Source organism: Beta vulgaris, chromosome 1, assembly GCF_026745355.1.
Source record: "Beta vulgaris subsp. vulgaris cultivar EL10 chromosome 1, EL10.2, whole genome shotgun sequence".
NCBI lineage: Eukaryota > Viridiplantae > Streptophyta > Magnoliopsida > Caryophyllales > Amaranthaceae > Beta > Beta vulgaris.
In genome coordinates, this window is record NC_079202.1 from 17,042,565 (window position 1) to 17,186,743 (window position 144,179).

The 144,179-nt window shown below is 37.0% G+C and overlaps 6 protein-coding genes, 1 long non-coding RNA gene and 3 other non-coding genes across 12 annotated transcripts; 5 read left to right on the forward strand and 5 right to left on the reverse strand.

Annotated features, from left to right (window-relative positions):
* Window positions 1-801: 801 nt before the first annotated feature.
* LOC104905660 (butanoate--CoA ligase AAE1) lies at window positions 802-6,981 on the reverse strand. Its single transcript, XM_010694260.4, has 3 exons — window positions 6,715-6,981; window positions 1,940-2,744; window positions 802-1,645 (listed from the first exon to the last, which is right to left on the reverse strand). The coding sequence occupies exons 1-3, from the start codon at window positions 6,910-6,912 to the stop codon at window positions 993-995; spliced, it is 1,656 nt and encodes a 551-aa protein (XP_010692562.1). The 5' UTR covers window positions 6,913-6,981; the 3' UTR covers window positions 802-992.
* Window positions 6,982-14,759: 7,778 nt separating this feature from the next.
* LOC130589726 (uncharacterized) lies at window positions 14,760-15,807 on the reverse strand. Its single transcript, XM_057391245.1, has 2 exons — window positions 15,775-15,807; window positions 14,760-15,671 (listed from the first exon to the last, which is right to left on the reverse strand). The coding sequence occupies exons 1-2, from the start codon at window positions 15,805-15,807 to the stop codon at window positions 14,760-14,762; spliced, it is 945 nt and encodes a 314-aa protein (XP_057247228.1).
* Window positions 15,808-20,476: 4,669 nt separating this feature from the next.
* On the forward strand, window positions 20,477-29,015 carry LOC130592101 (uncharacterized). Its single transcript, XR_008970271.1, has 2 exons — window positions 20,477-20,636; window positions 28,877-29,015. It is a non-coding gene; the product is annotated as an uncharacterized LOC130592101 (long non-coding RNA).
* A 4,969-nt stretch (window positions 29,016-33,984) lies between these two features.
* On the reverse strand, window positions 33,985-34,770 carry LOC104905678 (uncharacterized). Its single transcript, XM_010694279.1, has one exon. It carries the CDS (start codon window positions 34,768-34,770, stop codon window positions 33,985-33,987), a length of 786 nt encoding a protein of 261 aa, XP_010692581.1.
* A 1,729-nt stretch (window positions 34,771-36,499) lies between these two features.
* LOC130589728 (uncharacterized) lies at window positions 36,500-41,560 on the reverse strand. Its single transcript, XM_057391246.1, has 3 exons — window positions 41,491-41,560; window positions 39,247-39,260; window positions 36,500-37,783 (listed from the first exon to the last, which is right to left on the reverse strand). The coding sequence occupies exons 1-3, from the start codon at window positions 41,558-41,560 to the stop codon at window positions 36,500-36,502; spliced, it is 1,368 nt and encodes a 455-aa protein (XP_057247229.1).
* On the forward strand, window positions 38,972-39,078 carry LOC125494520 (small nucleolar RNA R71). Its single transcript, XR_007270767.1, has one exon. It is a non-coding gene; the product is annotated as a small nucleolar RNA R71 (small nucleolar RNA).
* Window positions 41,561-55,421: 13,861 nt separating the features above from the next.
* Window positions 55,422-55,527, forward strand: LOC125494512 (small nucleolar RNA R71). Its single transcript, XR_007270759.1, has one exon. It is a non-coding gene; the product is annotated as a small nucleolar RNA R71 (small nucleolar RNA).
* A 4,483-nt stretch (window positions 55,528-60,010) lies between these two features.
* LOC104905658 (metal tolerance protein 10) lies at window positions 60,011-71,508 on the forward strand. 3 transcript variants are annotated; one of them, XM_010694257.4, is made up of 6 exons: window positions 60,013-60,215; window positions 68,542-68,654; window positions 69,309-69,554; window positions 69,717-69,797; window positions 70,285-70,515; window positions 71,007-71,508. In XM_010694257.4, the coding sequence occupies exons 1-6, from the start codon at window positions 60,026-60,028 to the stop codon at window positions 71,349-71,351; spliced, it is 1,206 nt and encodes a 401-aa protein (XP_010692559.1). In that variant the 5' UTR covers window positions 60,013-60,025; the 3' UTR covers window positions 71,352-71,508. The 3 variants fall into 3 exon arrangements, with proteins under 3 accessions (XP_048501826.1, XP_010692559.1, XP_010692560.1); XM_010694258.4 differs by lacking the exon at window positions 60,013-60,215 and adding an exon at window positions 65,807-66,019; XM_048645869.2 differs by lacking the exon at window positions 69,717-69,797 and having other exon boundaries at window positions 60,011-60,215.
* Window positions 71,509-100,335: 28,827 nt separating this feature from the next.
* LOC125494595 (small nucleolar RNA R71) lies at window positions 100,336-100,439 on the reverse strand. Its single transcript, XR_007270834.2, has one exon. It is a non-coding gene; the product is annotated as a small nucleolar RNA R71 (small nucleolar RNA).
* A 671-nt stretch (window positions 100,440-101,110) lies between these two features.
* On the forward strand, window positions 101,111-101,991 carry LOC130589730 (uncharacterized). Its single transcript, XM_057391247.1, has 3 exons — window positions 101,111-101,431; window positions 101,618-101,701; window positions 101,749-101,991. Exons 1-3 carry the CDS (start codon window positions 101,111-101,113, stop codon window positions 101,989-101,991), a joined length of 648 nt encoding a protein of 215 aa, XP_057247230.1.
* Window positions 101,992-144,179: the final 42,188 nt, after the last annotated feature.

Here is a 144,179-nt window from a genome sequence, read left to right on the forward strand (position 1 = left end):
TCTCTCCTCCACTCCTGACGTCTCTTTCAACATATCACCGCCAAATTTGCAGATCAAATCATCAATCATTGATCAAAATCAACTCAACACTCTAAATTTGCAATTCACATCTAAAATTGACAAATTCTCAATGTCCAAACAATATTTGTTCGATTTACATAGAAAAAAAAGTGATAAGAAACATTGTATATTCTTCATACGATTTACTAGTAATTCACATTGAACATCGAAAATTAAAAGACAAAGAAAATTTATGCGGATTGAAGTTAAAGATCCATAAACTCACCGCGTCGATGATGCGATTATCCTTGACAATAAGTGCAATTTTCGGTGTGTCAAGGGAGGGTTTTTGAGTGGCAGTGGAAGGGTGGTCAAGTGGTAAGGGACGAGTAGGGGAAGGGGTTGTTTCGGGGTGGCAGGGGAGGGGGGAAGGTTTTGGGGGGTGGTAAAGGAGCGCGCAAGGAAGAAGGAAAGAGTAGAGAAGAAGAGAAGGAACTTGGTGAATGTTGTGATGCCATGGGAGGATCGCATATGGTAGGTAGGTACTAGGTAGAACTGTAGTTTAATTGTAAAAAAAAAAAAGGTAGAACTGTAGAAGGAGAATGTGCTGCCATGGGAGAATTGTAAATTCTAAGTTTTGTCAACTTAAAAAGTCACGTGGAGGCACGTGACTAGTGTTTACCTACATTAGCAGGTTCGTAACCAGTTAGGTACACGCGTGTAAAGTATCCCTAAAAATTGGGACTGAACAATAAAAACAAAAGTTGGGGCTGTTTTTGTCAGGACGCCCAAAGTTGGGACTGATTAAATCAATTTTTCCTTCTAAATAAAATAGTGTACATGACTATGAATGTGATTCTGATGCTGGGCTAAATGACAATGGCTTTCAAGAGACATGAAACTAACATATGGGAAATACATGTAACACAAAATAAAACTTGCATAAGCAGCTAGCTACAAACTCACAAGATAACACCACACCATTACCTTCCTCAAAGTTTGCTGATTTTCTTACGAGAAAGGCTCCCCATTGCCTTAGCTTTCTCTCTAAGAACAAATTTTTGTGTCTTTCCTGTAGAAGTCTTAGGCAAATCCTCAAAAACGACTGTTCGAGGAGCCATGTAGTGAGGCAGACGATCTCTACAAAACCCAATTATTTCCTCAGCAGTAACTTCATCATGCTCATATTTCAGTTTCACAAATGCACAGGGTGTTTCACCCCAATGATCATCTGGGCGTCCAACAACAGCTGCGTCTTCAACAGCCGGGTGACTAAATATAACAGATTCTACTTCAATTGTGCTAATATTTTCTCCTCCAGAAATTATAATATCTTTGGAACGATCTTTAAGTTGAATATAACCATCAGAATGTATCACTCCTAAGTCTCCAGTATGAAACCATCCACCCTTAAAAGACTCCTGAGTTGCCTGTAAATCGTTCAAGTATCCGCTCATGACAGTGTTTCCTCTTAGCATAACCTCGCCTATTGTCTTTCCATCCCAAGGCACACTTTTCATTGAGACTGGGTCTTTCACATCAACTTCCTCTAGGCCAATGTGATTCACTCCTTGTCGGGACTTGATTTTCGCTCTCTCGTTTGGAGGTAAAGCATCCCACTCTGGCTTCCACACACAGACTGTAGCTGCAGTTGCAAGTTCACAAAGTTTTATATATGACTTACTCGTATCTTATAAGATCCTGTTAATTTCATCTTATTTTTTACTAAATTCAAGTGATTTTTGATACTAAAAGTGTATGCTTTTTATTCAGAATGAGATTTAACTGATCAAAACTGATTTTTTATTTAGTGATTTTAACTGATTTTTCAAATCTGAACTAATTCTTCTAATACACTCGCCAGTGCAAAAGTTACTAGGAAATCGTTGTCCTAATTAAGATGCCCTTAAATTAACAATGTGCATCAGCCACTGTGTACCTGGACCATAGGTTTCTGTCAACCCATAAGAATGTGTCACAAAGAACCCGAGATCTTCCATTTTGAAGAGAACCTCCGGAGGTGGTGGAGCGGCGCCTGTCATCACCGCCACTTTTCCAGGAAGAGGCTTCTTATCACCAACTGGAGCATTTATGATCATGGTAAGAACTGTAGGTGCACCCCCCATATGAGTTACCTTATGCTGCACAATATTACTGAATATTCCCTTTGCAGTCACATTCCTTAGGCATATGTTGGTACCACCTTGAGCTGCCACAGCCCAGGTAAGGCACCACCCGTTACAATGAAACATAGGGACGGTCCATAAATAAACCGGCATTGAGCCCATCTCATTCAACAGGGCTGCAGCTAGAGAGTTTAAGTATGCACCTCGATGGCTATATACCACACCTTTAGGCCTCGAGGTTGTGCCTGATGTGTAATTCAATGAAATCGGTTCCATTTCATCTTTTGGCCTATAAACTTCAAAGTCGAGTTTTCCTGTACTAAGAAAACTCTCATACTCCAAATGATTTGCACTTGTGATTGATTGATTGTCGAGAACTAAAACTATTCGGGGAAGGTTTTTAACAATTGTATTCTTGGATAGTATGTCAATGGCATTGCAGGCTGTTTCGAAGAATTGTTGATCTACAAAAATGAGTTTGGCTCCTGAATGTTTTAGCAATACTGACACCATTGCAGAGTCATGACGTATGTTAAGGGTACATAAAATTCCACCCCCCATCGGAACTCCAAAGTGTAACTCATACATAGCGGGAATGTTAAGAAGTAATGCTGCAACCTGTAGTTTGCAAAAAGGTATACAATAAGAAAGAACAATTAGACATTTGATATCCCTCGTATGCGTCTGTCTCAAAATACATTACTTATTTTGCATAGAGTTGTCTAATGGAGTTATCACTATTTTTTTAGAGTTTGGAAAAAGTAAATGAGCAATCATTTGAAGGACGAAAAGAGTAACATATAGGGCCTCAAAATGTAGATGGACATTGTTTTTCATTTCTATTTCGACAAGATTATCTTTATTTAATTTAGTATTTGGTGCAAAAGAATTATTTCAAAAATAACTGTAGTACAAGGAAAGTGTCGTCTCTTTATTTTTTACAAGATAATGAGATATGAAACTAATCATTTTGATGATGACACGTATAAGTGAGGGAGCAGGACAACCGTAGAGCTTCACCAAGACACAAACAAAAAAAGGATGGATGTAAATGGAAAGTTACCGAGAAATACAATGCTGGGACCATCAAAGTGGAGTGATGATAAACATGAGGTAGACTTAGCTTAGCTTATTATATATAAGTTTTCGTATAATAAATATTATTTTTTATATATAAAAAATATTATTTGTGTATGTAAATATGTTGTTGAGAAAAAAGTGGTAGTTCAATGGAAGACCATCTCGAATTTTAGGGTATTGTCGAGGATTTGAATACTCATCCTAATAATATGTTGGGGCATTTACTTCTAGACTGTTTAGCCTTGTATCGAATTTATGAGCTAGTGTGTCCTGCACGCTAGTAGCCTAACATGGTTTGGTTTTCAAACTAATTATCTTTCCTAAAATAAATGTAAATAAATTATTTGTGTTGTTTTCCTCTTATTTATTATATGAAACACAAACAATACCTTTACATTCACAAACAACATTGTTACCCCAAAACTTGTGTTAGATATGTAAGGGTTAAATATTTATCAAACCTTATTAAAGTGCAAATTAAGTAAATAAAGATACTACATACTCCAGATTGTGGGCTCTTAAACAATTTTTACTCTCGGAATTGTCCTAAAGATCTCTGAAAATCCAATCTTAAAGATATAATCTAGAGTTAGTATTGTGTCGGACTCGTCCGACCATAATGTTTGGTCGGACGACTTTCAGGTGGTTTCAATTTTTTTTCAGTTAGTCTTAATTTTTTTTCAGTTAGTCTTAATTTTTTTTCAGTTAGTCTTCATTTTTTTTTTCAGTTAGTCTTCATTTTTTTTCAGTTAGTCTTAATTTGTTTTCAGTTAGTCTTCATTTTTTTCAGTTAGTGTAAATGAAAGTAAGTTACCTCTAAATGAAAGTAACATAGGTCTAACTGAAAGTAACTTAGGTCTAACTGAAAGTAACTTAGGTCATTTTTCTTCAGGTAGTCTTCATTTTTTTCAGGTAGTCTTTATTTTTTTTTCAGTTAGTCTTCATTTTTTTTTTCAGTTGGTTTCAAATTTTTTTAAACACCAACTGAAACATATAAAACACCAACTAAAAGAAATAAAAAACTAACTGAAAGAAATAAAGAACTAACTGAAAAAAATAAAGAACTAACTGAAAGAATAAAAAGACCAACTGAAAGAAATAAAAAACGAACTGAAAGAATACAAAAACTAACTGAAACAATACAAAAACCAACTGAAAGAAAAAAAGAACTAACTGAAAGATTATAAGCATTAACTGAAAAAATGTCAAAAAAGCATAATACCTTTCTTAAACCACCGGAATCCCTAACTCTACATATACTTCATAGTAGTAGTACAAAATGAATGATTTCAAGCAACAGAAAGTAAAATCTAAGTTAAGTTCAAGCAACTCTTGGGTTGAACCAAGCCAGATATCTCCCCTGCATTATTGCAATATGATTGAGCTTTTTGAAACTCCGGCAAACGACGACTTCGTCGGAGTTCGAGGTTCATCGCCGGAGATTCCGTCAGAAAAATGAGAGAACTTCACGTGCGAAATCGAGAGGGGAAATTGGTGATATTGAGGTGGTCAGAGGAGAGAGAAAGGAGGTGTGCTAGTTTTAAGAAGCAATTTATGGGGCCCTGTAGTGGTAATAGCAACAATAGTACAGAGTGGGGAGAAGAAGCGAAAAGAGAAAGTGGTGCGTACAGAGTTTGAGTTTTGGGCTCAACCCGTCTGATAGTAAGTATTGGTCAGACGGTCTGACCCAATACTTTCACTATAGTCTAATAGTCCTGCCATACCAGTTTAAATTTTAAAATTTAATGATAAGAATTGAATTGTCTTATTGTAATGCAAATTCTACGTTTTGGGTAATCAAGAAAATACTAGTTAATATCAGTTTCAGATTCCGTTCAAGTATGGGATCCAAATCCAATTAAATTTTAGTTCTGCTTTAAACACTTCTAACAAATTCTAATTTAATTTCTAACAAAAAATTAAAAATTTTAGATATGGTTTGGTTTTTACTTTTTTAATGTGCTGAGTCCAAAATTGTTTGGATTTAAATTCATGTTCTCAAGATTAGGAGGGGGGCAACCATGGCTCAAACGGCAAACTATTATCTGTTGACTGTTGCCTTTCCTTTAAAAAACTTTCCCCATTTTTTAAGATCCAACATTTGATATTTTTAATCTACTTACTAAAAATAAAAATGTAAATGTTGCATTTAAAATTTAAAAAAGGAAGTAATTAATAAGAGACCAAAACATAGCCAATAACATATGTAATAATATAATTCACACGCAAAAACCTTATATTAATAGAATATGTAAGATAATCAATATATATATATAAAAGAGGAACTTTTCGAGAACATAGAGCGCGCCACCTAGGATTGCTACGTCATCTTATTAATTTAGAGATAATAAAATTTAGAGTTTGAGAGATAATACAATTTTAGAGTTTGAGAGATAAGAGTTTATTCACTCTAATGCTATGACAAAAACCAAAAAAATTTATCTTTTAGGGATCTATTATAACTAGGAATCTATTATACGTAATACTATATTGTATATTCACTCTACGGCTATGATTCACATATAAAATCACAAAATAAAAAAAAAACTTGATTCTTGAGATTTGCCTAAACCATACGATAACATCTAATGAACTGCTGCAAATCTACTAAAGTAGCCAACATTTTCAATGACAGCTTCTATGCATTTAATTTGTGGCCACTCAATATCTACTTTATTTTATTTTTAAACTTTTATTATTGTGATATACTGATATGTTAGTTGACAATACCGGTCAACATGCCTTCACTTATTAGAGATGGAAACAACCATTGCAATACTAACTTTATATCAACTTTTTATAAACTTTATTAATATATAATTAAAGATATTAAAGATAATCTAAAAATAAGGGTATAATGACAAATATTTTATCAATTTTTTTCTACTACAATAATGGGTTTGGACATGATTTTTAAAAAAATGAAAAAAAATGTGTAGTTTATCATAGAGATACTCCTTTAATTAACAAGTGTAGGGGATAAGTAAATCCTTAATAAAATAAGCGCAACTGTATGAGGCAATTTGATGAATAATTAATGATGATTTTATTAACATAAAGTAAAGGTAATATTGACAATTATAGTTGTTTTTTTTTACTAAAAGTTGATTGGTCCAAATAAATAATTAACAGATGAAGTATGTAAATAAAATCGTGTTGAAAAATATCATTTTACAGTAACACAAAATCAATAATGTTAACAAAAAATTACAAAAAAAACATATAAAAAACAACCCATGCAATGCACGGGCATCAAAACTAGTTTTTATTATTTTGAAATTAATTAGCCGAACTCTATTTAGTAGCTGTTTAGACACCAAACAACCTTCATCCCTTGCCTCAAGTACCGCAGTTAAGAGGATTCAACTTTATGACCTTAAAGTTAAGGTGAATTTTCAACAACTACACCAAACAAGCTTAGTAAACTATGTAGAATAAATGCGATATACTCCTATATGAGAGACTTATATAGAGTATAAGAGTACCAAAAGGAAAAAAGAGAACTCACAACATCTCCACGAGAGATGCCTAGTTGAGAGAGAGCTGAAGCAAGCTTGGTGCACCTTTCTAGAGTCTCTCTCCAAGTATACCGGACATCTCCATAGATAATCGAGGGACGATCTCTGTAAACATTTGCCGATCGCTCGAGGAAGCTGATAGGAGAGAGAGGCACGTAGTTGGCTGAGCAACGCACCAACCCCTCCATGATCAAATAACGTGTTTGTGAAATGTGGGGAAGATCAGATATGATATATGCTCCTATAAACAAATGATTATAATTATTACTCATGTGTGGTCGTGCGGATAAAACTAGGGGAAAAATCAGAATGTGGGGTCGGCCAATTCGATCATATGGTAAGCGTTAGTTGGATCACCAGCGATCAATGGTTAAAGCATCCAACTCAAACGATAATGATATATCCATTGTTGTCAATTCGAACATGACCCAGCCGCTTCTCGGTCGATACTTATTAGACTTGGTTGAAATGTGTCAATATGGCCTGTAAACAAATCAGGTCGAATTAGGTTACTATTAGCTCAAGGTGAAAGAAGTTAATTTTTCCTACCGACTTGGGTTAGGTTGGGTTAGATCTTAATCAGCGGGGTCCTATCATGTTTGATTCAGGTCAATCCTATTCTAGTCAATCCGATTCAAGTTGCGAAATGGGTTAGAGCCTGCAAGTTCGGGTTTCGATTGACTTCAAGTTAAGTCATATTTGTTATTAGGTTATCGTGGGACGAGTGATATTCGGTTTCAGTTAAATTTCAGTTCTGACTCTATCGGGTTGGGTTATGTCCAGATTATTGTCAGTCTCTTAACCGGGTTAGTATCAGAGATTTAGGGTGATTTTGAGAGTCAGATCATATTTGTTGTAGTATTATCTTGGGTCAGGTCAATGTCAAGTTCAGTTGAATTTTAGGTTGAGCCTATAAGATTGGTTTATATTCCGATAATATTATTGTTTAGAAACGGGTCATTATCGAATTTGAGTTAATTTTGTCTCTCGATAATATTATTGGTTTATATATATTGTAGACACATAAATTTGTCTCTCGATTTTTACATACTACTTAATAGTTTTTAGTTAATTTTGTAGTAGCTTTTAAGTTTAGGCTAATTTGCTTCTATTCCTTTAAGTTGTGCAACATGTTATTTCACTAGCAACACCACAATAGGAGGGTGGATTTTATGTGTAGAAATAAACGTACTTTTTGCGAAATTATAAAACTAAAACGATAAAACAAGCTAAGGGACCACAATAGATTTTTATGAGGAAAAACTTATTGGATTCGACAAGAATAAACAACCTCGACCACTAGGGATTTTAAACTCAACACTTTCACTAATTAGGCCAAACAATCTGTTACAACCTGATTCTACTCATAGGTCACAACTTGAGTTTCTAAACTCAAGATCATATGGTAAGCGTTAGTTGGATCACCATCGGTCAATGGTTAAAGCATCCCACTCAAACGATAATGATATATCCATTGTTGTCAATTGGAACATGACCCGAGCCGCTTCTCGATCGATACTTATTAGACTTGGTTGAAATGTGTCAATGTGGCCTGTTAACATGTCAGATCGAATTGGATTACTATTAGTTCAAGTTGAAAGAAGTTAATTTTTCCTACCGACTTGGGTTAAGTTGGGTTGGATCTTAATCAGCCGAGTCATATCATGTTTGATTCAGGTCAATCTTATGATAGTCAATCCGATTCAAGTTACAAATGGGTCAGAGCCTGCTAGTTCGGGTCAGATTGACTTCGAGTTGAGTCATATTTGTTATTAGGTTATCGTGGGACGAATCATAGTCGGTTTCAGTTGAATTTCATTTCTGACTCTATCAGGTTGGGTTATGTTCAGGTTATTTATATATATTGTAGACACATAAATTTGTCTCTTGATTTTTACAGGTAATTTTATAGTTTTTTGTTGATTTTTTTAGTAGTTTTTAAGTTAGTTTACCCTAATTTGCTTCTATTCCTTTAAGTTATGCAACATTGTTATTTCACTAGCAACACTATAATAGGAGGGTGAATTGTATGTGTAGAAAGAAACGTATTTTTGACGAAATTATAAAAGTAAAACAATAACACAAACTAAAGGAACACAAGAGACTTTTACGAGGAAAAACTTATTCGGCCCAACAAGAATAACAACCTCGAGCATTAGGGATTTAAAACTCAACACTTTCACTAATTAGGCCAAACAATCTGTAACAACCTAATTCTACTTACAGGTCACAACTTCAGTTCTTAAACTCAAGATCCTAAATAATTGTTCTCTTAATAGTTGTTCTTCTCAACTTCACTTGAAATTTTCTCACTTTAATTTGCTTCACTCAAAGCTTCTCTCTTACAAGACTTCACTCAAAATCCTCTTATCCCAGAATCGAAATTACGATGTTCAATATACTTAGTAGAATAGAGTAAGAAGACAAAGAACAAATAGATTATGAGAGAATAAAGACACAGGCACTTTAATTAGTTAAAATCACTAAATTGCTTAGTCAAACACAAATTGAAACTTAATTAGACATATGTTTTTATACCAATCATTAGATAAAACATGGGATTAAAACATGTGATAGTGAATTACCATTATCCCATGGTGTTTCTCAACTAGAGAAACATGTTTCGTTTTCCACCCATGAACCCCACATTCTCTTTAAATGTGTGAAAAAGATTAATACTGCTTCCTAAATTTTAGCATTTACTTGTGCAACCATCTAAAATCTGATTTTTAATTAAAAAGTATTTTAATTATTAAAACCAAAATTAAATCCTTTTGTCAATTACTCCCTCCATTTTCTTTTGTTGTTCCTATTTGGAATCAGGGAAGACACCAATCCAACCTAAAAAATGGGCAAGATTCCACTTTTTGAATTAAATTAATTTGATTAAAAATAAAAATTCTAGTCCTTTGAGTCTATCTATTTCAGGTAACCAATGGGAATTAACCTCATCAAATTGTAGTATATTAATGGGAAGATTTAAAATAAGAACAACAGTACAGATTGAAATTTCCCAATGGAGAATACAAGAACAATAAAAAAAATGAAGGGAGTAAGATCTTTAAAAGATTTTCTTTTGAAAACCGAAAAGGATTTTTATTTTTCAACATCGATAAATTTTTTTCAATAAAAACATTTTCTTTAAAACAAGATCTTAACCAAATAAAAACCAGGTTCCTAAAATTAATAACTCAACCGACACAAAGTAACCGATGCACCATATAATACATGTCTAGTTCCTTTAGTTTCTTTAGTTCCTTTAACTTAACTTGACAGTACCAGTACATTTGTTCTTTTCAAAAGAACATACATACATTCTCTTTTTAAATTGCCATTATTCCTTACCATAAATTACTCTTTTCTTACATAGAAAATAAAAATAAAAGCCTCACTTTGATTCTTTTGCTCCGATTAAAGCATCTCGAGTATCACTTACTTGAGCATCTTCACTTAGTCTGCAAAATGAAAACTTGATTTTTCCTTAGACCTAATATTCTTTTTGCTTAATGCAATGTTACCTTGCAAATTCCATTCACTTAACAACTTGTTAATTTACAACTTAGTTTGTATCTTTGTTCCTTTCTCAACATCAAAACCAGGGTCAACAATTTCCTCCTTTATGATGATGACCAAAGTCACAAACTAAAGACAGAAAATCAATACAAATAAGAGAATGAAAGATAGTAATAATAATTTATATTTTTAATTAAGGTTAGATTAAGAATTTTTAGTTTTTTCAAATTTTTTTCAATTTTCAACTTAGTTTGTTCCTAGAATCTTTCCTCTTTTGTCATCCTCAAAAAGATCAAACTCTTGGTGATTAAGACTATTTTTTGCAAGATCTTTAGACCATTACAAGCACATAAAATAGTTAAGCTAATAATTCAAAGATTAGACTTGCTCAAACATTAATCACATAATACTAGTCATTTCAAGTAATGATTATGCAATTATATCAAAACGAAGACAAATAGAAAAGTTATATTTTTATAGCACTTATTGTAACAACCTAAGATTTTAAGCAGCTTTCTTAATTGGTAATTATGAGCATTAGTTTAACTAATGTTTAAAAATCTGCTTTACTATGATTGGGTTTATTGAACTCTTGAAATTTTGATTGAAATCAAAGTTGGATTTTTAGCTTAATAATAAAATTGCAAAAATACCCTTTTAAAATTGATAAAGAAAGAGAAAGAAATAAGAAAAAAAGTTAGAAGAACTTTCTATATTTAAGAAGAAACAAACTATAAGCTATTTAAATCATCCTCATTGATCTAAAATCCCAAATTTTCCTCCCTCCTCTCTCTCGTGGCAAACCCTATCCTTCCTCGTCTGAATTTCTTGGCTACTGTTTGGCCCACTATTGTTGAAGAATATTAGAATTATATTCCTTGCCTAATGCATATTACAAACTAACGTTATATACACTAGCATACAAAAGGAAACCCATGATCCTCTCCTAATAATCAGCACCTAATTATGTGCATTTGCCTAATCAGTTATCAATTAGAATATTAACATATTACAATATCTATTACACCCCCGCAGTCGAAACGGGAGGAGGACGAACGCTGAGACTTTCTCGAAAGTCTTCAAATAAAATTAGGGGAAGACCCTTCGTAAAGATGTCGGCAATCTGATAGCGAGAGGGAACATGTAAGACACGAACTTCACCCCGTGCGACTTTCTCTCGAACAAAATGAATGTCCATCTCGATGTGTTTAGTGCGTTGATGTTGAACCGGATTGCCAGATAAGTAAATCGCACTCACATTATCACAATAAACCAATGTGGCTTTGGTAATTGGGCAATGTAGTTCCAGTAGAAGATTTCGAAGAAAACATGACTCAGAAACCACGTTTGCAACCCCACGATACTCAGATTCGGCACTGGAACGAGACAATGTAGCCTGTCGTTTAGACGACCAGGAGAGAAGATTATCACCCAGAAAGACGCAATAGCCCGACGTGGACCGTCGAGTGTCAGGACAGCCACCCCAATCAGCATCAGTGTAAGAAGTAAGGGTAGAAACTGAAGAGGGATAGAGGTGCAGACCAAGATGAAGAGTCCCCTTCACATAGCGAATGATGCGCTTCAAAGCTGTCATATGTGCCTCCATAGGCTGATGCATAAATAAACAAATCTGCTGCACAGCATAAGATATATCAGGTCGAGTGAATGTCAAGTACTGCAGAGCCCCTGCAAGACTCCGATAGAGAGATGAATCAGAACACGGCAACTCAGACTGAGCACTAAGTTTCGGTTTGGTATCAACAGGAGTAGGTGAAGATTTGCAGGAGGTCATCCCGGCACGCTCAATAATTTCCTCAGCATACTTACGCTGAGATAAGAATAGACCACCAGCATGGCGGGACACAGCAATCCCAAGAAAATAACTCAGAGGACCAAGATCCTTCATAGCAAATTCGGAGCCTAGAAGTGAAATAATGGACTGACGGAGCTCAAGAGAAGAAGCAGTCAAGATAATGTCATCAACATAAAGAAGAAGATAAGCAGTGTCGGTACCTTTTCGATAAATAAATAAGGAGTTATCTGACTTGCTATTCTGGAACCCAATAAGAGAAACAAAATCAGCGAACCGACGATACCAGGCCCGAGGGGCTTGCTTAAGCCCATAGAGAGACTTTTTGAGAAGACACACATGATTCGGAAAAGTCGGATCTTTGTAACCCATGGGCTGATGCATATAAACTGTTTCGTTCAACTCACCATGCAAGAAAGCATTCTTGACATCCAGTTGATGAAGGTCCCACCCCTTAGAAAGAGCCAAACTGAGCACAGTACGAATAGTAGCAGGTTTAACCACAGGACTAAAAGTCTCCCCACAATCAATGCCAACCTGCTGAGTTTTTCCATCACCTACAAGACGAGCTTTATACCTCGCAAAAGAACCGTCAGAATTCTCTTTATGAGCAAAAATCCACATAGAACGAATAATATTAGCATCAGGAGGACGGGGGACTAACTCCCACGTCTTATTTTTAATTAGAGCATCAAATTCGTCATCCATGGCCAGTTTCCAATTTGGGTCACGAAGAGCAGACACTGGGTTACGGGGTATTGGTGATCGGGGCATAGTGGTGTGGAGATTGAGAATTTGTTTGGGGCAAAAAACTCCATTTTGGCTACGGGTAGTGGGCCTGCGGGCTGGAGCAGGAGATGGCTCATTAGGGAGATGAGGGGAAGGGAGTGAGCTGGGTAGAGGGATGGATGGCCCAGGAGAGGGGAGTGGGCCAGATTTGGAAGAGGAAGGCCCAGGCTGGGGGACGCGGGTAGGCGTGGACACAGGGGAGTGAGGTGGGCCAGTAGTGCTGCTTGGGCCAGCAGAACTGATGACACGCGTGGCTTGAGAGGGAGACACGGGCGTGGGAATTGGGCCAGATAGAGTGGGCTGAGTGCGTGTAGAAGAAGAGGGCAGGGACGGAAGATCCACAGGGCCAAGAGGATTTAGGAAATCATATGAGAAAGGAGTGGGGGTGTGAATTTCAGAAAATGGGAATTTTTGTTCATCAAAAATAACATGACGACAAATGATGATTTTTCGGGAAGAAATATCATAACATTTGTACCCCCGATGATTGGCCGGATACCCCAAAAACACACAAGGAGTGGATCGAGGTTGCAATTTATGAATAGTAGTAGAGGGATGAAGTGGAAAACACAAGCACCCAAACACCCGTAAATGAGCAAAGGAAGGCTCTTTGTGGAAAAGAATGTGAAGAGGGGAGTTGTAAGCGAGTTTCTTGTTGGGAATGATGTTAAGAAGATAGGTGGCCATTTGTAAAGCATGATGCCAAAATGTGGGGGGAATAGATGCATGAGCAAGAAGAGTGCGAACCATATTATTTATTGTGCGGAGTTTGCGTTCAGCTTTACCATTTTGAGAGGAAGTATAAGGACAAGAGAAACGAAAAGAAAGCCCATTGGCCTTACAAAAGTCCCAAAAAGGTTGATTATCAAATTCCCTCCCATTGTCACATTGGATATTTTTTATTTCTCGTTCAAATTGTGTGTTGATATAAGCACGAAAATTTAAGAACATGGAGTATACTTGTGATTTCTTAGACATAGGAAAAGTCCAAACAAAATCAGAAAAATCATCAACCACAACAAGATAATAATGATGGCCCATAGAGCTTAAAACAGGAGAAGTCCAAACATCACAATGAACAATGTCAAAAGGCATCATAGTACTAATAGGAGAAGCAACAAATGGCATCTTAACATGTTTCCCAAGAGGACAAGAGTAACAAACAGTATGACTACTAAGTTTATTACATTCAATATTTTTATTTCGCTTAAGAACATCTAAAATAGAAGCACCCGGATGACCCAGACGATCATGCCACAAAGAAGGTGCAAGAGCAGCAAAGGTAGATGCAGTGTAATCTGGAGAAATGAGGGATGTGACTGGATATAAGGCCCCCTGACTCTCACATCTCATGATTTGGCTCCCCGTCTGTAAATCCTTCACAGAAAACCCAAACAGATCAAATTCCACAGACACAGAATTATCAGAAGTAAACTTACGAACTGAGACTAGGTTTTTAATAAGTTTAGGAGCATGAAGGACCTTCTTGAGCGATAAAGGAGGGTGAGGGTGGGGTAAGTGTGTGTCACCGTAACCACAAATAGGAATACTATGGCCATTTCCAACAATTATACCATTATTTTTGCTCAAATTAAAATAAGACGAGAAGTTACCTGGGGACGCCGTCATGTGGGAGGTAGCACCCGTATCCATATACCAATTTGGATCCGGGGGGGTGAGACCCAAAGTATGCATAGCAGCCACGATATCCGTGGGTTGCTGGAGCTCCACATTATAAGCTTGAGGACGGGGTCCTAGAACACTGCTACTGCCAGGCTGCTGTCTAACTGGTCCAGTGGGCCTGGCCCACGCTGCTGCTGGGTAAGGAGAAGGGGGGACAGCCCACCCATAGGGCCACTGAGGCCAGGGAGAAAAGGTGGGTCGAGCAGCCCACTGCCCCCCTTGCGGGTAATAGGCAGCATGCTACTGCTGTTGCTGTGAGGGAGGACGGCCTCCACCACCCCCGTGCTGCCGACCACCCCGACCACCGCCACTGCCACCCTTACCACCACCGCCGGAATTTCGGCCTTTGTGAGAAGAGCGTTTTTGACCCGTTTTTCCACTGGGTGTGCCGTGAGCCTTAGGTGGCGAGTCGGAACCACGATTTGTGTCGGCCAAAAGTGCCGAGGAAGAAGAGCCAATTGTCGCCTTTTTAGCTAACCCCGCCTCCTCAAGAACCAACATGGATCTTGCTTGATAAAATGGAGGAAGGGGATCACTTTGACGGAGGAGAGTGCCAACACCATTATAGGCCTCCGTAAGACCCGCTACAAGCTGTAAAACAAGACGATTATTTGATACCGGAGCACCCACATTTTTCAGTTGGTCAGCCAACATTTTCAAACGTTGGCAATACGAGGAAGCCGTCGGGAAATCTTCCATGACAGTGTTAGAAAATTCCTGTTCAAGAGTAACGGCACGGGAAGATTTATTATCCAGAAAAATATCCCGGAGACGTTCCCACGCTTGTAATGCCGTGGAATCGGGCTCGAGGATAGTGTTGAGGAGGTCCGCAGAAATGGTCCCGTAAATCCATTTCAAAACTGTTGCATCAATGGTGGACCACTCCTCCTGTTCAGCATCCGTAGATGGTCCGGGAACCGTGGTTGACGGAATAATGTGATGAATCACACGATTAGAACGAGCATGAATTTTGAATAACTCCGCCCACGTGGAGTATTGCACATTCTCAATGTCAAGGGTAATAGGGATGCTTTTGTTTGATATTAGAATTTGCAAGAGAGGGAGAAAAGGGAGAAGGATAGGTAGAAGAAGAAGAAGATTCAGCAGCCATGGTGGCGCGTGGGCAGAAGGCGTCGAAGACGTTGGTGGTTGCTATGGCACAGCGGAAGAGTAGGAACGTTAAACCCTAAGCAAAACTGATACCATGAAGAATATTAGAATTATATTCCTTGCCTAATGCATATTACAAACTAACGTTATATACACTAGCATACAAAAGGAAACCCATGATCCTCTCCTAATAATCAGCACCTAATTATGTGCATTTGCCTAATCAGTTATCAATTAGAATATTAACATATTACAATATCTATTAATTGTGAATGTAGTTGATGGGAAGGAGATTAAAAAAGGGACATGAGAAGGCAGTTATCTGGAGGAGATAAATGGGAGAGTATTTGAGCCCCCATGCAAATCAGTTGAGCAAAAAGGGGGACGTAGTTGGGGATTAGGCAGATCAACGACGGGTAGGAGGAATATTCTTTGGCCCATATATATTCAAGTGTTGTAAACTAATTTATTATGTTAGCTACTACTGATCACTAGCCTACAGTTAGCTCTCTCGCTCATATTTTTCCTTTAAACTTCCATTAATGCTCTTGTATTGATAACAGAACTCTCATATCCGTAGTGACAGCGACGTCACAATAGTGGATTTGTGATCAAGAGTGTAATACCCCATATTTTTTTTTAGTGAATGTCTAAATACTTAAATATTTATTTTCTAAAATAGATATTTTAAGAAAAGGGTATTTTAGTATTTTCACTAGTTTTCAATTATTTTGGAGGGAATATGGCGCAAAAATTACATCTTTTAAGCTTTTGGTATTAAATCGTAGTCAAAAAATTTCTGAAAACCAAAATAATTTTTTTTTTTTGGGGCCATATATTCCTACGGGATTCTATATTGATTGGAAGAAGTTTTTTTTTCCTACAACTTCCAAATTTATGATGGAGATTACAAATCTTGGTTTGATCTTCTAATTTATGGTGAAGGTTACAAACTATTTAATTTTGGAAGTTAAGTACCACCTATTCTACTCCTATAAGTACCCTATACCTTAAGCCATCTTTTCCACACAAAAACTCTGGAAAATCCATATCTCTTACTTCAAGGTCCTTTGTCTTCTTATCTATTCTAGTTTTATATTTCTTATTCAAGTTCCAATTTTCTTTGGGTTAGAAAAAAAAAGATTTTTCATGTTTCTTACTCAAAAATGTTATGCTCATAATAGGTTATTCATGTTTAAATTCATGATTAAGTTTATGTGATAAGTTACTTATTAGATTTTTATATTATTGGTTTGTTAGGAGATCGTTCAAGATTAAGACTAAGTGAAGGTATTGGTATTCTCTTTGTGCAAGACCAAGGTACTTTATGTGGCTAGATCTTTTGAAATGTGGTTTTATGTGTTAAAGTTATTTATTGATTTAATGGTTGAATTTGTATAGAAAGTTGGTTTTAAATGGTTATAATATTTTATTATTCACTCTTGGAAGTGACAAGAAAGAATGATTTTATAATGGTTACAATATTTTATTATTCACTCTTGGAAGTGAAAAGAAGGAATGATTTATTAATCATTTTTAGAAAATTTTTGTTATCCTTTTTGGAAAATTAAATTATTTTTACATGGAAAGGTTGATTGATTTTTATGAACTTGAATGTTCAAAAAGTTGTTTATGAGGAAATGAGGTTTGTTCATGACTTACAAGTCATATTGTTAATTCCGCTTGATTACCTCAAGAGCTTCAAAGTCCACTTGTTGGTAATTATAGTTACCCCTTGATATAGCTCCGTGATGGGGTGACTAGCTTGAGGGGTGTGTACACTTTGCACAATAGAAGGGGAGAATAAGAAGAGAAATTGTTTTCAATATATTTGTAATGCAAGTTGTTTGGAAAGAGTTTGTTCTTAAAAGGTTATTCTTGAATTATTATTCAAGTGTTTGGAACGAGTTTACTCTTGAAAAGTTATTCTTGTATTATTATTCAAGTGTTTGGAAAGAGTTTGTTCTTAAAACGTTATTCTTGAATTATATTAAAGATTTATTCTTGAATTATTAGTGATGGAGTTTTCGAAATGAAAAAAATGTTGTGAACTAACAAATGTGTTACTTATCTAGTACATTTCGTATTAATTTTATACTGACGCGTACTTCCTTTTTCCTATTTGACTTTACCATGTTTACCTTTTTGGTAAGCAGTTTTGCAGGTGAATTTTGGATGTGCATGAGAGGATACTAAGAAGGGAATCTTCACCTAGATTAGGGTGTTTTATTTATATCGAGTATTGAGGTAATATTTACTTTTATTAATATTTTTGGTTAAAGTCTGCCGCTGCAAGTTATTTTGTTAGTTAGTAGTTGGTTACCGAAAGCATGTTAGTCACATGGCGGTAATACTCCTAAATTACTCAAATATTATTTACTAAATTACTTATTTAAAAGCAAGTAATTTGAGGGTGTTACAAAGTGATATCAGCTTTACAGGTCTTAAAAAGATCAAAGTTGAACATTAAAATTGATGGGTTGACATAAGATGGGCATATAGAGTTTCACATTTGCATTCTAAATTATTTTTGTTAAGTTTAATTGTTTTCTTTTACAAAAGGTATATATTTATATATTTTTTTTATTTAAAAAGATAAGGGGTATAGATATGTTAGGGTAATAAGCTTTGTCTAGGATTAGGAAGGCTCTGCCTGACGCTGTGGGTGACTTTCTTATCTGGAAGCTATAATTACCTTGTCTATTCTATATCTTGAAATCAAGTATAGTTTAAAATTTTTGAAATAAATATCTTAAGCCATAGTGGTGCATCCAGTACAAATCTTGACCTATATTTAGTTATCATATATTAGTATTACTCTTATGATGTTCTTGTAATTTTTCAATTCTTCTTACTTTTATATGATTGTTGTTACAAGTAAAGGAAAAAGTTTATGTTATTCCCCATATATGGGATAAGTAAGGAGGTCTGCTTTAGTGGCTAGACAGTAATAATATGATGTGTATAATTTTTTTTACTTCTCGAGAATACCCAGGCCAAAATGATTACATGACCATTCGAGTTGGAGAATATTATTGAGGCAGACTACTAAGAGTTTGAAAGTCTCCATAATCATAGACATATATAGTTGTATTAAGAATATTTTGATACACTATAATGTTATAGTAATTGTTATGCTAAGGACTAATATTTGGCCATAATATATGAAGTATGTGACTGCTATGTTTTGAACTCTCTAGGGGAAAGAAAAGGAAGGGATGCGCTGGAAAGGCTGCGTTTTCTTCAAAACGCAGCCCTTCTTTATTGTAGGGCTGCGGTTTTAAATAAAGCGCAACCCTTCTTACATGTAGGGCTGCGTTTTTGAAGAAAATCGCAGCCCTTTTAAGAAAGGGTTGCGCTTGTAAAAAAAATCACAGCCCTTCTTACAGTTAGAAGGGCTGCATTTTTTTGACAAGCGCAACCCTTCGTGAAAAAGGGTTGCGCTTGTAAAAAAAACGTAGCCCTTCTTGCAGTTAGAAGGGCAGCGTTTTTTTGCAAGAACATCCATTTTTCACGAAGGGCTGCGCTTGTCAAAAAAACGCATCCCTTCTGTTATGAAGGGTTGCGCTTCTTTTGGCAAGCGCAACCCTTCGTTATCTTTTTTATTTGACTGAATAATGCGCGCATGACCAGTATCCCAAGCTAGCAATTCTATTTCCCTCCCTTAAAGAAATTTCACGAGCGAAAAACCACCACATTGCTCCTCCACCACCACAGTGCGTGAACCCTAATTCGAGTGCACCACCACCACCACCACCACTGCTGCCCACCACATTGCTCCACCACCGACCACACACCACATTGCTCCACCACCACTACTGCTCACCACTGCTGCCCACTGATGTGTTTTAAAATATACCGCAAGTGCACGTTGTCTGGTTAGCAGAAACTGGCAAATACGGGTCGATCCACAGAGAGAGGAGTTCTATAGATTTATGCTCAATTATCTAACTACTTCTAGAGAGAAAATCGATTGAAAGATTAATTTCTAAACTAAAATAAACTAGAACACAAAATGATGTAAGTTTATCAAATAATTAAAAACCTAGGGCAAGTGATCGGTCCACCATGCTTATACCAATCTAATCACTACAATATAGTTCAACAATACTTCGATTGAGGTTCGAATAACTAGTGTATTTCGCTAATCCTTGCTCAGGCATTAACAACTCTTAAATTAACATATGTCAGTACGGTCGCTCAACATAATCAAATCTACCTATTGTAACAAGCCTCTAATGAATGCGATCTTTCGATTCTAATTCCTATTAGCTAAATATAACTCATGATATTGCACAATTACACGAATTAAACAAACATAAGAAATGTAATACCCCGTATTTTTAGTATTTATTTAAATAAATAAATACGTATTTTATATTTATTTTCTAAAATAAATATTTTAAGCAAAGGTATTTAGTATATTTATTGGTTTTAAATTATTTTGGCGGGAATATGGCGCCAAAATTGGATTGGTTAAACTTTTGGTTTATAATCCTAGTCAAAATTATTCAAAAAACACAAAAAAAAAAAAAAAATAAATTTTGTTTTTAGGCCATTATTTTGACGGGATTGTAGTAAATGGAGGAGTTTTGTTTTTCCAAATTTATGATGAAGGTTACAAATCTTGGTTTAATCTCCTAATTTATGGTGAAGGTTACAAACTCTAATTTTGAAAATTAAGTACATCTATTCTACTCCATAAATACCCACACCTTTAGCCATCTTTTCCACACAAAAACTTTGAAGAATCTATAATTTCTTACTTCAAAGTTCTTCTTTCTCTTCCTATGTATTCTAGTTTTATATTTCTTATTCAAGTTTCAATTTTTTTTGTTTAAGAAAAATATTTTCATATTTCTTACTCAAAAATATTATGCTCATGATAGATCATTCATGTTTAAATTCATGATTAAGTTCATGTGGTAGATTGCTTGTTGGTTGGCTATGAGAAAGCTAAGTATAAGAATAAGTGAAGATACTAGTATTAGTTTGTGCAAGATCAAGGTACGTTATGTAGCTAGATCTTTTAAAATGTGGTTTATATGATAAAGTTGTTTATTGATTTTATTGGTTGGATTGGTTTAGAAATTTATTTAAAATGGTTACAATGTTTATTATTCACTCTTGAAAGTGAAAAGAATGAATGATTTTATCAATCATTTTTATATAGAAGTTTTGTTATCCTTTTTGGAAAATTAAATTATTTTACAAGGAAAGGTTGATTGGTTTTTATGAACTTTGAATGTTCAAAAAGTTGTTTATGAGGAAGGAGGTTTATCATGACTTACAAGTCATATTATTATTATTTCCGCTTGATTAATATCAAGAGATTCAAAGTCCACTTGTTGGCAATTATAGTTACCCCTTGATATAGCTCCGTGATGGGATGACTAGCTTGGGGTGTGCACACTTAGCAAAATAGAAGGGGAGATAAGAAGAGGAATTGTTTTCAGGATTATTTTTAATCCAAGTTGTTTGGAAAGAGTTTATTTCTTAAAAGGTTATTCTTGAATTACTATTCAAGTGTTTGGAAAGAGTTTGTTCTTAAAAGGTTGTTCTTGAATTATTATTCAAGTGTTTGGAAAGAGTTTGTTCTTAAAATGTTATTCTTGAATTATTATTAAGTTTTGAAAATAGTTTATTCTTAAAGAGTTATTCTTGAATTATTGGTGATGGAGTTTTCGAAATGAAAAATTGTTACGAACTAACAAATGTGTTACTTATCTAGTACATTTCGTACTCAGTTTTATACTGACGCGTATTTCTTTTTACCTATTTGGCTTTGCCCTGTTGATCTTTTTGGTAAGTAGATTTGTAGGTGAATTTTGGATGTGCATGGAAGCATAATAGGAAGGGATCTTCACCTAGATTAGAGTGTTTCATTTATTTTGAGTATTGAGACAATATTTACTTTTATTAATAAAGAAGTATTATTATTTTTGGTTAAAGTCTTCCGCTGCAAGTTATTTTGGTTAGTTAGTAGTTGGTTGCCGAAAGCGTGTTAGTCACGTGGCGGTAATACTCCTAAATTACTCAAATATTATTTATTAAATTATTTATTTAAAAGTGAGTAATTTGGGGGTGTTACAAAGTGGTATCAGTTTTTCAGGTTTGAAAAGATAAAAGTTGAATATTAAAATTGATGGGTAGACATAGATGGGCAGATAAGAGTTTCGCATTTGCATTCTAAATTGTTTTTGTTAATCTTAATTGTTTTCTTTTTGACGATTTGCATAGATGCATCTTGCTAGTACGACAAAAAGATATATATATATATATATATATATATTATATTTATTTTTATTTGAAAGATGAAGGGTGTAGATATGTTGGGGTGACAAGCTCTGTCTAGGATTAGGAAGGCTCTCCCGACGCTGTGGGTAACTTCCTTACCTGGGAGCTATAATCACCTTGGCTATTCTATATCTTGAAATCAAGTACACTTTAAAATTTTTGAAATAAATATTTTAAGCCATAGTGGTGCATCTAGTACAAATCTTAAACTATATATATTTGTTATCATATATTAGTATTACTTTTATGATGATGTACTTGTAATATTTCAATTCTTTTTGCTTTTATATGATCGTTGTTGGAAGTTAAGGAAAAAGTTTATGTTATTCCCTATGTATGGGATAAGCAAGAAGTCATGCTGCATTGGCGAGCAAATAGTAGTACTATGTGTATTTTTTTTACCTTTCGAAAATACTCAGGCCAGTCTGATTATATGGCCATTTATGAGTTGGAGAATGTTATTTAGACATTTTACATACCAGAGTTTAAAGTTTTCAAATCGTAGACATATATAGTTTTGTTTTGGTCATGAAACGTTCTAGTTGTCTTAAGAATATTTTGATATGCTCAAATATTCTAGTAGTTGTTATAAATAAGGCTTCATATTTGGCCGTGATATATGAAATATGTGATTGCTATGTTTTGAACTAGTTATACCGCATGGTTATTTATTAATTTTTTTGGTAGTTACACAACTATTCTATGAATGTTAGTTGAGATTTATCCTCAAACACCCTTATATCTAGTAGAATGGCAGAAAGAAGGAGAAGAAGTATAAGTTCTATGGTTAGTAAGCTAGCAAAGTACTGAAAATCATTCAGTGATAGATAATCAAGAAACAAGTAGAGTGAAAAGTTTTGTGAGGTCTTTAAGAGGGTACACTGTCAAACCTCGACTTACCATGGGAAAGAGGACCCACTAGCTTAGAAAACTAGATCAGAATTTGATAAGCTTTTTGATGCATAGTGTGCCCTGAAAACCTTAGAGTTAATAATGTTGTTTATTATTTGAGAGATGAGGCAGACCTATGTGGAAACAAAGGAAAGATGATCTTTTAGAGGATCCGACTTTAGGTGGAACGAGTTTAAAGAGCCTTGAGGACTAATTTTATCCTCGTACTTAAGGAAGCAAAAGGCTATGGAGTTCACCAATTGAGGATGGGACTATGTCTGATTATAGCAAATTTTTGGAGTTAATGAGGTTGCACCTGAGATAGTACCATCTGAGACTTTGAAGGCCCAAAGGTTTGAGCAAGGGCTAACCTTAAGTGTGGAGGAGTAACTTTTGAGACTCTTGATGAAATTTATGGTAGAGCTGCTCACTTATATATGGGATTAAAGGAAGAGAGCTTGAAGGGACCTTCTCTGGGGAAAAGAGGAAGTATAACAACTATGGGAACCTACAAAGTGGAGATAAAAAGCCTCAATCTAATGGTGGATTTAACCAAACTGAGAAAGACAATAGGTACCCTAGTCGAAAGCCTAATGAGAACCAAGGTAATGGGAAGAAAGTTGCGAGAATTTTTTTTTTCTGCAAAAGGTGTGATAAGAATACCCTGGAAAGATTGTCAAGGCAACTTGGTGACATGCCATTATTGTCAGAAATTGGGGCACCGAGAGTATGAGTGCTTTAGAAAGCTGGTGGAGAACCTGCAGTCAAACCTGACCCGAGTAGTAAGGCCCCTCAGAATGATCAACAGAAGTTAGCTTCTTCCAATGCTGGTGTTAAACCAGGGATGGGGAATCAGTCTAAAGGCAGAGTTTTCGTCATGAACCGCCGTGAGGCTCAGAATGTTTCTGAGGTAGTAGTTGGAACCTTTTTCATTAATTCTCTGTCTGTCAAAGTGTTATTTGATTCTGAGCACCTCATTCATTATTTCTAGCACTTTAGTGGAAAAGCTTCAGTTAAGCAGTCTAGTGTTTATTTCATTAGAAATTGCATTGCCATCAAGGAAAATGTTTAATTTTACTAGATTGCATAGTCAAGTACCTTTAGTGATAGTTGGGGTGAACTTTCCATCCGACTTAGTTGAGTTTGCTTGTCAGACCTCGATGTGTTTTGGGGATGGATTGGTTGGGAAGATTCAAGGCTCAATTGATTGTGAGGCCCAGAAGGTGTCCTTAGTCGGCCCTAAGAAAAAAGGGTGACTTATAGGAAGCTTGGGAAGGAGAAGGAGTGAAGATAGTATGTCTGCGATGAGAATTCAATCTTAGTGAAGAAGGGGTGTCCGTTATTCTTATGTGGATTCAGAGGATTGAAAAGGAAGATGAGAATAGGGAGATCCCGGTCGTATCTGAGTTTCCTGATGTGTTTCCTGAAGAGATACCGAGTGTGCCACCGGTTAGGGATCTTGAGTTCATCGTAGACTTGATGCAGGAACCGGACCTATTTCAAAGGCTCCTATAGAATGGCTCCAGCTATGATGAAAGAGTTAAAAGTTCAGTTGGAGGAGTTATTGGAAAAAGGGTATATAAGACCTAGTTCGTCTCCTTGGGATGCACCTGTATTGTTTGTGAAAAAGAAGGATGGTAGTTTGAGGTTGTGCATTGATTATCGGGAGTTGAACAATGTGACGATCAAGAATAAGTATCCACTTCCGAGAATAGATGATTTATTTGATCAGTTGAAAGGATGGGGATTTTCTCGAAGATAGATTTGAGGTTAGGTTATCACCAATTGAGGATTGCTGAGGGTGATATTTCTAAGACTGCATTTAGGACGCGTCATGGTCACTATGAGTTCACAGTGATGCCATTTGGTCTGAATAACGCACCTGCAAGTGTCATGGATTTGATGCATAGGATTTTCAGGCCATGCTTGAATAAATATGTGGTTGTGTTTATAGATGATATTTTGATATATTCGAAGGTTAGGAGCAGTCATGAACTGCATTTGAGGAAGGTTTTTGTCCACCCTAAGAGAGCAGAAGTTGTACGCCAAGTTCTCTAAGTGTGAGTTTTTGGTTGGATAAGGTTGCATTTTTAGGACATGTTATCTTAAAGGATGGAGTTTCAGTGGATCCTGCTAAGATTCAAGCGGTGCGCGAGTGGCCAATACCAAAGATAGTGTGTGATATAAGAGTTTCCTTGGGTTAGCTGGTTACTATCGAAGATTTGTAAAGGATTTCTCGAATATCTGAGACCAATGACTAGCCTGATGAAGGAAGAATGTAAGTTTGTTAGGAATCCAGAGTGTGAGGAAGTTTTTTTTTTGGTGTTGAAGGAAAGGTTGACTACAACACCTGTTTTGGCTCTACCTGATGAAAGTCAGCAGTATGATGTTTATAGTGATGCTTCGAAATTTGGTTAGGGTGTGTATTGATGCAGAACCGGAAGGTCATTGCTTATGCTTTTAGGCAGTTAAAACCATATTAGGTGAATTATCCAACCTATGATCTTGAATTATTGTAATAGTGTTTGCTTTGAAGTTATAGCGAACTACTTGTATGGGGCAACGTGTAAGTTGTATACGGATCATAAGAGCTTAAAGTATATTCTCACTTAGAAGGAGTTGAACATGAGGCAGAGGAGGTGGTTGGAGTTGATCAAGTATAATGATCTAGAGATCCAGTATCATGAAGGGAAAGCTAATGTTGTTGCTGACGCATTAAGTCGAAAGTCGAGTCATTCAGTTAATGCAATAGTGTTGCCAAGTCAGTTATGTGTCGAGTTTCTAGAAAATGTCATTGGAAGTAATAGAAGAAGGAGGTGTTGAAGAATTATTGGGTTCTTTGTCGATTCAACCCTCAATCTATGATAGATTAGGGAAGGTCAATCAAAGGATGAAAAGTTAGAAAAGATTCGAGAGAAGATCCAGGATAGTCAGGTATCGAATTTCCAAATAGCCGATGATGGAAGTATTCGGTTCAAAGGAAGGTGGTGTATACCAAATAATAGAGATGAGTTGAAGCGGAAATTAATGGAAGAAGCTCATAGCTCACCTTATTCAGTACACCCAGTGGTGATAAGTTGTATAAGGACATGAAGCAAATAGTTTGGTGGCCAAACATGAAGCGAGAGGTAGCAGAGTTCGTGGCTAAGTGTCTCACATGCTAAAAGGTCAAGTTTGAGCACAAGAGATCGCAAAGGAAGGTTCAGCCCCTGGATATTCCGAGATGGAAATGGGGAATTCTATATCAATGGATTTTGTGTCTGCATTACCAAGAATTAAGGCTGAAAATGATACAATTTTGGTAGTGGTAGATCGTTTAGCTAATTAGCAACTTTCATTCCTATGAAGAATACTTGGTCAATGGATCAATTGGCTAAAGCATATGTGAAATGGGTGGTGAAGTATCATGGTGTGCCTAAGGACATTGTTTTTATCGTGATTCACGGTTCTTATCAAATTTTGGTAGAGTTTGTAGAAGGCTTTGGGAACTAATTTATTATTGAGTAAAGCTTTTCATCTGGCTACAGATGGACAAACGGAACGAACAATCCAGACTTAAAAAATATGTTGCGATCTTGTGTTATGGAGTATCAGGGTTCGTGGGAGGATTTCTTGGATTTGATAGAATTTTCCTATAACAAACAGTCATCATGCAAGTATATTGGTATGGCTCTGTTTGAGGCTTTATATGGTCGGAAGTGTAGACGTCCAGTCTGCTGGAATGATATTAGTGAAATGTGGTGCTTGGAGCCGAATTCCTCAAAGAGACGGCGAAAGAGGTGAAAGTGATTCAAGAAAAGATCAAGGTTTTAAGAGTTATGCTGATTTGAAGCGAAGGGATGAAGAGTTTCAGGTTGGGGAGAAGGTATTGTTAAAATATCTCCAATGAAAGGGGTGATGCGATTTGGGAAGAAGCGAAAGTTAAGTCCAAAGTATATCGGGCCATATGAGGTGTTAAAGAAGTTCGAAAAAAGTGGCATATAAGTTGCATTTGCCAAATGTTTTAAGTCGAGTCGATGATGTTTTTCATATATCTTAGTTAAGGAAGTATATTTCGGATGTGTCTCATGTGCTGCAACCTGAGGCCATTGAATTAAATGATAGTTTGACTTACGAGGAAATTAAAGACATGTAAGAATCCTTGATAGTAAAGTTAGAAGTACTCAGACTAAGGATGTAAGATTAGTCAAAGTATTATGGTCAAACCATCAGATTGAGGAAGCAACATGGGAAGTTAAAGCGGATATACGCAAGAAATATCCGACGTTGTTTTTCGAGGTTAGTTGTCGAGTTACGGGGTCGTAACTCCTTTTAAGGAGGGTAGAATGCGATAGAGTTTCGCGCTTTTACTATAGTTATGCATTTTAGCATAGTTTTGAGTCATTATATGCATTTTACACATGACATTTGAGTCAAAACTTCGATTTTGAATTTTGATTCGTTTTTGGAAAGTGATTATGACTTTTTGTCTGAGCATTTGAGTCAGAAACTACGATTTTGAATTTTAACCCGTTTTTGGAAAGTGATTATGACTTTTTGCCTTAAGTTTCGAGGTCGAAACTTCTTTTAAGGGGGGTAGACTGTAATACCCCGTATTTTTAGTATTTATTTAAATAAATAAATACGTATTTTATATTTATTTTCTAAAATAAATATTTTAAGCAAAGGATATTTTAGTATATTTATTGGTTTTAAATTATTTTGGCGGGAATATGGCGCCAAAATTGGATTTGTTAAACTTTTGGTTTAAAATCCTAGTCAACATTATTCAAAAAACACAAAAAAAAAAAAAAAATTTTTTTTAGGCCATTATTTTTGACGGGATTGTGAAGTAAATGGGGGAGTTTTGTTTTCCAAATTTATGATGAAGGTTACAAATCTTGGTTTAATCTCCTAATTTATGGTGAATGTTACAAACTCTTTAATTTTGAAAATTAAGTGAATGTTACCTTTAGCCATCTTTTCAACACAAAAACTTTGAAGAATCTATAATTTCTTACTTCAAAGTTCTTCTTTCTCTTCCTATGTATTATAGTTTTATATTTCTTATTCAAGTTTCAATTTTCTTTTGTTTAAGAAAAATATTTTCATATTTCTTACTCAAAAATATTATGCTCATGATAGATCATTCACGTTTAAATTCATGATTAAGTTCATGTGGTAGATTGCTTGTTGGTTGGCTATGAGAAAGCTCAAGTATAAGAATAAGTGAAGATACTAGTATTAGTTTGTGCAAGATCAAGATACGTTATGTAGCTAGATCTTTTAAAATGTGGTTTACATGATAAAGTTGTTTATTGATTTTATTGGTTGGATTGGTTTAGAAATTTGATTTAAAATGGTTACAATGTTTTATTATTCACTCTTGAAAGTGAAAAGAATGAATGATTTTATCAATCATTTTTATATAGAAGTTTTGTTATCCTTTTTGGAAAATTAAATTATTTTTACAAGGAAAGGTTGATTGGTTTTTATGAACTTTGAATGTTCAAAAAGTAGTTTATGAGGAAGGAGGTTTACTCATGATTTACAAGTCATATTATTATTATTATTTCCGCTTGATTAATATCGAGAGGTTCAAAGTCCATTTGTTGGCAATTATAGTTACCCCTTGATATAGCTCCGTGATGGGATGACTAGCTTGGGGGGTGTGCACACTTAGCAAAATAGAAGGGGAGATAAGAAGAGGAATTGTTTTCAGGATTATTTTTAATCCAAGTTGTTTGGAAAGAGTTTATTCTTAAAAAGGTTATTCTTGAATTACTATTCAAGTGTTTGGAAAGAGTTTGTTCTTAAAAGGTTGTTCTTGAATTATTATTCAAGTGTTTGGCAAGAGTTTGTTCTTAAAATGTTATTCTTGAATTATTATTAAGTATTTGAAAACAGTTTATTCTTAAAGAGTTATTTTTGAATTATTGGTGATGGAGTTTTCGAAATGAAAAATTGTTACGAACTAACAAATGTGTTACTTATCTAGTACATTTCGTACCCAGTTTTATACTGTCGCGTATTTTCTTTTTCCTATTTGGCTTTGCCCTGTTTACCTTTTTGGTAAGCAGATTTGCAGGTGAATTTTGGATGTGCATGGGAGCATACTAGGAAGGGGATCTTCACCTAGATTAGAGTGTTTCATTTATTTTGAGTATTGAGACAATATTTACTTTTATTAATAAAGAAGTATTATTATTTTTGGTTAAAGTCTTCCGCTGCAAGTTATTTTGGTTAGTTAGTAGTTGGTTGCCGAAAGCGTGTTAGTCACGTGGCGGTAATACTCCTAAATTACTCAAATATTATTTATTAAATTATTTATTTAAAAGTGAGTAATTTGGGGGTGTTACAAGAAATCAATAGGAATTATTTTAATTCAATCCAAATATCAAAGAACATCAAACAATAACCATAAAGGTATAAACATGGCTTCCCTCTCTAAACCCTAGAAATAGACTACTCACTCATGATAATAATAAACTCAATAAACATGATCAAAGTAAAAGAATTCATTAAATTAAAGAAAGTAAAGAAGAATACCGAATAATTGAAGAACAATGAAAAGGAATTCAACGATCTCTATAATCTTCAAATGTAAAAGTTCAAACAAAACTCGAGAGAGAAACTAAGTGTTTAGCCCTAAAAACGTAGAAAATAAGAGATTCTAATCGAAAATACTAAAAACTTATTTATACTTTTTACAAAACCGGCTAAAAAAATCGAAAAAACGCGTCCCGAGAAACCGCCCGGTCGGGCGACGGTGATTAGGAAATTACGACAAAGAAGCAAATTCGCTTGGTCCACCGGGCGAGTCCGCCCGGTCGGGCGCTTAAGTGAATGTCCTCGTTTGGTCTCCCGGTTGGCCGGGCGAAGTGATTGGTGGAAAAATTTGAGTTTCTTGATTCGCCCGGTCGGGCGCGTGAGCGTTTCCTTCCTCTGATGCTGCAGCGGCTAAGTATGGTGGTTCGCCCGGTCGGGCCACACCGCCCGGTCGACCGGGCGAATATGTTTTCTTGCCCTTTCTTCGTGCAATCCGACCTAATCGCTCGTGCAATCTTCCGGATACTCCTTGGACGTTGTGTGATTGTTGGACTTTTGTGTCGCGACTTAGATAAAGGCAAAAAGTGCCTAATTTGCATCAAAACCTGCAACACACTAGAAGAACTCCAAAGCAATTAATCCACAAGAAACGAGCTCAAAAGAGCTCAAATCGACTATAAAAACTAAGGGTATTAGAGTAAATAATCCATGAATAATAAACACATCAAAATCCCCCAAGCTAACCTTTTGCTTGTCCCTAAGAAAATCATGACATGAACAAGAATATGATTGCCTCACCCCTTATATATGAAAACAGAGATCAAAATCTTTTTTAAGGCTCATAAATAATTCAAGCAAGCACAATTCAAGTTCAACTGTTCAGATTAATCTATTTACCATCGCCAAAATAAGCAATCAAATGCAGCTACCTTATATGACACACAAATCTCGAAAAGGCTCTGACTAGGATGTCACTCCTCTCGACATTTTTGTGGCAGGAAAAAGATGTGCCCGATCACTCACCATCCTAACCATAATAACCCTTCCCACTCACACTCTCATGTGTTTAGAAAGGTACTAATGCCACTCAACCTAATCATGCGACTCAAGTAGAACATACTCTTTAACCTTGACAAACTGACTCCACATCAATCCAATAAACCATGTAAGCACAAGCTCAAGAGGACTTTTTCAGGGTTGTAATGGGGCTTAGGTAAGGGTAGGGAATATGTATGGGAAATGTGATGGAAAAACCAAGAATAGGGGAGCACAAGTCAGTAGAAGTATCAACCTGAATATAGCTAATAGCAATGTCCCAATTCTATAAATCACAAAATTTTCAATAAACTCATCCTTGAAGCAGTGTGATGAATTTTTTTTCTTTGCAAGCACTTGCGAAAGAAAGAATTTTTTAACTTTTTGTTCACTTTTTTCAATCTTTCTTTTTCTTTCTCTTTGCATCTTTCCAATCCAACAATCACATGTATTTCACTTTGCTTATTATTTTATATTTCTCGAACTTTGGAACTTAATACAATCATCTCCATCCAAAGTAACTCATAAAAACCATCTCAGTTACTAACTTAGACATATGCTCCCCCAAGCTAGGCCTGGGATTAATATCAAAATAAGGGTCATGGGCATGTAATGAGGTTTAGTAACATGAAATAGTCATTAGCTCAGCGGGGCTAAGGAGGATAATATATATCACAAAAATCACTTTGAGCTCAAGAATCAGACAAAAGAACGCCTCTATCACAGCAATTGCCACAAGTCATAAATATCAATGATACGTGTCAAAGTCAAGATCAATCAGCTAATGAGGAACTAACACACAAGAAACAGAATGGATATAGAAAATATCCATTGGCAAGAATAAATCCTCACAGTCTAACCAATTCAAGTCTGCAGTCAAGATAAGCGCTTTATCATCAAAACTCATTGAAGGTTAAGGCATTTAGAGCTCACATTCCAGCATCACAATATCAAGTCCCCAGCTATCTAGATAAAAAGCCCAAATACACTTTCAAAGAATATCATGGGGCACAGGGAAGCAATTACACCAATCCAGTCAAATCGTATTTTTGGTGTTTTTTCAGCAATATATGATTTTTTTTTGTTTTTTAGGAAAGCAATGAAACTAAACTATGAAAAACAGATTAACTAAACTAACTACACTAAAAAGCAATAAAGGGAGGGGGTGTACTTACAGCAAATCTCCCCCAAGCTAAACTCGGCAATGACCTCATTGCAGCAAGAGGGAAAAAGAGAGGACTCACGTTATGTCATCAGACATCTCAGCAGTAAAACCGCCACCAAAGTACCTGCAGGACCAAAAATAGTATTGCCAAAAGTACCCTCCCCCACATGGTCAGTGGGGTCAGGTACGTGTGGCGTATACCAAGACAGATGGGTAACATCATGGACAATAAGCCCCTAGTGGTAATAGTTATGGTAGATGGGGTAGAGTGCATGGCGCATGTCGGACTCCACGGTGGTCAACCGTGTGTCCAAGGTGGTCAACTGTGTGTCCAAGGTGGTCAGGTGGGTCTGAATGGTGGCTTGACCGAGCTCAAAACAGCCCATCTGTGAGGTAAGGATCTGTTGTCCTTGCTCAATGTGGGTAAGGGCGGCCATCATAGGGTCTACAGGAGCGGAGGAAGAGGCTTCCCCAGCGGACTGCCTATGGTAGGTCCTCAAAGGTCGTTTGGCAATGGGCTCCTGACCCCGCAAAGGAAGTAGGTATGAACCTACACCAGGCTCAAGGCAGGTCTAGGCACGGTCAGGAAGAAGGATGGACTCCTTCTTGGCAATGTACCACCTAAACTTATTGGCCGACTGGACAGTTATCCACTTGGCATTGATCATATAATCGATGCCAATCTCTGCAGGGCCAGCTACTGCATTGTTAATGTCAGGCACATAACCAAAATGAACAACTATAGCAGTAATAAGGCCACCTAAAACAATAGGTTGTCCCCTAACACTACCATCCTCAAATGTGGCAGGCAAACTAGTTGCAGTCTGTTTTAGCTGAGAGACAAATAAATAAGGCAGGCACAAAGCATAGTCGAACTCGTGAAAAAAATAACTCCCCATCAGAAAAATCTCCTATTTTTGACAGGAGTGGGGCTCAGCACGCCCAAAAAGTGTGCATCACAGGAATCGCTGCAAGTAGCGAAGTTTGGGAAAGTGCAAATGGTCAGCAGACATGTGTTGGGTGTTCACTTCATCTTCGCCCATGAAAGCTGCCCACAATGTGTTCATGCGAAGGTCGGGAGGGTGGAGATGTTCCCCAGTGAGGGATAGGCCAAAAATAGCAGCTAATTGGCCTAGTGTGAGTTCTCGATCCTCATTCATGAGGCGAAAACTAAGAACCTGATTTTTGTTTCCTACTTCTAGGGAACTCAAAAATTCAAGGGTGAGGTGCCTAAAAGTCCAAAAGAACATGCCAAACATAGTTCCTAAGCCCAGTTTCTCAAATAAAGGCTTGGAATTAGCAAATATACCCAGAGTATGCAAAGATTGTGAATCAACAAAACGAGTGGGAAATATATTGCAGAATTTTAACTTTTGAAACTTTTCTTTTTGCTCCAAAGATTTAAAAATTACATCAAGAAATGTTGAATCCGGTGAAATTTGATTGCTTGATTCTCCTCTTGAGCTTTGCCTCCTTTTGCTTGGCCTTGACATGGTGAACTTGGGTGAGAAGGTGAATTGAAGTGAGTGGAAGAAAATATCAGAATTTTCTGATTTTTTTGTGAGAAAGATGAAGAAAAGGAAGAAGAGTGGAGAAAATTTGAAGGAGGAGATGAGATTGGTGAGGGAAGCGAGGTAGGAGAAAGAGTGGATATGGAGGTAGGGAGGAGAGAGAAAACAAGGGTTTGGAGAGGATGAAGTTTTGAGAGAAGGAAACAAGAAAGAATGAAGAAGGGGTGAAAAGAGACGCACAATAAGGCTATCGGTGATTCCGCCCAGTCAGACTGGCCCGCCCGGTCGGACTCGCCCGCCCGGTCGACCTGGCGAAATTTTTATTTTTTATTTTTTTCGTCTTTTTTCAATGCTGGGTTCTAGCACAAAAAGGAAATCCGCCTGGTCGGGCGATTTCCAGATTTCCCTCAAATTTGTTCGCCCGGTTGACCGGGCACCAAAATCTAAAAAAAACGCTTGCGCGCCCGGTTCACCGGGCAAAAATGACGTTACTTTTTTTCCATCGAATTTTTTCGCTCTGTTATGAAATGGTTACACTCCCGGTTGGGAGAACGTGCCCGATCAACCGGGCGGTTTATTTTGCGCTATTTTTCCGTCAAAATTTCCCCAAGTCATAAGATTTGCCTTCTACACACACGAGACTCGTCCAAATATCAGTACACTCTCCCTCACCACTCTAAAAAAGAAAATTAAAAAAGAAATAATCTAAACTAACAAAGAAGAAAAGAAAAGACGGGTTGCCTCCCGCAAAGCACTGATTAGATGGTGCCGCACGACCGTAGTACCTTTTCTTAAAATCAGGGAGTGTCTAGGTACATAACCTCTACTTGGCTGATGAAAGCTTCACAATGGTACAGTTTCAGACGCTGCCCATTCACTTTAAACTTCGTCCCAGCTACATTGGCCACTTCAATAGCTCCATGTGCTTTCACGTCAGTGACAACAAAAGGTCCAGACCTTTTGACTTAAGCTTTCTAGGAAAGAGTCGTAGTCTAGAGTTGTATAATAGAACTTTGTCACCAACATGAAACTCCCGCTTCACAATCATCTTGTCATGAAATCTCTTTGTTTGCACCTTGTAAAGTTTGTGGTTTTCATATGCTTCTAGTCGAAACTCATCTAACTCATTTAATTGAAGAAGTCTTGCCTCCCCTGCAGCCTCCAAATTCAGGTTAATTTCATTAACTGTCCAAGCTGAGAGATACTCCATTTCAATTGGTAAATGACAAGCTTTGCCATAGACTAATCGATATGGGGTGGTTCCTAGAGGTGTCTTAAAAGCATTTCGCAGAGCCCACAGAGTGTCATCCAATTTTTGTGACCAATCCTTCTTCGACCTGTTGACTACCTTCTCCAAGATGCGCTTGATCTGATGATTGGAGACTTCAACTTGACCACTAGTCTGAGGATGATAAGCTAAACCAACCTTATGAGTGACTCCATATTTCTTCAGTAAAGCTTTGAAGGTGCTCTGATGAAAGTGCAACCCCCCATCATTGATCAAGACTCTCGGTACTCCGAATCGAGGAAAAATAACCTTCTTGAAGAGCTTCATGACTACCTTGGAATCATTGCTAATGGAAGCCACAACTTCAACCCACTTAGTCACATAATCGACAACAACCAATATATACCTGTTTCCACAAGAAGAAGGGAAAGGTCCCATGAAATCAATGCCCCATACATCAATTGGTTCAATCTCCAAAATTCCCATATGTGGCATCTCCTCTCTTTGAAATATTACCCGTTCGTTGGCATTCATTACAAGAAAGACAAAAAGCACGAGCATCCTTGAAAATAGTAGGCCAATAAAAACCACTCTAGCGAAATCTATAAGCTGTAGCTTGTGAGCCAAGTTGTCCACTACAAGGCATACTATGACAATGTTGGAGAATGCCAACTATCTCCCAATCAGCAATACATCGTCGAAACAAGCCATCTGAATACTTCTTGTATAAGAGTGGGTCGTCCCAACAATAATGCTTGGCATCATGATAAAACTTCTTGCGCTGTTGATAAGTCAAATTTGGAGGATGGGAACTACTAACACATTAGTTAGCAAAGTCAGCATACCATGGAGATTGAGTAGACACAACAAAAAGATGGTCATCTGGAAAAGCATCATCTATGGGACCGTCAGCACTTGACTCAAACCTCAACCGGAGAGATAATCTGCAACTACATTCTCAGCACCCTTCTTGTCACGGATCTCCAAATCAAACTCTTGTAGTAAGAGTATCCATCGTATAAGTTGGGGTTTGGCCTCCTTCTTGGCCAATAGATACTTGAGCGCAGCATGGTAAGTATGGACAATCACTTTCGAACTATGAGGTAGGTCCGAAACTTTCAAGGCATAACAATAGGCCAACAACTCTTTCTCTGTAGTACATAGTTGACCTGGGCTTCATCTAAGGTCTTGCTGCATAGTAGATGGCATGGAGGACTTTGTTTTTTCCGTTGACCAAGCAAGCACCAACTGCATAATCTAGCATCACAATGATCTCGAAAGGAAGACTCCATCTGGAGGTTGTATGATAGGGGCAGTGATCAATGCTTCCTTAATCCTGTCAAAAGACTCCACACACGCATCAGTAAAATCAAAGTGGCATCCTTGAGCAACAATTGAGTAAGGGGTTTCGCAATTTTTGAAAAGTCTTTTTAAATCTGCGATAGAAACCCGCATGACCCAAAAAAACTCCTCACTCCCTTGACATTCATAGGAGGAGGAAGTTTCTCAATCACCTCAATTTTTGCTCTGTCCACCTGGATGCCACGCTCAGAGATGAGGTGTCCAAGTGTCACTCCTCATTCACCATAAGATCACTTTTCCCAATTAAGAACCAAATTAACCTTAGAACATCGTTTCAGAATTTTAGAGAGATTATGCGAACACACATCAAAGTCAGAACCATAAACACTAAAATCATCCATAAATACCTCCATGATATTTCGATGAAATCAGAAAAAATGGCCATCATACATCTCTGAAATGTGGCAGGGCGTTGCACAAACCAAATGGCATTCTGCGATATGCAAAATGCTGTAGGGGCAAGTGAACGTCGTCTTCTCCTGATCAGCTGGTGAATGGAATCTGAAAGAAACCTGCCCAAATAACAGAAAAAGTTATGTTTTGCTAATCTTTCTAACACCTGATCAATAAAAGGGAGAGGAAAATGATCTTTCAGAGTGGCGGTGTTTAATATGCGATAATCAATACACATCCGCCAATTTGTAACAGTACGAGTAGGAATTAGTTCATCCTTATCATTCATAACAACATTAATCCCCCCTTTTCAGGAACAACTTGAACCCCTCACCCACTTAGAATATGAGATGGGGTAGATGATGCCCGCGTCAAGTAGTTTCATAATTTCCTTTTTCACAACCTCTTGCATATTAGGATTCAAACGTCTTTGAGGTTGTATGCAAGGGTGGATTTTCTCTCAAGTTAATTCTATGCATGCAGAATCAGGACTAATGCCCTTTAGATCATCAATACTATACCCAATAGCCTTCTTGTGCATGCCAAGCACTGTAAGAAGTTGTGAAAGCTGGCTATCTGTGAGTTTAGTACATACAATCACAGGACATTCCTCAGCATCATCAAGAAATGCATATTGGAGGTGAGAAGGTAAAGGTTTAAGTTCTAACTTCTTTACTTGTGGTTCGGAAGTAGAGCAAATAGTCTCCATTACCTTACAATCTGCTACCGTATCAATGTCAAGGTCATCATTCAGATCAAGACTTGTTTCCAATAATTCATCTGACAGAAATTGTGAAAAACTAACTCCATAGATCTCATCGAGTATGTGAATCCTACAACATGTGTGCTCAAGCATGGGAGACTTAATATCATTGGTTAACTTAAAAGTAATAGTATCATCACCAACACTCAAAGTCAGAGAGCCATATTTTATATCAATAACAGCACCAACAATACATAGAAAAGGTATACCCAAAATAATGGGAATTTGACTATCTTCTTCCATATCAAGTACTACAAAATCCACAGGAATATAGAATTTTTCAACTCTAACAGGTACATCCTCTAGAATACCAAAAGGATATTTCACAGATCGATCTGCCATTTGCAGAGTAATCTGTGTGCACTTTAAAGCACCCAAGTTCAGTTTATTACAGATTAAAAAAGGCATAACAGATACACTAACACCCAGATCACACAAAGCCTTATCTATAAACAAAGCACCCACATGACAAGGGATGGAAAAACTACCAGGATCTTTTAGTTTTGGTGGAATTTTATTTTGCAGAACAACATTGCATTCTTCAGTTAAAGCAACCCTATCTATCCCACCAAAATCTCTCTTTTTAGTGATCATATCTTTCAGAAACTTGGCATACACAGGTACTTGAGAAATTAAATCAGTGAAAGGAATTGTTACCTCAAGATTTTTGTCCATAGACATAAATTTACCAAGTTGTTGATCGACCTTTGATTTTTGCATCCTATGGGGGAAAGGTAGTGGTGCAGTAGGAGAATCAGTAACCTTCTCCTTGCGTTTCTCTGCGTCATCCACTTTCCCGCACTCAACTTCAGTTCTGGAGCTATCCTCACCTTCATTGTCAGCCAAAGCATCATTCTGAACTGGAGGTACGGAATCATCAGTAGGTATAGGTAGGACATCATATTGTGTACCGCTTTGAAGAGTGAAAGCATTAGCAATTCCTTTAGGAATTGGTTGCCCCGACAGATGACCTGGTTGCCTCTATGCATTATTTCCAGCCACCTGAGCAAGTTGAGTCTCCAAATGTTTGGTGGTGTTCTTCAGCTCCTTGATGCTCTCCTCATGATTTTTCTGCATAGAAACCATCATTTTCATTAGATCAGACATAGTAGGCTCTTGAGGGCTGGCATTATGAGGAGCTTACTGCTGATAGTCTTGGTGTGAAGGCCTATTGAAACCAGGAGGGGGGTTCTGCGGAGCCGCTCGATAATACGGTTGTCTAGCAGCATGTTGTGGTGGGTTTCGATATGGTGGTTGGTAGGAAGATTGTGGTGGAGGTTGAGGATTCTGAACATTATTGTTCTTGTAGGAAAAATTGGGATGATCTTTCCAACCTAGGTTGTAAGTGTTAGAGTAGGGGTTGTATGGTCTCTACTGAAAAGCATTTGCATGCTCCATCTGATTCGGATCAGGTTGATTGTAGCAATAATCATGACCAAAGTGGCCTTGAACACCACACACTTCACAAAAGGAAGAAGTAATAGGAGCCATGGAAGACATCGCATTAATACTCATGGGAGGAGTACTAGACTACGAAGATTTCAGTGAGTCCATCTTCATGCTCAACTGTGCTACTTGTGAAGACAACAAGGCATATGCATCAACATCCAACTTTTTCTTTGTAATAGTCCTGGAGGAACTATGATCATTCGCTGCTAAGTTGGCTAGAAAATCGTATCTTTCATCTACCCCCTTATTTAGGAAGACACCCCCTGCAGATGAATCAATCGTACTCTTTAGGGGTGTTCAATGTCGGATATCGGATCGGATCCGATCCGAAAATCCGGATATCCGAAAATTTCGGATCGGGGAAATTGCGATCCGAATCCGATCCGAAATTTTCGGATATCCGAACTTTTCGGATCGGATCACCGGATTTTCGGATCGGATACCGGGTTTTCAGATCGGATCGCCGGTTTTTCGGATCGGGTACGTTGAAATTTTTGAAAAATCCCGATCCGTATCCGATCCGAAAACCCGAAATTTTTTCCGGATACCCGATCCGAAATATCCGAAATCTTAAAATCGGATCGAATATCCGAAATTTCGGATCGGATCGGCGGATTTTCGGATCGGATATTTCGGATCGGATATTTTTGCACACCCCTAGTACTCTTGATATGAGGTTGTAGCCCATTGTAGAATGCTTGGGTGATGAACCACTTATCCAGATTGTGGTGTGGGCATTCTCTCTGCAGATCCTTGAACCTATTCCATGCTTCCTTCAGTGTTTCATGGGGTTCTTGTTGGAAGGTGGCAAGCTTATATCTTATTTTTGCAGTCTTGGTAGGAGGGTAGTACTCTTTCAGGAATGCTTCAGATATAGCACTCCACTCAGTTTCATTGCCATCATTCAGATATAGCAGACTGCTTTTTCTTCTTTTGTGTCTTCTTGAGCTGCCGGATAGTTTTCTCAAGATTAAGATCTGTTGGAACTGGAGTACCTGTTCTTTTAGACCTGGGCATAAAAGAAACAAAGAAAAATGTGCAGTGAGATGGCCTCAATTAGAACTTGAAGTTCCAATGAGGCAGCAGAAATAGTTAAATAATTAATCAGAAAGCTATAGAAACTAGCCGTCTCCCCTGCAACGGCGCCAAAAACTTAATGTGTTTTAAATTATACTGCAAGTGCACGGTGTCTAGTTAGCAGAAACTGGCAAATACGGGTAGATCCACAGGGAGAGGAGTTATATAGATTTATGCTCAATTATCTAACTACGTCGAGAGAGAAAATCGATTGAAAGATTAATTTCTAAACTAAAATAAACTAGAACACAAAATGATGTAAGTTTATCAAATAATTAAAAACCTAGGGCAATTGATCGGTCCACCATGCTTATACCAATCTAATCACTACAATATAGTTCAACAATACTTGGATTAAGGTTCGAATAACTAGAGTATTTCGCTAATCCTTGGTTAGTCATTAGCAACTCTTAAATTAACATATGTCAGTACAGTCGCTCAACATAATCAAATCTACCTATTGTAATAAGCCTCTAATGAATATGATCTTTCGATTCTAATTCTTATTAGCTAAACATAACTCATGATATTGCACAATTACACGAATTAAACAAGCATAACAAATCAATAGAAATTATTCTAATTCAATCCAAATATTAAAGAACATCAAACCATAATCATAAAGGTATAAACATGGCTTCCCTCTCTAAGCCCTAGATATAGACTACTCAGTCATGATAATAATAAACCCAATAAACATGATCAAAGTAAAAGAATTCATTAAATTATAGAAAGTAAAGAAGAATACCGAATAATTGAAGAACAATGAAAAGGAATTCAACGATCTCTATAATCTTCAAATGCAAAAGTTCAAACAAAACTAGAGAGAGAAACTAAGTGTTTAGCCCTAAAAACGTAGAAAATAAGATAGTCTAATAAAAAATACTAAAAACTTATTTATACCTTTTACAAAACCGGCTAAAAAAACCGAAAAAATGCTCTCGAGAAACCGCCCGGTCGGGCGGCGATGATTAGGAAATTACAACAAAGAAGCAAATCCTCCCGGTCTACCTGGCGAGCCCGCCCGGTCACGCGCGTAAGTGAATTTCCTCGTTTGGTCGCCCGGTTGGCCGGGCGAAGTGAATGGTGGAAAAATTGGAGTTTCTTGATTCGCCTAGTCGACCGGGAGAGACCGCCCGGTCGGGCGCGTGAGCGTTTTCTTCCTCTGATGCTGCAGCGGCTAAGTATCGTGGTTCGCCTGGTCGGGCCACACCGCCCGTTCGACCAGGCGAATATGTTTTCTTTCCTTTTCTTCGTGCAATCCGACTGAATCGCTCGTGATATCTTCCGGATACTCCTTGGACCTTGTGTGACCGTTGGACTTCCGTGTCGCGACTTAGATAAAGGCAAAAAGTGCCTAATCTGTATCAAAACCTGCAACACACTAAAAGAACTTCAAACGCAATTAATCCAGAAGAAACGAGCTTAAAAAAGCTCAAATCTTTTATCAAAACTAAGGGGATTAGAGTAAATAATCAACGAATAATAAACACATCACCCACCACCATTAATTCGAGTGGGTTTGCGCACCACCTGTGCTCCACCACCACCTTGCGCACCAGCAGTGCTCCATTACCACCTTGCGCACCATCCACCACGTGCTGCTGCGACCTCCACCATCACCACCTTTCGCACCACCCATGGGGGAAACAAAGGAAAGATGATCTTTTAGAGGACCCGGACTTTGGGTGGAACGAGTTTAAAGATACCCTGAGGACTAAATTTTACCCTTCGTACTTAAGGAATTAAAAGGCTATGGAGTTCACCAATCTGAGGATGGGGACTATGTCTGTTAATGAGTATTATAGCAAATTTTTGGAGTTAATGAGGTTCACACCTGAGATAGTATCATCTGAGATTTTGAAGGCCTAAAGTTTTAAGCAAGGGTGAACCTTAACTCTCCAAAGTAAGTTGGAAGGCGTAACTTTTGAGACTCTTGATGAAATTTATGGTAGAGCTGCTCACTTATATGGGACTAAAAGAAGAGAGCTTGAAAGGATCTCATCTAGGAAAAAGATGAAGTATAACAATAATGGAAACCAACAAAGTAGAGATAAGAAGCCTAAGCCTAATGGTCGATTTAACCAAACTGAGAAAGACAATAGGTACCCTAGTCGGAAGCCTAATAGGAACCAAGGGAATGGGAAGAAAGTTGAGAGAACCTTTTTCTGCAAAAGGTGTTATAAGAACCACCCCAGAAAGGATTGTCAGGGCAATTTGGTGACATGCCATTATTGTCAGAAATTAGGGCACCAGGAGTATAAGTGCTTTAGAAAAGCTGGTTGAGAACATAAGTTAGCTTTTTTCCAATGCTGGTGTTAAACTAGGGATGGGGAATCAGTTTAAAGCCAGAGTTTTCGTCATGAACTGCCGTGAGGCTCAGAGCGTTTATGAGGTAGTAGTTGGAACCTTTTTCATTAATTCTCTGTTTGTCACAGTATTATATGATTCAGGGGCACCTCATTCATTTATTTATATCACTTTAGTAGAAAAGCTCCAGTTAAGTAGTTAATGTCTATTTCATTAGAAATTGCATTGCCATCAGGGGAGATGTTTAACTGTACTAGGTTACATAGTCAAGTACCATTAGTGATAGTTGGGGTGAACTTTCTGTCTGACTTAGTTGAGTTTAACTTATGTTGGGGGATGGATTGGTTGGGAAGATCCACAGCTCAGATTGATTGTGAGGCGAAGAAGGTGTCCTTAGTCGACCCTAAGAAAGAAAGGGTGACTTATAGGAATCTTGGGAAGGAGAATGGAGTAAATATAGTATATGCGATGAGAATTCAATCTTATGCGAAGAAGGGGTGTCCGTTATTCTTACGTGGAGTTCTGACGATTGAAATAAGAGATGAGAATAGGGAGGTCCCGATCATATCTGAATTTCCTGATGTGTTTCCTGAAGAGATACCGGGTGTGCCACCTGTTAGGGATCTTGACTTGACCATACACTTAATGTCAGGAACCAGACCTATTTCAAAGGCTTCGTACAGAATAGCTCCAGCTGAGATGAAAGAGTTAATGCTAGTAACTGGACCTATTTCAAAGGCTTCATATAGAATAGCTCCAGCTGAGATGAAAAAGTTAAAATTTCAGTTGGAGGAGTTGTTGGAAAAAGGGTATATAATACCTAGTTTGTCTCATTGGGGTGCACCTGTATTGTTTGTGAAAAATAAAGATGGTAATTTAAGGTTGTGCATTGATTACCGAGAGTTGAACAATGTGAGATCAAGAATAAGTACCCGCTTCCGAGAATAGATGATTTATTTGATCAGTTGAAAGGAGCGGGGATTTGCTCAAAGATCGATTTGAGGTAAGGTTATCACCAATTGAGGATTGTTGAGGGTGATATTCCTAAGACCGCGTTTAGGGCGCATTGTGGTCACTATGAGTTCACAGTTATGCCGTTTGGTATGACCAGCGCACCTGCAGTGTTCATGGACTTGATACATAGGATTATCAGGCCATACTTGGATAAATATGTGGTTATGTTTATAGATGATATTTTGATATATTCGAAATATAGGAGCACCATGAGTTGCATTTGAGGAAAGTTTTGTCCACCTTGAGAGAGCATAAGTTGTACGCCAAGCTCTCTAAGTGTGAGTTTTGGTTGGATTAGGTTGCATTTTTAGGACATGTTATCTCAAAGGAAGGATTTTTGGTGGATCCTGCTAAGATTCAAGCAGTGTGCGGGTGGCCAACACTGAAGGCATTGTTTGATATAAGAAGTTTCCTTAGGTTAGCTGGTTACTATCGAAGATTTGTAAAGGATTTCTTGAAGATCTTGAGACTAATGACTAGCCTGATGAATAAATAATGTAAGTTTGTCTGGATTCCAGAGTGTGAGGAAGCTTTTTCGGTGTTGAAGGAAAGGTTAACTACAACACTTGTTTTGGCTCTACCTGATGAAAGTCAGCGGTATGATGTTTATAGTGATGTTTCGAAATTTGGATTAGGGTGTGTATCGATGCTGAACAAAATGGTCATCGCTTATGCTTCTAGGCAGTTAAAACCATATGAGGTGAACTATCCAACCCATAACTTGAATTAACTGCAATAGTGTTTGCTTTGAAGATATGGTGACACTACTTGTATGGGGTAATGTGTAAGTTGTACACGAATCATAAGAGCTTAAAATATATTTTCACTCAGAAGGAGTTGAACATGATGCATAGGAGGTGGTTGGAGTTAATCAAGGATTATGATATGGAGATCCAGTATCATGAAGGGAAAGCTAATTTTATTGCTGATGCATTGAGTCGAAAATCGAGTCACTCAGATAATGCAATGGTGCTGCGCAGTTAGTTATGTGTCAAGTTTCAAAAACTGTCGTTGGAGGTACTAGAAGAAGGAGGTGTTGACAAATTGTTGGGTTCTTTATCAGTTCAACCCACAATATATGATGAGATTAGGGAGGGTCAATCAAAGGATGAAAAGTTAGAAAATATTCGAGAGAAGATCCAGGATGGTCAGGAGTCGGATTTTGAGATAGCCCATGATGGAAGTATCTGGTTCAAGGGGAGGTGGTGCATACCAAGTAATAGGGAAGAGTTGAAGCGAAAATTAATGGACGAAGCTCATAGCTCACCTTATTCAGTACACCTAGGTGGTGATAAGTTGTGTAAGGACATGAAGCAAACATTCTGGTGGCCAAACATGAAGTAAGAGGTAGCAGAGTTCGTGGATAAGTGTCTCACATGCCAAAAGGTCAAGTTTGAGCACAAGAGGCCGCAAGGGAAGGTTCAACTTCTGGACATTTCGAGTTGGAAATGGGATTCTATGTCAATGGATTTGGTGTATGCATTACCAAGAAGTAAGGCTGGAAATGATAAAATTTAGGTAGTGGTAGATCTTTTAACTAAATCCGCAACATTCATACATATGAAGAATACTTGGTCGATGGATCAATTGGCTAAAGCATATGTGAAGTTGGTGGTGAAATATCATGATGTACACAAGGACATTGTTTCCGATCGTGATACACGGTTCTTGTCCAAATTTGGCAGAGTTTGCAGAAGGCTTTGGGTACTAATTTGTTAATGAGTACAACTTTTCATGCGGCTACAGATGGGCAAACAGAAAGAACAATTCAGGCTTTAGAAGATATGTTGCGATCTTATGTTATAGAGTATCAGGGTTCATGGGAGGATTTCTTGGATTTGATAGAATTTTGCTACAACAATAATCATCATGCAAGTATTTGTATGACTCCAATATGGTCGGAAGTGTAGAACTCCAGTCTGCTGGAATGATATTAGTGAAATTGTGGTGCTTGGACCCGAGTTCCTCGAAGAGACGGTGAAGCAGGTGAAAGTGACTCAAGAAAAGATGAAGGCAGCTTAAGATCGACATAAGAGTTACGATGATTTGAAGTGAAGAGATGAAGAGTTTCAGGTTGAGGGGGAAGCTATTGTTGAAAATAACTCAATTGAAAGAGGTGACGTGATTTGGGAAGAAGGAAAAGTTAAGCCCAAAGTATATCGGGCCATATGAGGTGTTAAAGAAAAGATAGGAAAAGTGGCATATAAGTTGGATTTGCCAAATGGTTTAAGTTGAGTCCATGATGTTTTCCATATATCTTAGTTAAGGAAGTTTATGCCGGATGTGTCTCATGAGCTGCAACCTGAGACCACTGAATTAGATGATAGTTTTACTTACGAGGAAAGACCAGTAAGAATCCTTGATAGTAAAGTTAGAAGTACTCGGCCTAAGGAAGTAAGATTGGTCAAACTATTATGATCAAACCAACAGATTGAGAAAGCAACATGGGAAGCTGAAGCGGATATGTGCAAGAAATATTCGGCGTTGTTTTTTGAGGTTAATTGTCGAGTTACGGGGTCGTAACTCCTTTTAAGGGGGGTAGAATTCGATAGAGTTTCACATTTTTACTATAGTTATTGTATTTTAGCATATTTTTGAGTCATTTTATGCATTTTAGACATGAGCATTAGAGTCAGAATTTGTTTTTTGGAAAGTGGTATGACTTTTTGTCTTAAGTTTCGAGGTCGAAACGTCTTGTAAGGGGGTAGACTGTATTTTCACCAGTTTTAAATTATTTTGGCGGGAATATGGCGCCAAAATTGGATTTGTTAAGCTTTTGGTATTAAATCCTAGTCACAAAATTTCAGAAAACCAAATTTTTTTGGGGGAGCCATATAATCCGTACGGGATTCTATAAGGATTGGAGGGAGTTTTTTTTCCTATAACTTCCAAATTTATGATGGAGGTTACAAATCTTGGTTTGATCTCCTAATTTATGGTGAAGGTTACAAACTATTTAATTTCGGAAGTTAAGTATACCTATTCTACTCCTATAAATAGTTAAATACCCCATACCTTAAGACATCTTTTCCAGACAAAAACTTCGGAGAATCCATACTCTCTTACTTGAAGGTTCTTCTTTTTCTTCTAATCTATTCTAGTTTTATATTTCTTATTCAAGTTCCAATTTTCTTTGGGTCAAGAAAAAAAAAGATTTTCCATAATTTTTCTTACTTCAAAATGTTATTCATGTATCAATTCATGGTTAAGTTCATGTGATAAGTGGAGATATATACTAGTATACTCTTTGTATAAGATTAAGGTACTTTATGTGGCTAGATATTTCGAAATGCGATTTTATGTGATAAAGTTGTTTATTGATTTAATGGTTGAAGTGGTTTAGAAATTTGGTTTAAAATGATTATAATATTTTTATTATTCATGGAAGTGAAAGAAGTAATGATTTTTAAATGGTTACAATATTTTATTATTCACTCTTGGAAGTGAAAAGAAGGAATGATTTATTAATCAATTTAAGAAATGTTTTGTTATCCTTTTTGAAAAATTAAATTATTATTTCAAGGAAAGATCAATATTTGAATGTTCAAAAAGTTGTTTTTGAGGAAAGGATGTTTATTCATGACTTACAAGTCATATTATTATTATTATTTTTGCTTGATTAACATTAAGAGCTTCAAATTCCACTTGTTGGCAATTATAGTTACCCCTTGATATAGCTCTATGATGGCATAACTAGCTTGGGGGTGATTTGGGTTTTCTGCGTCAACGATTGTTTGTCTTTCTATTCTTCTATTTACGTTCATGCTTATTGTCATTTATTTCATATTGTTTTAAGTATATTGCTCTTGTTGTTGGCTCCCCAATACCTTTTGTGTACTTGGTACAAAGTCGGTATAAATAAGTTGGCGCCCACCATGTATACTGCTCTTTTTCTATGTTTGTAATGTCAGAAGAATGGGTAACCACTCAAGAATCATCGACGAACTCAACCGTGTTAAGGCTTATATGGCAACCTTGAAGACAGTTATGTCGCGTCATGCATGGAGAACAAAAGCCTGAAGTACATCGAGCAATCCAAGGGACCCAGGCGTCGTAACGTCAGAGACGTCCTCAAGATGCCAAATTTTGATAGTAGAGCTTTCGAGACTCCATAAGACCACAACGTTCACACAAACGGCGAGGATTCGGGCAAAAAGGCTGACGCCGATCTCCAAGGAGGTCAATCCCAATCGCAGCTGCGCTCCTTCCATGACGATTCCGTCCAGCAATGCCTTCAACAGCTAGAAGACTTGATCGCCAAAATCCCCGGTGTCTCTCGTCCTACGGAGAGAGCGACGCCGAACAGCTTTGCAGCCTCACCTTTATTGATCCCATGGCCATGATCGAGGTGCCGAGGTGGTTCTCTGTCCCAACCATGAAACTGTACGACAATACTACAGATGCCCAAGCTAAAGCCTTGGCTCATATCCGGTTGGAAGAAGACATGCATTCTAGGAAAGCATTCAGTAATACAGACAACATGATGTCGGTGACGACCAAAAAAAATTTGTGGCGTCCAAAGCCTTATGACCGTTCGCAACAGATCCACAACGTCCATCATTCTGGACCCTTCAGCGGTTGGAAAAGCGACCATGTCTTGCCACCCAAGCTCACTAAATATGGTTTCAGTGTTAACGCATCAGATAATGTTCATACTTTAATGAAGAACTAAGTGAAACTGTAGAAAAGCGCAGCCCTTTGCGCAGCCATACTAAGTGAAGGGCTACGCTTTTCTTCAAAGGCGCAGCCCTTCTGTTATGTAGGGCTGCGCTTTTGAAGAAAAGCGTAACCCTTCTTAAAAAAATTTGAAATAAAAAATTCACGGGCTTCAAATATTAAGCGGGCTTCAAATATATTATCCCTTCTCTCTCCTCTCTCACGTCCCTCCTCCCTTTTCCTCCTTCTCTCTCCTCTCTCACGTCCCTCCTCCCTTTCCTCCTTCTCTCTCATCCTCTCTTCTCTCTCAAAAACTCCCAGAAACGCGACAAAAAGCCTAAAATGATTTGCACTAATCATGCCGATGGAGTCCGATTGCCTATTGTGATACCTTTTCGGAAGCGGCAACTTAAAGCAGCCAAACAGAACCATTCCTAAGATGGCGATTGGGCAGAAGATGTTCACATTAGTGTACAGCTACAAAGCATTACTACCTCCAGAAATGCGAATCCCGGCAGCGAGATATGGATTGCTTAGGGTAGAAAGAAATAAGGAGGAGATAAGTCACAACCATGTTACTAATGAAGAACTAAGTGAAGCGGCCCTCGTACGAATGGCGTCGCAACAACAAATAGTGGCTCGTAGTTTCAACAAGAACGTCAACGCAAAAACATTCAAGGTAGGTGATGGGGTACTTAAAGAAGTCTTCCAAAATACTTAAGAGGTTAACCCAAGTACATTAGTACCAGTCTAGGAAGGACCATACCACATACACAAAATAGTAGGCAACGACGCTTATAGGTTGTACACAACAGAAGGTAAACACGTTCCCCAAAGTTGGAATGACATTCACTTGAAACTTTATCACTTCTAATTCTATGTTGACAACCAAAGGACACTATCACAGGTAAGTTACCACCAACTTGAAAACCTCTTTTCCATTCCTTTTTGTTATCAACATATCCAATTCCCTTCTTTTCCAAGAAATACTTCTTTGAGCGATATACTAACTTGAGCGTGGCAGGGTCGTTGGCTCCCCCAACGATCATCTCATCTTTGTTGTATGAAGACAGGTATTCAGGACAGGGACTCATCGATAACCAATGTCAAACATTTTCAAAATACCATAGTTTACAATAACCTAATGCTGACATAAATACAACAAGCCTTAATGGTGTTGAGGTAAACATAGGATAATTATTTCGGAGTGGCAATTTAGCCCTTCATGGCAATTAATGTTGCAGATTTCTCCAAAAATTAAAGGCACCTACTTACATACATACATACAAACATACACATTGGTAACTCACAGTAAAAGCTAATTTGTATCCATGGCATCTTTGTCCTCTACAACAGGGGTAGACTCAGCAGTTGTCGGCATTTTAGCAGTGGCAGCGAGCCGTAAGGAAGTAGATCGGCGGCAATCCTGAAATGTTGAAGTTCCCTTATTTAGTCGGCATCGCCTCCTTAACAACTTTGGCGCCATCAGGTTTGATGACAACATGCGACTTGGTAGTAGTAGCAACATTGACTGATGGGGCATGCATGTTAGCTATTGTTCTCTTTATCTTCAATGTCCTTTCTAGCATCTCAACCTTTGTCACTGTGACAACAGGAGACGTACTCTTCGTTGACTTGGTGTTTTCTAATGACAACATCCAAATATGAGTATGGATGCTAAGTATGAAGAAATCAACGAAGCTCAATTTAAACAAATGGAGTACTTGAAGCCATTGACATGGAAGTGTTGTCAGGCTCTTATGGTTGCTCGTCGGTGTCAGCAGGTTCCAAATTGAATTTGGTTTTGTGAATGCTCGTTATTCAGTTGAGTAAGAGTAGTCACTAACATCTAATGACAATGGCAAAACCTCTGCAAAGTGTCAATAAATTAAACCACGTCAAATTCTACCTCGGGCACCCAACCGTCGTACAAAAAAACGCATACTCCTTCCCTAATGACGCTTTGTCCATAAATACATACCTCTTCTTCCATCCTCTGTCGTTTGGCCTCGTGTTACCAACAAGCGATTGACACCAAGATCTTAAAAATAGGGTGTACCTCATATTTTCCACCTTTCTCACCTCATACACATGCAACAAATCTACCAACCCCAATTTCATGTTCATGCCCTTTGTTAGTATGTCGATTACTTGCATAATTTGTCTAGGAATCACTCTTGAGGTGTTGAGAAGTTCGTTTATGAGGGGGCAAAGAGGAAACTTATGGTGTAACGCGTTGGAGATTCATAACCTTAATTACTCATGACTGACAAGCGGAAATGGAACTTATGTTATTGGTTATGGGCCCACAAATAAAATAATAGCCTTAAAATAGTATCCAAATTATATAAACTCTCAACTAGAGTAATAATGATTACTTATAATACATAGTATGATAGAAATTCCAAATTGTATAGAGTCACTTCAGCATAATCCATCCGGAGCATCCATGTCCTAACTAAACTTGAGCTATATTCATAAAGACCTCAATAATTACATAAAATAGAAAAAAAACACAAAAAAGTAACCTAAAATGAGTAGAAAACTTACTAACTTTACTCTATAGCCCGTACAAACGATTTTAGTTCATAAACATTTTCACACATAGGCACATACTAAGTCATTTTGGTAATTGTACGAAAATACTGTCAGAAAACATAACATAGAATAGTCCATCGGCAAGGACCATTGACGTGATCTTAGTTCATTGGGAAATACAAGTTTTGGACAGAACATAAACATTAACATTCGACCATTCTTGGTCCCTTACATCGTAAACAAAATTACTCCACCTATAACTTGTCCATTTACCAGTTTAGTTCATAACTCCAAGCCAGCTAAACCATTCACATTTTATAAAACTTACATATATCAATATACCCGAACAACACCCATATAGGATACACATCACTTTCATCATTGACATATAACATTCATGATATCATGTACATCACACTTTATAGCATATCGTTACATGATTAATATCACATGTTATACATATACACACGATCATACACATATTTGGTGGAAATAAAATTTTAAACATGATATATACGAGCAATAATCACATGCAATGCTAGCCATAAAGGTTACATATAACATTTACGGACAATCACATAGGGTGCTAGATATAAAGTTTACCTTATACGCTAAGTCCTTTCCTTTACTCCTTAAGTTTCATCATCTCTTAATCTCTAACAATCATCCATCATCAAATCAATAGCTTTCATAACGAAACAAATAGATTTTTGGGTTTCATGAATTATGATTATTAGAACAAAGAAGTAAGAGGAACGTATAACAATTGGCAGCAACAATAGAAAACTTCCATAGGGTCTAACACTTTGCTCCCAACTTCAAATTGAGTGATTATTGTGTCTGAATTCAATAACTTTTTGAGATATAGAACTTTATTGAAGACAGTATATGCAAATTCTGATTGTAAGAAGAATATATTGGGGAAAACAGTACAACAACCTAAAATCCAAGGAGAAAGAGATTGGCTATTTAGGGCCATTCATGGGTACTCAACACGAATAAGACACACCAATGAAAATTCATATTTTTATTTGGTGGTGTAAATGGAGGTTGTGGTTATAGTTTGTAATTTTCATGTAGGTGAGAAATGGTGAAATTAACCCACTATTTCTAGTGATTTTAGGGAAAAAAAACTCCATTAAACTAACAAAGACTTAATGGTGAAGAATACTTGGGGAGTAAGGTCTTCTAGGAGCCTTGGAGAGCAAGGAGATGAAGCTTGAGGAAGAAGATGAATTGTGTGGTCATGGTGATTTTCCATTTTTAGGAAAATATTAATACTATATACTATATTATAATAAGTAAAGTCTTGCCACAACAACAATGCTTTTGAAATAATTAAAGTAACTATCTTTTAAAAAATAATCTTAACCATGATGGTTACGAAAAAGTTTAGGACATAATTAAACTAATAAATATAATTAGTATTTACTAAAACGATATTAGATTCGGGATATTACAGATGGCCAATCTTGAAAGGGTACTCATATAAAATTATCCAACCCTTGGGACAGTCGTTAGGGAGTTCATGCTCTTGGGGAATTCGAGCTTTTACCCGGATGGGTAACCTAGTTTTTTTTATGAAGTCATCTAGTTTTTCTTCTAAAAAGGTGTTAGAGACACTAAGGGCTTGATTATAATTATTACTTCGCCGCTGGTTTCAGGGGGGTTAGGGGACTTGCTAGCTTTCCTAATTTTTGCAGCATCTTTGGGAGTTATGGAAGAGGGACAAAAATTTAAAGAAAACGAAACAAGACGATGAAGATATATTACTTGATTTTTCGCTGGAGAAAAGACGAAGGAAGAACTTGGAGTGGTTCTTCAAGAGAGAGAAAATACTTGTTTGAAGACTTTAAAGTGACAAGAGGAAAAAATGGGTTAGCATATCTTTTTATAAAAAGAAGCGTCAGCAGTTGAAGCATTATATGATGGTTATAGGGTCAAGTAATTGATGCTACTCCCTAGGCGATTGGAAAGTGGCATCAATTAGGGACAATTTTTTGGCCCACTGTGTGGGTACAATTGATGGACGGGAGATTCAAAAAAGGGAGATGAGACGACAATCATTAAGAGGAGACAAGTGGAAGAGTATTTGGGCCCACATGCAAATCAGTTGAACAAGGGGAGGGGGGGAGGCAGTTGGGGAGAGGGGTGACGTGGCCTTTTCTTTAGGGAGATCAACAACGGCTAAAAGGAATATTATTTGGCCCATATATATTCAAGTATTATAACGTAATTTATTACATTAGCAACTATTGATCACTAGCCTACACTTAGCTCTCTCTCTCTCACTCACTTTTTTCCATTAAACTTCCATTAAAGCTCTTGTATTTATCAAAAGACTCTCATATCTGTATTGATGACGATGTTACAATAGTGGATTTTTAATCAAGAGTGTCACCTGCGATTTTTCCCATCATTTGGGTTTCACGCATCAACAATTGTTTATCTTTTTATTCTTTTACTTACGTTCATGCTTATTGTCATTTATTTCATAATATTTACTATATTGCTCTTGTTGTTGGCTCCCTAATACCTTTTTTTTGTACTTGGTACAAAATCGGCATAAACAACTACCATGGCTGGCGTTGTTGTCGCGCTTGCTTCTTTCGTGGCGCTTGCCATGTTTCTCTCTGCTTGACACTTAGCTGCTACTTGACTTCCCTTTCTCTAATTTGTGGTTGTTGCTGCCACCTCGTCTTATGTGTTGGAGAGGGCTGACGTGGCGCTTGCCATGAAAAGATCAAGGATAGAGATTTCAAAATTAAGTATAGTACAAATTATGATTTATTGAAGATTCAGCTATATGCTTGGATATATGATAATTACTACAGTTAGCCATAAATCCTTTGGAATATTAGATGGAGTGTAAATTAGTGAAGTTGTAAAGTAAGCCTTTTGATTTTATTTTTGTAAAGGAAATAAGTTTATATCAAAAATAAAATTATAATATTTTGAGACATCTTCAAAGGATCTCTGGAACCAATGTTTTATAAGATTAAAAAAAGCAATCTTGTAATGGTCGTCGGTAAAGTTGCTTGTTGAAGAGTTCTACCATGGAATGTAAGTTATTATCTCCTTGTCAGTAAATGCTTCGTTAGGAAAACTAACGAACAAGGAGCCATCTCCCTTGTGGAGCGAGCGCTCCTTGGCCTTGGGGGAAGAAAATGACTTTGATTCCTTAAGATTGAATTTCCATTAAGTATAACATTCCTTACAATCTTTCGATCGAAGTGCTTGAGTAAGCATTGAATCACCCAATCATACAAAATATTGAAGATGATACACACATAAACTTACACAAACACATATATAAATAAAAACTCCTTTAATGGCCTTGAGTTCATATCCGATTCATGAGTGTTCCACTCGACACCCTCCCAAACCTACTCGGTGTAGGGAAGAGACCCATGTCTCCATGTCTCCTAGAGGCGACATCAGGCACAAACCCGGGGAAACCCGACACTTCCTCAACCTAAAACGTCTCAGCCAGTGGTATGACGTCAGACATATTCTAAACAAGAAAGCCGCTCAACAAAAGGGGCAAGGCGATTTAGCCCACTCTAGACCCACTCGGATCAACAACAGAGAACTTAAGTTCATGGTCCATTCAGCCAAGAAATACTAGAAGCACCTAGTGTAGGGGAATCAAAACATCAACAATTGAACCATTTGTGGCCTAACAACCCCGGATGATCACATGGCCACATACAAGGTTCAGATGAGAGTTTAGACCAGCTATGAAGCTACTTGGTGCCGTTTATTCTCTACTACACTCAAGGGCCTTGCCCTAGATTGGTTCAAAGAATTGCCTGCAGGAATCATAACCGACTTCTCAATACTTGAGGACCTGTTAATTCATCAATACATGGCAGGGAAAAGGCAAAAGAAAACGAGCCTCCATTTGATAGCATTCAAATAGAGAATAAAGAAAGCCTAGCCAACTACAACAAAAGATTTAATAAATAATCGGTTAAGGTTTCAGACCTTCAGGACGCGGTGGCATTCACCACTCTGATGTACGCACTCTAACCTAGTCAATTCAGTTGGTCTTTGGCGGAAAACGAAGTAAAACTTTTTCAGAAGCAATGAGCAGGGCACAAAGGTTTATCTAGATGACAGACATATGTCGGCATTCAGATTATTGAAGCAAGAAAAGAAAGGGCCAAATGGGGAAGAAAATCACAAGGACCAACCAAAATACCAAAAATCGGGAGGTCTGTCAGACAAAATCAGTGACCATGGCCTTGAACCCCGATTCAGCAAAAATAGGAGATAAATATACTTGGACATAAAAGACAAGTCCATGATTCCCCGCCCTCATCCCATCGGGACATCACCGCTAAGGATTGTATAGAACTCAAGAAATGCATTTTAATTTGGCAAACCAGGGCAAGTTGAACCGCTAACTCAAGCACTTAAGGAGTACAAGGGCAATCAAAAGGTGGGTAAGTCGAACAACGACAATACGTAAGGTTTCATTGGAGTCATTGCAGGTGGCTTCACGTCGGGAGGCCTAACCGACCAATCACGAAAAGCGCACCTACAGTGTCTCAAGCACCAAGTGCTTGAAGTCCACCATCCCCAACCTGACTTCCGCTTAATGACTTTGGTGGAGTCTATTTGGACCCTACACACACCTCACAATGACCCCTTGGTCATTGAGCTGAAAGTATCAAGCACTAGAGCTAATAGAGTGATGGTGGATAGGGGATCATCGGCCGACATAATAACATTGGAGTGCCTCAGAAAGTTGAAGTACAGCGTAAGGGATGTCACCCCTCCTAAATGAGACACTCATAGGCTTCGGGGGAAACTCGGTGCACCTAGTCGGATCGATAAAGCTACCCACTCAGATTGGAGGAAAAGGCAAGGGGAGAAGCCTACTGATTGACTTCCTAGTGGTGGATATCTCTCTACCATACAATATCATAATGAGGAGACCGGCTCTGAACAAGATCAAGGCAGGAATCTCCATCTATCAACTCCTCATGCAATTCGAAACCGACGAGGGTAAGGAGGGAAAGATCCAAGGAGATCAGCAAGCAACAAGAGCATGTTATGTGAACAGTCTGAAAAGCAAGAATGACATCTAAGATGACTCAAAAGAGAGAAAACAAGAAGAAAATAGGCCCTCAAGTGGCATCAGGGGTTACATCACAAAAAACCCCAAGCGGTACGAACGTCATCAGCTGTCTGAGGACGATGAATAAGTAATCATCGACAAGGCACTTGGTCAGACTCTGAGGGTTGGTAAGGCCACGAACCCTCAAGCACGAGAATAAATCATACAAGTACTCACCGAGTACAAAGACGTCTTCATGTATAAGGCCTCAGAAATGCCAAGGCTCGACCCAAAAATCATGTACCACGAGTTAAACATTAAAGAGGGGTTCAAATTGTGCCTAGGCTTCCCACAAGCATCACAAGTGAGGGCATTGTAAGTTTCTCCACAATTTCATATCATTCTTCTATGGCCTTATCCATGAAGAACTCACTGTAGGCTCCATCAATTACCCCCCTTGTATCTGCATCAACTCTAGTGTAGAAAATCTGATACAAGTACCACTGGTGGAAATCATGATGAGGATAAAGGCGTTGCAGATCCTTGAATCTTTATCAAGCTTCATACAATGACTCGCCAGGATCTTGAGTGAAAGTAATTATCGCATGATGCATATCTCCGGTATTTCAATAAGGATGCCTCTTGATAAGACTGATCTTTGATAGTTCTTCCCAAGTGGTGTTGAGCTTATTATACCAAAACAGAGCTTTGTGTCGCACAGAAAAGCCAAACAAGATCAGTTGCGTCTCATCAGCAGTAACACCAGCTCGCGTCTAAGTAGCGCAACATTATAAAAACCGCTGCAGGTGCTGAATTGGGTCTTCAGCTGGTAACCCAACAAACTGGTTATTCTAAACTGTAATCAGATTACAAACTTGATTTCAAAATTTGTAGCAACGATAGTAGGCATCTGTACCCCAGTGGGTACATCATCAAGAGATGGTTGTGCATAATTCCTGAAGGTTCGTGTAACATTCTCACCTATTTTAAGAGAAATAGGTGTGATGAGGAATTCTTGTTGTGGTGAGGATGGTGGAGAAGGTGTCTTTTGGGAAATTATTCCTGCAGACAACTTTACTTGCTTAGTTTGCTTTCTGAGTCTACGCGAGATCTTTTTAATCTCCGGATCAAATGAAATGAGATTTGGGGATTTTAATTTCCTGCTTATGCACCAAAAACACTAAAACAAATGTGAGATGCTCCAAAGAACATGTGTTCTTCAAAATAAGTTAGTGTAATACTATAATTCAGATAGAATAAAAATAAACCGTCTCCGCAGTAACGGCGCCTTTGACAGGCTAAAGTCGTATCACCTAATGAAAAATAAACTAAGATCCACTAACCACTAGCTAGGGAAGTCAGGATCGAATCCAAAAGTAGATAGTTATACTATTATATCTGAAATCAAATATTATACTAACTAAATAAGATGAAAAGGATTGGTTAACTGAACTAATTAAATCACATATATCAATTAAGGGAATGACTGGGGAACGGTTCACCATATGTGCAATTCAGGAAATCAAGAATGATTGAAAAACTCAATGAAATAATCTAACTAGGAAACCTGTAATTTATCTCGAACATTACCTCCGTCGAAGTTCACTAAGACACTCTGGCATTATTAAGAGCCTTAAGTAACTCAATAGCATTATTGAGAACATTATTGAGAGCCTATACAATATCCTACCTCTTGGACTATAACTTTGTATTTCAATAATAATCAACACAGTTGGCCAAAATTGCAGATTAACTTAAGTAACTCAATAGCAAGAATCAAAAAAATCAATCCCTCATATGCATACATAGATCCTCAATCCCTAGAAATTAAACTACTCACACATAATTGGGGAAAACATAATCACAATCAAATAAGATAGAAACATGATGGAATAACAAAGAAGAATTGAAAAAAGAATAGTTAAGGATGACAAATAACACTAATTGAAAAAACATGATGAATGGTGGGAGTATGAGGCTCCTGGAAATGCAAGCTGGGTATGGAAGAGTTTGTGTAAGATAAAAAATGTATTTAAGGGGGCATACACTGGCAATCAGTGGTTGAATAGTTCATCTAAATATTCAGTAAGGGAGGGATATAAATGGCTACAGGGTCCTCATGAAACTGTACCTTGGCACTTTTGGGTCTGGTGTCCTTTGAACCAGCCCTAGCATTCTTTTATTGCGTGGTTGACAACACTTGGAAAGTCGAGAACAAGAAGTGTTTTAGCAAAGGCTGGGTTGTGTTCAGATGTGAGCTGCTTATTATGCAGTGTAGGGGGAGATTCATGTCACCACTTATTCTTTCAGTGCTCTTGCAGTGATATAATATGCCAGGAGGTCATGGCTTGGATTGGAATTCGAGTTTGTAATCAGGATAACTTGTATGTAGCTTGGAGGAGATGGAGTAGAAGGTTCAAGAGTAAGAAGCGCCAGCGAGTGTTCTACTCAGTGATAGCAACCTTAGTATATCACATCTGGAGGATGAGAAACTTTACCTACTGGAATGATGCTGTGCCAATAATTGATGTGGTCAGTAGGAAAATTAAGATAGATGTATGTAGTCGAATTAAAAGTTCAGTAGATATGCAATGGAATTTAGAGGATCGTACATGGTTTCAACAACTTGTAATTAGCATACAATAGTTGTCTGTAGGTTGTAGGCTGTTGGTGAAGTTGTTCTTGTTAGCTAGATGTTTGTAGCTTAAGTTGTATGATGGATCTTTAATGCAATTTGGTATATACTTACATTTTACCAATAATACCAATTGAAGGACGAATATGGTAAACACTTACTCTATTGAATCTTGAATGAATTTATAAAGTAGAATAAACTAGGGTTCTTGAGAGAATAAATGTGCTTAGAAAACTAATGACTAGAATAATAGTAATAACACGTCGTTTCTACTCTAAGAGGATAAGTACTTATATTAAAACCAAAATTGGAGCAACACGCGCTTTGAAACACTTAAAAACAGCCCCGCCCGGGTCATCGGGGCAGATTCCAACCGACCAGTCGCTTACCACGTACCACAAAGTCTTCGTCACGTCCAACCGATCGGTCTTCAACAGCTTCTTTCCTCACATGAGAGCATCTCGCCCAACCAACGTGGGAGGATGTCTCCTGGTCATGCCTGCAAGCAACTTTGCTTCCAACTCAAAATTTGGCTAACTCATGTCGCCCGACTAGCTGAGGTGGATGTCGCCCGAATGGGCGGTCTTCATGTTTAAGACGGTCAAAATTCCAATCTTTAAAATGACATAACTCTTGTGTTATTTGTCGAAATTAAGCAAGTGATCACTCCTTGGAAATCTCTTAAAGCATATGATCTAATGATCCAACCTAAGTAAAATGCTCTTGCTCTCAAAAGTACATCTTTTGTGGTGGTAAAAACGAGTAGAAAATGCACCAAGATATGCTTATTCCTACAATGGTAAACCTGAATCCACAAGCACACTACAAGTAGCACATCAGTTTTAAAAATGGCTCCGAAGAGCACAATTAAGATCACTAATCAATGAGAGATGGGGGTAAAATCTCTATATAAAATAGACATATCACATGTTTCGTCGATATACCCTTCATAGGAAAGTTAGTTTTGACACAAATAGTATGGGATTCAAAGTATTGGGCGCAACTTTATTGGTGATCCGACTAATGAATATACCAATTTTGCTAGCGGCGCCACGGTGGGTGCCAAATTGTTTAACCGAATTTTACCGAATTTTAACATAAGACAAACAATCAAAGTATGAAATGAGAACTCTTAACAAACTAAGAGTGCAAATAGATAAATGTAAAAATTGTAGTGTATATTGTTGCGATTGATAGTAGAATCAATCCTATATTTCTCCTTGTATCTCATTAATTATATACATTTACATGAAGGATAACATCTATATTACTACCCGTTACAGTGTAATAACCTCTCTTCATAACCGTTCCCTTTTTGTAGCAAATGTAACCGCTCTTTTGTCTTATGCCCTAAACCGTCACTTGGCCTCTCTTCAATCTGATCTGGACCAAATTCGTTAGACAACTGCTCATGTTAACCGTTGCACACATTTGACTTGAAGCCTCACTTTTGCCGCTCGAATATTGGCTCAACATTGGTGTTATATTTATTTAAGTTTCGTAATCCCTCTTAAAGTGTGGTCTTGTACTTTATCTCTCTAAGTATCTTATTTCGTATGTGACTTATCTTTGTTACACTTAATTAGAAACGAAGGTTAGTATATAGCATGTGCATTTATGACAATGACAAGTTTTGCTTAGGTCGGTGGACTTCACCAACTGTATCATAACAGTAAGGTACTCGATATTTTTGAAGAAGTGCTATATATTTGGTAATTGTCAAGAGACTTTCCAGATTTTTTTTAATCAAATTGATGAACCAGCATTGATCCAAACAAAACAACTCGACATTTTTGAAGAAGTGCTATATATTTGGTAGTTTCCTAGATACTTTCCCGATTCTTTTTATCAAATTGATGACCCAAAGTTGGTTCAAACAAAACAACTTAAATGCATTGTGCACTATCTCTGGACAAGTTGTTCCAAGTAATCTATAAAACTTTCTTACAATTCTGTATACTATATAAGATTGCCACTCAAAGTGATTCTCAAATATATTACTTGCATATAAATCCTTTTTTTTAAGATAAGATAAATATCCCTTTATAAATTGGGTGGAAAATTCCGCTTTATAATAGAAAAAAATATATAACCCCACCTTATTCACAAGGGTAGAAAGAGGGTCTCCAACCAACTAAGGCAACCTTAACCGTTATGTCACTATAGGACCTTCAAATATAGACAATAGGGTACGGTGCACTTCATACGTATAAATGTACAATAGTTGTGACAAAAGTGGAGTGGTTAATGGTTTTGATGATGTAAAAAGTGAATACCTATTAATTTGGACATACACATGCAGCTAAATAATTGACATAAGCACAAAATTATAATATTACTAAAGATTAGGTACGTGTACCTTTAGCTTTATGCACTCCCTCAGTTAATAACCTCTTTGTTAATTTTCACAATTATATTCAACAAAACTATTTATAAGGAAACTATTGTGTAATACAGTAATAGCACAACTAGAGGAGCAATGCAAGGAAACATGGAAAATGAAGTTCGTATTGATTCAAGAAGAGAGCTCCTTTCTCCTTTGCCAGACGTAGAATCGGTTGTCATCACTACTGAGTTGCCCTCATGGAGACTTGATATAACCGAGTTTCAAATTCCAAATCCAGCTCGTTCTTCTAATCATTCCTTCTTCTGTCTTAATCCCACTCGTCGTAAGTCTCTTAATTTCTTCTTAAGCTTTCACATAATTCATTCTTATATAAAAGCGTATTGATTATGTGTTGATTTGATATGCTTAGAAGTAGCAAGAAGGTATCGTATTATGCTGGCCCTTAGGTGTTCTACAGGCCCTTGTTTGTGGGCCTTGTGCCTAATTTAGTGGCCATCTTTGGCTAACCTTCATGCCTTGTCTAGCCTAGTAGCAGAAGTGTAGAATCAAGGGGGTTGAGGTAGGCCTTGGCGTCTTGCTCTCCTTTATGATTTTGGTTTTTAATCAATACTTATAATATATTCCTATATTGTATTTTGATTGTTTATGTATTACTCCCTCCCTCCCGTCTCATAATACAGAGCTAACTTTTTTTTTGGGTATTTCAAAATGTTATGCTTGTTTTCTTTCCAAAATATCCATACTTTTCTTTCAAAATATGTATCCCTATTTATTGTTTTACACCATTCCAAGAAACCTTCATTGATTTTTGTCTTTGTAAAAAGAAAATAAAATAAAAAGCTAGTTACAAGACAAAAGTATCAAATAAACGATTTCTTAAATATTTTTTGAGTAATCCTACTACCCCTTTTATTTTCTTTAATTTGTGTGAAAAATGAAAAGTGAACACTGTATTATAAACCAAGGGAGTAGATTGAAATTGCTGAAGATTCCATATTATGTTTAAACCTCCGTACCAGCGTTATTTGTTTCATATTCATCAAAGTTTTATATTGATCTAACATTATGAGCATTTAATCCTGGTTTTCTAGAGAAAAGAAACTTTGTACATTGTTCCTCTAACCGCTAACATTTAGAACTCTCTCACTACCAGCGTCGAGCTTTCCAAGAATATGGCTTACATATGGCCAACACTTTTTTTTGTTAAGTACATATGGCTAACACTTGTGTTCTTGATGCCTGATGAGTTTTGCTTGTGTTTGGGGTATCCGGGTTTGTAACTAATATGAACCAGCGCCAATGTCTTTTTTAAATATATACTTTGAACAATTCAAGCATACTATTATCAATTACTAATTTACTATTCAATGCCTCAAAGGTAAGCTAAACTATGTACTTATGTAGGAACCTGTCGAACCTCTCTTATTAAACAGCAAGGATCATACACAACACTAGTCAATTCATGTCATTGTTATTGCTATTTGTGATAAGACTTTTTGTTATCTTTTGCATATTTTAGAAGAAAACATAGCTGATAAGAAACTGAGGAAATTAATTTCCAGCCACTTTGTCACCTCACGGCACTCAACATTTTCTCATGTCATTAATGCTTATATTGCTCACCTCGTGATCTAGATGACTATACGTAGTAATTTGAATTGATCATCTATTCTGTTAGATGCATGCTTCATCTTTTTAAAGAAGTTTTGCATCTTGGGACAAATTAGGTGCGCTATAGACACAGTGGATTATTCCTTCTCTTTATCACTTATTCACTTTCACATATACGATTCAGAATCCTACTAATTTTAGAAAGATATTGTTAAAATACACACACAAAAAACTACTTCCGTTCTTTAACCACAAAATTTTAAGTTTTGCATTTTCCCATACTAATTTTGAGCAATTTTTTTTGATTAATATGTACAAACATATTGTTATAGCATATAAGATAAAATATTGTTGGATTTAACAAAAATAATGTTTAATTTAGATATATCAACATTCTATTATGTTTCCTAAGATTTAATTACTCTCTATGTTCCTTATTGATGTTCCTAGTTTGACTTTGCTCATTTGTCAATATACATCTTTAACTATAAATATATTTTGTAATTTACGTATTTATAAAAAAAATATAAAAAAATTATATTATCAAAGTAATAATTGAGACTAATCAAACAAAAATCCGTATGATGATGCTTTATCCTATATATTCAGAAGAAATTAGAAGATTTTATGTTATTCCAAATAGTACAAAGATTCTAGCTAGGAAATCAATAAGAAACGGAGGGGATATAATTATTACTCTTAATGTTATATATAGTCAAATGTGTGACATACTCCCTCTATTTTTTTATCTTTCGCACTTTACTGTACGCGTCTCCTAGTACACATATTTGAAATTAAATATCTTTCATTATATATTAGTAAAAAGTATAACAATAGAATATTGAATCAAACAAGACATCACATGACTATAATTTTTATTATAAAATGAAAAAAAAATTGAGAAGATTCTCTTTAAGTATGAATAGTGTCAAGCTTCTAAGTGAGAATGATAAAAAAATGTATGAATAGTGTCATCAAGATTCTAAGTGAGAATGATAAAAAAAAAAAATAGAGAGAGTGTATAATATTTTGTTTTGTTTGGTCAAAATAGAGAGATCTATACTAATATATTATAAGGCGTGTCTGTAATGTATAAACGCCACGTCTCACCTCTTTTACTCTACTAAAATTATCCAATGTGCACATATGTCATGTCAACTAACAAAACTAAATTGGCTAGCAACAAGGTTTGAACCCACAACATCTTATTATTACACAATATACATAGCACAATTACAAATTCAACCAATTTTTTTTGAACTTTTGATCATAGTTTAAGTCTCTACATTATTATATTTATACCTTTTAAATGCTGAATTTTATTTATTATATTTTAGTGCTAATGGAAAAAAGTACATATTAATTGCGGAAAAAAATAACATTTGGGGTAACTCTCAGGTCTAAAATACTAGTTATTTGATATAAAAAAAAAATAGAGAGATTATGTTAATGGTTAGACATGAAAGAAGCTGGTCCGATAGTAAAAACCATGTGTCAAATTTAGAGGCAATAAAGCATACAACAAACAGATAATCAGCTTAATTTCTGGCATGGGCTGACCCGCTGAATTTGAAAAGTTAGTTTTGGGCCGGATTACTGATTATTGCTTCAAATATCTTTTTTAGTGGTATTTTAGCTTTAGGGTTCACAAGGTTGATCCAAACCAGATTTTTAAGTTTGACCTCGCCTGGCTCTGATACAACATTTATTATATACCCGGGTGTATAATGTATATAGTATATCTGAGATTACTTTTTGCGCATTTATTGATTTAGAACTCTCTTTATCCTTAGAACATTTTGCTAATTTGAATGATTTCAATTGAGTAATGAGCAAAAAAATAGTCTCGAAAGTATCAGGCTCACGGTATACCCAAGTATATGATAAAAAATTTTTTTTGGCTCTGAAGCCCAAAAAAATACGACAAACAATATGAGAAAATATATTATGTGCCAATTATTTTAAGTGGTAAAATGTTGACATTATATTCCAGTATAAAATCATACTTCCTCCGTTCTATTTTAAATGAAATATTGGGTGAAATAACACTATTTATTGATTAATTTTAACTCCAATTTATCGCCATTATATAAAGAAAAATATAATTAAGTGGGATCTTGTTAGATTCGTCTCGATGTATACTATCAAATTATAACTTTTTTATATTTTTTACGTGTGCACAACTAAAGATATTAATGATTTAAGCAGCGTGATGGGTTGTACGAAAAAGTACATGTTTCTTTTAAAACAGAAGGAAAAAAGTATTACAATTATTATTCTTTGTGGCTCGTTATAGAACCAAATAGAGAAGTACTCTACGGTCTCTAACTAGCAAATATACCTATCAAAACTGACATGTACTCAATTATTCAAAATGTACTTAAAATCATATTTTTAGTTACTCATCTGAATAAAAATTGACATATCCTACCTAAAACAACCAACTTACAAAAATTAATAATTCCTCTGCTTTAAAATTGATGCCCTGTTTTGAGTTTTTTGCACTATTTATACACTATCCGTTGATCATGTTTTATGATTTTTATGTGCCGAAAAATATAGTCATGTGAAATCATGTTAGATTTGTCTCGATATATACTTCAAAATATCAACTTTTTTTTATAATTTTACATATATAGAATTAGAGATGTTAATTGTAAAGTTATGCAATAGCAAGCTTGTCCAAAGAAGTGTCCCAAGTATTTTGAAACAAAATTATAAATTAAATTGTATTATGACCCAAAATAATCCCAGCTTTGAGCGGTCCTTCCAAAATAGTCCTTCCAAAATAGTCCCACCTTCGTAGGGCTTTTGTCAAAAACGGGTCTTTTTAATGGTCACCAGTTCGAAAGGTGATGAATAGAGGTGGGCATCGGCCGAGCCGGCACGTGGCCCGGCCCGGCCCGTTGTCTGCTACGTGGGTCGCGGGCCTGAGGCCTATCACGCTCAAGAAATTTTATTTCAGGCCCGCACCGACACGACCTCGCCTAGATGGCCCGCGGGCCGAACGCACTTTTCCTTTGTATTTTAGACTAAAACTGTCAAACATCCAAAAAAACAACATAAAACAAAGGGCCAGCCCGCAGGCTCGTTGGCCTGGGCTGGACCATGGACAAAATATGGAAACTTCAGGTTCGCGCCCGGCCTAGCCCGCCATTTCCCCAAGCCGCGGACCGAGCCCGTCAACAGGCCTGGCCCGGCCCATGCCTAGGTCTAGTGATGACCCACATTTCCCACCACCCCTTTCCCACTGTCACTCACGTTAAACCCCCACCCCCCGCAGGCAGGCAGCCACCGCCCACCACAATTTTCGTCTCCGACGACCCCCTTCTTTCATGTCCCCGTCGCCCCTTCCCCCGTCTGCCCTCCCTCTGAATGAATTTTTTTTGAATTTCCAGAGTATGGGGAGAGAGGAAGAAGAATAAGGGGTCGGGGTCTGCCGTGGAGGCGCGCGAGCGGAGGGGGTTTCGTCGGGAAAGCGCGGGGGAGGGAGGTTAAAGGGTTCGCGGGGGGAGGGGTTTGCGTGGGAGGGGGTTTACAAGGGAGGAGGGTTTGCGGAGGGAGTTTGCGGGGAAGGGGGGTTTGCGTCGGAAAAGCTTTTGTGGGGAGGGGGGGTTTGCGGCGGAGGGGTTGGGGATCTAGTGGGGTGGGGGTGGGGGTAGGGGTGGGGATCGCAGGGGTGGCATGGTGGGGAATTAGGGTTTGATGTAGGGCTGGGGGTGGGGATGACCGGATGGGGGTGGGGCTGCAAGGTGGGGACTGCAGGGGTCGGGTGGTGGGGCTGGTAGGGGTTGGAGATTAGGGCTTGCTGTAGGGGTGGGGGTGGGGATGGGGTGGGAGTGGGGGTGGGGACTGCAGTGGTAGGCTGGTTAGGTGGTGGTAGTTATGGAGGAGAAGAAGTAGAGGAGGAAGAAAAGAGAAAACCTACATTTGCAAGTTACTAACAGGTAAAGGTCCATTTTGAACAGACACATCCTAAAGTTGGGATTATTCCCAAATTTATAAAAGGTAGGACTGTTTTGGGAAGATCGATCAAAAGTGAGATTATTCCCGTGAAAAAGTTATACGACCCTAGTCTTCGAATCCAAGTATCCAACATGCTATAAAGAATCCAACCCCCGGATCTTATGAATTCCCTAGTCATTTGTCAAAGATGGGAATCAAAATCACGTAACCATTATCTTTAAGAGCCTTATAGTTCACAACTTTTTTTTGGGTACGAAGCTTCGTTTTATGTGTAACCATCACCCTACACGATGAAAAAAAAAGGCAAGCGTATGAAAAAACACAAGCGCACTAAAAATAAAAAGAGGCAATATATCTACACACACTCCCACTAATACTAACTTCCATTTGTCATACAAATTTTGGGCAACTCTAATACTTGTATTATTATGGAGTCGGAACCCGAGTTAAAAGACACCGAGTCATGGCGACTCAAACTCAACTCGTTCCAACTCCCGGAAACTCGCCCTTCGTGTAACTCCCGTCTTAGCCGCCTTTTCCGTATTCGAAGTGAGCCCTTCTTTTTCATTTGCTTCTTTTTTACGTGTTGGCTTTAAAATTTTGCATGTTGTAATTGCAAAAGATTATATGTGATTGTACTTCTTTTGCTTTTATTTTGGATTGTACGTGATTTTGTGAAATTGAGTTTTAGTCCTAAAACCTTAAAGCTGCTTTTTAGAGTTCTGTTACAAGTAATGTTCCTTTCGAGTTTCTAACACCATAAAACTCTCAATGTTGAAGGGATCTACTACTTTTTTCGTAGAAGTCGGTTCTCTTAGGGTTTCAAACCCTCATAGTCACATAACAAAACAAACAAATTTGATTGGAGCTAGGATTATTGTTGTGAACTATTGATTTTAGGATTCGTAATTTAGTATTACGGAATTACAAATCAACACATTTGTATTTATTTATCTAAGATGTCAAGTATTTTCCTATGCAGGTTTATGAGTGCTCACTAATTGCTATGTATGACAAATCCTAAAAGAATATAAAGATATCGACTACTTTTCCCAAACATCGTGCATTAATAATACTTATGATTATTATATATGGGCAAAGATAGTAGAAGTATATAGTACTCCCTTTGTTTCTAGAAATTTTCTTCGTTTTCGAGATTTAATGACGACTTTTAGTGTCTATGAAATCATATTCAATCAAACCATTTTAATCAATTCATAAAGTGCTTTCACAAGATTATTATCTTACACTCCCTCCGCCCTCTATTAGTTTACCCCTATCCCTTTGAAGGATGTCCCTTATTAGTTTACCCCTTTCTTTTTTTTGCTACTTTTGGATTTGCACCACAAACTTTTCATCACATATATTCAACTTTAAGTATAAAATCTTTTCTCTCTCTTAGTATGCCCCACAATACTATTGCTCCTAAAACTCTATGCAAAAGAAAAGGGTAAACTAATAGAGGACGGAGGGAGTAATTTGATAGAATTGTGTCTATCCAGCCTCTTAGATTATAGGGACTTACAAGAAGAAACAAAGGTTGTGCAATCACCTTTACACCCTCTGTTAAGGATATGTGTATAGTACTGTTCAATGTAAGGTAAAACATTTCTGGGAGTTTCCCTTTGAGGTTGCTCTAGTTGGTAAATTTAAACTCCCCCATCTCATAATACATAACTCATTTGATATAGGCACATACTTTAGGAGGGAGTATAAGGTGGGCCATTTGAGATATTATGCTAAGAAATACTTCATCTGTTTAGAAATAGTTGTATCATTCGCATAGTATCAACTGTTCACGTATTACATTTTGATTTTCTTTTGTGATTTGTATTTTAGGAAACACGTAGTCATATAAGATTTTATTAGATTAGTCTCGATGTATATTTTTTTAATATAAATTTTATAATTTTTACTTATTGACAACTATATTAATGTTTGAAAACATGTATCAGCAAGCGTGAAAACATGGTATGGTGTAAGTATTTGTGAATAGAGAAGTATAATAGTAAATTCGAGTGAAGATAGAGCGTAATCTTTTATCATAAAAAGAGGGAAAAAATAGATGTGATGGGAAATAGTGAGTAATTTTATGTTGTAGACTCATAGTTAAGATGTGGTTTCAAGTCAGAAAAAGAAACGGATCAATATTTAAGACATTCGAAAATTACATAACGGGTAATATATGTGAGACTGATTTATCATATGAAAAATATTTAGAAACAACAATTAACATAGGTGGGGATACTTAATCCTCCTTGTTTCAATACTTTATCTGTTTTTAGGAGAGGCTTTATTATGAGGTCCCATAGGAGAGCAGAAGTGGGAGTTGGAGTTTCACACGGTAGTAAGAATGTTTGTTGAAATAAGGTGGTGATGATTTTGACCCTCATAACATTAGGGTTTCACACATTGTGAAGGGAAGTACAATATGGTTACAATCACAAACTCATGATCTTATGTAGTGGTTTTTGACAACTTGGTCATTTATTGTCTTATTACTCCCTATCTACCCCTTAATGTTTTCCCAATTTGCTTTATGTTATTTTGTTAAGAGTTGTATTGAGTAAGTAGCTAGTTTTATATCTTTGCGTGTGGGGTAGGAGAAAAAGTAGAAATAGATTCTAGGGCCAATGTAACCAAAAACGGAAATGAAGCGATCTTTTAGGGACAAAACAAAAACGAACAGGTGTAATCTTTTAGCTAGGGATGAAGAGAGTAGCATGTAAAGATCTGTTTCTTAACACTTGGTCATTAATCTATGCATGAATTTCCAAGGACACCTCTGTGAATTTTGTCCATTATAAGATGAAACACTAAATTATGTTGGGGAGCAACAATAAAGATTTTCTTTTCAAAGAGGTTCAATTAATAGAAAATGAAGATTTGATGATCACACAGGACGTTGAATTAATTGCAAGATGAGAGGCATATGTTACCAATTCGAAAATGTGTGTTTACGCGCGTATGCATACAATAACTTGCATGTTTAATTAGGCATTAATTAAGTCATTTTCATAGATTTGTTAATTGTAACAATATTTGTTACTGTTTACTTTATTTTTGGACAGGGAAACAAGGAAAAGTTGCCGAGTATTACAAGAAACAAGAAAGATTATTAGAAGGCTACAATGAGATGGAAAACATAACTGAAACAGGTTGCTTTCCTGGAAGTATGACAGAGGTTGGTTGTATTTTTCTATGCTTTATACAAAGGTCCTTTGTACTTTTTGGCTCTATAGTTCTTTGGAACTCCTAGTTTAGGGTAAACAAAAAATTATATCCTTTATGAATCTACCAAGATGAAGTTGAACTTTGTAATGATCAATGGCCTAAAATATCTAAAAGTAGCGTGGGTTCAGAATCACGAGAAATTATCCATAGTGATTGCCAAGTCACTTCTGAGGCAGATGTATTTTGGCCATTGAAATTGGTGTTTTCTTTGGGATATTTCAGTTATGCATTTTGTGCTCATTTGTCATTCTCTTTTGAACTTGGACTTGAAACATGATCAAAACTATTCCTTTTTTCGAAATAAAAGAATATGTCATGCACCCATTTTTCTGTTTTGTTCTATCCATTTGATTTTTCGCAACACAATTTTGACCATTAATGTATTTACTTACGCATTAGATATACTAATAATGAACTTTCACTTGAAACAAATCTATCAAGATCTTACCTGATGATATTCTCCCTTACTATGTATAAAAAATGCAGTCAAAGTTTCCCCATTTTGATGACATAAACATTATGAACAAATAACAGACTATGTATAGTTTAGTAGTACTTCTATTTCATGACATACATATATATTTGTCCAATTGTCCCCCCTCAGGATGAGATGAAGCAGCTTGCAAAGAGTGAGCGGATGGCAGTAAACATATCCAATGCAGCTAATGTGGTTCTTTTTCTAGCCAAGATATATGCATCCATAGAAAGTAGATCATTGGCAGTCATTGCATCAACATTGGATTCACTTCTTGATCTTTTGTCTGGTTTTATTCTATGGTTTACTTCCTACGCCATGAGAAAACCAAATCAATACTACTACCCAATTGGAAAGAAAAGAATGCAACCAGTGGTACGTCTTTGTATTAAAGCTGTTTTCTTGGGCATGAAAATAATTTGCCTAACAAAATTTATTCATACCAACATCGACAAGCATCTTTAATTTCCAGCTTCATTTTGCGTTATTTGAAACCTCACCAAATTGTTATTGGAATTCGATTTGTGGATGATCTAGGGAATTATAGTATTTGCATCGGTCATGGCTACACTGGGGCTCCAAATACTGTTGGAGTCGGGCCGTGACCTCTTAACCAAGGTATGGTACTTCAATTTCTTTACTTTGTTATGCAAACTTGGATGTAGTTTTGAATGACTACCTCATTCACAATACTTAACTATGATGAATCACTTCGATCGACTTATACTATTGTTTCGGGGTGAAGTATGTGATGCTACCCATTGTCACCTTTGTTGCACTGAACTTAACACAAACCATTATGGATTATGGTTTTATTATTGTGATTTCTCATACTTCATCAATAACTCATATGGTTGGCGGTAATAAATGGTGGTAATTAATGATAATATTTATAGGGGATATGTGAAAAAGATCTCGTGTCAATTTGCATGTTGATGCCTGTCTAGCCTCTGGTCCTCTTTTCCTTCACAATTAGTCTGATTGCTCTCTGTGTACATGCATGTCTTAAGCCAATCATCATTTTCGAATCAACTCATTGAGATTGTTCATATACATGAGCATAATGTTGACATTGAACAGGCTCACTTTATTGTCAAATCTGCAGACGGGGCCTAAAATGAATCATAGACAAGAGATGTGGATGGTCGGAATTATGGTTTCCGTCACAGTAGTCAAGTTTGTTCTCATGATCTACTGTCGCAGATTTAAAAATGAGATTGTTAGAGCATATGCTCAAGATCACTTCTTCGACGTTGTTACAAACTCTATTGGTTTGGCGACTGCAGTTCTTGCTATTCGATTTTACTGGTGGATTGATCCAACTGGTGCCATAATAGTAAGTGCCTGAAAATCTAAGTACATTCTTGTTGTTAAACAGTTAAAGCTAGTAATCTTTGACCTAACTCGACAATACCACCCATGCTTAGTACATAATGATTGAGACAGTACCAACTTACAACAAACACAAGCAACCCGATTTCACTTTGTTTGAATCCTATTTATTATGTTATGAAATTAAGTTGCATTGTCTATATAAATTGTTAAACCAAAGATCCACTCTTATAGCTTGAATTTTTCTACACTAATTAGATCTAACTTATTGAAACTTTTCTTAACTTATATACAATATATTAGAACTTATTTGAATGTATATGAACTTATTTTTATCATGAAATATATTCTTTTAAGGTGAAGAAAATGCTCCCTAGATATGAATACAAACTACTTACCAGAATTTCCTACACACACTATTGTCAATTATCAATGCCCTACTTCATGCTTCTCACTGAAAGATTTTCTATTGTTTTCGTGGAATTGTGCTGCCAGATTGCTTTGTACACAATTAGTACATGGGCAAAAACTGTCATTGAGAATGTATGGTCACTGATTGGAAGAACCGCACCACCCGAATTCTTAGCCAAGCTAACTTATCTTATATGGAATCATCATGAAGAGATTAAGCACATTGACACGGTACGAGCATACACTTTCGGTTCCCACTACTTTGCAGAAGTTGACATTGTGCTACCAGAAGAGATGCCTCTCAACCAAGCACATAACATTGGCGAGACACTACAAGAAAAGCTCGAGCAACTCCAGGAAGTAGAGCGAGCTTTTGTGCACATCGATTTCGAATATACACATCGGCCAGAGCACAAAGCAAAGGTTTGAGCCTTAGGGAGTCCCGAGGAATTGACTGTTGATGAGGATAGGAATTCATACTACTAGCTAGCTGGAACATATTTTCTTTGGCTTAGTCTAGTTATTATATGTACACTATGACTTCATACTATTAATCAAATGCCTGAAAATTCCTTTCCAATTCTAATTTTTAAGCACTAGCTATTGGATAATAGCAATCATCGCACCAGCAATGATAAACGTCTAAAAGTTAGACATGGGAAAACGTCTAACATAGCGTATTTGAGTCTTTTCACTTAGGTATTAAGGGTTTGGAGAAAGTCAAACGTCATGATTTTGTTTGTTTAGATAAATATTACTTTTGAAATTTTGAAACTTGTATATCTCAAAAAATATATATTTTTTAAAAAGTAAAAAACATATCAATATTCATATATTTTATTCTTAACAAACAGACATCCATTTTGATATAATTTCATCACATTTTTATTTTACGCTACTCTAATAATTATTTAGATTTGTAGCAAAATCAACGCAAACACTATTTGTGTTTACACAAACACTATTTTGTTTATAAACAGACAATATATGTTGTGGACATAAACAATGAATATTGTGCAATAAAATGTGATGAAATTATATCAAAATTGATGTATATTTGTAGAGAAAAAAATATATGAATATTGGTATTATTTTAATTTTTTTAAAAACATATTTTTTGAGATATATCTGAATTTCATGATAAACATATAGTTTTCTGTGCATAACAAAAAAAATATTTGTGTACACAACATATATTGTTTGTGTACACATGCAACATATAGTGTTTCTGTTGATTTTTTTACAAATCTAAAAAATGATTAGAGCAGGGTAAAATAAAATGTGATGAAATTATATCAAAAAGGATGTATATTTGTAGAGAATGAAAATATATGAAATGGTTTATTTTTTTTTTTATTTTTAATTTTTTTTTTTTGAGATATACAAGTTTCAAAATTGCAATAGTAATATTTTTTTGGACAAACAACATCATGATATGTGGCTTTCTACAACTTTTCTTACACCCATTTGTGTGCTGCCACATGGCTATTAGATTTTTATAAATGTCTTAACGGTTAGACATTTATCATAGCTCTTCATCGCATATGACCTTCAAGTTATAAACAAGAGTATTTGTGTTAAGCCCCTTGTTTGTAGTTATTATTGCCAATTGGTTTTAGAATGAAACTCCCGTTTGGTTTTAAGTTATATCATATTTATCATGGTATCAAGGTTTTTCATATTGGGCATTTGTTAAGCAACTTGATAAGAGCCTCTATTAGATGTACCTTACCAATGTGCTCTAGTTCTAAGGACACTCACATTGAGGGCGAGTGTTAAATCCATTGTTTGTTGTGCACATGTGAGTTGGCCAACGTTGGAAAAAGATGAAAGAAAGCACCACATTATAAGCTAAAGGAGTTACTCTTACTATTGCCAATTGATTTTAGTATGGAATCTCCTTTAGGCTTATAAGTGGACAAAACTTATCTCCTCTTATCGACAGGATGTATCGAGAAATGAGAACATAAAATGCAATGCTTTTGGTCATTTGCTATTTTGCGGTATAATTTTTTTTATATGAAAATTGCAAATGATTGAAATTAGCAAAACAGTAATCTTCAATGTTCTTATTTCCTAAAAAGTATCATATTATTTCCTAGTCGTCTTCTCTCTTCTCTTCCTCTCCAATCCTCTTTCTAGGGTTTTTAATTTTCTTGTCCTCCTTGGCTGAAAAAAGTCTTATATCTTCAAAAATTAGACTAATTTCGATCCTTTTTCCTAGATTTTAGCGTTATTATCTTCTTTATTGCTTTTTTGTTTAATTCTCGCTACCTCTGATAGTTTTTCTCCCCCTTTTTGGAAGTCTCATCTTTCTACGAGATCTATTATTTTCATGGTGTCAATAATTTGGAAGATGGTATGAATTTATGAATGTAACACTCCGTCCTTTGATAAGATAAAATAGAAAAGATGTAGAGATTTTATTAAAGAAAAAGACGATAGCGAAAATATTGTCAAGACGAACATGTCACTCTACCGTTCATAATATACTAATCAAACTTGAAAGTAAAATCCCAAACTAATTTAAAACAAAAATCCAAAAGGAGGCAAAACAACCTCATAAACCCAAACTAATAAAAATAAGAAATAAAAAGATGTCTTAAGCCTATAAGTCTTTATCTCACAACCCACAACCAAAAAGGCTACTCTTCATCTTTACCTGCAAAATATAACGACAACATCCACAATTAGTGGGGAGTAACTAACAGCTCTCCCAGCCCAATTAGGATCCATATAAGAGTTATAAGATACTTAATAGATAAGTTATAAAAACAACAATTCAAGAACAAACACGCACTTGTACAAAAAGGTCGCTTTGCGTCGGACCCTGGACCCCTATTTGCGTCGGACTTGGGTCCGATGACACAAGTCTCAACGCAGATGACCAAAATATTATCTGCGTCGTATGAGAAAACGACGCAGATTAATTATTTGGATTTGTATACGGTGCGACGCAGAAGGCTCTCCACAACCCATCAAAGGAGAACCAATGTGCGTCGCACCATGGGCAATATGCAAGGCACAATATCCTCCCCAACCCAAGGCAATGTGCGTCGCAAGTCACCAATGTGCGATGCAAGTCACCAATGTGCGACGCACCATGGCCACGTGCGACGCACATTGCCTTGCCATTCAGGCTGGGGGCTGGGATGGGTAATGTGTGTCGCACATAGCCCATGTTGCGACGCACATTGGTGATTTGGGTCGCACATTGTGCTATATGCGACACACATTTTCTCTCATCTGCGTCGCACCCTTTGCTATGTGCGACACAAATATTCCCGATTCTTGTTTTTTTTTTGGCTTTTTTCAGCTCTTTTGTTGGTTTGTTTACATATTACTAAAATCTGATGATTCAAAACTATTCGGCAGAGTCTCCTTTGTAATTTGGATAACCCAAGAAATTGTTTGGAAAAAGTTATATATATATATAAGCAAAACCTGTTTCAATACATCTCAAACCATCTCAAGCAAGCAACCAATGTTGCAATACTCAACCAATTCAACCAATAATGTACAACTACTACAAACACTAACAAGTTACTTGGCCTTTTCTTCTTTATGGAGTCGTACAAAGCATAGCACAAAATTCTCTTTGAGTTTGTTCATATCATCCATGGAGTATCGCTCAATACTTGAAGTGGAAGTCCTATAAATATATAAACTTTAAAATTATATAAGCAAAGTAACAAATTTACAACATATATATACCTCATTTAAATTATTTCACTCAAAGAGAAAGCAGACGATTAGAAACATGTATCTCATCATGAAATAGCCGCATTCATCTCCTCCCGTTTTTTGAGCACACTACACCAAATTTAATACATACATTAGAATCGAAAAAGAAATACTACAAAAAAATGTGTATCAAATACAAAACCATGAGAAATTTACCCGCATAGGTATCCAAGAAAATTTTGTTGCTGTTTTGGAACCTTCAAGGCGCGTGAGTTTTGTATATGCACTAAGTACAAAAAAATTTAAACAATAAAAAGAATTACTACGAACATTTATGAATTATTTAAAATATCATAAAATACACGTAAGAATTATAAGAATTATTAACTTACGTATGCATCGGGGTCTTGATAGCTAAGAATCTATCTCTCTTAAGCGAATCAAATACATATACGTTTTTTTTGGATAGAGAAAGGATGAGAAGAAGCCAATGTTCCCTAATGCATGCAACAAAATGTGATGTTCAACATATACTTTAACTACAAGTTCATATATAAAATAAAACAAAGTAAAAATTAGTTAAACTAACATACTTTTGAATGTACGGACATATGATGTATCTCATTTGTCGATTCACTTTCATTGACCTTGCAATGTAGTTGGTCCCAGCATCTGGTTCATTGCATAGCATGGTCTCCGAAATCAAACTAGGACGCATGAAACCAATATTTGCATCTCCATTCAACTCACTCTCATCTGACAAGTACCTACACTCCAAATACTTATAGTTAGATGAACTACAATAATAATAAATATCAATTTTAATTAGTTTAGACTTTGAGAAATCTCACATCATAAATACTTACAAAATGGATACATTAAGTCATCCTCCCGTCAGAAATTGGAAAACATCTTGTCGGGAGAGAATGATCATTTTCTCAGTAGTATAGTCGAAGTACGAACCATGCCTAACTTCGATACTAAAAGGCTCATCTGCGGGTTTTTTGCAAAAATAGTTGATGCATTTCCTTATCAATATCAGACATATCCTCAAGTGCCAAGTCAATCAATGGATCTATGTGTTTATGTGCAGACTCATCGGTACAAAGATCAGTAGCAAGTACTTTCTCTTTCTTCTTCGTCGCACCTTCTTTAGGTATATGCACCTAATTCAAATCGACTTCTTTTTAATTCATATTATATATAAAATAAAGATTATTTGATATATATATATATAAATCAAGATTTATAAGTATATACATTTAGATTTCTTATTATATTAAATCGTAATACTAAACATAAGTTGCCTGATTATCTTAGACTAAAAATACCAAGTCTTTCGGCCATTCTATGAATGAACCCTCAGCTTGACTGAGTTTCGTGATGAATGGAGTAGGGAGTGGAACTGGAGCATCTGCGTAATCCGCATAAAAATCATCAACACTCACTTTCACGACGGTCGTAGAGTGTGACGATGACTCCTGTCGTGGATGAACGGTACCCTCAGCTACAATAATCGGTCCCGAGACATCTGCTATTGCCAAGCGATATGGAACTTGATTCTTAACATCCAATGAGATAATAATGTCATCAATTAAATGTTTTAGAAGCATAATATAATACTTAGAACATATATAAAATTAAAATATATGTGCAAGTCCATAAATGGATCATTGGCCCCTGATTGACAACTACTAGGAACGATTGGAGTGGAAGGAGTTGGTACTTGAATACCTAACTGCGCTGCAAAAGCCATGAACCTTTCTTAAACTAATGCATCTATCTTCGAGTTCATCTCTTCCATTGTTTATTCTCTAACTCTTTGGCTCACTCTAGCCTCTAACGCCTCCATCTCCTCATCATCCACGCCCCTACCCTTGTAAGCAGTACTGCTCTGGTAAGGATCTCCCCAAACAGATGTAATCCCAATGCTACGCCCAGCTATTAACACACGCCCAGGTTGGTCTTTCCTCTGCAGAGCACGTGATAGAGCATCATCCATCCGACTTGGAACAAACTCTCCTTCAATATCTTTCTTTTTCCAATCATCGTGCGTTCAAGATAAAAAAATCGTATGATTAGTAGAATATGAGAAAGTAGACAAGAAAAATGTTATAAACTTTGAACAATGCTTACAATGGACTCTTTTATTTTGTGTTTCTTGATTAGGAAAGAAGAAATTTCCATCCGTATATTTTTTCGATCATGTGAGAAGCCACGACAATGTCCGATCCGGTAAGGAGGAAATCACTGATGATGTACAGGAGTTAACAAATGATGCTGTAGAGGATGAAGGGATATACCCTTTGCGTTTCCAAATGGGAATCATCTCCGCATATGATAATATAATTTCATATGATTGTAACATATATATTACATAGCTAGAACTCCTTAGAGCTACATTTTTGTACAAACTTGTCCCAGATCTCTCGCGTGATGAAATGATATAGCTCGTACGGTTGCCTATCATTGTTAGGCCCCTTCCTTATTTTCATGATCCATCTAGTCACCAATCTTGACTTGAAATCTCTCCACCGCTTATCACATGTAGTAAGGACATCTCGTTTCTTCTTCTCATCCTCTTCTATTCCAAACTCTCTCTTCAATAAAAAAAAATAAACCAATTAATAATAAACGATTAGAATAATAAACATAATATCAATTAGTGTATTAAAAGAATAAGGTTACTTACTTTAACAAATTCCCACAAAGTCTTTTTTATGCCTTCTGGAACATCATCCCAAGTATCGTACAAGATAGACACATGACTTCTACTGATTTCCCCGCAATATGTCTTGTACTCACCAGCAAATTGCCCAATCGGACGTATCCACTCATCCCAAGCAAGAACTCTTTGAAAGCCGGGTTTGGAACGTATCCCTTTTGTAGGACCTCTTCGCCTGCTCACTCTCTTCTTCCTAGCAGCTCGATCAGTAATTTGGGGCTCATCAGATGCATCATGCATTATCTCATCTTCCAACACTACACCTGAAACCATGTACATGTTAGATTAATCAATATAGTATTACACAATCATTTGAACATGCAAACCACAAAATAAATAATTAAAGATTATAAACATTAGTAGTTGTGTTAATATTACATAATTTAACTATTAATCAGCTATTTCTTTGCCAACGTAAAATCCCTCATTGTGGTATCGACGAATGTAATTTGTGCTTAGATCTTCCCCTAATGTACTTGGAATGACTACTGACGAAGCAATGACTTCATTGAATTGTGCGTCATAATCTTCTTCATCGTGTACATCACCAATTCCAAGTATTCTCCTTTTTCCTTCGATGACAACAAACCATTTTGAATCGGCAGGGTCAACCATGTAGAATACTTGTTTTGCTTGTAATGCCAATATTAAGTTATCTTCATGATGTCCTACCCGGCTAAAATTGACTAATGTAAAAAATTCATGTTCATCATTCTTTACACCACAACGAATATCTACCCACTTGCATTGGAACAGCGGAATTTTAAAGTCAACATAGTTAAGTTCTAATATATCTTCAATGAACCCATAGTAAGACTTCATTGTCTCAACAATCATTCTATCTCTTTTACTTTTATACTCTGATGACAAAGACCCCATCATAACACAACTGTTTTGCATCGTGGATTTTTCATCTTGTCCCTTAGTGTAACATGTATAACCATTGATGTCATACCCTTCATAGGAAAGAACTTGCATCTTTGACCCATATGCCAACCATTTCAACATATTCGATACATCGTTAGGAGTATCAGATAATTGGTTCATAACTCGTTCTTTAAACCAAGCAACGAATGTCCGATTATGCTCAATCATCAACTCACGTTCATTCTTCAATGGATATTGAACACTAAGCACAGTCATGCGCTCATCTAAGTAAGGATGAACTTGTTTCAGATTTTCTAACACAATCAATTCTGCTTTTTTCTTTTCAACTCTCCATCAAGACACAATGTTTTTCTCCCAATGGTACCACGACCTTAAGCCTTCCTTCATGTTTAGATTTTTGACAAAGCAATTGCTTGTGCACGTGCTAAATACTGACTTACATATTCAGATACTTCCTCAGCAACTGTTCTTTGGACAATACTTGCTTCTGGTCTAGCTGGATTCATCACTTTACCCTTCAGAGTACCCATATGTCTTTCGAAAGGCCACATATACCTCATACAAACGGGCCCACAAAGTTTAATTTCTCTCACAAGATGGATTATCAAATGAGGCATGATGTCAAAGAACGATGGTGGAAAGTACATTTCAAATCGGCACATCATCTCTATTACATTGGCTTGCAAGTTATCTAGAGTGTTAGGATCAATCACCTTGCTAGAGATAGTTCTGAAGAAGAAACACAACTTTGTGATCGTATATCTTACTTGGGAAGGCAAAATTCCTTGTATTGGAACAGGTAATAAATGCTGCATCAAGATATTACAATCATGAGATTTCAAACCAACAAGTTTCATTCTAGTCCTTCAGTGAGACAAGGTTTCGGAAATTTGACGAGTATCCAACAGGAACCTTTACCCTATGCAAGGACTCAGAAAAACTGGTTTTGTCCTTCTTAGACAAAGCGTAGCAAGCTGGTGGAAGATAATAGCGTTGTCCCCGCTCCTAAGGTGCTAGTTCTGGTCTGCCCTTTTCAGCCATGTCTTTCTTAGCTTTAACACCATCCTTTGCCTTCCCGGGCTTATCAACAATGTTCCGACAATGGCATCACAAACTTTTTCTCAATGTGCATTAAATCAAGACAATGTCTGACTTCCAAACATTCCCAATATGGAAGGTCCCAAAACTTAGATCTTTTCTTGTATAAGTTCTTTGAGACACTTTTGAAGGGCTTGCCAAAAAGTGTTTCAAAATCCTTTACCCTATTAGAAACCTCTTTTCCACGTAAGGGTACATGGGCTTCTCTCATCTCCACTTTTCCATTTAACAATTTTTTCTTCTTACGGAATGGATGATCTAAAGGAAGCCATGTACGATAATGCAGGTACACATTCTTCCCGCAATGATGTAACCACTTGTCAATCATATCCTCATCACAAATAGGGCATGCCTTTGCTCCTTTAACCGTATACCCTGACAAATTCCCATAAGCCTGGAAATCATTAATCGTGCAAAATATCATGGAACGCAATGTGAAGTCAGTTTTCGCATACGCATCGAACATGGAAACACCTTCATCCCACAACAATTTCAGATCTTGAAGGAGTGGGTCAAGATACACATCTATGTCGTTTCCGGGTTGCTTAGGACCCGAAATAAGAAGCGATATCATAATAAATTTACGCTTCATACATAACCAGGGAGGGAGATTATAAATTCTAGTTATACATATATATATATATATATATATATAATTATATATATATATATATATATATATATATATATATATATATATATATTATAGGATCAGGATGCGGTTTAAACGAGTCTTTATATGAGAGCATATATGATATGTGAGAACAAATTCATTTTGAGAACATACACAACACTTTTAAGAACATATGTAATACTTTTTACAACACAAGTATACAACTTTGGGTTTTTAGAACATATTCAACACTTTTTAGAACATATGCAGCACTTGTAGAACAATAATTTATAGAACAGATGCTATGTTTTTTAGAAAATGAAATAACAAGTTTGAGAACATGAAATAACAAAATTTAGCACATGAAATACAAAATTTTAGAACATGAAATTCAACCTAAATAAAATCGAACTTTAGAACTTTTGATGAAAAATTATTTAAGTAAAAACCTCTATTGAATTCGTTTAACTTTGTTGATTTATATATAAAGAACTTTGTTGAATTTTATCTTGAATTCGATGGATTTTTTTGAGGAGAGAGAATGGGTATACTTGAGTAGTGAAAATTGTCATCTTGAGAAATGAGAACAAATATTAGGTCATTCTAGATAAGTTGAATCTTTAATTTTATAAATAATTTCGTTTCATTTGCGAAAAACATGATTGAAGTTCAACATTGAGCCTCAACTAAGTCTACTTCAGTAAAGAAAATGGGTATTCTTGAGGAGAGATCGAAATTAGTCTTGTTATTTCACTATTTTGATAATGACATATAATTAACGTTTACATGATTTTTGTTTATTAATTTGGTTTTTAGTTTATTATGTTAGAAGTAATTTTTATATGTCTTAGATTTAATTTTATGTTTTCGTTTATTTTATTTTGTTTGATTTATTTTTTCTAGTTTTAATTAGTTTAGCTATCTTTAGATTTCACAAATAACATGTTAAATAACTTATGAGGAATTGATTAAGTGTTTAATCAAAATTAAGTTGTTTATAACTTATTTGTGATATCCCGTTAATATTATGGATATAACAAAATTGAATATATCAAGGTTCCATGATATTGTGTTCAGTTAGTGTGCAACATCTTTCGGTTGCCTACAATCTAGGAGCCGCAAAGCAGTAATCTAAGTATGCGCTTCAAAGTAGAACGTTGAGGTAGTTCCTACATTTTAGGAACTATAACAACCACTCTATGTTTAAGGCGTGTGAACGTGGATAAAGTGGCTACGATTAAGGAAGCCAACTGCCAACGGAATTATCAACGGACATATTGAGGAGAAGTGGCTGAAGCTACTTGGGTTAATGGAGAAGATCTTGAGAAGAGGAGAAGAATTCGAGAAGAAAAAGATCCCTACAAATAGAGTTTTTGTAATGGTCGCAAAATATACTTTCAGAATTTTATGTAATATTCTTAGAGAAAGTACATTCGGTTTTTCTTCTTCTTAGAAATTGATGTACTATAGATTGGGTTGAGTGAATCTAAGTCTGTAATCATTTTGAGAGAAAAAGAGAAAGAGAAAGAGAAGAGAGAAGAAGAGAAAAGACTTTAGTAAGTCAAGAGAGAAGTCAACTGTTCAGGGGGAAAGGCTGACAGGGAACAGTTCCTAGAGGAACAGAGTGGTCCGAGTTTAGGTTGTACAAAAGAGAGTCTTTTGGCCTAAAGTTATTAAAGGAATTGAGTCAAAATTCCTCGTGGTCAAGGTTTTTCTTCCTATTGGTGTTCCTAGTTCTTTCTTAATTCATGCAATTATTTCTTTCTTACTTAATCATTCTTTTATTTCCGCAAAAAGTTTGAAAATCTCTCCAACTACAATTCACCCCCCTCTTGTAGTTGCTTAAGTGTTCGTCCAAGACTAACAATTGGTATCAGAGCCTAGTTGCTCCAAAATCAGTCAACACTGAGGAGTTAGTTCCTGGAAAAGATGAAAACATCAGGAGAAAGATTGGAAGAAGGTTACTCAACTCAGCTTCCCCCAATGTTTAATGGCAAGTATTATCCATACTGGAAGAATCGTATGGAAATATTTATCAAGGCCGAAAATTATCAAGTTTGGAGAGTATAGAGATCGGTGACTTGAAGTCACAGAGAAAAATGAAAAAGGTGAAGAAATCCCCAAGCACTCTCCAAATATGATAAGATGACTTCGACAAGATGGAGATGAATAACTTGGCCAAAAAGATTCTCCACTGTGGTCTTGGTCCCCATGAACACAATCGAATCATGGGATGCAAATCAGCCAAGCAAATGTGGGAACTTCTTCAAGTTACTCAAGAAGGAACAAACGAAGTCAAGCGATCAAGATTGACATGCTCATGCACAAATATGAGCTATTTCAAATGAAGCCTAAGGAGTCTGTTCAAGAGATGCTCACAAGATTCTCCAACATCATAAATGAACTTGAATCTCTGGAAAGATCATCACTCCGAGGAAAAGTACGAAAAGTTCTAAGAAGTCTTCCTCGGGATGAAAAATGGATGGCAAAGGTCACTGCCCTACTTGAAACAAAAGATTTCACCACATTCAATATCGAGCAACTTTTCGGTTCCTTGTTAATCATGAAATCCATCTAGGAACTCATGAAGTTGACTCTAGTAGACCTAAGGCTTGGCTCTCAAGTCCGATGATCTGAGGATTCAGAAATGATGATGAAGAGGCAGCACTGATCGTGAAAAGATTCAAAAAGTTCTTCAACAAGAACTACAAAGGGAAGAACTGAAAAAGCCGGAAATAAGCTGTCACAAGTGTGGAAGTCCGGATCACTTCATAAAGGAATGCCTCTCTGGGAAAAGAAAAGAGCAAAGGAAAGTAAAGGAGAAGGGAAAGGAACAACAAAAACCTTTCTCAAAAGTTGATATGAGAAGGGCCATGGTAGCTGCTGGGGAGAATCCGATCAGACGAGGAGCAGGAACAACCAGAAGAGAGAACAACTCATTTATGTCTCATGGCAAAAACAGACGAAGAAGAAGACTTGCCAAACAACAGGACGCATAAATGTTATGAAGAAGAGTTAAAAGAACTTTCAAAGAATCAATTAATAAAACTACTTTTGGAAACCTTAGATGACTACAAGGCCATTTGTGTTAGAGAAGAAAATTTAGAAAAAGCCTTAGAAGTCACCAAAGGTCATTCAAATTGGTTTAAAACAGTAAATGCAAACATTGAGGAAAGATTCTTTGAAGTCTTTGATGAAAACCGACGTATTCGAGAAGCTTTTGAAAATGCTAAAAAGAAAATTATTTCTTGAATATGGAAATGGCTGAATTGAAACTATTCGTTCCTGAAGGAACCAGTTCCTCTATAAATACCAGATCCGAGTTCGAAAAGTTAAAATTCGAACATGAAAAAGTTTTGAGTAAATATCTGGTACTTAAAGAGAAAATGGAATCTTCAAGAATGACTCTTCCTGATCCAGTAAGTTGGATACAAAAATATAAAAATGAAGGAAGAAGTGGGCTAGGTTTCAATCACAAGAAGAAAAACAAAATGAAAAAAATAGTTGATCTTCCAAGCAGCCGAATATGCTCTTACTGTGGGAACAGTGGACACTTAGTGTCTGACTGTTCCTCCAGAGAAAAACATATTGAAATGAACACCCACTTAATTAACAAGTTTGGAAAGTAAGAGAAATACAAGCCCACAGAGGAACCCAAGTCAAACTGGGTTCCTACCACTGACTGATTGCTTTGATACAGGCTAAAGTGAGGGGAACAACCTGTGGTACCTCGATAGCGGTTGTTCTAAACACATGACAGGAGATAAAGAGAAATTTCTCTCGCTTTCAGCCTATGATGGAGGAACTGTGACCTTCGGAGACAATCTTACGGTAACATAGTTGCAATGGGAAGGTAGGAAAGTCTAAGTCACATTCCATAGACAATGTATTTTTGGTCGAGGGTTTAAAACATAATCTGCTTAGTATTTCTCAATTTTGCGACAAAGGGAACATGTAAATTTTACTGATGAACATTGTGTAGTAAGTAATGCAGGAACAGTACCAAAATCTAGAAGGAACAAGGAAAGGAACACTACGTGTTGATCTCAACCTTGTTCCTAGGAACAATCTAACATGTTTAAGTGTCGTCGACAATGAACCACTTCTTTGGCATAAAAGATGTGGTCACGCAAGTATGGCATTACTCCAGAAGCTAAGTGGTAAGGACTTGGTGTTGGATTACCAACTATCAAAGTTCAAAACCATGAAGTTTGTGGACCCTGTGCAAAGGTAAACAAGTTAGATCCTCTTCAAATTAAGAAAATGGTAAGCACACAAAGTCCCCTTGAATTGATTCATATGGACTTATGTGGCCCTGTTCGAATCCAAAGTCGATCTGGTAAGAGATATGTGCTTGTAATAGTATGACTTCTCAAGATACACTTGGGTTATTTTTCCATAGCAAAGATGAACATTTGATGAATTTTTAACTTTGCTAAAAGAACTCAAAGAATAAGTGGTTTTAAAATTAAGCACTTGCGTTCTGATCATGGTAAGAGTTTGAAAACTCCAAATTTGATGAGTTTTGCAGAATGAAGGTCTTGATCACAACTTCTCAGCTCCTAGAACTCCACAACAAAATGGCGTGGTAGAACGGAAGAATCGCACTTTGGAGGACATGGCAAGAACAATGATCATAGCAAGCAACCTTCCGAAGAATTTCTGGGCTGAAGCTGTGAATACGGCATGCTACATAATCAATAGAGTCATGCTAAGACCTATTGTCTTGAAGACCCCTTATGAGCTACTAAAGGAGAGAAAACCCAATATCTCATACTTTAGAATCTTTGGCTGTAAATGCTTTGTACATAAAATGGTAAAGACAATTTAAGAAAGTTTGATGCTAGAAGCGATGAGGCTGTTTTTATTGGATATGCTTTAAGTAGTAAGGCATATAGAGTTTACAAAAAACGAACAATGTGTGTTGAGGAAAGTGTCCATGTAATTTTCGATGAAACTAACTCTTTGCAGGAACCAGTCATGAAAATGACTTTGAAATAGGACTGAGTCGTATTGAGGAGTCAGTAAACATTGATGAGGAACTAACACCTGCAGGAACCGACAAAAAGCATATTTCTGAAGAAGAGATATGTTCCTGATCCTGTTATACAGGAGGCAGGCACCAGAAATTCATCAGTAGACGAGACAAATGAAGCTCCTCAATCTGGAGGAGCAGAGACAAGAAATTTGAACCAAGACCTTGGAAACACTTAAAATCCCATCCATTGGATTTAATAGTAAGTGATATTGAAAAGGGAACTCAAACGAGATCCCAACTGAAAAATTTATGTGCTTTCCATGCCTTTTTGTCTATGACAGAACCACGAGATCACAATCATGCCTACTGGAGTCTGACTGGATAAACGCCATGCAAGAGGAACTGAATGAGTTCAGAGGAACAAGGTCTGGCACCTTGAGACCAAGCCTAAAAACCAAAAGGTGATTGGACTAAAATGGGTCTTCAGGAACAAGCTAGACGAGCATGGAACATGCATAAGAAACCAAGCCAGACTCATAGCCAAAGGGTAATAATCAACAAGAAGGTATTGACTTTGATGAAACCTTTGTCCTGTAGCTAGAATAGAAGCAATAAGAATTTTGATTGCCTTTGCATCATTCATGGGTTTTAGGTTGTACCAAATGGACGTCAAATGTGCATTTTTAAATGGATATTTGGTTGAAGACGTCTATGTGGAACAACCTCCTGGTTTTGAAAACCCGGATCTTCCTAATCATGTCTATAAGCTAGATAAAGCTCTTTATGGGCTTAAGCAAGCTCCTAGATCATGGTATGAAAGACTTTCAAAATTCTTACTTTCTAATGACTTTATGCGAGGCAAAGTTGATAGGACCCTGTTCCTTCGATCAAAAGGAACATACATCCTAGTGGTTCAAATTTATGTGGATGATATAATTTTCTGTGCAACTAACGAATCTCTTTGTAAAGAATTTGCTGAGTTAATGCGTAAAGAATTTGAAATGAGTATGATGGGAGAGTTAAACTTCTCTTGGTTTGCAAATTAAGCAAACTGAAAGAGGAGCTATGATCCATCAACAAAAATACGTAAAAGAGTTATTGAAAAAATATGGAATGGATCAAGCAAAAAAACACCATACTCCTATAGGAACAGTACAAGGTTAGATGAGGATCAAAGTGGTAAGTCCGTAGATCAGAAACTCTATAGAGGTATGATTGGCTCCTTACTTTATCTAACTGCTAGTAGGCCTGATATATCCTTTAGTGTTGGTTTATGTGCAAGATTCCAATCAAATCCTAAGGAATCCCATTTGACAGCTGTTAAAAGGATTCTTAGATATTTGAAAGGAAGTGATGACTTTGTTTGTTCTATCCTCGAAGTGACATCTTTGATCTAGTAAGCTATTCCGATGCTGACTATGCTGGAGACTTGGTGAATCGCAAAAGTACATCGGGTATTATCCAGTTCCTAGGATCAAGCTTTGTTTCTTGGAGCTCAAAGAAACAAAACACCGTTGCTCTTTCCACAGCAGAAGCTGAATACGTGGCAGTTGCTGCATGCTGTTCTCAGGTATTGTGGATCAAGCAACAGGTACGTGACTTTGGCATTAAATTCAAGTGTGTTCCTATATTCTGTGATAACACTAGTGCAATTTGCATTTCTAAGGATCTAGTTCATCACTCTAGAGTCAAGCATATTCACATCAGACATCATTTCCTAAAAGACAATGTAGAGAAGGGTTTAGTCAAAGTTGATTTTTGTCCTACTGAAAATCAAATAGCTGACATATTGACAAAACCTCTATCTAGGGACAGGTTTGAAAAGATACGCTTAGAACTAAGAATGATAAAAATTGTTTGAATGTACACATAATGTTGTTTCCCCCCAAATTGTTTCTTACTAAGTATGTCCTGCAATCTTCATGAATTAATTTTCATACACCTAGGGTGAAGTATAAGGACTCACATATGTCTCTGAATATTACCCTTAGTGTCCTTGCACATATTTGGTACGTATGCAGTTTGTATATTATGGACACATTTTTATCATATGCAAGAGTAAATTTTTCTTCTTTCCATTTCTCTAATTTACCTCCAAACTTCCTTGTTTCTTTTTCTTTTCACACCTTTCCGTCCAAAAATTACGCGTTCAATTAATCTAAGGTTAAATGAAGAAACCCCATTAATTGCCTTCAACAACCCATAAACCGTTTCATTAAACCTACCTCTCCATTTCTTTTTCACACGAAATCATGATTACTTTATAAACCCAACACATCAAATCACTGACCCCTCATAATTTCTCTCTCACATCAACTTACAAGTCTCTCTCTCTCTCTCCTCATTCTCATCTTCAACCTCACACCAAAAACTCTGTCACCATGTCTTCCAAAACTCAAAATTCTGGTGATCATGAAAACTTCCCGAAAGAAAAAACACCATCTCACGATGAATTAAGTGCTCAAGAATCATCCAAGAATGACGTAGATTCTACTGGGTCAAAATCGGCATCTTCTGCACCTATTTCTCTCTCCCCGAAAAAGGAAGAAGGTGATAATGAGGTAGAAAGCGATCAAGAACAAGAAATCACTATACCTACAAAAAGAGGTAAGAAAACTAAATCTTCACAATTTCTGGTGGGTTTTTGTGTAGACATTGCATGGTGCAAAAAGTCTAAGTGGAATGAGTTACTGAAAATTTTAAAATTTTAGAAGTGGTTAAAAATTATTAGCATAGATGAGGGACTTTATGAAAAAGAGATGAAAGCTTTTTGTTTGGGTTTACTATAACAGAGGATGTGTGTGTGTCAATTGGTAATGGGTCTGTCGTTACAATTACTGAGAAGAAACTGGGGGAATGGTTTGATGTTCCGCATGAGGGTTACAAGGACTGCATTAAGGGTAGGGCTAAGTTGAACATCAATGGGGTCACCAATGCTCAAATTCTTGCTTTCTTTAACGGTAATTCTAATGCTTTATCTTTAGATCAAAAAGAATTGTCTCCTTTTCATAAGCTGCTATTTCAGTTGGTTTGGCGTTTCATTTTGCCCCGCTCCTCCAAAAGAACTCAAGCAAGTTTAATGGATCTTTCCATTATGTATTGCCTTGCTGAAAACATACGAATTAACCTTCCCTCACTCATAATTTCACATCTCTCTCACTACATTACCCATAACACCAAAGTGGGTTATGGAAATCTTCTTTCCTCCGTCTTCAAACAATGCAAAGTTAAACTACCTCCTAGTCCCTCCTTTTCTCTTGAGCCAGAAAATTATCTTACCAAAGAAACTTTGACTAGGCTGAGCTTGAGGTTGGTGAATGGAAGATAGATTTTGGGAGAGAAGAAACTCCGGTTAAGGTTGAAGTGGGGAGTAAGAGAAAGTTGGATGAAGCAGGGGTTGCCAGTGGGTTTGTCAGAAAAAGCCAAAGGTTGGCTGGGTCCAAGTTCCAGAAGGAGCAGGATCAAGGTGACATAGTCTTCATTCACCTCGATTCTGACCCTGTTCCTTCTACTGATGTGGATTTTCCATTACTCTCTATAACTGAGCTTAATAAGCTGCTCCAGGAAATTCAGGACTCCTTGACCCTTCTGCACACCAATATCAATACCATTGAAGCTATTGTCCATGTACTGGACTCTCAGCAGCAGGATCAAATGCTTGCCCTCAAGACTGCTGATACTGGGATCAGGAACAAGGTGGATGGTGTGCTCTCCAAGATAGATTTTGTGGTCTCCTCTCTCTTCAAAAGAACCAAATCCTAACTGCTCTTAACTTTGGACAACTTGAACAATTTTTTTTTGGCTGTAATTACTAAACAATCTTTTGGATTTCACTTCCTGTGTCCTTCTGAGACACATGAAGTACTTTTTAATTTCTCTTTACTTTATTCTCTATCTTTTACCTTACTCTGCATATTGACTGATTATTGATGTCTATAATGTTGCTCTCTACATACCTATTCTGCTTGTGTGTTTGGATGGCTAATATTATAAGATGTCTGTTTGAGAAACTTGCTTGATGCCTAGACTGTTGACTCTCTAGTTCTGCAGGTACAATCCTTAGTTTTGATAATGACAAAGGGGGAAGAGATATAAGTGTGTTAATTTTTTTTTATCTTAGTTCCTATGAATATTTTTCTCATCCCTGTTCCTTATCTTGCCTGATCCTGTTCCCAGTCTCAGTAGAGTTTTTAACTAGGTTAGATTGTGGATATTTTATTTTGTGTAGTTTATTTTCTATGTAGTTTAGTGTCTTAATATTTGTAGATTTTTTTTCAAAAAATAAAAGCTAAATTTTTTTTATTATTGTCATAATAAAAAGGGGAATATTGTTATTTCACTATTTTGATAATGACATATAATTAACGTTTACATGATTTTTGTTTATTAATTAGGTTTTTAGTTTATTATGTTAGAAGTAATTTTTACATGTCTTAGATTTAATTTATGTTTTCGTTTATTTTATTTTGTTTGATTTATTTTTTCTAGTTTTAATTAGTTTAGCTATCTTTAGATTTCACAAATAACATGTTAAATAACTTATGAAGAATTGATTAAGTGTTTAATCAAAATTAAGTTGTTTATAACTTATTTGTGAAATCCGGTTAATATTATGGCTATAACAAAATTGAATATATCAAGGTTCCATGATATTGTGTTGAGTTAGTGTGCAGCATCTTTCGGTTGCCTACAATCTAGGAGCCGCAAAGCACTAACCTAAGTATGCGCTTCAAAGTAGAACGTTGAGGTAGTTCCTACATTTTGGGAACTATAACAACCACTCTATCTTTAAGGCATGTGAACGTGGATAAAGTGGCTACGATTAAGGAAGCCTACTGTTGCGCCACCGGAATCATCAACGGACATATTGAGGAGAAGTGGCTGAAGCTACGTGGGTTAATGGAGAAGATCTTGAGAAGATCGCGGAGAAGAATTCGAGAAGAAAAAGATCCCTAAAAATAGAGTTTTTGTAATGGTCTCAAAATATACTTTCAGAATTTTATGTAATATTCTTAGAGAAAGTACATTCAGTTTTTCTTCTTCTTAGAAATTGATGTACTATAGATTGGGTTGAGTGAATCTAAGTCTGTAATCATTTTGAGAGAAAAAGTGAAAGAGAAAGAGAAGAGAGAAAGAGAAAAGACTTTGAGTAAAGTCAAGAGAGAAGTCAACTGTTCAAGGGGAACAGGCTGACAGGGAACCAGTTCCTAGAGGAACAGAGTTGGTCCGAGTTTAGGTTATACAAAAGAGAGTCTTTTGACTTAAAAGTTATTAAAGAGAATTGAGTCAAAATCCCTCGTGGTCAAGGTTTATCTTCCTATTGGGCCTAGGAAGTTTTCCTTGTAAAAATGTCGTGTTCGTAGTTCTTTCTTAATTCATGCAATTATTTCTTTCTTACTTAATCATTCTTTTATTTTCGCAAAAAGTTTGAAAATCTCTCCAACTACAATTCCCCCCCCCCCTCTTGTAGTTGCTTAAGTGTTCGTCCAAGACTAACAAGTCTTCTCTAGAGGAAAGAGAAACAAAATAAATTCGTAGTTAATGAATTTGAGTTAAATAGATTGAATTTCAAAAATTTTAGTGAATAATTTAGTAATATTTGTGAAGAAAATGGTTGAATTTGAGTTTGAAACTTTAATGGAGTCTTTTTTAGAAAAGGACAAACTTTAGAACATATAACTTAATTTGTAGAACATAGGATTATCACATAAAAAAATATTCTCATCTAAAGCAAGTTATATATATATATATATATTATCTCCAAAGTTCCACGATCCCATTTAATTAATTGATTTAAGTTGTGACATCTGAGCATCATATTATTTGTGGGGATATCAATATCTTTTCTTTTAAAGTATAAACTAATTTACTTCCATCATGACTCGTTAGAGATGAGTGTAGTAGCATTATTAGAAATAATTTTGGGATTTTTTTGCTCTAACATGGCAATTATGAACTTTGGATCATACTTTCCCTTGTCTGCATCCGTTTTATAAATAAGATATAAGAGTTGTCATGCATTTGTTTTTTTTTATATATAAATATTCTAAGGAAACTCTTCTTCTTTTCTCAAATTTGTTTCTCTCTCTACTTGAGAGTTTCTCCCCAAATCTTTTCCATCTTTACTATTCCCATCCAAACTGACACAGATTCCATTGCACGCGTCATTTTTCTCTTCTTCAGTCAGAAGAACTGTTCAATTACACCTATCCCATTTGCTTCCTTTTACTAGTAATAGTGAAAATTCTTAGGTTTGCAGTAGGGTTTCTTAGGTTTTTCTAGGTTTGCATTTCATGCAAAGGTGCACCAATGAATGTTAACCTTTTTTTCATATTTCTCAAATTTCTCTCTCTTGGTATCTTAGTTTTTTTTTTAAAACAAAAGGCATAGATAGATTAGATAGTTATTTTATAATAAATGTTCCATACAAAGCCAAAAGTGGAATTAGCCCTACTGCATTTATACAAAAGTAAACGTAGAACACGTTCTACAGTTTTAACATTTGCATTCAGTTTATCTAACAACCTATACCAAAGCATATTAAACGTGCGATTCTCCTTGAATCTGTGCTCCAATGAGATCTTTCTCCAGCTCCTCCTTAACATAATCTGGAGTTAATACATGGATTCTTGAGCATTCATTCATATCCATCCCTAGTTTCGCTAACTTATGAGCTACCAGATTTGCTTCTCGTTTCACATGTAGAAACTGTGCTTCAAAATATGTGTCGATAGCAACTTTTATCTGCTGAATTATCATCCCAAGTTCACGCATTTCATTATCCTCCACCTCCTTCAGCAATTGATGAATAATTAAAGCATCCATTTCAACTTGAATTTTGTTCAGCCCAAAATCCTTTGCAAGTTCAATACCTTTATTTTCTCACCACTAATAGCTCCGCATGCGTTGAATCTTTAGCTTGGGTCTTGAAGGAATAACCTAAGAACCAACTGCCATCATCCTTCCTGATTACACCTCCTCCACTAGCTTCATTGGTTGATTTCGAACACCCATATGAATTGATCTTGTAAAATCCAGCCTCAGGTAGCCTCCATTTAACATTTCTTTCACCCGTACTTTGTTGTTTGCCCTTGTCCTGAAAAGTTTTAAAATTAGCCACCAAATCATCTGTTAATCTATTAAACACATAAGAGCCATGTCTCATTTCCTGCTGGAACACCGTGTCATTCCTATTTCGCTAGATATGCCAAATAGTTACCCCAAATACCATCACCCAATCCTGGTTACCTCTAGTATTAACTGACAATCACTATTCATAAACACCTTCATGTTAGGTTCTTTAATATTTGTGTTTGACTTTAAAACCATATTCCAGATTGCCCTAGAGTTGAAACAATCCCTAAAAACTGGGTTAAGTTATGAATTTAGTTTTGAAGATTGTACCAACAGGAAGGATTTGGTGGCAAAGATGCCACGGTAACATTGTGTATTTGTAAGGGAGGGCACTTTCCCAAAGTTTCTTTCAAATTATTAGTGAAAGGTTAAAGTAACACTTATGGGGAGGGATGATCCTATAAGCACTCTTAATATCATACTTTCCAGAGGTCCTTGGACTCCGGGCTAACTTGTCATTTTTTTGATATTAGAAGGAATAGGAATGGAAATAATGAGGTCTATCAAATTATCCGAGAGATAAGATTTGATGTCATCAACCCACCAAGTGCCATTTCTAATGATTTTACTAACCCTCCAGTGTTCCAACTTTATTGGAATCTGTTTCACCATACATTTTATCAGCTCTTCCTTTCCCACCCATTTGTGAAACCATAAAGAAGTGCCATTACCATTTCCTATCATATGAGTTAAGCCATGTTGAAGAACTTCTCGACCTTTTAGAATATCACTCCACAGAGGTGAATCGCCATTTTTGTGAGAGTAGTTCATGAATTAAACTTTGGTAAGATATTTAGAATTCCTAATTTTTATCCATAATTTGTTATCATCTTTGATTAAGTGCCAAGCTAACTTGGCCATGAAGATAATGTTCTAATTCCTTAAATTTTGAAAACCTAGTCCTCCCATGTGAATTAATTCACTCACCTTATCCCATCCCTTTCTTGGTAAATAATGGCATTCATCTGTAGCATTCTAAAGGACTTTTTTACAGCTCTTCTCCATGTCATCAATAATTGAGATGGGCATAACGACAGATTGCATGGCATAGAGGGGGTAAGTGTTAAGGATAGATTTTATTAGTGTTGTTCTTCTAGCTATGTTAATTAACTTAGCTTGCCACCCCCTAATTTTATCTTTGGTTTTGTTTAACATGGAGGCATAATCTTCTTTCTTTAATTTACTAGGCAAGATACTATCCTCCAAATATTTCCCAAAAGAAGTAACGTTAGACATTTCCATTTCCTTGCTAATTAGATGTCTATAAGAGGGACTCAGTTTTGGAGAAAACACAATCCTAGATTTTTGAACATTAACAAAAATAACTGATTGATGACCAAAGTTTTGTAACACTTCCATTATAACTCTAGAGTTTACCATAGTTGCCCTTCCAAACAAAAAAAACCATCATCAGCATAGAGAATGTGTGAAAGTTCTACGTTGTTTGTGATTTTAAAGGGAATCCAACTCTTATCCACGACCCTTGTTTGGATTAAACGACATAACCTTTCCATACAAAGGACAAAGAATTATGTAGAAAGTGAATCCCGTTGCCTTATTCTCTCGAAGGGCAAAATTAGATAGTAAGTTCACCATTCCATAGGATGTAACCTCTTGGAGTGCAGATATAATTCATGATAAGTCTAATTAACTTATTAGGAAAACCAAACAACTCCAAGGTTTCTTTTATGAAACACCATTCAAGACTATCACAAGCCTTCGATAGATCAATCTTTAAGGCCATAATTTTCGCATTTCTTTAGCCTTTGTAAAACTATGAGCTACTTCTTTAATAACTAAAATGTTATCCAAAATATTCCTGTTGGAAAAAAAAAACTCGACTGAATAGGATTGATTATATCCTCCAAAAAAGGTTTGATTCTATTGGCTATAGTCTTTGTTAAAATTTTATGAATAGTGTTACAAAGACCTATGGGCCTTAAATCTTTTAGTTCAAGGATTATCAACCTTTGGAATAAAGTGATGAAGGAATCATTAATAGATTGTGGAATACTTGCTGACTCAAAACAAGAGATAACTAGATTAGTAATAGAACTCCCTACAACATCCCAGTGCCTTTGATAGAAAATTGGTTGAATGTCATCCGGTCCTGGGGTTTTGTTAGGGTGCATACCCCTTAGAGCTAGCCACACCTCTTCACCTGTACATGTTTTATTCAAACTCTCTATAGCTCCATCACTAAGACCTGCCTTGAACCCAACTGCCTTAATAGCAAGAGAGCTAACTTTGGTAGTGGTAATGAAGTTAACAAAATGATTAACAACCAAATCCTTAACCTCTTTATCCTACACTAACCACTCCCCCTGATTATTTTTAAGAGTAACTGGTTTAGCTCTGCTAGCTTTTATTTTTGAGAGAATGTGGAAATATTTAGTATTCCCATCCCCAAACTTGCGCCAATCACAACCAGCCCTTTGAGCCCCTTCTATTCTTTCCAAGTTGATGATGTTATTAAAATTCATTAACTAATCTTTCTCTAGAGATTCAAGAAACGGAGAATTTTTTTACACAAAGCAATTTGAATGCCATTAAGTATAGCTAAAATCCTTTTCTTTTTATTAAGGGTTGCAAAATATTGAGACTTAAGCCAATTTTTGATCTCCACAGTAAAAACATCTTTATTCCTCTCAAAATCCAAAGAGTTAACCCCCCACATTTTTTCAAAAAATTCAGGAAAAGAACAATGTGAAAGCCAAGACTCTTTGCAACGAAATGGAAATTGTTTTGAATGCGTTGTAGTTTGTACACAGTTAATCAAAATTGTGCAATGATCCGAGAAAGTTCTCGGTAAGTGTAATACCCGAGTGTTTGGAAAATGAGTTATCCATTATGAGTTTGCCAATGCTCTATCAAGCCTTTCTCTAATCAAGTGAATACCCTCTCGATAGTTGCTCCAAGTGTAATCAGCTCCTTTGTATTTTAGATCCATTAACCCAACATTATCCATCCAACTATCCATATTCCGTCCTTGCATGTGAGTTACTTTTTCCCTCCCGTTTTCTCTGATTGATCGATCACTTCATTGGGATCTCCTACCACCATCCATGAAGTATTCTGAGGAAGGGGATTATCCATTAACTCCTTCCAAAGCTTAATTTTTTCACCTCTTTTTGTTGGTGCATGGACCCTTGTAACGACCACTTTTGGAGAATTAGTGCAAATCTTGAAAAAAGAGTGAAAGTATCTTTCAGATGGTCCCACGAAGTTTATTATCTGTAGACTACTCCTCTAAATCAGCCAAATTCCTCCCTTCCTTCCAACTGGGGGAATAACCTTATATCCACAAATACCCATCTGTTTCATCACTTGATTTGCTCGATCTTCTCCAGCCTTTGTTTCAAGGAGAATCACAATTCCCGGATTATGAATCTATAGTAAAGTAACACATTCATTTCTTTATATTTAGGTGTTTTATTAAGATCCCAGTGTTCACCGTCAACTCCCCATCGATTCACCTGCTACATGTCTAGCTACCAATCCCTCCATTTCTCCATTCTTCCCATCGCCTATATGTCTTGCTCCAACAATGGAGTTGCCATAGCAATTACCTCCGATGCTATGTTCCTCCCTCCGATATATCTGGCATCCATTTGAATTCCCAGTTGGAGACCCTGAAAATTGAAGATTGGTAGCAGATTTTGAGACAAGGCAACGTCTAGACTTTCGGTTTTAGATAGGATGCGAAATGATGGTAAGTTTCTTAGAGCATCGCTAGAACGCTTGGAAGAGCTTCTAAGGGTACTAATTCTTCCTTGGCGAGCTCCTGTTGATGTTATGTGAGTAATCTATTGAGGATTTCATCAGGGCAATCTTTGTTTTTGGGGTTGGTCTCGTTTTTAGAAGTGACCAAAGATGAGGGGTGGGAAATGATCAAAATAGGTGTAGAGCGTGAGGGGTCGGAATTTTGGTGATGTAATGCCATTCTGCAAACCGGGGTGGTAGCATTTTGGTCATGTTTGAGTATTGAGGAGCTAATTGTATCTTCCTGCATCGAGGAGGAAATGACGAGCTCCAGTGAGGATAAAGAGGAGGTTTTTGGGCTATTGGCTTGATCACTATTGTGGGTGATTGCCTCTCTTTGTTACGAGGATCTAACTTGGGCATCTGAGATGTCTGGGGAGGGGCTTGAGGTGTTTGCATGTTGGGTTTCGGATCCAAACTCACTTCTGGGATGAGCATTCATTTCTTTTTCTTACTTCCTTTTGTGTTTCCTCCATTCTGTTTTGAATTATTTTGTTGCTTAGAACTCTCTCTTTCTCTGCATGTAATCTCTCCAACTTCCTCTTCGTTCCTCCCTTTATATTCTCCTCTCTTAGTTTGTAATGAGTTGGGACGAATGCCAACCGTTTTTTCAGTAACTCTGATTTCTCTTTTTATATTTTCGCTCCTTTCTTCCCCAATCACTTCTTTTTCTTTTTCTCTCTCCTCTAGTGAGGCAGTTAACTAGTTGTTTTCCATTTGTTTTTCTTTCTCCTTACTTGCCAATAACTTCCAATAAGTGCCTCGATTTTCCTTCTCAGTATTTCTTCCACCATTGACGTTCTTTCTGCTGCTCAAGCTCTCCTTCCTAACCCAATTAAGTATACTTCTCTTACTTACTTCCTCATCATTGCTTTTCTCCAGATCATTTTTAATATTGTTTTGCCTTGAAAACTTCTCCTTCCTTTACTAACCAATAACCACAGACCATATCCATCTTCACCTAATTTTTTCGATATTTCGAAATACTTGCACTCCCCTGATTGGGAGCTAGAAATCTCTTTTCTGTTCGGATCTTTTAGTTCCCCTGGTGAGATGGTAGCCCCACTGCCTGCTTCTTCCTCTAACAAGCCAGTCTGACTCTGTTATGTCCCACCTTCTTCTATTTGCATGTTAGTTGCTTTGGGTTTATTCATGTGACACTTGTCTTTCAAATGCCCTATTTTCCCACAAGTGAAACATAATACCTCGATATTCTCATACTCCACGCGCTGCCATGCTGCACCAACTTTAAATTTTGTAACTAAGGGATTTACCAAAGATAATTCAATACATATTCTAGAGAGATAAAGTTTAGCTACTTTATCAGTTTTATAGTCAACTTATCGGTTTACCCACCTTCTTAGCTATCGCAAACAAGGCTTCTTTTTCGTAGTGCTATATCGGCAATTCCGGCAATCTGATCCATACAGAAATATTAGAAAATGCATTGGTGGAAAAAGGCGCAAAAGTTTTGGCTTTCATCTTATGAGTATCAAGTAATGGTTTAAGAAAAACCATGGACCACCAAAAAGCGCTTTTTCGAAGTCATCCAGTAATGAGAATTTGAAGAAGTAGACATTGTGGCCTACATCTATTACTTCCAGCCCTCCCTTTGGGTTCCATATTATGCGAACTCTTTGGGCCATAAATTCAGGTCTCAGTGCAATTCCAAGACATTTGCCCATTATTGTCATCTACCATAATTCCCTTAGCCTCTTAAGCTACTCTTTAGAGAAACATACCACCATATCATCAGAGGGTTCTAGTTCCTCCAACTCATCCTCCCATTCCATGGAGGTTAACATTATTTTCGTGGCTTCTGAGAACCACTGGGAAGACCCAACAACTATTTCACGAAAGGAGGGTTTCACAGTTTTATAGTTTTCATTCACTCCAGCTGGCTCCTTTCCATGAAAGGAGTTTTGATCTTTTTATGTTTCCGGACACTTCTTTTGATGGGTGATTCACATTCTACCTTATGTTCTTTTCCATCCCTTGTTGTTCAACACTTACCTCTTTTGTGATACCCTCTTGCATTGATGGTTCTAGATCCAGTTCATGTAACATATTGGCTATCTACACTATGCGATCGCTTGAGAAGTACATACTTGATTAGACCAAATACCTTGAAAGAGCATTCAACTCAAAAAAAAAACTCACAATCCTAAAATAAATTAATCCGTGGACTTTCCTTCTAAAAAATTCACTTTCAGGTTCCTACATGTGAAACATGCAAAAAGAAATCCTGGTGATGAAAATTCTAGAGAGATAAAGTTTAGCAAACTCCTATTCACGTTTCCTGGTATCTTAATTACATATAGATATTTATTGCGCTTTAAGAACTCACACTCTATCATCTTTTCATCTTCAAGTTTCTTCTACTTTTCTACTCATCCCAGTTAGTTACTCATAATGTCCCTTCCTTTTCCTCCATAATTGCCACAAATTAGTGAGTTCCGAAATTATCGTATGTGTGCATGATGTGTCTATTTTATATAGAGTTTTACCCCCGTCCCTCATAAATTATTGGTGTTAATTGCGCTCTTCAGAGCTCTTTTTAGTACTAATGTGTGTCTTGTAGTGTGTTTGTGTTTTCAGATTGATTATTGTAGGAATAAGCATATTTTGGTGCATTTCCTATTCCTTGATACAACTACAAGAGACAAGAAGTTGTGATGTTTCAAAATTTGAACATTGGCTAAAAATTTGGTAACCGCCCGACTGGGCGAAATCCGCCCGGGCTGGTCGGGCGAGTTTTATTTAGCCAAAAATCAGAAGCAAAGGAGCCAAAAGAATTTCACTTGCGGGCCCAACCGGGCTAAATCCGCCCGGGTTGGTCGGGTGAGGCGAAGTAAGTCAGGATTGTGCTGTTTGAAGGCGTCCGGTCAGGCGCAACGAAAGAAAATCTAAACTTGAGGACCGCCCGGTCGGGCAATATCCGCCCGGGCCGATCGGGCGAGACGATTTATAGGCTGTTTTGAGCGCGTGTTGCGCCAGTTTTATGAGACATATAACTACTTTTTTTTTAGAGTTCAAAACTATGCTTTTTATTATTAGAGAATAAACTACTACTTTTTAGAGAGTTATTAGAGACACTCCATTGATGAACATCGATTTCTGCAAGTTTGATTTCTTCAAGTAAAGACTAAGTTTTCTTAATCTCTTCTTTTCCTTCATTATTATTATGTCTTTCAATTTATTTATTATTTGCTTTGTTATTTCAATTAGGAATGAGTAGTCTTATAATCTAGGGTTAAGTTAAACCCTAACGATGATTAATACATGAATTCCGCCATTAATCCCAAGTTTATGTGATCAATTGTTCTTGTTTGATTGAATTGTTCTTATGTTCATTATCATACGAAGGATAGATGATTTTGAATCGATTCCTTATATCTTGTTTTCAATGGGAATTGAATCTCGATGGATTTGTTGATTCAATCAAGAGTATGAATATCTCTATGGGAATAAGTATAGGATTACTAGGAATTTAATTGTGATGCTATGTTTAATGTCTCTTTCTTGCATGATTCCATGGGAATAAGTTTGATTGCTTGTTTAGAGTAGCCATTGGTACTCGGAGAGAGATCTTTGGTATATAGGTGCATTACTCCTCTTGAATCCTTGATTATGTTTATTGGGATGGAAATTATTCATGTATTGGTCATGCTAGTGGGGATACTTAATTCTAGATGTTTTTATTAATTGATTATACCTTGTGTGGTCTTAGTAATTGTCATAGTTTAGCATTAGTATTAGTTCAACACCTTTTCCATCATTTTTTGTCACTTATTTAGTTATTTGAGTCAAGATACCTAGTGTTTGATACTGTTTGTCCCTGTGGATTCGCCCTGACTTGCCCTGCTACATAGTTAGGAGGTTAGTTAGGAAATTACTTTTGTTAGGTGCGCGACACGCCTATCAAATTTTGGCGCCGTTGCCGGGGACTAACGGTATTAGATTAGTTTATCTTTGATTTATTTAGCTAAACTGTTTTGTTCGATCATTGTCACTCTATTTCTGTTTTATCTCTTTTCTTTCAGTCTTTTTGTTGCATGCGCACTCGTAGCAAGGGTTCACAAGATCTAGGTACTCTTGATCGCGAGATCGAAGCTACAGCAAGGAGATTAGGAGGTCAAGAAAAACAACAACAAGAACAACAATGGGAGACGAAGCACCACCAAAGTCTCTACGGGAATATGCTATGCCCGATGAGACCACCACCACCATTACGACCACAAGCTGCCACACATTTCGAGCTCAAGCCACAATTCATCCAGTTTATCTCACAGGATCTATGCGGGAACACCCAAAGAGAGCCCTACTGATCATTTGGCTAATTTTTTAGAAAAATGCAATACTTTGAAATTAACTAAGTTTCTGATGATTTAATTCGGTATTGTGCTTTTCCTTTTTCTCTCAGGGACGAAGCAAAGGAATGGTTTAAGAAGAAGAAGTGAGGAAGATTGCCACATGGCCAGAACTGAAGAAGGCTTTTCTTTACAAGTTCTTCCCTCCTATGAGAACTTCCAAGTTCAGAAAGAGATATCTGGCTTTCAACAACATGAATTGGAGTCTCTTATAAGCATGGCAGAGATACAAGGCTTTGCAAAGGCAGTGTCCACACCAGGCATTCCTGAGTGGCTATCTGATTCAGACATTCTACAATGGTCTGAAGCATGAAGTTCGAAGTTCTATTGATGCCGCATCTGGCGGTACTTTCATGGCAAAAACTCCAGAAGCGCGAAGACATTGTTGGATGATATGGCTGCCAACAATTACTGAATGACTGGAGTGTTCTCGTGGAGCCCCTAAAAAGGGAGGTAAGTATGAGGTTGATGCTATTGCTACTTTAACTAACACTGTGCAAGTTTTGGCAGCTAAAGTTGATCAGTTGAGTAGCGGACCAGTAGCACCTTTTTGTGAGATTTGTGAAGTGCAAGGTCACTCTTTATGAGTGTCAATATAATACATGGGAGCGGGAACTGAGCAGTCAATGCCCTCCTAAACACAAACACAAGGCCACAAAACAACCCATACTCAAAACATATTAACCCAGGTTGGAAGCATCACCCAAATTTCTCCTACAAAAATAACCAACCTCAACCTCCACACACTAACTACTCCCAGCCACCCGCTTTTCAACAAATGCCACCATTCAACTCTTCATCATCATCCTCTCAACCCAACCTTGATACTATCATGGAGCATTTAGCTTCCTCTCAGGCAAAGCAAGTTGAATACCAAGCCAAGCAGAATGAATTTTCAACAACTCTCTCCAACAAATCACTGCTCATAATAAATTGATGGAGAATCAGATGACCCAAATTGCCCAACAAATAAGCCACCTCTCTAAACCTTCAGGCCAACTTCCTGGGCAAACTGAACCAAATCCTAAGGGGCATATCAATGCCATTTCATTGAGGAGCGGTAAAGAACTGCAAGAGCCTACAAGGAGGGTAACTGAGCAAAGAAACACTGCAAAAGAGGTTATAGAGTTGAGTGAGGAAGTTCAAGAGAAGATGGGTTTGGAAGATGAAGCTAAGAAGACTGAGAAGGAGGAACCCACTGTCATTCCTATTGAACCATACAAGCCACCTGTTCCGTTCCCTCAAAGATTGGCACAGGCAAAACTTGAAAAGAAATATGGGAAGTTCCTTGACATCTTGAAGAAGCTACACATCAACATCCTTTCTTGGACCATATCTGAGATGCCTTCCTACTAAGTTTTTGAAAGACATGCTCTCTAACAAACGAAAAATTGAAGAAATGTCACTGTTTCACTAACTGCTGAGTGTAGTGCTATTTTGCAGAATAAGCTTCCAGAAAAGCTAGGAGATCCGGGCAGCTATTCCATTCCTGTCAAGCTTGGAGATATTGCTATCAAGAATGCTTATGTGATCTTGGGGCTAGTGTTAGTCTCATGCCTTATTCTATCTGCAAGCAACTCAACATGGGCGAACTAAAACCCACACGCATCTCTCTACAACTAGCTGACAGGACAGATGAAGTTTCCACTTGGTATCTTGAAGATGTTCCTCTTCGAGTGGGTAAATTCTTTATTCCCTGTGATTTTGTCGTCATGGAGATGAAGGAGATGCACAAGTTCCCATCTTTCGGGAGACCCTTTTTGGCCACTGCTGGAGCCATTATTGACATGAAGAAGGGTAAGATCACTTTGAAGTAGGTGATGAGAGATGGAGTACACACTCACAAACTCCATGACTTCTCCTTCTATGGGAGAAACTGTTTATAGAGTGGATGCTCTTGATGAGGTGATAGAAGCCAAGGCCTTCAATTTGCAACTTGATGATTCATTACAAACGGTCTTGATGGGTAGTGCTGATGAGGAAGATTGGGAGACAAAGGAATACAAGAGACTTCTAGAGGAGACACGAACCATTGAATCTGAAAAGCCTCTCAAGAGTTGTGCTTCAGAGGAACTAAGGAGAGTACTACGCCTCCTAAGGTAGAACTTAAGCCTCTCCCCTCTACTTTGGAATATGTATTTATGGGTCCCAATGACACCTACCCTATTATTGTCAATGATGAGCTTGATGACATTCAAATTGAAAAATTGTGTTTTAAGGAAATATAAGAATGTCATTGGGTACACCATTGATGAATTAAGGGTATTAATCCCTCATTTTGCATGCACAAAATCATTCTTGAGGACGAACATGCTTCTTCTATAGAATCTCAACGAAGACTTAATCCAAATATGATGGAAGTAGTCAAGAAAGAGGTTCTTAAATTGCTTGATGCAGGTATAATCTACCCTATCTCAGATAGTAAGTGGGTTAGCCCTGTTCAAGTAGTCCCTAAGAAAAGAGGTATGACCGTTGTCAAAAATGATAAGGGTGAGCTAGTTCCCACTAGAATTGTGACAGGGTGGCGCATGTGTATTGATTATAGAAGAGTGAATAAGGCCACCCGAAAAGATCATTTTCCCCTCCCCTTCATTGATCAGATGTTAGAAAGATTGGCAAAACATTCCTTTTTCTGTTGGTTGGATAAATACTCTGGTTTTTTCCAAATTCCTATTCATCCAAGTGACCAGGAAAAGACTACTTTTACATGTCCTTATGGCACCTTTGCATATCGAAGGATGCCATTTGAATGTAATGCTCCTGCCACTTTTCAGCGTTGCATGATGGCAATTTCTCAGTTATTATTGAGAACTCTATGGAAGTGTTAATGGATGACTTCTCCGTCTATGGAACATCTTTTGATGTTTGCCTTGCTAATTTACAAAAGGTGCTCCATAGATGCCAAGAAGTTAATTTGATTCTCAACTGGGAAAAATGTCATTTCATGGTGCAACAAGGAGTCGTTCTGGGTCATATTGTTTCTCATCGGGGCATTGAAGTCGACAAAGCAAAGATAGAGGTCATTGAGCGTTTACCACCTCCTAACTCTGTCAAAGGAGTAAGGAGTTTTCTTGGTCATGCGGGATTCTACCGCCGCTTCATAAAAGATTTTTCAAAAATGGATCAACCTCTAACTGAGCTTTTAGGCAAAGATGTCCCCTTTGTGTTTATTGTTGCTTGTACTGAGGCTTTTCACAGGTTAAAAGCAGCTCTTATTTCTGCTCCTATAATTCAATCGCCTGACTGTAATCTCCCTTTCGAGATTATGTGTGATGCTAGTGACTATGCAGTGGGAGTAGTATGGGGTCAGAGGGAGGATGGTAAACTTCATGCCATCTATTATACAAGCAAGACTCTTACTCCGGCCCAGATGAACTATGCCACAACTGAGAAGGAACTGTTAGCAGTGGTATATACCATGGAGAAATTTCAAGCTTATCTAGTGGGGTCGAAGGTGATAATTCATATTGATCATGCGTCCCTTAAGTATTTGATGAGCAAGAAAGATGCTAAGCCCCGTTTGATTAGGTGGATCTTGTTGTTACAAGAGTTTGACTAGGAGATTCGAGACAAGAAAGGCGCTGAGAATGTTGTTGCAGATCACCTTTCTCGAATTGTAATGGATGCTGAAGGTGATGCGGCTCTACCAATTAATGATACTTTTCCTGATGAGTAGCTTCTAGCTTTAGCCACTGCAGAGATCCCATGGTATGCTGATATAGCCAACTATTTGGCTAGTGACACTATTCCTCATGGATATTCATCTCAACAAAAGAAGAAATTCTTTAAGGATGTGCAAAGGTACTTTCGGGATGATCCCTTCCTTTACAAGTCTTGTGCGGATGGGTTGATTAGAAGGTGTATTCCTGGAAATGAGGTATCCCCTGTTATATCTCACTGTCATGATTTACCTTGTGGAGGCCATGCTAATACTAATAAAACTGCAGCGAAAATTCTTCAATGTAGTTTTTATTGGCCTACTTTGTTCAAGGATATTCATCATTTTGTGCATTCCTGTGATCGCTGTCAAAGGACGGGCAACCTGTCCCGTCAGAATGAGATGCCTCTCAACACTATTCTTGAAGTGGAGATATTTGATGTATGCACTAGTGGAAAAAACAGCTTTTGCTACTTATCAAATGCTTTGGTTGAATAATCAACCCGAGCATTTGTGATAATTTTAGTAAAAAAAATTCACAAATGCTCATGTTGATTAATCAACCGGAGCATTTGATGTCAAATGCTACGGTTGACTAATCCACACGAGCATTTGTGAATAAATGCTATGGTTAGTCAACGAAGCACATGGATTATTGAGCGCGAGTTTTTTTTTTTTTGGGAGAAATTTCCCCCGGCTAATTTAATCAAATATTAGTCGACCCAACTGATCAGTTTCAGTCCCTACTCCCTCCCTCTCCTAAGTTGCCCACTCTCTCACTCACTCAGCCGTCCTCCGTCCGTCTTACCTTCGTCTCTCCCAAGTCCTTCCCTTTCTCGCCCACTCAGCCGTCCTCCGTCGTCCACCATTTCTGTTCGGTCGACATATTAGGGCTCAAGTCGACTTCTGTTTGGTCGACAAATTAGGGCTCTGTCGTCGACTTCTGTTTGGTTAATGCTTGTTGTCTTATGAAATATGTTGCTAATTAGCTAAAATCGATAGATGGTAAACTAATTGATGCTAAGTTTTGAAATCGCCTTTAGGTATTGGACAAACCCTGATAATGTCAATGATTTTGGACTTCTGATGCAAATGGAAGATTCACTTGAGAAGTCACTTGACCAAATCCATAGACAGAAGGTAATCCTCTTACTTTAAAAACTGATATTTTTTTTCTGTTTCTCGAAGTCAATGCTCATATCTTCTTGCGCTTAAAACATTCTTCAAAGTATATGAATGAACTGATAAAGGTACTGGTAAACGTAATGGTGAAGACAATTTAACTAGTAAATTGATTACATGACACATATGTACTCTGCAATCCTGCATACATCATATAATTCATTCAATAAGTGTGATATCAGCCTGTAAACCTGCTTAACTAAAGATTTGGTGAAGTTTCGGTGCAAAATCAGGAACTAGTAGTGTTGTCTATATTTTCACAAGTCTTCTCATAATATCAGTTGCCTTCTAACCTAACTAACATCTTTTGAAATTATTTGCAGGAGAAATATTCATCTTGCCAAGTTGAAGTTAAGGCAGCAGTGCATGAGAGACTATTGAAAGTGACGTAATTCCAGTACTTGAGGAAGTGCCGAAAGTAAGGATGTTTCCTTCTTGATGATATCTTCATGATTCAACTAGAAAGTCGGCTTTTGAAAATTCACTTGGTTCATAGTTTTATTGTATATTTTTGTTCCACTTGTAGAAAAAGGAGAGAGATGTGAAGTGACGCCAGAGACAGGAGGCTTTTCTTAATGGTTCTCACACCTATGCAGCTGCAATCACTCGTTCTTCTCGCACACGCAGACTTGCGAAATAGACATTTTGTATGCTGTGAACATGCTTCACTACTAGAACTGAAATGTTTATAAATTTTCTCACCCGTAGTTTGTAAGGTGCAAAAACATGAATAAGTGTAATGTTTTTATCAATGTAATAATTGCTGGTTTTAACTTGTTTTGCTGGTTCAAATCTTAGGAGCTTAATTTTTGATTAGCAGTGCAATGTTCAATTATAAATAGTTGGATTTTGATATGTGTTAAGTCTCATTATGGTGAAATTTGTATCTTTCCTTGCTAATAGAAGGAAGCATAATGGATGATTATTTTTTATGCTATTAGGGGGTTGATTTATGATTCAATATAGGATGTTTGCATTTTAGAAGTTAACTGCTTCTTTCTGACTTACACACAAAGTGATGAAGGAATTCAAGTGTTAATTGCTTAATTTATATAATTTGTTGCTGGAATATATATGTAAGATATAATGTATGACCGAAGGTGCCTCTGCTTTGGACATGTGCATTATTAATTTTTTTTAATAAAATTGTACAAATGCTCCGATTGTACGCTTAAACTGGAGCATATGTTTCCACAAATGCTCCGGTTTTCTCCTATCAACTGGAGCATTTGATCTATTCTAGGCATCTAAAATACATCAAATGCACCGGTTTTAAGCACAACCGTAGCATTTGATAAACTAAATGCTTCGGTTTTCAACCAGAGCATTTGTGAAATTCTCAAATGCTCGTATGACGTCTGCTACGCGTCAAATACGGAGCATTTGTGGGCTTTTTAACCGGAGCATTTGAGTATTTTTCTACTAGTGATGGGGTGTAGATTTCATGGGCCCGCTCCCTTCCTCTTATGGGAACAAGTATATTTTGGTTGATGTGGACTACGTCTCCAAATGGGTGAAGGCTCTTGCGTCTCCCACTAATGATGCTTGTGTGGTTAGTAGATTCTTCAAGAAAACTATTTTTCCTCGCTTTGGCATTCCACGGGTTTTAATTAGTGAAGGAGGTAAACATTTTCTGGAGAATAAATTTGAAGCTATGCTTAAGAAGTATGGTGTGCATCATAGAGTGGGACTTTCATATCATCCACAAACTAGTGGCCAAGTGGAGGTTTCTAACCGTGAGATCAAAATTATCCTAGAGAAGACGGTTGCGAGAACGCGAAAAGATTGGGCTGCTAAACTTGATGATGCATTATGGGCATATAGGACAGCTTTCAAAACCCCTATAGGTACCACCCCCTATCGTCTTGTTTATGGGAAAGCATGTCATATCCCTGTTGAGTTAGAACATCGTGCATTCTAGGCTATTAAGAGCCTCAATTTCTACTCTCAAATGGTGGGTGAGAAGAGACTCCTTCAACCTACTGAGCTTGATGAGCTTCGTCTTGATGCTTTTGAGAGTTCTAGATTGTACAAGGAGAAAACTAAAAGATGGCATGACAAAGGCGTTGTGCGCAGAGAGTTCAAGGAAGGATTTGGTTCTTCTTTTTAATTCTTGTTTGAAGCTATTTCTTGGTAAACTTCGTTCATGGTGGTCAGGTCCATTCAAAGTTTGTAAGATTTTTCCTTATGGTTCAGTGGAGCTTTGGAACCGCCAAGATGGCACTTTCAAGGTTAATGGCCACAAATTGAAGCATTACCGAGCTGGAGATCCTATTGCTGAGAGAGTTGACATCATACTCTATATCCCTTCCTCTTAGTTATAATTGAGGAGGTCGAGCTAATGACCTTAAAAACTAGCGCTTATTGGGAGGCAACCCAATTTCCTTATTTTTCATTTTTTTTTACTTCCTTTTTTATATTATTTAATTTTTTTTTTAGAAGTGTTTTTGGAGTGAAAATTTTCATATGTTGGAACACTACTGCAGGCGCATGGAAAAAGAGGCTAAACTGCGACCAAATCGAAGAAAAAACGATCACTGGGCACCGCCCGGGTCGGTCGGGCGAAAATCGCCCGGGCGGGCCCGCACGACAACATCAGCTAGGCAACAAACGAAAAAAATTCTAAGGACAAAATTTTCGCCCGGCCAGGTCGGGCGAAAACCGCCCGAACGGGTGCGCAAGCAACGAGCCGAATGGGAAAAATCACAAATGCGAAAAAAGACTAAGGAAAAAATTCATCCCGGGCGGTCGGGCGAAATCCGACCGGTCGGGCGCGACGCAGCAGATCCGATAAACCCTCGATTTGTTTCATTAATTCTTTCATTCTCTTTCCAACTCTCACACCCACTTCATCTTCTTCCTCTCACTCTCTCTCTCTCTCAAAACCCTAACCCCAATTCTCTCCTTCGTCACCATCTACACTCTTAAATTTCTCCATAATTCTTAATCCTTCCCTCATCCTCAATAATTTCCCCATCTTAATTCAAATTTTTTTCCCCCTCACTCCCTCTCCTCTTCCTTCTTCTTCTCCCTCCTCCTTCTTGGGTTTATTGAGTAAAGGTTTGATTTTTATGGCAATTCTTGTTAGATTAACCTTGAAAATTGCGTTCTTACACTCCATGGTGCCTTATGAGATGATTTTAGTAAAGTTTTTCTGAAATTCTCACTGTTATAGCTGAGTTTTTGCAGGATGACATTGACATAATGACATGATGACACGACGACTGTGACATAAAGACGCGACGGAGAGTTACAAAGGTAAAGTCAGTCGGAGTACGAGTAACGGATTGTCTGAAAATGGAAGGAGTTTAGCAAGGCATTAAATAAGCCGTGAGATCCGTCAGTGAAGAGTAAATTATACAAAGGTGGAAAAGAGATTGCAACGTTGGAGTATAATTAGGAAGATCTCCTATAATCAAGCTACCGTTACCATTGTAATAGATTTAGAATTTATTAATGTATTCGTTGTAAAAAAGCCAAAATAAGAAAAGGCATACAAAAGAGAAAAGCATATAGATAGGACTACGGAACACTTTTCGTACTAAGAGAAAAATAGCAACGTAATTTGTAACAATTGTCACTAACCTATAGCGACAGTCAATAATAGTGGATTGGTGGATCTACATCCACCCGCGGTTTTTACCCATCTTCATTGGGGTTTTCCACGTCATCATCTTTGTGTGTTCATCCCCTTTGACCCCCATTGCATTCATTCATTGCATTATCTTACATATAATCGATCTGGTTGAATCGTCCCAAACTTTAATTTCGTCGTAAGAGATAAATTTTAGCATAAATAATTTGGCGCCCACCGTGGGGCATAACCAGACCAACTACTGTTCAAAATCCATCAAATGGGAGAAACACTAAATCTCGATGAAATGCAGAGGCAATATGAACAAATGAGAACATAAATGCTCGAAATGAAGCAAGCTAATGAGCGGCTAGCTACCGACTTCACGACATCGCAAGAAAGGATTTAAAAATTGCAAGGGAGTTAGCATCGTCCAAAGCTTCGAAGGTCCGACGTCGCACTAATTTGAACGACATCCCCTATATGAGGGACTTCTCTGAGTCAGACGAGGATGAGCCTGAAAATGACGATGAGCCTGAGGGCGAAGAGCCCTTAAATAATGAAGGGAACGACCAGGGAGAAGGAGAAGCAAATCTTATGGCAAAGCGCATGATCCAGATCGAAAAGCAGAATAGGCGTTAATGAAGCTCATGTCCAGCTCCCCGGGGCTCCAACGGCAAGCATTGTGGAGCATTCTGACGGCTATGCAGAGTCACTGTTCGTAGAAAGGATCGCGAGGGTCGTGCTCCCCAAAAAGCTCAATCTGCCTACCCTCGCTGCTAATTATGACGGTTCGACTGATCCAGGCGAGCATGTCGCCCAGTACAAGCAGCGGATGTGGCAAGCGTCAATTCCCTGGCATTTGGTAGAAGCTCGTATACGCAAGTCTTTTGGAGCCGCGCTCACTGGTCCTGCCCTCAAATGGCTCGGATCCCTCAAGCTAGGAAGCATCGACAATTTTTCCACTCTGGTCAAGAAGTTCTACGAAAAGTTTGAAGGCAGTCGTAGCCTAGAAAAGAAGGACGAGTGACCTATGTGGCGTCGTCCAAGGGCCTAAAGAATCTGTTCGTGATTATTATAATCGCTTTCATAAAGAAATGATTAGCATTAAAGATCTTGATACTAAGACTGCTATTGAGTGTTTCAGGAAAGGATTTATTCTGCGATCAAAACTCTACGATCGTCTGACGAAGTATCCATGTCAAACGTGCGAGGAAGTCAAGTCACGAGCGTTAGCACAGACGAGGCTGGAAGAAGACGATGCCATCCTGAATACCATATCAACACGTCGTGCACCAGAAAATCCCAACGACCGGAAGGCTTTCGCCCCCAAAAAGAATAATTGGCGAAACCATCCCCACAGTCGCTCAAATCAGGTAAACAATCTTACTGACATTGTTGATAGTGCAGTTAACGACACAAGGACAGAATCACCAGTCTTCCCAGATATTGACTATTATGGATTCTCCGTCGACGTCGGAGGCGTCGTGAAGGCCTTGACCAAAATCGGAGAACCCGCCCGTTGGCCAAAGAAGAGTGATCGATCGGAGACGCAAAAAGATCAGACGAAGTGGTGTCAGTTCCATCATGATCATGGTCACAAGAAGGAGGAATGCATTGCATTGCATTGCGACGCGAGGTCGCGTTCATGCTCAATAAGGGGCACCTCAAAGATCTACTAAGAGACAAAGGCAAAGCATCCTTCGAAAGGAATCCTGCGCAGTCCGCCCCGCCAGCGTCGCCAACGCACGTGAAGGTAATTAACGTTATTTCTGGTGGATCTGATGTATGTCGACTAACTTACTCCGCAGCCAAAAGGCTAGCAATAGATGACACCCCCTCGTCCGCCATTTTTAAGCACTAGTAGAAAAAACCTCTTTTGCTACATTACAAATGCTTGTGTTGTTTTAACAACCCGAGCATTTGATAAGTTTTTGCAAAATTAAAAAGAAACATTCACAAACGCTCGGGTCTTTAAAAACAACCCGAGCATTTGACTAATTTAATACTTTTTTTTTTGGAAAGGAATTTAATATTTTTAAAAATAACCCGAACTATTCCCCTCTAATCTCTGTTCTCTCTCTTTTCCCTCTCCACTCACTCTCATTCTACTTCTCTTTCTCTCTCTTCCCCTCTTCACTCACTCTCGATCTGCTTCTCTTTGCATGTCCATGAAGAGCATTGCTGCATCCTGCCGCCGCTGATGAATAACCAAATTTTCAAGCCTTCTCTCACGAACAGCAGGAGGTAGAATCGTTCGTTGATGTCGCTAGATCTGAAGGTAACCCTAATTCTTGCTTTCTCTCTCCTTGTTCTCAGATATGAAGGTAACCCTAATTCTTGCTCTCTTTCTCCTTGTTCTTAGATCTGAAGGTAACATTGACTTTCTATTAGTGCATTTTTTTAGGTTTTGCCAATTGATTCTTCATTTATTTTGTTTAATTCGTGAATATCAGTTTGCATTACTTGACTTTCTCTACATATTTTAACAGTCAGCCGAATTGATCATTTATTCGTAAAGTATTTATATAATTAATTGATACTTTATAACTTGCCGAAACTAAACTTTTAGTTACCCTGATTTATCCAATTCAAAGTACTCATAGGAGTAGGCGTAGCTAAGTTTTGTGTTTTTGCCTTTAATTGTATATGCCTTAAATCAGATAAGCTTGCAAGATAGGGAAAGATTTAAAAGTAGAAAATTATGCAGAATTATATTCATGTACCGTGCCGAGATAAGATTAGCCAACGAAAACAATCATGAAAGATAAAACTTTAATGGTGCAAGTGATTATGCTAATTTAAGAGTGATACATGGAATAAAATGGCGACTATAATTCCAGCGTGACTAAAAACTGATCATTAAAACAGGAAGGAAACAATTAGGCATCTTACTAGCAATTCCAAAGCAAATGGCACCACAATACACAAGTAATCCGTCATAATTAAAAAAGTGATCATTGATGGAAAAGCGAAACAATTTCACCTCACCAAAAATGACAGATAATTCACGGTGACTAAAGATGATCATTAGTTCAAAAGGGGGACAAGTAATCCGTCATAACAAATACTTTGCGTATGTTTTAGGTTTCGTGACTTGATTCTTATAAACTTGTATGATTTTTGGTCGTGAAGTTATCAATCTAATTTATGAAGTATTAGGGATTTTGATGTTTGATTTCGAAGATGTTTGATTTTTCGATGGTTTACTGGAGTTTGTGGGACTTTGACTGAATTTTGATTTTGATGATGATATCACTTTGAGCAAATATCAGTTTGCCATGCTTGACTTTCTCTACATATTTTAACTTTTTATATAGACACAAACAAGATGATTTGATGGCTCTCGTCTTATAAATCTTATTTCATCGAGACCTAAAGTTGGAGAACACTTTACTGGATGGAAGTCCTGCTCCTCGATTAAGATATGTGACTTCGGCTACTCAAAGGTACCACATATGATTCTACAACATTGGCTTTCTTTATATTGTCACATATGAGTTTGTGGAGATTTGTGTTGATACAATTGTATTCATGTTATGCTTCTTATGATTTATATAGATGCTTCACTCATGTTATGGAAGATTTAGATCACTTGTTTCTCATGTCTTAGTTTAAGGTATCCGTCATAGTTAATAATGATCACTTGTTTCTTGATGGACTATGACAGCTGCTGCTCCAGCAGTTCATATGACAGGAGTACCCCCTTCCGATATGAAGAAGAAGAGAGGAAGGCCCTAGGAAGTATGGCCTTGGTGGTGCTGTGGCGGCTGCATTATCGCCAATGCCGATTTCGGCTTCAATTCCTCTGATTAGAGACTTTTCAGGCTGGAAACAATATAGAGCAAGGCCTTTTTAGATAATAAAGAAGCCATATTAAGTGGAGTTTGAGAGTTTAGGTAATAGTTTTTACATCTCTTTTAAATAATTACTTTTTATTCTATTTTCCTGCAATTTTTTTTTGGTTGATGTGTTAGATGATCGATGTTGACAATTCTATGGATACTATTAGGTCATCACCATCATCTTTGCTGACCGCAGAGATGTGACTTTTAGCTCAAAGAGGCATATTCATGAAACTGTGGTAAGAATTTCGTCATTCACTATTACTTAATGAATCTTGCAAGCCATATGGCAGATTTAGTTTGGGAACTATTTGGTTTATTGTATCGGCGATGGACTCAAGTTGTGCTCTCAGGTCTTGAATTATGCTTACTTATTCATGGATTTATATGAAAAGCTTATAGTTGATAGTCTATATCTAAAAGCAACCTAAGGTGATGTTTTATATGTGGCTTGTGTTCTCCACTACACCTCTCATGTTTATGGAAACTAAGGTATTCTGCAATTCTTTCTTGATTAGTGGTAATTCTTTTGTTCCATGTCCTTTATGCTACATGAGTGAAAGTAGGTTTGCTTTCTAAGTTGAAATCCTGCCATGTAGCTATTATGTTGGTTGAGTTACAGTCCTTGATGTTTGAATGACAGTTAGATTTCTTGGTGTTTGATTGCTTGTTAAGAAAGTTGGAAAATGGTTAAAGTATACAAGGAAAGTCGAGGCTATCAGGTTAGGTACAAGCCGTCCACACCTAAGTCTAGTTTCTTTCACCGTACCCAGAAATTAAACTGAAATAAAAGGATATTTGGAAATAATACTGCGTGAAATTAGATAACATAATCATATCTATTGCCTATCCTTTTCATCGTCCCAAATTTTCAATGTGTCTTAACAATCAATTTTTGGAACTTGGGTATATATGAGCTGGTGCTAACAATAATATGCTTTTATCTCATTCTGTAGTACAATTTAGTTAACTTGAATGCAATAAGTTAAGCTTGGTGATAGAAACACAACATGTTAATTCCCAGCATCATGACTTAAAAGAAGGAAAAGGTAATTCCTTGTCTGGCAATTTATTTTATTTGATAACCTTGTCTCCACATGTCAATTTGATTTGCATTTTCAACCAAGTCCTTCCCAGATATCCGTCTGCATGTGTGTGTGCTCAGAGAATCACAAGAAACAACTTCACAGTCTGCATTATTGCTTTTGTGGCTTGCTAGTTTAAGTGTGACATAGGTTTATTTGTTTTTCTACCTGTTTTACTTCTAGTTGCTTGAAAATTGGCTCCCCAGTTTTAACTTTTGAGTAGTTTTATTCTGAAAGGGATGTGTCTTCATTTAGAAAAAGAGTTAGGCTTTAACGTAATGACGAATATGACTATTAAAGCCTGCAAATACTAGGGCGGCAATGTTATGGCAGCTATGTCTAATACCTACTGGGTAGCTACTATCTCCTCTAACTAACTAGCTGCCTTCCCTCTTGAGCTAACAAAAAAACTAGGGTATATTATGTATACAATATCTTTTCAGGATTCAGCTTAAGCACATGATTGGTGATATTGCTCCTAGTTTGCTATTGGTGATTTTTTTTCCCCTTTATAGGTGCGATGATGTTGCTACTGCTTGATATTAACATGGATTTGAAGATAAGTCATATTATTGAGTTAAAGATGCAAACTCTCTGGAATTTCATGCAAAGCCACTAGCAAACATGGTCGATAGAGCATATGGTGGTGGCACTATGGAAAGTGATCCTCAAACAAGGCTGGCCTTACTTGACAAAATAATTCCACGTGGTTTTTTTTCGGTTATGCTGTTAATACGATGTGAACCGTACCATCTCCAAACTAGGACATGTGCGGATCATGGCATTTGTGAAACCCTTTCTCATCGACTCCTTGGAGAATTTTAAATGTATGATATGAAAGAACATGTGAAACATACTCTATGGATGCATAACAAGAGATGGTGCAATATCTCTGGATGTACTAAACTTGAGAAAAAAGGAATTTTTTCTCTAGGATCACCTGAGTATGACACACTTTTCATTTCAGAATAGACTAGTGTTGTATAAATTGAGGTGACTTTAATTCATTTTCCTTCTTTTTCTAGGAAAGTGAGCGGGGTGCATTTTCCTACCATCGCTCAAGATTGTGAATTGGTTGTCTCTTCAAGGGAGGTCATAATGAGATTAAGAAAAAGAAATTGGAGTTATGCTTAATGGAGAAAGCAATTGTGTGTGCAAATGAAAAAAGCTTATTTCTGAGAACAGACAATACTGTTATCACACAATCATCCAAGGGAAGTCCTATGGCTCTTGTGATCTTTTTGACGCAACAAATAGAGTAAAAGATGGGAGAAATGATTAGTTGATGTAAACATCAACGCCACTCAAAGAACAAAGCATAGATTACAGTAGAAATTATATTTTTCAAACGTTTTTTCTATGGGACTGGTGCCTGGTAAGTAGTTTTTTTTTCGTTAGACCTGGTAAGTAGTTAAATACTCTCTTTTCACTTCTTTATTTCACGGTCGAAAAGTTCAATATGGATATATTAGTTTACCTTAGTGTTAATTGTTATTTATTTGTACTTATCTTGTATTTATGAACAAAATTATTACAAATGAAACTTTTATCTACATGTAAATGATTGTCCATGAATTTAGGATAAAAGAAGCCAAATTTTATTTTATTTTTTTTAATTTTTAGGGGCTTAAATGCTCCGGTTTTATCTTAAAAACCGGAGCATTTGTAACATAAATGCTCCGGTTTTTAAGATAAAACCAGAGCATTTGTGTTACAAATGCTCCGGTTGCAACCAGAGCATTTGTAAACGTCTCAAATGCTCGGGCGACGTCTGCTACGTGTCAAATACGGAGCATTGGTGGCCTAAAAAACTGGAGCATTTGAGGTTTTTTCTACTAGTGAAGTCTTGCAGGTCAGCAGAAGAACGCAAACTGGAAGCGACGGCAATCACCTTCGATGATGATGTCATTTGCGACGTGGAGCATCACGATGGATTAGTCATATCCTTGACTGTCAGTAATCGCTTGTTGAAGCGAGTATTGGTTGATGGGGGGGGCAGCTCAGCTAATATCATATTCAAAAGTGCCCTAGAAGGTATGGGATTGTGTGATAAAGATATTACTAAAAAATCTACTGTCTTAGTTGGTGTCAGCGGAGAAGCTCAACACACTGTCGGAGAGATCACGTTGCCCACGTTAGCCAAAGGTGTCAACTTGCTGATAAGAGGTTTTTAGTGTGTCGTTAAGGCACTAAGAACCGCTTTCCAAACAATATTTATAAGTCCTAACAAGCAATTACTAAGAGAATAGTAAGGGCTAGTCAAGGGTCGATCCACAGGGAAAATGGGATTGATTAAAGTCTATCAAGTCTAGACTACCTAATTGAAAGGTATTTGGGGGTTTGAAAGATGTTTGGTAACAATTAAGACTAGCTAACAACTAGAACAAGCAAATATCAAGAGCTTAAATATTAAATAAAAGACACTAGAGTTAAGGTTACTAGTATGAATAAGAATGGATAATGATTGTTAATGCGATTGTGGAGCAACGAAGACGATTATGCAAGGTTTAGTTTTCCTCTAAAATACTCGAGTCCTCTCTCGAATGGTCCTCAAGAGTAATCACTTAACCAATCAACTAAATCCTCTCTCGAATGGTCTTTAGTTAATTGACTAAGAGATTCAATAAGTATGGAAAACCCCAAATAAAGGATCCCCTTAATTTCTACCCAATATCTTGGCCTAGAAATTAAGTTGATTCTTGGGGATGATAAAAGAGTTCAAAATTCGATAGGAACATTTGAAATCAAAATACCAAAGTATAAATGTGATCAATATCTATCCTAAGGTTTCAAAACACCAAGATAATTGCATAAACTTCTCTAAACATCGCAATCACATCAACAACACATTTAAAAACCTAATTCATACTTTCACCCTAACCCTAGATTATGAAACTACTCACTAATCATGGAGTTAAAACAATTAAACAATGAATCTATGACTAATCTAAGGCTAAACATGATTAAGTAATGATTAAATTAATGGAAATCGCAATTATGAAACTAAGAGGATGAAGATCTAGAATAACCAAAAGCAAGAACAAAGACGGAAAGAATGAAATAAAAACTAAAACTTTGAATTAAATTGAATAAAAAGTACCTTGAATGTATGGGAAATCACAAACTATGATGACTAATCTCAATTCTCAATGGAAACTAAAGTGTTTTCTCTCTAATACAAAACCCTAGAATGTTGTGTAAAAAGCTAGAATAAAGCGTCGGTCTTCGAAATAAAACAAAAACTCGTTTAATGAGGCCACGAGCTCCATTTTCCGGAAACGACTGGTGCGGGCGCATCAAAATCAGGTGCGGGCGCACCAAAATCAGGTGCGGGCGCACCTCACCCTTCTGCCTCAAACTGGACAGTTCAACTTAAAACGAGCATAACTTCTTCGTTTTATATCCAAATCAAGCTTATGACCAGTTGTTGGAAAGATATCGAAACGACCTTTCACCTCCAACTGGAATCACCTTCATTCGATTTGTGGTTTGAAAGTTATGTCCATTTTAAGTTGTCCGTTCAAGATTTCATTGTGCAATGTGCTCCTTTGTGCGAGCGGACATGGGGAATGGTGCAAGCGCACCATTTATCAATGTGTGCTTTGTTTTCATTGCTACCTTTTTTAACTTTCCAAATCGTAGCCATCTTAGTAGTTTCACCTATATCAAGAACATGGCAAAACAAGGTGAAAGCAATTGTACTAGAAATTCGGTCAAAAATGACTAAAAATCTAGCAAAATATCACTATGATCAAGTATGATCAAGTGAATGAAATAGAGGGGAAAGGGAGAATAAATAGGGAAGAAAGAGGAGAAAGAGGATCAAAATGAGCTAAAAGGAGTCCATAAAGTACGTTTGAAACACACTTATCACTTGCCAACCAGATTCAACGTCGTGGATTGCCCGTCAGCATACAACATCATCCTTGGCACCTTATGTAATGAAGGCTGTCCCGTGGCCTTATCATCAGACGCTGAAATTCCCAACCAAATTGGGGGTTCAAGAAATAAAGGGCGAGCAGAAATCCGCAAGAGAATGCTACAGTTCGTCGCTCAAGTCGCCAAAGGCAGACATCTAGCAATTAAAGGATGGATCAACGCCCGACGCGCCTAGTGAGCAGGACGTGGATGAAGTGATGCTCGATCCATCCATCCCCGATCGTGTCATTCGAATCCGAGAGACGCTGTCGCAAGAGATACGAGGTCAGTTAATCGATTTTCTAAAGGCTAACCAAGATTGTTTTGCTTGGTCGCATGAGGATATGACAAGAATCAGTCCCGACGTCATAGCACATAAACTAAACGTGGATCCCGAGCACAAGCCAGTAAAGCAAAAAAGACGCAAATTCGCGTCTGAAAGGAATCAAATCATCAATGACGAGGTTCAAAAGCTGATCGACAAAGGGAAAATTCGCGAGGTAAAATACCCAGACTGGCTAGCCAATGTCGTGGTCCTGAGCAAGAACAACGAAAAGTGGAGAGTCTGCAAAGACTTCACAGACTTGAACAAAGCGTGTCCCAAGGATCCGTTCCCGCTCCCTCACATAGATGTAATGGTCGACGCGACGGCAGACCACGAGCTCCTGACGTTCATGGACGCATACTCTGGATACAACCAAATACTGATGCACCCGGACGATCAGAAAAAAACCGCGTTCGTCACTGACAAAGGTATATATTGTTATAAGGTTATCCCTTTTGGTTTGAAAAATACAGGTGCCACTTATCAACGCTTGGTCAGCCAAATGTACAAAGACCAATTGGGCGACACCATGGAGGTGTATATAGATGACATGCTCGTCAAATCAAAACAAGCACGCGATCACGTTCAACACTTGTCGGAAGCTTTCGACGTTTTGCGAGGGTATGACATGAAATTAAATCCCACTAAATGTACATTAGTCTCTACAGGAAGAATCCTAGGGTATGTCGTGACACAGCGAGGGATCGAAGGTAGCCCGGATCAAATAAAAGCCTTTATCAATATCCAGTCTCCAAGGAACGTCAAACAAGTGCAGAAGTTAACCGGTCGCGTGGCCGCGTTGAATCCTTTCATATCCCGATCGTCCGAAAGATGTCATGTGTTCTATGACGTTCTAAGGAAGAATAAAGGTTTTGATTGGTCACAGCGGCATGAAGACGCGCTACAAGAACTCAAAAAGTACCTAGCATCACCGCCATTGTTGTCCAAACCCAGCGACGGGAAGACGCTGTAGCTTTACCTTACTGTGAGCAGTGTGTCCGTCAGTGCTGTTCTGACGCGAGAAGCGGAGAGCCAGCATCTCCCAAGCTATTATGTCAGTAAGTCTCTGCTAGATGCGGAGACCAGGTATTCTTCATTGGAGAAACTCATTTTAGCCATAGTTGTTGTTGTCAAAAAACTTAGGCATTATTTTGAGACGCATACTGTTATTGTCATGACTAACTGTCCGGTCAAGACTGTCTTGAGACACCCCGAGTTAACAGGTTGCATGAGTAAGTAGGCAATAGCACTCAGTGCGTACGACATCCAGTTCCGTCCCAGAGTAGGCATTAAATCGCAAGCTTTGGCAGATTTTGTGGCGGACTTTAGCCCAGAATTGGAAAAGCTCGCAAATGATGAAGTCGCATAGATTAACCAAGTAAATGATGAGTCTTGGCCTGGGTATTGTTTGTTGATGGTTCTTCTAATTTTCGTGGTGCAGGTCTAGGCATTGTGCTAAAACCGCCAAAACGGGGCAAGGTAGTACGAGCCATTTGCTGTGAATTTAGAGCGACGAACAACGAAGCCGAGTACGAAGCACTTATAGCAGGAATGACGTTAGCAGAAGACATGGAAGCAAAGACGTTAAAAGTCTTCAGCGACTCATTGCTGATAGTTAGCCAAGTCAAGGGCGAATTCGCGGCAAAAGATTCTAAAATGGCTATGTACTTAGAGATAGCTCAACGTAAGAGTAAAATATTTAAGTCATTTCACATTTTGCATATACCAAGAGATCAAAACACGCAGGCAGATGCATTGGTCAATCTTGGATCCTCCTTAAGGGACGTTTCATTCACTTCCGTCCCTATAGTCCATCTAGCAAACCCTGCAGTCGCTAGAGGCGATAGTGAAATCGTCGCGGCAGCGGCTGAGCGACTTCAAGACGACCAGGATATCGTGGGTAACATCAGCAATATAGCTGCAAGCGACCTTGGCACTGAGGTGGTAAGTGTCAGTTGGACAAAACCGTTTTATGACTATCTTCCTAACGATGTGCTTCCGGCAGACAAGGTAGAGGCGCGTAAAATTCGGTTTAAAGCATCACGGTAAGTGTTCATTCAAGGAGTACTATTCAAGAAATCTGCCACAGGGCCCTATCTGCGTTGTCTGGAAAAAGATCAGTGGGGGTAAGTCTTAGAAGACATGGATGAAGGGACATGTGGAAATCACTCAGGAGGACGTAACTTGTCCAATAGAGTGTTGCGCATGGGATACTATTGACCCACAATGAAGAAAGACGCGATAAGGTATGTTGCTAAGTGCGATAGCTGTCAACGACGCGCAGGTATGACGCATAAACCTTGCGAGATATTGCACCCTACTTTGACACCTTGGCCTTTCATGAAATAGGGTGGATATAGTTGGCAAATTACCTCCAGCCCCAAGCCAGAAGGTCTTTATCTTGGCACTAACTGATTACTTTTCTAAGTGGATAGAAGCAGGTTCTTTCCAATAGGTACGTGACAAGGAGGTGATTTCTTTTATATATACTAACATTATTTGCAGGTTTGGTGTCCCGTCCGAAATAATATGCGACAATCGGTCGCAGTTTATTAGCAACAAGACAAGACAATTCTGTGATGAATGGAATATAACGTTGTTAACATCAACGCCAAGATATCCGCAAGCCAACGGACAGGCAAAGTCTAGCAATAAGACGATCATTGACACTTTGAAGAAACAACTCGCAGCCAAGAAGGGTAAATGGGCGGAGGCGTTGCCTTCCATCTTATGGGCTAATCGCACGACACCACGCACCGCGACAGGACAAACACCATTCTCACTAGTATATGGGTGTGAAGCTGTCCTGCCTTCTGAAGTGAACGTCCCGACTGCGAGATGTGGTCTAGCGACGGAGCAGCAGAACTATGACGAGCTTGTGAACGATTTGGACACCATTGAAGAGTTGCGCGACGCAGCATTGGTGCGCATGGCGGCTCAGCAGCAAGTAGTCACAAGGAGTTTTAACAAAAACGTCCAAGCCAAATCCTTTGTTGAAGGTGATTGGGTCCTAAGAAAAGTATTTCGAAACACACAAGAAGCTAACGCTGGTAAGCTAGGGCCTAAGTGGGAAGGACCATATCAAATCAGTAAGGTAGTAGGCAATGGAGCCTACCAACTGGTCCGATGCGACGGAAGTTCCATACCACGCACTTGGAACACTACACATCTCAAATGATACTTCTTCTAGTTAAGTTATTTACTTTGCTTCCATGTCATTGTGTAAGAAATAAATGATGTTATTATTATGTCTGCGTCGCTAACTGTTAGCGACCTTAGTGTTCTCTCAATATGTGTTATCGACTTCCAGGCAAGACATCCCCATTTGTTCCAATAACGTTGCGATGGTCTTTACGACGTAACAAGTAAACTTGCATCTTATTATACATTAAAGCAAGAAGCGACGGTCATCATTTTCCAAAGTCTTTCGATCCTTACCTACCCCAACTAAACGTTACGATAGGGGCACTGCTATTCAAAGCCATAACTACTTTCGACGTTCGATTTATTTTTCTGGCAATTGCATGTAAGTGTTTATGTATTTCCTATATGTATCTAAAGTTGCTAAGTCCAAACGTTACGTCTGAACGACCAACGAAGGATTACTAAGCGCCTGATTGTGCCTTAGGAACGTCAGAATAACGACCGAAACACACGCATGTTGCACAAAGTAAAAGCATAAACATCAGAAGTTATGGTCACCCCCGTGGGGGACCCAAAAGCATAAACATTAGAAGTTATGGTCACCCCCGTAGGTGAGCCAAAAAGAACAAAGCAAAGAGTCACTCCCTCGAGTGACCCAAAACAAAGTTTGATGAAGTTTAAAGAAAGAAGGAATAATCTAGAAAGACTAAAAACTAAGCATCAGCAATCTTGCTAGCTTCCTTCTCCGGCGACGCAGCAACTGATGGAGCGACGACTAGGACCTCCTTCTCAGTCTCTAGGTCGGGCGGCACGTCCGACGCTATAAAACCGGCACAAGACGGGGCATTCTCATCCACCTTTGATGAAGAATCCGCCGTCGCAGCCAAGTCCTCTTCGTCCATCAGATCCTTCATTGACCCCATATACTTGAGGTAGAGGTCTATGTCTTTTTGCGGCGTCCACGATGTCGTCTTCTTCATCAAGAATTGATACATCAGCTTAGCCCTTACCCTAGTAGTCACCTCAGCCTCAAGAAGGTCCAGCTCATTATTCTGTGCGTCAATACTCGCTTGGAGAGTTTCGATCTCTCGGCACGAGGATTCCTCCAACTTAGTTGCCTTCTTCCTGATCTCCTCCAGCTCTTCTCCATTTTTCTTCAAAGTTTCCCCCGTGTCCTCCACAGTCTTCTTATAAGATTCCAATGCAGTGTCTTTGACTTCGCGCCCGATTCAGCCTTCTCCATCCTTTACTTCATGGTCAGATGACCCTTCAGCAGGGATGAAATCTCCCTCTTCGCCATAAGGAGATGTAGAGAGGACTACACGAAGAAGAAAGAGTGCATGTCAGTTGGTAGTTATCAATTATTGACATAAGCATCCTAAAGCGAGATGAGCGAATATACCTGAAATAGGAGCTCTAATCCACCCGACATCATATGGACCTCTCCAACGACATAAAGTCGTTAGGGACGGTCACAGTGTACAACGGTCCACTCTTATCTGCAGGGGCCAGAAAGTCAGTTTGACGTCTTGCTCGTTGTTCAAGTGAACGACGATCGTCGTGTCTTTCCTTGTCAACGTCGTCGACGCAGACACAGTGTCAGCAGAGGATTCCCTCTTGCGTTTGCGCAGCATTTCAGCTAGGGCTTGGCTGTCGAAACTCCCCCTAGGGCGCGATTGTGATGAACCTGTCCAGGAACGTCTAGTCAATAAAATTAATTCTTCCGACAAACGTTATGCCTTAAAACAAGAAAAATAGGTAAACTTACCAGATGCCATAGATGAATAACTGTCTTGAGGAGCGAATAGAATTCTTCTAAACTGTCTGTCTTCTTCCGGTACCTTTAAAAACTTATCGCAAAGACTCTGAGACTCGTCACGATGCGACAGTAACTTGGGATTAAGACCTCTAGTAGAAACGGTGTACGAGTAGTGTTAACGACGTGACACGAAAGTAAAAAGATTGAAGATAAACACACCTTCAGTGTTCCAGCCACTAATCAGGGACTTCCCTGCTTCCCCTAGCGATGACTTCTTCACAAACGCATATATGTTTTTCCAACCTCTGTCGTTCGACTGAACTCCCCCAACCAGAGGTTCTAACCTCGCCTTTGCATGCAGGGCTATTCCATTATTTGGCTTTGACCCTAATTTCATAATACAGCAGTAGGTCGTGAAGGGTGAAGGTTTCTTCCCATGACGTCGTCACCCTGTCGATGACGCTAAGGATCCGCCAGAGTTGGGGCATAATCTGCCCAGGGCTAATTTGGTAGATTTGCATCAGGTCTCTTGCTAAAGGGGTGAAGGGAAGTCTCATGCCTATATTGAAAGGGTACTCATAAAGCACCACCTAGGTGGTGGGGCATGTTTCTGGTGGTTCGTCCGACTCGATATTTCTAATAACAGTGTTGTCGGGCCAATTTCCTAAGTCTAAAAACCTTAGCATGTCTTCCTCTGACATAGTTGACAGTTCATCCTCATTTTCAATTCATTCCCCTGTTCTACGACTTTTTCTTTGCCTCTCGATTTTTCCTGGTTTTTTACAAATGTCATAATACTACGTCTACTAGGTGTCATAAGTTCGATTGAGGAAAAGAGAAAAAAGGTCCGAATTAAAGAAATTGACGAACGGAAAGTAGAAAATTACCTGGTATTAGTGATCGTTTTTTGGCGGAGAGAATTATGGAAGTTATGAAAACTATCTTGCTTAAGGAGAGAGAAAGATTTGGTGGGTTGAAATTCTCAACCGCCCACAATATTTATGCCTTCAAAAATAATCATGACTTTGGGCCAACGGTTAGAATTAAACGGCTATTTAAAAAATAAAAACTACCTTTTTCGTTTTGAGACCTTTGGGTTGCCCAATATAACCGCTCAAGTGGATTTTGTTTCCTTCCTTATGTTTTATCCGTAAGATATTTTCAACATTTGTCGTATGAAATTTTTTCTATGCTTTTTTAGTAAAGTGCCTTGATTACATTAAAGATTCTCCGTTTGGTTTAATGATTTTTTAACAATTGTCTCATGGTTTTCGTGTTATCCCGATTCGACAATTGAGGGAAAACTGTTATGGCTGAGTTTTTGCAGGATGACATTGACATAATGACATGATGACACGACGACTGTGACATAAAGACGCGACGGAGAGATACAAAGGTAAAGTCAGTCGAAGTACGAGTAACGGATTGTCTGAAAGCGGAAGGAGTTCAGCACGGCATTAAATTAGCCGTGAGATGAGTAAATTATACCAAGGTGGAAAAGAGATTGCAACGTTGGAGTATAATTAGGAAGATCTCCTATAATCAAGCTACCATTACCATTCAAATAGATTTAGAATTTATTAATGTATTCGTTGGAAAAAAAGCCAAAAGAAGAAAAAGGCATACAAAAGAGAAAGAAGCATGATGAGATATGACTACATAACACTTTTCGTACTAAGAGAAAAAGAGCAACATAATCTATAACGATCGTCACTAACCTATAGCGACAGTCAATAATAGTGGATTGGTGGATCTACATCCACCCGCGGTTTTTACCCATCTTCATTGGGGTTTTCCGCGTCATCATCTTTGTGTGTTCATCTCCTTTGATCCCCATTGCATTCATTCATTGAATTGTCTTACATCTGGTTGAATCGTCCCAAACTTTAATTTCGTCGTAAGAGATAAATTTTAGCATAAACACTCACTTTGTCCACCATTGCTCTATGTCTTTGCAGGTTATCATCTTCTTCAACGGCGGCTCAACGTGGTGCACATGGGACTAATACTCCTGCAATTGAGGTAGATCCTACATTCCCTCGTATAATTTTTAAGGATGAGACCCAAAAGGTACTTTTCCAAAAACTCAAACATCGTTTGGTTGCAGCCACTCGTTTTGTTAATCGTGACCTTTTGCATGCTTTGGGTATCACTGAAATTACCCGCACCTTGTTTGCTAGGATTGGAATAGAGCAATTTTTCACCATGTACCATGGCACTTATGCTGACATTACCCTCGAATTTCTCAGTTCCTTAGACATTCATAAGCATTCTCAATATGATCATGTCATGTATTTTAGGATTGCCAATGTGGATAGGAAATTGACCCTTCGACAATTTGCCAACTGTTTGATATGACTGTTAGGGGGAGAGGAACAAACCCGCCACCTTGTTGTTAGGACTCCTTTGGCAAGGTTTAACTGGTGCTAGACCACCCAATTGGCAACACATGCAAATCAGGTCTGTCCATCATCCAAGCATTCGCTTCCTTTTCAAAAAAATTGGCAGTACGATTTTCGGGAGGTGGGAACCTAACACTGCCAGGACTGAGGAGCTAAGTGCTCTTGGCACACAATTCGACCTTGCATATGCTTTTATGCATTATTTGCATAAAATTTCCACGACTTACCCCACTTTTGAGAATGTAACAGCCCGAATTTCCCAACTAGCTTCCAAAGGATTAAGCACAGCGAAAGAGACTCTAGTCGAGATAACTCGGACTATTACCATCACACTCACCGAACTATATCGGAGAGTGTGGAACTCAATTTCCAACTCTATTCAAATAAATTAACTATTATAACTACGCTCTGATTCTCAGACTCTATTCCCATAAGTTTCTACAGAAAATCCGGCAGAGTTTCCTTTGAAAATAGGACAACGCTAAAACGAAAAATGATTTAAACCTGTTTGCAAATTCAATTTATAAAATATATCCAAATCCCAAAGCTCAACAACCTGAACGCTTTCGCGGAGCAGCAACCAATAGAGAATCAAGAGCACTAACTAGCGACTCTTAAATGTAGAAATAAATATAGATTATAAACAATTAACTATTACAAAGTCAAGCGTCCTCACTTCGATAGCAACTATAATACTGCTCCAACTTGTATTAGCTTCAACTTGCAAAAGGATAACTCACGGCTTCAACCTGAAACATTTAAGATACTGCCACCCACCAAGTGACAGGCCACAGAAATGACAAAACAACATATACACATCAGCAAAGCTGAGTATTAACCCGTAAACAAGAGTAACACATGCTTTGGTGGTTTTTACTTGAAAACGACTCTCACACAATCAACATAAGTTCAACAATTACACCAATCATAGCATACTTAGCAGCAATATTCTTGTTGAACATACATATTACATTTCCAAATTCCACGTTCCATAATACATTATCAATTACATAGTAACAAACACAATAAGGTGACTCTCAACAATGACATGTTTCTACATTCTCATTTAATCAACCTTTCAACTCAGATACTATATTGTCACAAAATCAGATCGTTTGGCATGAACGCGAGTGGAGAGGGGTACCACGCAGTTCTAGCTGCCTCCAAACTATTGAAGGTCGTCACCCAGCCTTTTATTGTTATGCTTGCAAGACTTACTCGGACATGTCCTATAACGCCAGGAATTCGCCCTTCCTGGAAGGCAACAGCTAGGGACTCTACCCGCCCTAACTCGGGGTGCCTATTCATGCCTCACTTTCATATTTATAAAATAAGATATTTAATGATTTACACTTTAATCCTCAATACTCATAACATAACACCATATTCGACCTTATCAAGTCATAACTCATATCTGAATCATTTCCTCATTATCATCCCAAATCATATTTAAAGAAACATAGTATTTTCGAAAAACTCCAATGTGAATAAAAAGAATATTTTTATAATAATCCAATAGCAATTAACAACTAACTCATAGAGATGGATCTATAATCACGGGCATTACTATAAACGATATATGATATCTAATATTCATATAACGCACACAGGAGCGTTTAAATATATATTGCTGAACATAAAGGTTACATCCACTCTATAACAATTATAAGAAACCTCCAACTATCATGACTTGATTTCCCATGTCATCTTGAATTATATACATCTACATAGCCATCCTCCAACAATCACCTCAAAATAACATTGATAATCAATAATCAAAATTAGACTAATCTAAACTATAAAAACGTAATCGTAACTGATTCCCAATTCACACATTATCAACCTTTAACATTCTAATTTCTTTAATCCTTAATTAATATCTATAACTTCGATGATATGAACTACATTGACTTGCATCCCAATTCATAATCACAATTCTAAATTATATAACTAAACAAACTAAACATAACTTGCAACCTTACCTAAATCAAGAACATAATTTGGCTACCAACAAATATATTAGGAATATAAAGCTAACTTGACACATAAATAAACCTCAATAAACTGATTTCTATCTTGCATTCAAATCCTTAACCAATCGAATAACAATTCCAACATTATAATCCCCTTCATAATTCCCAATGATACTCCATCCAAAATCATCCTCCAATAATCAAGACTATTAAAGTAATTAGCAACTTGTATCCAACCTAGTCATTTCCCCTATAGATAACCATAATCGTCTAACATATAACTCTTATAAATACATATTTGAAATCAATACATATATGCTTTTCAAATTCCAATTATCAACATAAACACAACTGGTAGTAATTAATCATGTCAACAAATCCCACAACAATATTACTAAGTCTCTCAGTTAGAATTAACTAACGAGAGTTAACCAAAAACGCACAACTCAAGTTTCATCGATCATAGGTTAATTATAAGTAACTAAATATGATCCAAGTTGAGTTCTTATTAACATAATCAGTAATAAAAACAAGTATAGATCATACTCATGGTCATACATAGCGAGTTTATCTCATTAAAACAATTCCATTATCTAAGTGGGACTGTTCAAAGTAAATCTTAACTTACTTTGATTTATGTAGTTAAACACACACACACACTAATACACTTTAGTGAATCACTAGTCAAATAAGCCGACTTTATTATCTTATTCCGTTTATAGTTATCAAACTAAAATACTTTATTAACCACATCTTCATTCATCGAATCCATAGTTAATGAAACTAACTCAAGTACTCTTCACATTACTAATAAGGACTAATTAATTCTCTTTCTAACTTAATATGAAAAAACTAATTAAACACATGAGCATCATACACTTCTTAATTACTATTCTTTTAACTTATACTTCAACCATAAACTTGGATTACTACCACATTTATTGGTAATTTTCTATCAACATTAAACTAAATATATTCTGAGATTTCAAAACTGAACTAATCGACAAAGTTATAGCCTTCAATCATAATATCTTACTAGTAAGACCAATTACAATTTAAATTATAAATTGGTTTCATAAACAACTTCACCAAATGAAACCATAAACCGAAAATCATTAGCAACATAGAAAATGAATCAGATTTCACAACATAAACCACCAAGACAATCAATCCATCCTTATGTGAATTTCTGTCTAACAAAGAAAAGATTAGGCAGGTACTATTAAATCAGATTTTGATAAAATCAACACTAACACCATGAAGCAAAACCACCACACAACACAATCGATTGAAAATAAGAATTCACACCCAACAACAATGAAGTATCATCAACTATAATGACTATTATCAACACATAAATCATCACTCACTATTGACAAACAAGAAGAAAAGGAACATGATGCAGGAGCATCTAGTTCAAGCAACCAAGGTCTTCTTCTACATGATCAAAAGGAGAACATGGTAAAGGAGGTTCAATTTCTAAGCCTAACTAGCTCGGTTTATTCTAAAACCTTACTTAAGCAACTTGATTAGGCTAATCCTATGTTAATCTCTACTTAAGCAAGATTAGTAATACTTAATGACACCTTAAACATCATTATGTATTGTAATCAAGTTTAGTAAGTGATTAGTAGCTAAGTACATGCTTAAGTTATGTTAATCATGCTTTAAGAGTTAAGCTAGTATAAGCTCATGTAATCCGTTGTATAAGCTAGTTTAGAGATGTTTTTGCTGCTTTTGGTTGCCACCACCTACTGAATTGAAGCCTTGGGAAGTGAGAACCATATGAAGACCATGGGCAGGAAGCAAACCAATGAAGAGAAGAGGCTTCAAGCAAGGTATGCTCTGCCAGCTCCAGCGTCCAGCAGCTTCTCTTTGAAGCTTTTGGGCACAATATTTTGCTGCAAATTGGACAAGCTTTTGAGAGTATAGTTTAATATGTTTCTTTAGTATCCATTGGTAGTTTTCTGTTTTGTACTTCCAATAGTCTAAGCTAGTTTGTAGGAAGTGTGCTGGAAGATTGTAATTTTGTTTCATGTTTTTTTAGCTTAGTTGGCATAGCTAGGGAAGTCCAAATCAGCCGAAATTTGGACACAATGTAAACAAATATGTTAGCTTTGCTATCCTTTTGGAATTAAGTCATTTGAATAAAATTGAAAGAGTTATACTCAAAAATTAAGCTGTGTGCTTATTGTTCTTCCGGTCAGTTTAGACCATTTACAAATCTTTGCTTAATTCTTCACTTAATCGTTGAATTAGTGATTGAAACTCAAAGTAGATGCAAGTTAGAAGCTTATTGTTATAACTTGATCTTAGTTTGGTGGTATTGGTGTGTGAAAGTGGTGGTTGTTCAATCTAATTGAACCGGTTTGATACAATTCGATTGTTCTTGTTTTCTTTGTTCTTGTTTCTTTCTTTGAATGCTCTTGAATGCTTAATCAATATGTATCATTTGGTATCAGAGCTGTAGGTTGATTAAGAGCATTCTAATTCATCCCTTAAACACATTAAACACACAACAAAACCCAAACACAATCCCCCCCTAAAACCGAACCTAATTCTAAGCCAAACACACTTCTTTTCTTTCTTTCTAGCCTATTCTTGTTGAGTTGAATCTACATGAGTGGAGGTGAAGAAAATCAGTTTAGAGAGGTATGAACTTGAGTGAAGCAAGGTTGGTAGGAGTGGAGAATCAAATAGCCACTTTAGTGAACAAATGGCTAATTTGATGACTGTTGTTAGAGAAGGGTTTAGAGGACCTTTAAGGAGAGAAAATGTGGAGGATGAAGGTGTAGCCTATGATAGTAGTGAGGAGTCTCTCTGAATCTTCAAGAACTAGAGAAAACCACAAAAGAAAGATGATTTTAGAGACATTAAGTTAGAGTTCCTGAGTTTGATGGAAACCTTAATCCAGATGCTTATTTGGAGTGGGTTTCAAGGTGTGAGATCTTTGAACTTAAGGAGTATGATGATGTAAATCTTTCAAGTTGCTGTAGCTAAACTAAAGGGGTATGCATCCCTTTGGTGGGAGAATGTTGTTATAGCTAGAATAGAAAACAAAAGCCTAAAATCAAGAGTTGGAGTAAGCTAAAAAGAAAATGAGGGAGAAGTTTTTACCATCTACTTACACCCTTGATTTGTATAACAATTGGCCGAATTCTCAAGACCATAAAGGGGTAGAACATTACATCCATGAGTTTGAAAAGTTGTTAATGAAATTGATGTACAAGAGAGAGAGAGCAAACAATGTCTAGATTTCTAGGAGGCTTAGAAAAAGACATTAGGAGGAAGGTGGAGTTACATCCTTATTCTACCTTAGATGAACTCTTTAAGTTAGCTCTTAAAGTTGAAAAACACATTAAGGAGAAGAAGAAGAAACCTTTTGTGAAGGGAACTACCTATTCTAAGGGAGTTTCTAATGTTAAAACACCATACACATCTCCTTACACCCCTAAAGTGAGGTTGAAAGAGTTGATAAAGGGAAGAAAGTAGTAGATGAAACCTCAAAAAAACTGATGTGAAGTGCTTTAAGTGTCATGGTTATGGTCATTATCAAGCTCAATGTCCTAATAAAAGAGTAATGACTTTAATTGACATTAAAAACATTGAAGAATCACTTGAACAGAAGAAAACCAAGAAGAGGAGTGAAGAGGAGGCCGAAAGTGATGAAGCTTTGGAGGTTGGAGAGGTGACTCAAGGTGATCATTTAAGCCTTGTTTTAAGAAGAGTTCTTCATGCCAAAGAAGCTGAATTGGTTCCTCTCAAAGGGATCAAATCTTTCAAACAAATGCTTGATTGGAGGGAAGATATGTTCGATGATCATTGATGGAGGAAGCTGCACCAATGTTGCTTCATCTTCTATGGTGGACAAGCTCAATCATGCTACTTTCTCACATCCAAAACCATATAAGCTTCATTGGCTTAATGATGGCAATTGTGTGGAGGTAACAAAACAAGCTTTAATTAGCTTTTCTTTTGGTGATTCTTATAAAGATGAAGTTTTATGTGATGTATTACCTATGGATGCATGTCATGTACTCTTAGGTAGACCTTGGCAATCTGATAAAGAAACCTTGCATAATGGTAGGACTAATACTTACACTTTCATGCATAACAAGAAGAAAATTGTACTTAGTCCTAGCCCATGGCCGAACCACCTTAAACCTAAAACAACCTCACCTAAAACACAAAACAAAAAAACCTTAATCCTTTCTAAACCTCAACTTGATAAAGCTGTAGAAAAGGGGAAGGTTATGTATTTGTTGTTGTTATTGGATGAAAATGATGTAAACCTTAATGAAGTGCACGAAATGGTGAGACCTTTAGTGAAGGAGTTTGGTGATGTTTTTCCTATTGATCTTCCATGTGGATTACCCCCTAGTAGAGGAATTGAACACCAAATTGATTTGATACCTGGCGCCCCTTTACCTAATAAACCAGCTTATAGATGTAATCCTGAAGAAGCTAAGGAGTTACAAAAACAAGTTAGTGAGTTGTTAGCTAAAGGATTTGTGCAAGAAAGTCTTAGTCCATGTGCTGTACCTGTCATTTTGGTTCCTAAGAAGGATGGTTCTATGAGGATGTGTGTGGATTGTCGTGCTATTAACAACATAACAGTGAAGTATAGGTATCCAATACCTAGACTTGATGATTTGCTTGATGAGTTACATGGTTCCACTATATTTTCGAAGATTGATTTAAGAAGTGGTTATCATCAGATTAGAATCAAAGAGGGTGATGAATGGAAAACAGCTTTTAAAACTAAGAGTGGTTTGTATGAGTGGCGTGTGATGCCATTTGGTTTGACAAATGCTCCTAGTACTTTCATGAGACTTATGCATGAGGTACTCAGACCCTTCATTGGTATCTTTGTTGTTGTTTATTTTGATGATATTCTGGTGTATAGTCAAAGTGAACAGGAACATCTAATGCATCTCAAGAAGGTTTTCCTTAAACTAAGGGAAAAGAAGCTGTATGCAAAGATGGAGAAGTGTGAGTTCTTTACTTCAAGTGTGACATTTCTTGGATTCATAGTGTCATCTAATGGCATTTCTATGGATGAATCTAAGGTGGAAGCAATCAAGTCATGGCCAGTTCCTAAATCTATCACTGAGGTTCGAAGTTTCCATGGTTTAGCTTCTTTTTACAGGAGATTTATCAAGAACTTTAGCACCATCTTGGCGCCATTGACTGAGTGTATCAAGAAAGGGTCCTTTATTTGGACTCCTGCAGCACAAGAAGCATTTGATCAATTGAAGAACATGCTTAGTAAGGCTCCTGTTCTAGCCTTACCTGATTTCAAGAAAGTGTTTGAAGTGGAGTGTGATGCAAGTGGGGGGCATTGGAGCTGTTTTACAACAAGGAGGGCGCCCCATAGCCTATTTCAGTGAGAAGCTTAATCAGTCCAGACTCAACTACAGCACTTATGATAAGGAGTTCTATGCTATTGTTCGTGCCTTGACTCATTGGACTCATTATCTCAGACCAGCTCAGTTTGTGTTACATTCAGACCATCAGGCTTTAAGTACATAAATGGACAACATAAGCTCAGTCCAAGACATGCAAAATGGGTGGAATTCCTTCAGTCCTTTGATTTTGTTTCAAAATATAAAACTGGAGTTTCTAACATTGTTGCAGATGCTTTATCAAGGAGGCATTCTATGCTTTCTCTTATGGAGGCTCGTGTACTTGGCTTTAGCCATCTTAAAGACTTGTATTATGATGATCCAGATTTCTCTTTATTGTTAGAAGCATGCAAAGAAGGATCTCATGGAGCTTATTCATTGCAAGATGGCTTTCTTTTTCGAAACAACAAGCTGTGTATCCCTAAATGCTCATTAAGGGATTTGCTAATCAAGGAGGTTCATGGAGGAGGACTAGCAGGACACTTTGGCATTAACAAAACTGTTGATGTATTGCAGGAACACTTCTACTGGCCGAAACTTGCAGGAGATGTTCATGCTATTCTAGCTCGATGTTCTATATGTCAGAAGGCTAAAAGCTCCTTTCATCAAGGGCTTTACACGCCTTACCTGTTCCAGTTCAACCATGGGAAGATGTGAGCATGGATTTCATTGTTGCTCTACCTAGAACTCAAAGGCAGAAAGATGCAATCATGGTGGTGTAGATAGATTCTCTAAAATGGCTCATTTCATTCCTTGTAATAAAACTGATGATGCTATTCATGTTGCTGATTTGTTCTTTAAAGAAATAATTAGACTTCATGGAGTTCCTAAGTCTATTGTTTCTGATAAAGATGTAAAGTTTCTTAGCTATTTCTGGAAGAACTTGTGGAAGCTTTTAGGTACTAAGTTGCTGTTTAGTACTACTGCTCATCCTCAAACTGATGGCCAGACTGAGGTGACCAACAGGACATTAACTATGCTGCTAAGGACACTTGTGAACAAGTCTCAAAAGGATTGGGATCTAAAGCTAGCTCATGCTGAGTTTGCTTATAATAGATCACCAACTTATGCTACTAAACACTTCACCATTTGAGGTAAATTATGGGATTAATCCTTTAAGTCCTATTGATTTACTTCCATTTCCTATTGAAGCACATAGTAGCAAAGAAGCTGAAGTGAAAGCAAAAGAAATGAAGCAACTTCATCAGCAAATTCGAACCAGAATAGAGAAGGTGAATGAAGCATACAAGGTTCGAGCAAAACAAGCACAGGAAAGAAGTTCTTTACAAGCCAGGTGATCTAGTGTGGTTACATCTAAGGAAGGAAGATTTCCTACAAGGAGGAAGAACAAGCTAATGCCACGAAGTGATGGTCCTTCAAAGTGCTAAGAAAGATCAACAACAATGCATACAAGATAGAATTGCCAGATGAAATGGGAAACATCTCAGCTACATTCAATGTTGGTGATTTAGCTCCATATCTTGCAGATGATTCAGAGTTACAAGAAGACCTTTTCGAACCTGAGGAGAATGATGCAGGAGCATCTAATTCAAGCAACCAAGGTCTTCTTCTACATGATCAAAAGGAGAACATGGTAAAGGAGGTTCAATTTCTAAGCCTAACTAGCTCGGTTTATTCTAAAACCTTACTTAAGCAACTTGATTAGGCTAATCCTATGTTAATCTCTACTTAAGCAAGATTAGTAATACTTAATGACACCTTAAACATCATTATGTATTGTTAATCAAGTTTAGTAAGTGATTAGTAGCCTAAGTACATGTTAAGTTATGTTAATCATGCTTTAAGAAGTAAGCTAGTAAAAGCTCATGTAATCCGGTGTAATAAGCTAGTTTAGGAAGATGTTTTGCTGCTTTTGGTTGCCACCTACTGAATTGAAGCCTTGGGAAGTGAAGGAACCATATGAAGACACATGGGCAAGGAAGCCAAACCAATGAGAGAAGACTTCAAGGCAAGGTATGCTCTGCCCAGCTCCAGCGTCCCAGCAGCTTCTCTTTGAAGCTTTTGGGCACAATCATTTGTGCTGCAAATTGGACAAGCTTTTGAAGTTATAGTTTAATATGTTTACTTTAGTATCCATTGGTAGTTTTATGTTTTGTACTTCCAATAGTCTAAGCTAGTTTGTAGGAAGTGTGCTGGAAAGATTGTAATATTTGTTTCATGTTTTTTATTAGCTTAGTTGGCATAGCTAGGGAAGTCCAAATCAGCCGAAATTTGGACACAATGTAAACAAATATGTTAGCTTTGCTATCCTTTTGGAATTAAGTCATTTGAATGAAAATTGAAAGGTTATACTCAAAACTTAAGCTGTGTGCTTATTGTTCTCGGTCAGTTTGACCATTTACAAATCTTTGCTTAATTCTTCACTTAATCGTTGAATTAGTGATGAAACTCAAAGTAGATGCAAGTTAGAAGCTTATTGTTATAACTTGATCTTAGTTGGTGGTAATTGGGTTGTGAAAGTGGTGGTTGTTCAATCAAATTGAACCGGTTAGATACATTCGATTGTTCTTGTTTTCTTTGTTCTTGTTTCTTTCTTTGAATGCTCTTGTTATCTTAATCAATATGTATCAGAACAAAGAACAAAAAAGGGGGGTTTAGTACCGATAAGAGGGCTACCCCGTGGCAGCACTACCACCACCACGAGTACTAAAGACAAAAAGAACAAGCTGAACTCCGGCGAGATAACGCAGAAGGCAGGGCGCAGTGATGTAGGAGGCGTTCGCCGGTATCAACGCTCCAGTGCGGTGGCGAAGCAGAGAGCAGCGGACGAAGCACAACAGCAGACGAAGCACGCGAGAGAAAGAAGAACCACAGCAGCAGCACCGCAAGGGGGGGGAACTGCAGCACAGATCTCCGGCGAGGAAACGGCGGGGTTCCGGTGAACTTAAGACGCCGACGAATAGAGGAGAAAGACACGAATGGAGTTGGAAATTCGCACGAGATGGGGTTTGAGGTTTCTCGGGAGAGTGAAATGATTTTTGAGAATTATGGAGGTTTTCTCCTCAATTAAGTGAAGAATTGAAATGTGAAAGGATGAATCACATGAAGTAGCTGGGTGGCACTGAAAATTGGATGACACAAAGAGAGGAAGGAGGAAGCAGTGGCTTGGGTCCTTGAACAGAAGACACGAGAGGAGAAAAAAAATGAGGGAGATGAGTTTGGGGTTTAATCCTCTTGACCGACAAAACAAATAGGACAAAGGGTTTGGTTTTGCGTTTCTATTTTGGGCAAAGTACAACTAAACTAATTCACATAAAACTCAATATATGAAAAACTAATAATAATAATAAATATAAAAAATAGTCTCATATAATTAAATAAATAAATATACTGCAAACACGATAATATAAAAATCACACTACACAACTCTGAAATAAAATAATATTTTCAAAACATAATAAACTTAATAAATATAATTAGCATTTAAATAAAGACTCTTAAAAACAGGGCTATTACAGAGAAGGACGCCAGTGTCCGCTCCTCTGTGCCTATTGTCATTGGGGGATTAGTTACCCATATTGCGTGCCACTTTGGTTATGCCGAGAACGTAAACAATGTCGTTCCGGGTGCCACTTACCTCGACCTTGACCACTTTCTTAGTACTCGGTACTGTGTCCCCAGTGGTAGGCAATATAGGTGGATGATTGTCACTCGGCAATCTATACTCTTCCCCAATCCCGACTTAGTCCCCCCTTTTTATTTGTTTATTTATTTTAACCCATTTCTCACTCATACTTTACCCACCCCACACCCCACACAAGTGGATCCTCCTTGGTATCTGTAGGAACAGTCACAAGGAAGATCTTTAGGAAACGGATGGAGTATTGCATCTATTTTATTTCAATCAAATGTCTTTTTTTCGACGATTAACCAATTCCTTATAATATAAACCTACATGTTATTTGTTGTACGTATTTATATCTTTTTTTTCTCCGTTCCGTAGTTCTTCTATCTTTCTCCATAACCACTACCACCTAGCCACCACTATCACTAACCCCGCCGGCACCTTCACCCCACTCTTACAACCCCCACTGCAATCCCAGCACAACCGCACTCTACCCTACCCTTGCAGCCCCCACCCCACCCCACCCTTCAAATAAGAGCAAAATTTTACTTTATTTATTGCAATGCATCACATCATCTAAAACTATCAACACCAATATCAACGCATTTTTTAACATTATATAATATTGTGCTTACAATAAAAGCTAAATAAAAAGGTATATAGATGTAGCGCCAAAAACTCAAGTAGTAATACACTTTCTAGATAGTAAGATATATTTAACATTCATAAGTAAATCATTATAGTAAGTGCATTTGACATTATCAATGCTTGATAAAGGTAAACTATATTGTACCTATGTATCGACTTCACCTTTTGCTAAGTAAATTTGTCTTAATATACCTATTTATATAGAAATTTAAATTTTAATATATGCATATAAACAAATAAAGTGAGAAACTGAAAAACTCAAACTAAACAGGTGCGGAGAAATCCTGAAAAGTGTGAGAGAGAAAAACTAAAAATGGTCAAAATATTAAAAAGTAGATGACATGGGGTGGATAAAGAGGAGAAAGTAGCTGGAACATGTTATCAATAATAGAAAATGCAAAAAAATGTTAGATTAAAAAGAGACATATCAAAAAGGAAAGTGTGTAGAACAAAAAGAAATGGAGCGAGTATTACTATTGTTGCTAATTAAATATTATGCTTAAGGAAGTTGAACACGTCACGTATGCCCTTATGACTATTTAAACTTATATAGTATAATTAATAAGATTGCATAAATGTCTCAATAATATAATTGCTTAATTTTCTTAAATTGGAAATAAACCTGCTCTTCTGAACTTATATTATTAGTCATTATTAAATCTTATTAATCATTTTTTTTTTTGAATAAATATGAATTTATTATACCGTATTTTATGAGTACGTTAAACTGTATTTTTTCTTCTTTTTGCTGAACTGACTTTGTTTGAACTTATCCGGTCGTATTAATTTTTATTAGATTTTATGTGAAGTTATATGAATTTCACTGAACTTAATGAACTTTTTTGTTTTTAATAAGGATTAAAAAATATATGGTATTGTATTGTATAGTATACCATTTTGATTGTTCTTTTATTCAAGTTTGTAGATCCATTTATTAGATTCTCTAACACTATAGTTCAACCTATCTAATGAAAAATTATTCACTTAAGCCATTGCTTCATTTAGAGGTTCTTATGAAATGAAAATTTGTACTATTACTGTTAATCTTTTATGCAACCATTACCACTCTCGAATTCCGTTATCTCGCTCAACCCCTCTATTTTATAATATAGTTGTAGACACTAAAAATTTATTCGAAATTTTTATATACAATAGTATTAAAGAACCCATCTGATGTTGGTGTACACTTCATTGACTGAACACCGCGCGTGTTATCTAATATAAAAAAATATTCCTAACAATTAATTGTTGTTGATCTAACAATTATATTTTTCGCAATCCTTGTTGTATTATAACTTTGTAAATCTAAATATTATATTTAACGAAATTCAACACATCAAGTTTAGATTTTTGAATGTTTTAACTTATAGAATATGATTAATAGGATTAGTTGTGTAAATGTCTCAATAATATAATCAATATGTTTTCGTGCATTTGGAAATAAATCTAACTCTTTGAACTTATTAGTTAGTATTAAACCTCAACCGAATTTATTTGAACAAATCTGAATTTATTAGTAAAATTTGATTCTAATAAACCAACCTTTGGGTTGTTCACTCAAAATAATCCTACCTTTTGATTATCCTTAAATAATCCGACCTTTTACTACTATCCGCTCATTTTGAACCATAAAAATGGTTACCTGATGAAACGGTAATTTTTCTTTTTTTTCCATTTTTATCCTTATTCTCTAATCTCTCTCCTTGATTTCACTTTACCCCATCTCCCCTGCCTCACCAGTCACCAACAACTACCACCACCTGCAGCCTGCGACCACCCCCACTCCCTGTCGGCTGTAACCACCCCCACCTTCACTCCTTGTTGGCTGCAACAACCCCTACCCCTAGAATACACCCCCAACTATTAATCTCTACTCCCTCCTCGCGAACAACCCTTCCCTACCCCCTACAAACAACCCTCCTACCCCCCACAAGCAACGACCCCTCCCCCACATCCACCCCCACCCCCAGCAAACAACCCCACCCTGTCAAGAGATGTTTTTGAAGGGGGGGTACAAAGTGCTACCTTCACTGTCTCATCAGCTTTCCCAAGCTTATCCATGTTCTAAATTATTAAACTTTATTATAAACTTAACATCAATCAATCAATTTTGGCTCACTAATATATAATAAATTAGGGTTCTTGATAAAAGGTTGTAGGATTGACTTTGAATTTCCTGTATCTAACTCCTTCCCCATTGAAAAACAAGGGATGAACATAACCATCCAATTTCTTAACACTACCATCTTTTACAATATGAAAAAGTATGTTTCTCCCACTTTAAAAATATGTCATTTCGAACCGTATCTACAACACCTTGATCACAAAAAACAACAATCTATAATTGTCTATTATACAACATTGTTAAATTAAATTAAACCCCTAAAATCTGAATATTTAGAGCTTACAGTAAAAGCGAAGAAGAAAGGGGGGAAACTGAATTTATTATCAATCTTAAAACTTGGATTCGAATTACTGCTAAACAAACCTCTAAAATTTTGGAAGATCCGACTCCGGGTTTCTGAATTCGTGAAAAAAGATTAATTCGTCGAGTTTCTTATTAGATGGAAGCTAAAATGAATGAATTTAGAGAGAGAGAAATAGAGAGTTTGTGGAGTGTTAGTTGAGGTTTAGCAAATAGTTGGGGAAGAGAAATTGTGGCAGGTGGGGTTGGTGGAATCGCCGAAAGTGTTGTCGGATTCCGATGACGAGAATGTTGGAGATGAGACCGAGGAGGAGTAGGGACTTAGAGAGTGGGAGAATGGAGTGAGATTGGAGAGAGGATGCGAGAGATTAAAATTTAGGAAGATTAGTTATTTTAATTAATATTAAAATAGAATAATAAGATTAGAACAAATGAGAAAAAGACACGTGTCTAATTAACCTATTCTAATGGTCACCAACATATTTCAAGAAGTCACAGTTCAATATGAGCGGATTGTGCTCGAAGGTCGGATTATTATGAAATAATCAAAAGGTGGTATTATTTTCAGCAAACATGTCAAAGGTTGGATTATTATAATCAATTTTTTCAATTTATTAAACCTTATTTTATGAGTATGTCGAATTTTATTTTCTTTTTATTTTTGCTGAAATGACTTTTTCTGAACTCACCGAGCTTATTAATTACTATTAGATTTTAGGTGAACTTATATGAATTTGACTTAATCTATTGAACTTTTTTTGTTTTTAATAAGGATTAAATATAAATAAAATGGTACCCTATCGTATAGTGTACCACTGTGGTTATTCTTTTATTTAATTTTGTAGAACCATTTACTAGATTCTCTAACACTATACTTCAACCTATATATCTAATGAAAAAATATTCGCTTAACTCATTGCTTCATTCAGAGGTTTAGATAAAATGACAATTTTCACTACTACTGCCACTCCTTCATGCAACCATTTTTGCTCCTGAATTCCTTATTCTCGCTCAACCTCTCTCTTTTATGATATAGTATCAATTGACCCATCTGATGTTGGTGTACACTTAATTGACTGAACACCGTGCGAGTTATCTAAAATAAAAGATATTCTTGAAAATTAATTGTTGCTGAACTAACATTTATAGCTTTTACAATCGTTGTTGTATTACAACTTTGTAAATCTAAATATATATTTAACGAAATTCAATACATCAAGTTTGGAATTTAGGCCCAAAAAGATATCAATCTATGAACACCAGCCTAAGAACAATAAGTAAATTAATACTTATTGCATTGCTTACTAATTAAAATGTCTTAACTAATATCACTTGATGTGATTTTGAGAATGCTCAAAACTCCTTTGCTTATAGGTCGTTTTTCACGGTTTGAAAGCAATTTCTCAGTTTAATTTTATTCAAGTTTTTTGCTTGACTAAATCCTTGAAAGAAGCTGAGAGTATATGAGGGTGTAATTACATCAACACCTTAGATAATAGATTGAACAACAAAAAATTCTAGAAGGTTTTAACCCTTGTAAGGTAAAGCATATTACATATAGTTTAGGTAATTTAAACCTAAAAAAAAATCAATGTACAAAGTAAGTACTTCCAAATCTATACAAATCAATTAATTTCTTTTACATACTTACCATAACCAAAAAAATTATACATAAGCAAGATATACAAAGAAACACACTATGAAAAGTCTCTAACATTATAGTTCAACCCATCCAATAAAAAAGTATTCACTTAACACATTGATTCATTTAGATGTTTAAATAAAATGATATTATGCACTATTACTGTCACTCCATCATGCAACTATTTCTTCTCATGAAATTTGTTGCAACTTAATTATTCCATATGATGTTGGTTTACACTTCATTAACTAAACAACATGTGTGTTATCTAAATAGAAGATATTCGTGACAATTAATTGTTATTGAACTAATACTTATACCTTTTGCAATCTTGTTGTATTATACACTAGTGGAAAAATGAAGAAGGGCTGCGCTGAAAAAGGCATGTAGGGCTGCGCTTTTTGACAGCAGCCCTTTCAGTAGCAGCCCTTCACTTTTTAAGTAGGGTTGCGCTAGAAAAGCGCAGCCCTTCACAATGAAGGGCTGCGCTTTTTAGGTAAAAGCGCAGCCCTTCTAAGCTAGAAGGGCTGCGCTTTTACCTAAAAAGCGCAGCCCTTCGTACCAAAAAAAAAATTAAAAAAAAAATTTCGACATTTTTTTACTCATAGTCTCACATTTTCTGAAATTAAACAGAACAGAAGAGAAACGAAACGAAAATGAAAATACTAAACCCAAAACAAAAAAAAAGAACGAAACGAAAATGAAAAAAAGGAACAAAAACTAATATACAGAAGAGAAGAAATTATAGATCTGAAAATACAAGAACATTAATCAAAACAAAGATGAAAATACAAGAACATTAATCAAAACAAAGAGAAGTATACAAGAACATTAATAAAAACAAAGAGAAGTATACAAGAACATTAATCAAAACAAAGAGAAGTATACAAGAACATTATATATCTAAAAATACAAGAACTACCTCCAAACATTAACCTAATAATGTTTAAATACATAAAACAAAACCCTAATACATAATTAAGGAAAAAAAAAATTCGAAAAAACTTAAAATGCCTATTTGGAGGCTTAAACGAACTCGGATGGCTTAAAAAGCCTAAACATCACAGCTTAGCGGTGAGTTTGACTCGTTGGCCCGTTCCGCTTCCGAAAATGTATCACAATAGGCAATCGGACTCCGTCGGCATGATTAGTGCAAATCACTTCAGCGTTTTTATCGCAACGTTTCTGGGATTTTTTGAGAGAGAAGAGGGGATGAGAGAGAAGGAGGAGGGACGTGAGAGAAGGAGGAAAAGGAATAATGAGGGACGTGAGAGAGGAGAGAGAAGAATGAGGGATATATTTGACGAATCCCGCGAACTTTTTTATTTCAAATTTTTTTTAGGAAGGGCTGCGCTTTTTAAAAAAAGCGCAGCCCTTCACTGGTAGGGCTGCGCTTTTAGGAAAAGCACAGCCCTTCCTGCGCAGCCCTTTCTGTTTTTTCCCCTAGTGATAACTTTGTAAATCTATGGAGGCAAAATTAAGTACAACTATGTTTACAAATCAAACAAACATTATCTGATGATTATATTTCATATTATCAACTTATAATGACATTATTATCTACGTGAACACATGTCATTTTTCAAATGTGACACATTACGAATATATTTACTATAGATGAAAAAATTGATATGAGAACGAGAATAATATAAAATTCATCATTTTCTTTTAGAATATCAAGAAACAAATCAAGAAAAATTTATATTAAATATAAAAAAACTTTAAAAAATTAAATAGAAGTTAAGAAAAGTTTCGCGATTGCTGGTGGTTTGCTCCCCCCACTGCTCCTCCTCCATTCGTCGTGTTTGGTTGTGTTGACAGTGAATTCTTTAGCTGTTATATTGTGTTGCATGTTGTTTCTATTTAGCATGCTTTAGATTTCTCATTCCAGTCATTTTTTATTTCAGCAATCTGGGTGCTAATAAAGGTATAAAACATACTTCGATTTCTTACATAAAAGAATTTAGGTTAGTTGTGAGCTAAGTTGATTGTAGGTATTATCATTTATTAATGACTTCAAATCACTTTGAAATCAAGTATGAGTTTTTTTAAATGATTAGTTAACTGTTAAATGAACTTTTGAATATATAGACTTAAACAACTTTCCCTTACAAAAATTTATTAAGTTATTGGATAACGATATAATTAGTAGTAGATTTTTTGAATCTTCAAATTCATATAAATTTTAGAACAATTAAGTAATCTTTATATATAGATGTGTTATTAAGGATATATATATATATATATATATATATATATATATATATATATATATATATATATATATATATATACGAGCCGGATCCGCTGAAAACCAAGACAAAGCTGAAAACTGAAAACTTGAGATCTGGACCGTTGGATCAAACAAACCAAGATCGCGTGGCTGATATTTCTTGTTGTTAGTTTCTTTCACAATACTGAAACTTAGGTCTTTTTTCTTTTCAAGAGCACAAGCACGCTTCTCTCTCTCCCTTTCTTTCTCCCTGAATCTCTCATGAAATTTGGATCTGCCGCAAGAAAAATCTAAGATTTATGATTCAAAGTCATCCGATTCAATTTAATCGAGATTAAAAGGAGTTATTTCACTTGCTAGCTTCAATTTCAGTTTTCGAAATCCCTAGCTATCGAAATCCCTAATTTTTCGATTGCTCTTAATTTCGAAATCTGTAATTGATTGAAAATTGTTGAAGATTTGAGTCTATTGATCTAGACTAAGACGGAAAAAAGGTATTTTCGATTTGTACTGGTGTCTGAATATTTGTTCAAATTATTAACATTCGTGGATTATTTGTTGATTTTCGGGGATTGGTTTTTTGCTTTTTGTGGATTAATTTGAGTAGTTCGATTTCCTATAATTTCGAATCAAGCTTAGATTTCGATTTTTCGATGATTATTAGGCTCAATATATGGCTATGGGTTTTAGAGAGAGTGAGTAAGAGGAAGAAGTAATTGTTGGGATGTTAAGGAAAACATTGAAAGAAAGAAGAAGAGGGACAAGAATAAACTACAGGAAGCCATGGAAAATAAAACTGTTCTCTTCTTAATCTTCTCTCTCTAAAGCTGTTAGCTGGTGTTTTAAGTACTTGGTAGTTTGTAAATGATATTGAGTTTGGAGTTGTGGAAGTGGATATAAAGAGAGGAAGAAAGCAGAGGATGAGATAAGAAGGAAGTTTCTGGTAAAATGAAGGGGGATACAGCTACACACAACGATAACTTTACTTTTCTTAGAGAATTATACTCTTAGCAATTAGCATAGCAGCAGATATTACTATTACTATATTTTAACAATGGTTGTAGGGAGTAAAATTTGAGAGAGAGGGCCATGCAAAATCTAAATACTAAAATGGAAGAAACAAGACATTCCGTAATGATTATTATGCTTGTTGTTGTTGCTGATTGTGGTCAACTTTGAGAGAATTATTGAATATTCTCTA

Coding starts and splice junctions, on each gene's coding strand:
- LOC104905660 (XM_010694260.4), bottom strand. CDS start 6,912: ATGGAGGGGTTGGTGCGTTGCTCAGCCAACTACGTGCCTCTCTCTCCT. Junction 2,745..6,714: donor GCATCTCTCGTGGAGATGTT/GTGAGTTCTCTT, acceptor TGCAAACTACAG/GTTGCAGCATTACTTCTTAA. Junction 1,646..1,939: donor GACAGAAACCTATGGTCCAG/GTACACAGTGGC, acceptor TTGCAACTGCAG/CTACAGTCTGTGTGTGGAAG.
- LOC130589726 (XM_057391245.1), bottom strand. CDS start 15,807: ATGGGTTTCCTTTTGTATGCTAGTGTATATAAC. Junction 15,672..15,774: donor TGTATGCTAGTGTATATAAC/GTTAGTTTGTAA, acceptor GCTGTGCCATAG/CAACCACCAACGTCTTCGAC.
- LOC104905678 (XM_010694279.1), bottom strand. CDS start 34,770: ATGGGAATTTTGGAGATTGAACCAATTGATGTATGGGGCATTGATTTC.
- LOC130589728 (XM_057391246.1), bottom strand. CDS start 41,560: ATGGCATGTCACCAAATTGCCCTGACAATCCTTTCTGGGGTGGTTCTT.
- LOC104905658 (XM_010694257.4), top strand. CDS start 60,026: ATGCAAGGAAACATGGAAAATGAAGTTCGTATTGATTCAAGAAGAGAG. Junction 60,216..68,541: donor CTGTCTTAATCCCACTCGTC/GTAAGTCTCTTA, acceptor ATTTTTGGACAG/GGAAACAAGGAAAAGTTGCC. Junction 69,798..70,284: donor GCCGTGACCTCTTAACCAAG/GTATGGTACTTC, acceptor TCAAATCTGCAG/ACGGGGCCTAAAATGAATCA.
- LOC130589730 (XM_057391247.1), top strand. CDS start 101,111: ATGGAGAATCAGATGACCCAAATTGCCCAACAAATAAGCCACCTCTCT. Junction 101,432..101,617: donor TCCCTCAAAGATTGGCACAG/GCAAAACTTGAA, acceptor GCTATTTTGCAG/AATAAGCTTCCAGAAAAGCT. Junction 101,702..101,748: donor TTGCTATCAAGAATGCTTAT/GTGATCTTGGGG, acceptor TCTATCTGCAAG/CAACTCAACATGGGCGAACT.